Source organism: Sinohyriopsis cumingii, chromosome 13, assembly GCF_028554795.1.
Source record: "Sinohyriopsis cumingii isolate HCF-2022 chromosome 13, ASM2855479v2, whole genome shotgun sequence".
In the NCBI taxonomy this organism is placed as follows: Eukaryota; Metazoa; Mollusca; class Bivalvia; order Unionida; family Unionidae; genus Sinohyriopsis; species Sinohyriopsis cumingii.
Genome location: NC_142973.1, coordinates 46986514 through 47119324, shown reverse-complemented (window position 1 = coordinate 47119324; position 132811 = coordinate 46986514). Strand labels below are relative to the sequence as shown.

The following is a 132811-nucleotide window of genomic DNA, read 5'->3' as shown; positions in this document are numbered from 1 at the left end:
GTTTCCTCGTTTGGACCCATGTGGAGGAAAAATAGTTTCCTGACTGGATAAAACAACCAACATTCATCAATTAAAATTAAAACGAAAAAGAAATGGAATAAGGAGTAGATTTCCTAAATTTGACATTATACAACAGAATAAACTTGCAAACGGGAATAATCGGGACATTAGGATATATTTAAAGGAGATTCATCAATTGTTACGTTAAATACCTTTCCTGTAAGGCATGGGTTCAGGAGCATTGTTAATTCCAAACACATATTTCCCACACGATTTTGCAACATCAACAAGATTTAATGACGCTTGTTCGATGTATTTCGAGAAATAAGTTGAAAAATCAAGCAAGTGGTTAAACAGAGACCTGAAGTTTTAAGAAGAATAAATATTCTCAACAAAACAAAACTAACAATTTCGTTTTTTGTTAGTTATATTCGACGTTCTTAGTTTTTCTCCTTTATATTCCATACAACTTTACAAAACAAAAAATAACAATTACGATCTATGTTGGTTTCAGTCCACGTTCTTTTTTTCTTTTACATTCCTTAAAAGCTTGCAAAACAAATGTAACAAGTTCGTTCTTTGTTGGTTAAAGTCGATCTTCTTTTTTTCTTTCTTACATTCTTTACAAGCTTACAAATTAAAACTAACAATTATGTTCTTTTTTGGTTTCAATCGACGTTCCGCATCTGCAAGATTACTTATTGTTGTTACAGCTCTGTGAAGATAACAATTCCAAAATGTTGCACCGTATAATTGTAAATATAACTTTATCAAGCATATTTATTCTTAATAGGGTTGTCAACTTTTGAAAGCTGAGGCTGATTGAAGTCCTGAAGATTGATCTCTGAAAGGTAAAGAAATGCAAGACAGGTTGATCATCTAGCCATCTACAACTACAAATATAACTTCCCAACATATGTCACATACACAATGAGAAAACACCGATATTATTTTCACCGAAAGCATAACTTAGGAAGAAAATTATAATATATTCAATTGAATTCGAATCGCAATTATGCGACTATTTATTTCAATTGAAACCTTTAAAGGGAGGAAATCACTGGCCGCACATGGTGTCTGAAGCCATACACTGCATTATACTCCTCATCAAGAGCAGAAGATTTCTTCCAGGACATGGTGATTATCACAATTTTTGCACGATCAGTTGCGTTCAAAACACTTAAAAGAACGGAAACATGGTACTTATTGGAAATGTAACACGTGCAGTTACATACAAAGCCAGTGAATGAACAGTAGCCGTGGTGATGCATAGTTATAGCAGAAACAGTTGCATTTGAAAATCCGAGAAACAGAATAAACTCTCTAGCCGAAGATGTTACCTACTTATGATATTGATCAAGTGGTAGTCAGTATTTATCACCTTCAGACACACACAATAAGAGAACGGGAGTAAAATGAAATTTGTTGATTTTGAAATAAGGACAGACCAAGTTTCATGAAAATGTCTTACAATTTTAGAGCGAACTAACTGAAGACATTTTATTCTTAATTCTTACTGATTATATGGACAGACATACATTCGCAGAGTAAATGTGAATTTTTTTGAACATCAAAGTTTTCCTAATTTGACTTACTTGTTCATCTTTGAACTGCAACGATAAAACACTTAATTGACCATATGCCTTTTGTATGGTTTCGCTTTCTAATGAACCGAACACTTGATTGAAAATTCAGGCGTGAATATGCTTTGGCGCATCATCTTAAATTAGTATCATATACTTTCTTTAAAACATAATCTGGACACTAGAATAGTTTTAAAGGAGATTCATCAATTGTTACGTAAAATACTTTTCCAATAAGTCGTACGTTCAGGAGCATTGTCAAATTCCCAATACATATCTCCCACACGATTTGTAACAATCAACAACATTTAATGACGTTTGCTTGTTGCTTTTCGTGAAATAGGTTAGAAAATCAAGAAAGTGGGTAAACTGAGACTTGATGTTTTAAGAAGAATAAAGATTCTCAACAAGAAAAATCACAACCTACCAATTACGTTCTTTGCTGATCCCCGGTCGAGTCATACCAAAGACTTACAAAATGCTACTAACAGCTGCCTCGCTTCACGCTCAGCATTAAGAGGTTAGTGTTAGGACTGGTCCGCCTGGTGTCAGGATAATATGACTGGGTGGGACATCATGCTACATGTCTGCGGCATGATGCCCCAGTACTAGACATAACTATAATCTATCGCACTGCGGACATCGTAGCGATATGACTGATAGATTATTAAAGCTACGTTAAAAATCCAAATCACACACACACACACACACACACACACGCAGACGCACACATGTTCTTTGCTGGTTTTAATCGACGTTCTTATTTTTTCTTCTTTCCATTCCTTACAACCTTACACAACAAAAGATAACAATTACGTTATTTGTTAGTTTCAATCGATGTTCAGCATATGAATCAAAGTTTGCAAGAGAATATTTGTGTGAATATTTGTGTGATTTGCAACAACAATTTCCTGATGCGTTTCAAAGTTACACTTTGAATAGAGCTTACAAAGGAAATGAAAATATAAGGATCCTTTTGGGCGAGATCCAGTCTTCCGAGTATCGACAAGCCTGGTTTTTAAAAGTGTAAATCGAATGGTAGTAAGTGGTGAATGTTTCTAACTAATTCAGACCTAGCAATTAACGTTAAAACAAAATCAAAATTGTAAAGTTAAAAATATAGTTCATATGATGCGTAAACCATGTATTTATGTGATGTATTGTTTAAACTGTATAAAGAGAATGCAGAGGAAACCAAAAGGCATTTAATTTATTTACTTTTAATGAACATTCTGCGGGACCATTATGGTACATAGATTCATTCGCATCTATCTGTCTGTCTCTATGTATAACTGTATGTCTGCTTCAATCTCAATCCATTGTAAACCTGTCTGCCTGTTTGTCTGCCTATATGTCTATTGTATTGCCTGTTCAAGTATTTTGATTCTCTTGATGGGTATCTTCCTTCGTTGGAATGATGAAATATATATCTATATATCAATCTATCGATTGACCGATAGCTTTATTCCGTCTATATATCTTGGTGGGCATGCTCCTTTTTGAGAATGAGTACATTTCATACACAACTAGTAAAGTTTCAAAATCTTAGTCTTTCGTCATCATTAAACTATTCAATTTGCTTCAGAACAAGAAGACAGAATAACTTCAAATTACTTTTGTTTTTACATTCATCGCCAGGCTTTCTTCTCCAGTTACTTGTCGACATTATGTCCAAATAATGAAGATAATGACCCAAATATAAGTCCTTCCACCAAGGACAAAAAAAAAACTGTCGCAAATGACCAAAGGAAAAACTGATTTTAATGAATTTTAATCATTATTGCATAGGATAAGAAGGAACTTAGTGTCACTATAAAGTGTTTTTTATTTCTCTTAGTTTTCTCTGACGATGGTGTTTTCTGACATATGTAATTGTGGTTAAGATTAGTCTTTCTTGTATACATAAACTGGTTCTCTAAATTCAAGAATGAAACTATGCAATCAAAACTGGCAGAAGTTAAATAATTATTAGCATACATTTTGATAAGGATGTCTAAAACAAACTTTTTCTGTATGGGTGTGGAGGTTAACTTTGTTCAGAGGAAGATAAGAGTGCAATGAAAAACTATGCTAATCCACTGGTCCATACAGTAGTTATATTTGTTCAAGAATTTCAGTACATCCTCTGAAGCTGAAGTTGTAAATGGGGTTCTGGGAAGTTAACTTCCAATTAATTGTACTTGACTAACTATATGAAAACCTATTTCAAGTTTTGGAGAAATGACAATTCACCAGCGTTTCCGAAATGAATCCGTCAAAAGTATTGCATTTACACGAATAATTGAAAATGAAATATTTCACTCATGGCTGTCCCGAGAGATTGCTTCAACCATTTACCAGGATACTACAAAATGAGTATTAACTTTCATTTCCAAAATGGTGGGCTCGTCCGGGATTTGAACCCGGGACCTCTCGCACCCAAAGCGAGAATCATACCCCTAGACCAACGAGCCTCACATGGGAAATAATCGTGCCATTATCCGCCTTTATATTTGTCCTGCATACGAGCCGCTACCTTATCGACAGCTTGATATCAGTGCGCTGCTGTTACTCAGATCCTTGCACATGAAAAGATTATATCATAGATGAAACGTACATATTTCATTTCCTTGTGTACATTTCATGCACAAATAGTATTGTTTCGAAATATCAGTCTTTTGATATCATTTACTATTCAGTTTGCTTCAAAGCTAATCTCCCAAATCTATGAGACATACACATATAAGTCCTTCTTCCAAGGAGAAAAAACTGTCGCAAATGACCCATGATCAAACTAAATTTAATGAATTTTAATAATCTTTCCATCATTTAAGACCAGATGATAGGAAGGAACTTAATGTTCCTATAAAGTGTTTTCTTTTTCTCTCTTAGTTTTCTCTGAAGAGGGTGTTTTGTAATATATGTAATTTATGGATGACATTATTCATTGTTGTATACACAGACTGGTTCTCTAAATTCAAGACCGAAACTATGCAATCAAGCTGATTGTTGTTGTGGGTAACAAATGAAAAGTAATTAGTTGACTTTGTTTAGACTAACATGCTTTAAGATAAAGTCGATTTCCGATGACGAAGACATATTTAGAATTAAAATGATATTTTATTTGCATGCTTCTAAATGAAATCCAACTCATCTGAATTTTACTGTTGATAATAATCAAGAGTTTCAGATCTACATAATATTAATTGCTGCCGATAGACCCTTGGACAATTCGTTGATCAAACAGCATTCTCCATTCGCCGGCGTCCCCGTTTGACACTTGGATTATGCATAAAGATGAATGCATGCTGATGTATGTCGATGGAAGCCAAATTTGCCATTCTAGTCGACGGTCATACCATTAATTTGACAGTTGATTTTCACAACAACAAAAAAGATAATTCCAGTAGGTGGATTAGGCAAGGTTCGTTTTAGGTTCTCTCTAAGCAGCACATTCATCTTTCGTTAAAGATATGATAGGAAATCTGTACAAATATTATGAATTCGTCCATCAATATTTTGCTTAAAAACCAATTCCGGATAGACTTTGTTCTATTTACAACCTCCTTGAAAACGAATACCGTTTTCTACTAAAATGCATCTTGTGGATAGATGTGAGATGAAATTCAAGCAGACAAGACCTTTGAAGAGACTAGCAAGTGAGAAATCATGTGGCTGTCTCCAATTTAGAAAGTGCTTCAATCCAAGTAATCTACGCCGTTTCAGAATCAAATAAAGAGATGTGTTGTGTCGGTTTATTCTAACAGCATGCATTGTAACCCCATAGGCAGTCAATCAATAAATCAACGCCTACTGAATTAGATGACACAGACATGTAAATGATATTAGGTAGTTAAGGTAAAGACACGGTGGGGAGATAGGCCCTTACGAAGCAAGGGAATAATGTGCATCGGTGGTTCAGTGGTAGAATGCTCGCCTGCCACGCGGGCGGCCCGGGTTCGATTCGCGGCCGATGCAAATTTTTTTTATATAGTTTTAGAATGTTTGCATAATCCAATATTTGTAATAACTCTTTTTTGCCCTAGTCTAATTTTCGCTCACTTTTGTGTTTTATTCCAACTCCACAACTGAAATCGGAACAGTCCTTGAATCAGAAGCTTGGATGTCTCACACTGAGTGTCCCTCGCTTCCCGGAAAAAAACATGGATGTTGGTGCAAAACAGCTTTCCATTACAGTGGGACAGATCCTTATCTTGTCTATAAGGAGTTTCTAATTGGAACTGTAGGAAGAGCGTAATAACCTTCATTTTTCAGTCAGAGGTTAATCTTTAAATCCGGATGACGATGCCTATCGCCCTTAATTATTTTAACACAAGAACATTTCAGTGTACTGAACGTGTTATTATCATTTACTTTATGACACTAGAATACTCTTTTAGAGATGTCTTCAATTTATTTCAACATTTATGTCTGTCTGTAAACCTCGTTTCACGTTTGACCTTCTCCAGCCAACTTTGACTCGAATTTCATTGAACTGATTTCAAATCCAGACTGAAAGGAATGATACTAAGTTCCTATTCACAATGTTTTTGTGTTATTTACAGATTACTGTATCAAACGATCATTGACCTCTCTCTCTCCCTCTCTCTCTCTCCATCTCTCTCCCTCGCACTCTCTCTCTCTCTCTCTCTCTCTCTCTCTCTCTCTCTCTCTCTCTCGTTCGTTATCACACAAGAGTTCAAAGTTTATGCCTGCACAATGTCATATGTAGGAAAGTCATCATTGGAGATGTAAATGTTTAGATGATCAACCTGTCATGGGTTTCATTACATTTCAGAGGACAACAAATATAACTATAATCAGCCTGCAATTTCAAAACTCTACAACGTCATTAAGAATAAATGTACGACATACTGTTATATCTACAATTACACCGTTTGAAAGATAAACTATATCCTCATGCGCAAACATGCACGCACGCAAACATACATATATGTGTAAACAACATACAATCATTTTTTTTAAAAGGCAAACTGTTATCTATACTGTATTTCTACTGTGTGATTGAAGTTTCTCCTTAATTGCGGGTAGGAGATTGGGCCTATCTGAATAATGTCTTTTTTATCAATAACATATTGAAGGCTTATTGTGTATATGGTTGTAGATTATAAAGTAAGATTATTAATTTTGTATGAAAACATCTTTATTTGGATTTGAGCTCAGATCATTAGTTTTTCCTCAGGAAATCCTGGTGTACCAGATATTTGGCATGTTCTTTACTAAACCTTTAGTATTATACATGATCTTGCTGCCAGCGTTGAATATTATAGTAAACGAAACAAATATATTTGCAGTAGATGCATTAGGCAAAGTTGATTGCAGGTTTTATCTAAGCAATACACCAAACTTTAGGATAGGAAAACTGTACCAATAGTGCGAATTGCGTCCATTAATGTCTTGCTTACAAACTAATTCAGGAGGGATTTTATTTGATTCACAACCTCCTTAGAAATGAACACCATTTCTCTACTTGCATGTGTCTTGTAGAAAGATCTAAGAGCCATATATATACAGACGCTGGCGGCCTTCATTTGATTGCAAGTCGATGAAAGGGTACTTTTACGTTCAGAATGTGTGCATGGTCCTAAATTGTACTAGCGTTTCTCGCTGTAACCTAATTGTCGCTCACTTATGTTTTGTATGCCAACGCCACAACTTAAAGTCTTCCATCAGGAGATGGGGTTTCTCACACAGAATGTCCCTCGTTTGATAGATGCCCCGTGAATCCAAAATCAAAAGCAATTATTTTGTCATTGAGGATGTATTAAACTGCATGCCATAGCATTCATAGAACTGTATGCCTGAGAATGTGCAGAAATGCATTTCTGTCTATCGAAACAAAAGCACACCTGATGTTTCTATCCAGAACTCAAACCTGAGTAAATCATAAAATAGGGAGTTGCAAAATTAATGCTAAAACAGTTCTCTGGCAATCAAGAAGTCTAGTAAAAGTAATGCCACCAATGTCTTTCATCAGTACATTTTGGAATTAGAGCTACAACGAAATGATTTTGCAATATTATCAGCCTATTACAAACCCAGTTTGAAGTGAGACAGAAATGTGACTCGGATTGAATCTTGAAAAGGTAAATAAAAGTCAGACGGAAACTTGCCGAAAACATGGAAGTCAGACGATATTTTTGAATAGTAAATGGAAATCAGACGAAGTCTTGGTAAAGTATGTTTAGGTAGATTTCTGAACACAAGGGAATTCGACTGCTGTATTCCGAATTCAATACCAAGGTATTGTTATATTTATCCGAAAAGTCACAAACGGGTCTAGAACTGGACTATGCCAAGCGAAGTTCGGACAAGTGGCACATTGTTTCAGATTGTTCAAGACAGACTGAGCGTGTTGCCGAGCGGATTTATTTTAATCGAAACACTTTGGCGCAGAAACACTATCCATATTTTAAAGATACAAATGATTTCCTGGAAAAAACTGACCAAACTTACAGCCTCTTAAAACTGTATACTTGGAGAAAGAAAAGTGTGCAACGGCCATAAATTACCATTTTTGTACGTTAGGTGTATTGAGGATAGTTTCCTCGTTTGGACCCATGTGGAGGAAAAATAGTTTCCTGACTGGATAAAACAACCAACATTCATCAATTAAAATTAAAACGAAAAAGAAATGGAATAAGGAGTAGATTTCCTAAATTTGACATTATACAACAGAATAAACTTGCAAACGGGAATAATCGGGACATTAGGATATATTTAAAGGAGATTCATCAATTGTTACGTTAAATACCTTTCCTGTAAGGCATGGGTTCAGGAGCATTGTTAATTCCAAACACATATTTCCCACACGATTTTGCAACATCAACAAGATTTAATGACGCTTGTTCGATGTATTTCGAGAAATAAGTTGAAAAATCAAGCAAGTGGTTAAACAGAGACCTGAAGTTTTAAGAAGAATAAATATTCTCAACAAAACAAAACTAACAATTTCGTTTTTTGTTAGTTATATTCGACGTTCTTAGTTTTTCTCCTTTATATTCCATACAACTTTACAAAACAAAAAATAACAATTACGATCTATGTTGGTTTCAGTCCACGTTCTTTTTTTCTTTTACATTCCTTAAAAGCTTGCAAAACAAATGTAACAAGTTCGTTCTTTGTTGGTTAAAGTCGATCTTCTTTTTTTCTTTCTTACATTCTTTACAAGCTTACAAATTAAAACTAACAATTATGTTCTTTTTTGGTTTCAATCGACGTTCCGCATCTGCAAGATTACTTATTGTTGTTACAGCTCTGTGAAGATAACAATTCCAAAATGTTGCACCGTATAATTGTAAATATAACTTTATCAAGCATATTTATTCTTAATAGGGTTGTCAACTTTTGAAAGCTGAGGCTGATTGAAGTCCTGAAGATTGATCTCTGAAAGGTAAAGAAATGCAAGACAGGTTGATCATCTAGCCATCTACAACTACAAATATAACTTCCCAACATATGTCACATACACAATGAGAAAACACCGATATTATTTTCACCGAAAGCATAACTTAGGAAGAAAATTATAATATATTCAATTGAATTCGAATCGCAATTATGCGACTATTTATTTCAATTGAAACCTTTAAAGGGAGGAAATCACTGGCCGCACATGGTGTCTGAAGCCATACACTGCATTATACTCCTCATCAAGAGCAGAAGACTTCTTCCAGGACATGGTGATTATCACAATTTTTGCACGATCAGTTGCGTTCAAAACACTTAAAAGAACGGAAACATGGTACTTATTGGAAATGTAACACGTGCAGTTACATACAAAGCCAGTGAATGAACAGGAGCCGTGGTGATGCATAGTTATAGCAGAAACAGTTGCATTTGAAAATCCGAGAAACAGAATAAACTCTCTAGCCGAAGATGTTACCTACTTATGATATTGATCAAGTGGTAGTCAGTATTTATCACCTTCAGACACACACAATAAGAGAACGGGAGTAAAATGAAATTTGTTGATTTTGAAATAAGGACAGACCAAGTTTCATGAAAATGTCTTACAATTTTAGAGCGAACTAACTGAAGACATTTTATTCTTAATTCTTACTGATTATATGGACAGACATACATTCGCAGAGTAAATGTGAATTTTTTTGAACATCAAAGTTTTCCTAATTTGACTTACTTGTTCATCTTTGAACTGCAACGATAAAACACTTAATTGACCATATGCCTTTTGTATGGTTTCGCTTTCTAATGAACCGAACACTTGATTGAAAATTCAGGCGTGAATATGCTTTGGCGCATCATCTTAAATTAGTATCATATACTTTCTTTAAAACATAATCTGGACACTAGAATAGTTTTAAAGGAGATTCATCAATTGTTACGTAAAATACTTTTCCAATAAGTCGTACGTTCAGGAGCATTGTCAAATTCCCAATACATATCTCCCACACGATTTGTAACAATCAACAACATTTAATGACGTTTGCTTGTTGCTTTTCGTGAAATAGGTTAGAAAATCAAGAAAGTGGGTAAACTGAGACTTGATGTTTTAAGAAGAATAAAGATTCTCAACAAGAAAAATCACAACCTACCAATTACGTTCTTTGCTGATCCCCGGTCGAGTCATACCAAAGACTTACAAAATGCTACTAACAGCTGCCTCGCTTCACGCTCAGCATTAAGAGGTTAGTGTTAGGACTGGTCCGCCTGGTGTCAGGATAATATGACTGGGTTGGACATCATGCTACATGTCTGCGGCATGATGCCCCAGTACTAGACATAACTATAATCTGTCGCACTGCGGACATCGTAGCGATATGACTGATAGATTATTAAAGCTACGTTAAAAATCCAAATCACACACACACACACACACACACACACACACGCAGACGCACACATGTTCTTTGCTGGTTTTAATCGACGTTCTTATTTTTTCTTCTTTCCATTCCTTACAACCTTACACAACAAAAGATAACAATTACGTTATTTGTTAGTTTCAATCGATGTTCAGCATATGAATCAAAGTTTGCAAGAGAATATTTGTGTGAATATTTGTGTGATTTGCAACAACAATTTCCTGATGCGTTTCAAAGTTACACTTTGAATAGAGCTTACAAAGGAAATGAAAATATAAGGAGCATTTTGGGCGAGATCCAGTCTTCCGAGTATCGACAAGCCTGGTTTTTAAAAGTGTAAATCGAATGGTAGTAAGTGGTGAATGTTTCTAATTAATTCAGACCTAGCAATTAACGTTAAAACAAAATCAAAATTGTAAAGTTAAAAATATAGTTCATATGATGCGTAAACCATGTTTTATGTGATGTATTGTTTAAACTGTATAAAGAGAATGCAGAGGAAACCAAAAGGCATTTAATTTATTTACTTTTAATGAACATTCTGCGGGACCATTATGGTACATAGATTCATTCGCATCTATCTGTCTGTCTCTATGTATAACTGTATGTCTGCTTCAATCTCAATCCATTGTAAACCTGTCTGCCTGTTTGTCTGCCTATATGTCTATTGTATTGCCTGTTCAAGTATTTTGATTCTCTTGATGGGTATTTTCCTTCGTTGGAATGATGAAATATATATCTATATATCAATCTATCGATTGACCGATAGCTTTATTCCGTCTATATATCTTGATGGGCATGCTCCTTTTTGAGAATGAGTACATTTCATACACAACTAGTAAAGTTTCAAAATCTTAGTCTTTCGTCATCATTAAACTATTCAATTTGCTTCAGAACAAGAAGACAGAATAACTTCAAATTACTTTTGTTTTTACATTCATCGCCAGGCTTTCTTCTCCAGTTACTTGTCGACATTATGTCCAAATAATGAAGATAATGACCCAAATATAAGTCCTTCCACCAAGGACAAAAAAAAAAACTGTCGCAAATGACCAAAGGAAAAACTGATTTTAATGAATTTTAATCATTATTGCATAGGATAAGAAGGAACTTAGTGTCACTATAAAGTGTTTTTTATTTCTCTTAGTTTTCTCTGACGATGGTGTTTTCTGACATATGTAATTGTGGTTAAGATTAGTCTTTCTTGTATACATAAACTGGTTCTCTAAATTCAAGAATGAAACTATGCAATCAAAACTGGCAGAAGTTAAATAATTATTAGCATACATTTTGATAAGGATGTCTAAAACAAACTTTTTCTGTATGGGTGTGGAGGTTAACTTTGTTCAGAGGAAGATAAGAGTGCAATGAAAAACTATGCTAATCCACTGGTCCATACAGTAGTTATATTTGTTCAAGAATTTCAGTACATCCTCTGAAGCTGAAGTTGTAAATGGGGTTCTGGGAAGTTAACTTCCAATTAATTGTACTTGACTAACTATATGAAAACCTATTTCAAGTTTTGGAGAAATGACAATTCACCAGCGTTTCCGAAATGAATCCGTCAAAAGTATTGCATTTACACGAATAATTGAAAATGAAATATTTCACTCATGGCTGTCCCGAGAGATTGCTTCAACCATTTACCAGGATACTACAAAATGAGTATTAACTTTCATTTCCAAAATGGTGGGCTCGTCCGGGATTTGAACCCGGGACCTCTCGCACCCAAAGCGAGAATCATACCCCTAGACCAACGAGCCTCACATGGGAAATAATCGTGCCATTATCCGCCTTTATATTTGTCCTGCATACGAGCCGCTACCTTATCGACAGCTTGATATCAGTGCGCTGCTGTTACTCAGATCCTTGCACATGAAAAGATTATATCATAGATGAAACGTACATATTTCATTTCCTTGTGTACATTTCATGCACAAATAGTATTGTTTCGAAATATCAGTCTTTTGATATCATTTACTATTCAGTTTGCTTCAAAGCTAATCTCCCAAATCTATGAGACATACACATATAAGTCCTTCTTCCAAGGAGAAAAAACTGTCGCAAATGACCCATGATCAAACTAAATTTAATGAATTTTAATAATCTTTGTATCATTTAAGACCAGATGATAGGAAGGAACTTAATGTTCCTATAAAGTGTTTTCTTTTTCTCTCTTAGTTTTCTCTGAAGAGGGTGTTTTGTAATATATGTAATTTATGGATGACATTATTCATTGTTGTATACACAGACTGGTTCTCTAAATTCAAGACCGAAACTATGCAATCAAGCTGATTGTTGTTGTGGGTAACACATGAAAAGTAATTAGTTGACTTTGTTTAGACTAACATGCTTTAAGATAAAGTCGATATCCGATGACGAAGACATATTTAGAATTAAAATGATATTTATTTGCATGCTTCTAAATGAAATCCAACTCATCTGAATTTTACTGTTGATAATAATCAAGAGTTTCAGATCTACATAATATTAATTGCTGCCGATAGACCCTTGGAGAATCCGTTGATCAAACAGCATTCTCCATTCGCCGGCGTCCCCGTTTGACACTTGCATTATGCATAAAGATGAATGCATGCTGATGTATGTCGATGGAAGCCAAATTTGCCATTCTAGTCGACGGTCATACCATTAATTTGACAGTTGATTTTCACAACAACAAAAAAGATAATTCCAGTAGGTGGATTAGGCAAGGTTCGTTTTAGGTTCTCTCTAAGCAGCACATTCATCTTTCGTTAAAGATATGATAGGAAATCTGTACAAATATTATGAATTCGTCCATCAATATTTTGCTTAAAAACCAATTCCGGATAGACTTTGTTCTATTTACAACCTCCTTGAAAACGAATACCGTTTTCTACTAAAATGCATCTTGTGGATAGATGTGAGATGAAATTCAAGCAGACAAGACCTTTGAAGAGACTAGCAAGTGAGAAATCATGTGGCTGTCTCCAATTTAGAAAGTGCTTCAATCCAAGTAATCTACGCCGTTTCAGAATCAAATAAAGAGATGTGTTGTGTCGGTTTATTCTAACAGCATGCATTGTAACCCCATAGGCAGTAAATCAATAAATCAACGCCTACTGAATTAGATGACACAGACATGTAAATGACATTAGGCAGTTAAGGTAAAGACACGGTGGGGAGATAGGCCCTTACGAAGCAAGGGAATAATGTGCATCGGTGGTTCAGTGGTAGAATGCTCGCCTGCCACGCGGGCGGCCCGGGTTCGATTCCCGGCCGATGCAAATTTTTTTTATATAGTTTTAGAATGTTTGCATAATCCAATATTTGTAATAACTCTTTTTGCCCTAGTCTAATTTTCGCTCACTTTTGTGTTTTATGCCAACTCCACAACTGAAATCGGAACAGTCCTTGAATCAGAAGCTTGGATGTCTCACACTGAGTGTCCCTCGCTTCCCGGAAAAAAACATGGATGTTGGTGCAAAACAGCTTTCCATTACAGTGGGACAGATCCTTGTCTTGTCTATAAGGAGTTTCTAATTGGAACTGTAGGAAGAGCGTAATAACCTTCATTTTTCAGTCAGAGGTTAATCTTTAAATCCGGATGACGATGCCTATCGCCCTTAATTATTTTAACACAAGAACATTTCAGTGTACTGAACGTGTTATTATCATTTACTTTATGACACTAGAATACTCTTTTAGAGATGTCTTCAATTTATTTCAACATTTATGTCTGTCTGTAAACCTCGTTTCACGTTTGACCTTCTCCAGCCAACTTTGACTCGAATTTCATTGAACTGATTTCAAATCCAGACTGAAAGGAATGATACTAAGTTCCTATTCACAATGTTTTTGTGTTATTTACAGATTACTGTATCAAACGATCATTGACCTCTCTCTCTCCCTCTCTCTCTCTCCCTCTCTCTCCCTCGCACTCTCTCTCTCTCTCTTTCTCTCTCTCTCTCTCGTTCGTTATCACACAAGAGTTCAAAGTTTATGCCTGCACAATGTCATATGTGGGAAAGTCATCATTGGAGATGTAAATGTTTAGATGATCAACCTGTCATGGGTTTCATTACATTTCAGAGGACAACAAATAGAACTATAATCAGCCTGCAATTTCAAAACTCTACAACGTCATTAAGAATAAATGTACGACATACTGTTATATCTACAATTACACCGTTTGAAAGATAAACTATATCCTCATGCGCAAACATGCACGCACGCAAACATACATATATGTGTAAACAACATACAATCATTTTTTTTAAAAAGGCAAACTGTTATCTATACTGTATTTCTACTGTGTGATTGAAGTTTCTCCTTAATTGCGGGTAGGAGATTGGGCCTATCTGAATAATGTCTTTTTTATCAATAACATATTGAAGGCTTATTGTGTATATGGTTGTAGATTATAAAGTAAGATTATTAATTTTGTATGAAAACATCTTTATTTGGATTTGAGCTCAGATCATTAGTTTTTCCTCAGGAAATCCTGGTGTACCAGATATTTGGCATGTTCTTTACTAAACCTTTAGTATTATACATGATCTTGCTGCCAGCGTTGAATATTATAGTAAACGAAACAAATATATTTGCAGTAGATGCATTAGGCAAAGTTGATTGCAGGTTTTATCTAAGCAATACACCAAACTTTAGGATAGGAAAACTGTACCAATAGTGCGAATTGCGTCCATTAATGTCTTGCTTACAAACTAATTCAGGAGGGATTTTATTTGATTCACAACCTCCTTAGAAATGAACACCATTTCTCTACTTGCATGTGTCTTGTAGAAAGATCTAAGAGCCATATATATACAGACGCTGGCGGCCTTCATTTGATTGCAAGTCGATGAAAGGGTACTTTTACGTTCAGAATGTGTGCATGGTCCTAAATTGTACTAGCGTTTCTCGCTGTAACCTAATTGTCGCTCACTTATGTTTTGTATGCCAACGCCACAACTTAAAGTCTTCCATCAGGAGATGGGGTTTCTCACACAGAATGTCCCTCGTTTGATAGATGCCCCGTGAATCCAAAATCAAAAGCAATTATTTTGTCATTGAGGATGTATTAAACTGCATGCCATAGCATTCATAGAACTGTATGCCTGAGAATGTGCAGAAATGCATTTCTGTCTATCGAAACAAAAGCACACCTGATGTTTCTATCCAGAACTCAAACCTGAGTAAATCATAAAATAGGGAGTTGCAAAATTAATGCTAAAACAGTTCTCTGGCAATCAAGAAGTCTAGTAAAAGTAATGCCACCAATGTCTTTCATCAGTACATTTTGGAATTAGAGCTACAATGAAATGATTTTGCAATATTATCAGCCTATTACAAACCCAGTTTGAAGTGAGACAGAAATGTGACTCGGATTGAATCTTGAAAAGGTAAATAAAAGTCAGACGGAAACTTGCCGAAAACATGGAAGTCAGACGATATTTTTGAATAGTAAATGGAAATCAGACGAAGTCTTGGTAAAGTATGTTTAGGTAGATTTCTGAACACAAGGGAATTCGACTGCTGTATTCCGAATTCAATACCAAGGTATTGTTATATTTATCCGAAAAGTCACAAACGGGTCTAGAACTGGACTATGCCAAGCGAAGTTCGGACAAGTGGCACATTGTTTCAGATTGTTCAAGACAGACTGAGCGTGTTGCCGAGCGGATTTATTTTAATCGAAACACTTTGGCGCAGAAACACTATCCATATTTTAAAGATACAAATGATTTCCTGGAAAAAACTGACCAAACTTACAGCCTCTTAAAACTGTATACTTGGAGAAAGAAAAGTGTGCAACGGCCATAAATTACCATTTTTGTACGTTAGGTGTATTGAGGATAGTTTCCTCGTTTGGACCCATGTGGAGGAAAAATAGTTTCCTGACTGGATAAAACAACCAACATTCATCAATTAAAATTAAAACGAAAAAGAAATGGAATAAGGAGTAGATTTCCTAAATTTGACATTATACAACAGAATAAACTTGCAAACGGGAATAATCGGGACATTAGGATATATTTAAAGGAGATTCATCAATTGTTACGTTAAATACCTTTCCTGTAAAGCATGGGTTCAGGAGCATTGTTAATTCCAAACACATATTTCCCACACGATTTTGCAACATCAACAAGATTTAATGACGCTTGTTCGATGTATTTCGAGAAATAAGTTGAAAAATCAAGCAAGTGGTTAAACAGAGACCTGAAGTTTTAAGAAGAATAAATATTCTCAACAAAACAAAACTAACAATTTCGTTTTTTGTTAGTTATATTCGACGTTCTTAGTTTTTCTCCTTTATATTCCATACAACTTTACAAAACAAAAAATAACAATTACGATCTATGTTGGTTTCAGTCCACGTTCTTTTTTTCTTTTACATTCCTTAAAAGCTTGCAAAACAAATGTAACAAGTACGTTCTTTGTTGGTTAAAGTCGATCTTCTTTTTTTCTTTCTTACATTCTTTACAAGCTTACAAATTAAAACTAACAATTATGTTCTTTTTTGGTTTCAATCGACGTTCCGCATCTGCAAGATGACTTATTGTTGTTACAGCTCTGTGAAGATAACAATTCCAAAATGTTGCACCGTATAATTGTAAATATAACTTTATCAAGCATATTTATTCTTAATAGGGTTGTCAACTTTTGAAAGCTGAGGCTGATTGAAGTCCTGAAGATTGATCTCTGAAAGGTAAAGAAATGCAAGACAGGTTGATCATCTAGCCATCTACAACTACAAATATAACTTCCCAACATATGTCACATACACAACGAGAAAACACCGATATTATTTTCACCGAAAGCATAACTTAGGAAGAAAATTATAATATATTCAATTGAATTCGAATCGCAATTATGCGACTATTTATTTCAATTGAAACCTTTAAAGGGAGGAAATCACTGGCCGCACATGGTGTCTGAAGCCATACACTGCATTATACTCCTCATCAAGAGCAGAAGATTTCTTCCAGGACATGGTGATTATCACAATTTTTGCACGATCAGTTGCGTTCAAAACATTTAAAAGAACGGAAACATGGTACTTATTGGAAATGTAACACGTGCAGTTACATACAAAGCCAGTGAATGAACAGGAGCCGTGGTGATGCATAGTTATAGCAGAAACAGTTGCATTTGAAAATCCGAGAAACAGAATAAACTCTCTAGCCGAAGATGTTACCTACTTATGATATTGATCAAGTGGTAGTCAGTATTTATCACCTTCAGACACACACAATAAGAGAACGGGAGTAAAATGAAATTTGTTGATTTTGAAATAAGGACAGACCAAGTTTCATGAAAATGTCTTACAATTTTAGAGCGAACTAACTGAAGACATTTTATTCTTAATTCTTACTGATTATATGGACAGACATACATTCGCAGAGTAAATGTGAATTTTTTTGAACATCAAAGTTTTCCTAATTTGACTTACTTGTTCATCTTTGAACTGCAACGATAAAACACTTAATTGACCATATGCCTTTTGTATGGTTTCGCTTTCTAATGAACCGAACACTTGATTGAAAATTCAGGCGTGAATATGCTTTGGCGCATCATCTTAAATTAGTATCATATACTTTCTTTAAAACATAATCTGGACACTAGAATAGTTTTAAAGGAGATTCATCAATTGTTACGTAAAATACTTTTCCAATAAGTCGTACGTTCAGGAGCATTGTCAAATTCCCAATACATATCTCCCACACGATTTGTAACAATCAACAACATTTAATGACGTTTGCTTGTTGCTTTTCGTGAAATAGGTTAGAAAATCAAGAAAGTGGGTAAACTGAGACTTGATGTTTTAAGAAGAATAAAGATTCTCAACAAGAAAAATCACAACCTACCAATTACGTTCTTTGCTGATCCCCGGTCGAGTCATACCAAAGACTTACAAAATGCTACTAACAGCTGCCTCGCTTCACGCTCAGCATTAAGAGGTTAGTGTTAGGACTGGTCCGCCTGGTGTCAGGATAATATGACTGGGTTGGACATCATGCTACATGTCTGTGGCATGATGCCCCAGTACTAGACATAACTATAATCTGTCGCACTGCGGACATCGTAGCGATATGACTGATAGATTATTAAAGCTACGTTAAAAATCCAAATCACACACACACACACACACACACACGCAGACGCACACATGTTCTTTGCTGGTTTTAATCGACGTTCTTATTTTTTCTTCTTTCCATTCCTTACAACCTTACACAACAAAAGATAACAATTACGTTATTTGTTAGTTTCAATCGATGTTCAGCATATGAATCAAAGTTTGCAAGAGAATATTTGTGTGAATATTTGTGTGATTTGCAACAACAATTTCCTGATGCGTTTCAAAGTTACACTTTGAATAGAGCTTACAAAGGAAATGAAAATATAAGGAGCATTTTGGGCGAGATCCAGTCTTCCGAGTATCGACAAGCCTGGTTTTTAAAAGTGTAAATCGAATGGTAGTAAGTGGTGAATGTTTCTAATTAATTCAGACCTAGCAATTAACGTTAAAACAAAATCAAAATTGTAAAGTTAAAAATATAGTTCATATGATGCGTAAACCATGTTTTATGTGATGTATTGTTTAAACTGTATAAAGAGAATGCAGAGGAAACCAAAAGGCATTTAATTTATTTACTTTTAATGAACATTCTGCGGGACCATTATGGTACATAGATTCATTCGCATCTATCTGTCTGTCTCTATGTATAACTGTATGTCTGCTTCAATCTCAATCCATTGTAAACCTGTCTGCCTGTTTGTCTGCCTATATGTCTATTGTATTGCCTGTTCAAGTATTTTGATTCTCTTGATGGGTATTTTCCTTCGTTGGAATGATGAAATATATATCTATATATCAATCTATCGATTGACCGATAGCTTTATTCCGTCTATATATCTTGATGGGCATGCTCCTTTTTGAGAATGAGTACATTTCATACACAACTAGTAAAGTTTCAAAATCTTAGTCTTTCGTCATCATTAAACTATTCAATTTGCTTCAGAACAAGAAGACAGAATAACTTCAAATTACTTTTGTTTTTACATTCATCGCCAGGCTTTCTTCTCCAGTTACTTGTCGACATTATGTCCAAATAATGAAGATAATGACCCAAATATAAGTCCTTCCACCAAGGACAAAAAAAAAAACTGTCGCAAATGACCAAAGGAAAAACTGATTTTAATGAATTTTAATCATTATTGCATAGGATAAGAAGGAACTTAGTGTCACTATAAAGTGTTTTTTATTTCTCTTAGTTTTCTCTGACGATGGTGTTTTCTGACATATGTAATTGTGGTTAAGATTAGTCTTTCTTGTATACATAAACTGGTTCTCTAAATTCAAGAATGAAACTATGCAATCAAAACTGGCAGAAGTTAAATAATTATTAGCATACATTTTGATAAGGATGTCTAAAACAAACTTTTTCTGTATGGGTGTGGAGGTTAACTTTGTTCAGAGGAAGATAAGAGTGCAATGAAAAACTATGCTAATCCACTGGTCCATACAGTAGTTATATTTGTTCAAGAATTTCAGTACATCCTCTGAAGCTGAAGTTGTAAATGGGGTTCTGGGAAGTTAACTTCCAATTAATTGTACTTGACTAACTATATGAAAACCTATTTCAAGTTTTGGAGAAATGACAATTCACCAGCGTTTCCGAAATGAATCCGTCAAAAGTATTGCATTTACACGAATAATTGAAAATGAAATATTTCACTCATGGCTGTCCCGAGAGATTGCTTCAACCATTTACCAGGATACTACAAAATGAGTATTAACTTTCATTTCCAAAATGGTGGGCTCGTCCGGGATTTGAACCCGGGACCTCTCGCACCCAAAGCGAGAATCATACCCCTAGACCAACGAGCCTCACATGGGAAATAATCGTGCCATTATCCGCCTTTATATTTGTCCTGCATACGAGCCGCTACCTTATCGACAGCTTGATATCAGTGCGCTGCTGTTACTCAGATCCTTGCACATGAAAAGATTATATCATAGATGAAACGTACATATTTCATTTCCTTGTGTACATTTCATGCACAAATAGTATTGTTTCGAAATATCAGTCTTTTGATATCATTTACTATTCAGTTTGCTTCAAAGCTAATCTCCCAAATCTATGAGACATACACATATAAGTCCTTCTTCCAAGGAGAAAAAACTGTCGCAAATGACCCATGATCAAACTAAATTTAATGAATTTTAATAATCTTTCCATCATTTAAGACCAGATGATAGGAAGGAACTTAATGTTCCTATAAAGTGTTTTCTTTTTCTCTCTTAGTTTTCTCTGAAGAGGGTGTTTTGTAATATATGTAATTTATGGATGACATTATTCATTGTTGTATACACAGACTGGTTCTCTAAATTCAAGACCGAAACTATGCAATCAAGCTGATTGTTGTTGTGGGTAACAAATGAAAAGTAATTAGTTGACTTTGTTTAGACTAACATGCTTTAAGATAAAGTCGATTTCCGATGACGAAGACATATTTAGAATTAAAATGATATTTTATTTGCATGCTTCTAAATGAAATCCAACTCATCTGAATTTTACTGTTGATAATAATCAAGAGTTTCAGATCTACATAATATTAATTGCTGCCGATAGACCCTTGGACAATTCGTTGATCAAACAGCATTCTCCATTCGCCGGCGTCCCCGTTTGACACTTGGATTATGCATAAAGATGAATGCATGCTGATGTATGTCGATGGAAGCTAAATTTGCCATTCTAGTCGACGGTCATACCATTAATTTGACAGTTGATTTTCACAACAACAAAAAAGATAATTCCAGTAGGTGGATTAGGCAAGGTTCGTTTTAGGTTCTCTCTAAGCAGCACATTCATCTTTCGTTAAAGATATGATAGGAAATCTGTACAAATATTATGAATTCGTCCATCAATATTTTGCTTAAAAACCAATTCCGGATAGACTTTGTTCTATTTACAACCTCCTTGAAAACGAATACCGTTTTCTACTAAAATGCATCTTGTGGATAGATGTGAGATGAAATTCAAGCAGACAAGACCTTTGAAGAGACTAGCAAGTGAGAAATCATGTGGCTGTCTCCAATTTAGAAAGTGCTTCAATCCAAGTAATCTACGCCGTTTCAGAATCAAATAAAGAGATGTGTTGTGTCGGTTTATTCTAACAGCATGCATTGTAACCCCATAGGCAGTCAATCAATAAATCAACGCCTACTGAATTAGATGACACAGACATGTAAATGATATTAGGTAGTTAAGGTAAAGACACGGTGGGGAGATAGGCCCTTACGAAGCAAGGGAATAATGTGCATCGGTGGTTCAGTGGTAGAATGCTCGCCTGCCACGCGGGCGGCCCGGGTTCGATTCCCGGCCGATGCAAATTTTTTTTATATAGTTTTAGAATGTTTGCATAATCCAATATTTGTAATAACTCTTTTTGCCCTAGTCTAATTTTCGCTCACTTTTGTGTTTTATGCCAACTCCACAACTGAAATCGGAACAGTCCTTGAATCAGAAGCTTGGATGTCTCACACTGAGTGTCCCTCGCTTCCCGGAAAAAAACATGGATGTTGGTGCAAAACAGCTTTCCATTACAGTGGGACAGATCCTTATCTTGTCTATAAGGAGTTTCTAATTGGAACTGTAGGAAGAGCGTAATAACCTTCATTTTTCAGTCAGAGGTTAATCTTTAAATCCGGATGACGATGCCTATCGCCCTTAATTATTTTAACACAAGAACATTTCAGTGTACTGAACGTGTTATTATCATTTACTTTATGACACTAGAATACTCTTTTAGAGATGTCTTCAATTTATTTCAACATTTATGTCTGTCTGTAAACCTCGTTTCACGTTTGACCTTCTCCAGCCAACTTTGACTCGAATTTCATTGAACTGATTTCAAATCCAGACTGAAAGGAATGATACTAAGTTCCTATTCACAATGTTTTTGTGTTATTTACAGATTACTGTATCAAACGATCATTGACCTCTCTCTCTCCCTCTCTCTCTCTCCATCTCTCTCCCTCGCACTCTCTCTCTCTCTCTCTCTCTCTCTCTCTCTCTCTCTCTCTCGTTCGTTATCACACAAGAGTTCAAAGTTTATGCCTGCACAATGTCATATGTAGGAAAGTCATCATTGGAGATGTAAATGTTTAGATGATCAACCTGTCATGGGTTTCATTACATTTCAGAGGACAACAAATAGAACTATAATCAGCCTGCAATTTCAAAACTCTACAACGTCATTAAGAATAAATGTACGACATACTGTTATATCTACAATTACACCGTTTGAAAGATAAACTATATCCTCATGCGCAAACATGCACGCACGCAAACATACATATATGTGTAAACAACATACAATCATTTTTTTTAAAAGGCAAACTGTTATCTATACTGTATTTCTACTGTGTGATTGAAGTTTCTCCTTAATTGCGGGTAGGAGATTGGGCCTATCTGAATAATGTCTTTTTTATCAATAACATATTGAAGGCTTATTGTGTATATGGTTGTAGATTATAAAGTAAGATTATTAATTTTGTATGAAAACATCTTTATTTGGATTTGAGCTCAGATCATTAGTTTTTCCTCAGGAAATCCTGGTGTACCAGATATTTGGCATGTTCTTTACTAAACCTTTAGTATTATACATGATCTTGCTGCCAGCGTTGAATATTATAGTAAACGAAACAAATATATTTGCAGTAGATGCATTAGGCAAAGTTGATTGCAGGTTTTATCTAAGCAATACACCAAACTTTAGGATAGGAAAACTGTACCAATAGTGCGAATTGCGTCCATTAATGTCTTGCTTACAAACTAATTCAGGAGGGATTTTATTTGATTCACAACCTCCTTAGAAATGAACACCATTTCTCTACTTGCATGTGTCTTGTAGAAAGATCTAAGAGCCATATATATACAGACGCTGGCGGCCTTCATTTGATTGCAAGTCGATGAAAGGGTACTTTTACGTTCAGAATGTGTGCATGGTCCTAAATTGTACTAGCGTTTCTCGCTGTAACCTAATTGTCGCTCACTTATGTTTTGTATGCCAACGCCACAACTTAAAGTCTTCCATCAGGAGATGGGGTTTCTCACACAGAATGTCCCTCGTTTGATAGATGCCCCGTGAATCCAAAATCAAAAGCAATTATTTTGTCATTGAGGATGTATTAAACTGCATGCCATAGCATTCATAGAACTGTATGCCTGAGAATGTGCAGAAATGCATTTCTGTCTATCGAAACAAAAGCACACCTGATGTTTCTATCCAGAACTCAAACCTGAGTAAATCATAAAATAGGGAGTTGCAAAATTAATGCTAAAACAGTTCTCTGGCAATCAAGAAGTCTAGTAAAAGTAATGCCACCAATGTCTTTCATCAGTACATTTTGGAATTAGAGCTACAACGAAATGATTTTGCAATATTATCAGCCTATTACAAACCCAGTTTGAAGTGAGACAGAAATGTGACTCGGATTGAATCTTGAAAAGGTAAATAAAAGTCAGACGGAAACTTGCCGAAAACATGGAAGTCAGACGATATTTTTGAATAGTAAATGGAAATCAGACGAAGTCTTGGTAAAGTATGTTTAGGTAGATTTCTGAACACAAGGGAATTCGACTGCTGTATTCCGAATTCAATACCAAGGTATTGTTATATTTATCCGAAAAGTCACAAACGGGTCTAGAACTGGACTATGCCAAGCGAAGTTCGGACAAGTGGCACATTGTTTCAGATTGTTCAAGACAGACTGAGCGTGTTGCCGAGCGGATTTATTTTAATCGAAACACTTTGGCGCAGAAACACTATCCATATTTTAAAGATACAAATGATTTCCTGGAAAAAACTGACCAAACTTACAGCCTCTTAAAACTGTATACTTGGAGAAAGAAAAGTGTGCAACGGCCATAAATTACCATTTTTGTACGTTAGGTGTATTGAGGATAGTTTCCTCGTTTGGACCCATGTGGAGGAAAAATAGTTTCCTGACTGGATAAAACAACCAACATTCATCAATTAAAATTAAAACGAAAAAGAAATGGAATAAGGAGTAGATTTCCTAAATTTGACATTATACAACAGAATAAACTTGCAAACGGGAATAATCGGGACATTAGGATATATTTAAAGGAGATTCATCAATTGTTACGTTAAATACCTTTCCTGTAAGGCATGGGTTCAGGAGCATTGTTAATTCCAAACACATATTTCCCACACGATTTTGCAACATCAACAAGATTTAATGACGCTTGTTCGATGTATTTCGAGAAATAAGTTGAAAAATCAAGCAAGTGGTTAAACAGAGACCTGAAGTTTTAAGAAGAATAAATATTCTCAACAAAACAAAACTAACAATTTCGTTTTTTGTTAGTTATATTCGACGTTCTTAGTTTTTCTCCTTTATATTCCATACAACTTTACAAAACAAAAAATAACAATTACGATCTATGTTGGTTTCAGTCCACGTTCTTTTTTTCTTTTACATTCCTTAAAAGCTTGCAAAACAAATGTAACAAGTACGTTCTTTGTTGGTTAAAGTCGATCTTCTTTTTTTCTTTCTTACATTCTTTACAAGCTTACAAATTAAAACTAACAATTATGTTCTTTTTTGGTTTCAATCGACGTTCCGCATCTGCAAGATTACTTATTGTTGTTACAGCTCTGTGAAGATAACAATTCCAAAATGTTGCACCGTATAATTGTAAATATAACTTTATCAAGCATATTTATTCTTAATAGGGTTGTCAACTTTTGAAAGCTGAGGCTGATTGAAGTCCTGAAGATTGATCTCTGAAAGGTAAAGAAATGCAAGACAGGTTGATCATCTAGCCATCTACAACTACAAATATAACTTCCCAACATATGTCACATACACAATGAGAAAACACCGATATTATTTTCACCGAAAGCATAACTTAGGAAGAAAATTATAATATATTCAATTGAATTCGAATCGCAATTATGCGACTATTTATTTCAATTGAAACCTTTAAAGGGAGGAAATCACTGGCCGCACATGGTGTCTGAAGCCATACACTGCATTATACTCCTCATCAAGAGCAGAAGACTTCTTCCAGGACATGGTGATTATCACAATTTTTGCACGATCAGTTGCGTTCAAAACACTTAAAAGAACGGAAACATGGTACTTATTGGAAATGTAACACGTGCAGTTACATACAAAGCCAGTGAATGAACAGGAGCCGTGGTGATGCATAGTTATAGCAGAAACAGTTGCATTTGAAAATCCGAGAAACAGAATAAACTCTCTAGCCGAAGATGTTACCTACTTATGATATTGATCAAGTGGTAGTCAGTATTTATCACCTTCAGACACACACAATAAGAGAACGGGAGTAAAATGAAATTTGTTGATTTTGAAATAAGGACAGACCAAGTTTCATGAAAATGTCTTACAATTTTAGAGCGAACTAACTGAAGACATTTTATTCTTAATTCTTACTGATTATATGGACAGACATACATTCGCAGAGTAAATGTGAATTTTTTTGAACATCAAAGTTTTCCTAATTTGACTTACTTGTTCATCTTTGAACTGCAACGATAAAACACTTAATTGACCATATGCCTTTTGTATGGTTTCGCTTTCTAATGAACCGAACACTTGATTGAAAATTCAGGCGTGAATATGCTTTGGCGCATCATCTTAAATTAGTATCATATACTTTCTTTAAAACATAATCTGGACACTAGAATAGTTTTAAAGGAGATTCATCAATTGTTACGTAAAATACTTTTCCAATAAGTCGTACGTTCAGGAGCATTGTCAAATTCCCAATACATATCTCCCACACGATTTGTAACAATCAACAACATTTAATGACGTTTGCTTGTTGCTTTTCGTGAAATAGGTTAGAAAATCAAGAAAGTGGGTAAACTGAGACTTGATGTTTTAAGAAGAATAAAGATTCTCAACAAGAAAAATCACAACCTACCAATTACGTTCTTTGCTGATCCCCGGTCGAGTCATACCAAAGACTTACAAAATGCTACTAACAGCTGCCTCGCTTCACGCTCAGCATTAAGAGGTTAGTGTTAGGACTGGTCCGCCTGGTGTCAGGATAATATGACTGGGTTGGACATCATGCTACATGTCTGCGGCATGATGCCCCAGTACTAGACATAACTATAATCTGTCGCACTGCGGACATCGTAGCGATATGACTGATAGATTATTAAAGCTACGTTAAAAATCCAAATCACACACACACACACACACACACACACACGCAGACGCACACATGTTCTTTGCTGGTTTTAATCGACGTTCTTATTTTTTCTTCTTTCCATTCCTTACAACCTTACACAACAAAAGATAACAATTACGTTATTTGTTAGTTTCAATCGATGTTCAGCATATGAATCAAAGTTTGCAAGAGAATATTTGTGTGAATATTTGTGTGATTTGCAACAACAATTTCCTGATGCGTTTCAAAGTTACACTTTGAATAGAGCTTACAAAGGAAATGAAAATATAAGGAGCATTTTGGGCGAGATCCAGTCTTCCGAGTATCGACAAGCCTGGTTTTTAAAAGTGTAAATCGAATGGTAGTAAGTGGTGAATGTTTCTAATTAATTCAGACCTAGCAATTAACGTTAAAACAAAATCAAAATTGTAAAGTTAAAAATATAGTTCATATGATGCGTAAACCATGTTTTATGTGATGTATTGTTTAAACTGTATAAAGAGAATGCAGAGGAAACCAAAAGGCATTTAATTTATTTACTTTTAATGAACATTCTGCGGGACCATTATGGTACATAGATTCATTCGCATCTATCTGTCTGTCTCTATGTATAACTGTATGTCTGCTTCAATCTCAATCCATTGTAAACCTGTCTGCCTGTTTGTCTGCCTATATGTCTATTGTATTGCCTGTTCAAGTATTTTGATTCTCTTGATGGGTATTTTCCTTCGTTGGAATGATGAAATATATATCTATATATCAATCTATCGATTGACCGATAGCTTTATTCCGTCTATATATCTTGATGGGCATGCTCCTTTTTGAGAATGAGTACATTTCATACACAACTAGTAAAGTTTCAAAATCTTAGTCTTTCGTCATCATTAAACTATTCAATTTGCTTCAGAACAAGAAGACAGAATAACTTCAAATTACTTTTGTTTTTACATTCATCGCCAGGCTTTCTTCTCCAGTTACTTGTCGACATTATGTCCAAATAATGAAGATAATGACCCAAATATAAGTCCTTCCTCCAAGGACAAAAAAAGCTGTCGCAAATGACCAAAGGAAAAACTGATTTTAATGAATTTTAATCATTATTGCATAGGATAAGAAGGAACTTAGTGTCACTATAAAGTGTTTTTTATTTCTCTTAGTTTTCTCTGACGATGGTGTTTTCTGACATATGTAATTGTGGTTAAGATTAGTCTTTCTTGTATACATAAACTGGTTCTCTAAATTCAAGAATGAAACTATGCAATCAAAACTGGCAGAAGTTAAATAATTATTAGCATACATTTTGATAAGGATGTCTAAAACAAACTTTTTCTGTATGGGTGTGGAGGTTAACTTTGTTCAGAGGAAGATAAGAGTGCAATGAAAAACTATGCTAATCCACTGGTCCATACAGTAGTTATATTTGTTCAAGAATTTCAGTACATCCTCTGAAGCTGAAGTTGTAAATGGGGTTCTGGGAAGTTAACTTCCAATTAATTGTACTTGACTAACTATATGAAAACCTATTTCAAGTTTTGGAGAAATGACAATTCACCAGCGTTTCCGAAATGAATCCGTCAAAAGTATTGCATTTACACGAATAATTGAAAATGAAATATTTCACTCATGGCTGTCCCGAGAGATTGCTTCAACCATTTACCAGGATACTACAAAATGAGTATTAACTTTCATTTCCAAAATGGTGGGCTCGTCCGGGATTTGAACCCGGGACCTCTCGCACCCAAAGCGAGAATCATACCCCTAGACCAACGAGCCTCACATGGGAAATAATCGTGCCATTATCTGCCTTTATATTTGTCCTGCATACGAGCCGCTACCTTATCGACAGCTTGATATCAGTGCGCTGCTGTTACTCAGATCCTTGCACATGAAAAGATTATATCATAGATGAAACGTACATATTTCATTTCCTTGTGTACATTTCATGCACAAATAGTATTGTTTCGAAATATCAGTCTTTTGATATCATTTACTATTCAGTTTGCTTCAAAGCTAATCTCCCAAATCTATGAGACATACACATATAAGTCCTTCTTCCAAGGAGAAAAAACTGTCGCAAATGACCCATGATCAAACTAAATTTAATGAATTTTAATAATCTTTGCATCATTTAAGACCAGATGATAGGAAGGAACTTAATGTTCCTATAAAGTGTTTTCTTTTTCTCTCTTAGTTTTCTCTGAAGAGGGTGTTTTGTAATATATGTAATTTATGGATGACATTATTCATTGTTGTATACACAGACTGGTTCTCTAAATTCAAGACCGAAACTATGCAATCAAGCTGATTGTTGTTGTGGGTAACACATGAAAAGTAATTAGTTGACTTTGTTTAGACTAACATGCTTTAAGATAAAGTCGATTTCCGATGACGAAGACATATTTAGAATTAAAATGATATTTATTTGCATGCTTCTAAATGAAATCCAACTCATCTGAATTTTACTGTTGATAATAATCAAGAGTTTCAGATCTACATAATATTAATTGCTGCCGATAGACCCTTGGAGAATCCGTTGATCAAACAGCATTCTCCATTCGCCGGCGTCCCCGTTTGACACTTGCATTATGCATAAAGATGAATGCATGCTGATGTATGTCGATGGAAGCCAAATTTGCCATTCTAGTCGACGGTCATACCATTAATTTGACAGTTGATTTTCACAACAACAAAAAAGATAATTCCAGTAGGCGGATTAGGCAAGGTTCGTTTTAGGTTCTCTCTAAGCAGCACATTCATCTTTCGTTAAAGATATGATAGGAAATCTGTACAAATATTATGAATTCGTCCATCAATATTTTGCTTAAAAACCAATTCCGGATAGACTTTGTTCTATTTACAACCTCCTTGAAAACGAATACCGTTTTCTACTAAAATGCATCTTGTGGATAGATGTGAGATGAAATTCAAGCAGACAAGACCTTTGAAGAGACTAGCAAGTGAGAAATCATGTGGCTGTCTCCAATTTAGAAAGTGCTTCAATCCAAGTAATCTACGCCGTTTCAGAATCAAATAAAGAGATGTGTTGTGTCGGTTTATTCTAACAGCATGCATTGTAACCCCATAGGCAGTCAATCAATAAATCAACGCCTACTGAATTAGATGACACAGACATGTAAATGACATTAGGCAGTTAAGGTAAAGACACGGTGGGGAGATAGGCCCTTACGAAGCAAGGGAATAATGTGCATCGGTGGTTCAGTGGTAGAATGCTCGCCTGCCACGCGGGCGGCCCGGGTTCGATTCCCGGCCGATGCAAATTTTTTTTATATAGTTTTAGAATGTTTGCATAATCCAATATTTGTAATAACTCTTTTTGCCCTAGTCTAATTTTCGCTCACTTTTGTGTTTTATGCCAACTCCACAACTGAAATCGGAACAGTCCTTGAATCAGAAGCTTGGATGTCTCACACTGAGTGTCCCTCGCTTCCCGGAAAAAAACATGGATGTTGGTGCAAAACAGCTTTCCATTACAGTGGGACAGATCCTTATCTTGTCTATAAGGAGTTTCTAATTGGAACTGTAGGAAGAGCGTAATAACCTTCATTTTTCAGTCAGAGGTTAATCTTTAAATCCGGATGACGATGCCTATCGCCCTTAATTATTTTAACACAAGAACATTTCAGTGTACTGAACGTGTTATTATCATTTACTTTATGACACTAGAATACTCTTTTAGAGATGTCTTCAATTTATTTCAACATTTATGTCTGTCTGTAAACCTCGTTTCACGTTTGACCTTCTCCAGCCAACTTTGACTCGAATTTCATTGAACTGATTTCAAATCCAGACTGAAAGGAATGATACTAAGTTCCTATTCACAATGTTTTTGTGTTATTTACAGATTACTGTATCAAACGATCATTGACCTCTCTCTCTCCCTCTCTCTCTCTCCCTCTCTCTCCCTCGCACTCTCTCTCTCTCTCTCTCTCTCTCTCTCTCGTTCGTTATCACACAAGAGTTCAAAGTTTATGCCTGCACAATGTCATATGTAGGAAAGTCATCATTGGAGATGTAAATGTTTAGATGATCAACCTGTCATGGGTTTCATTACATTTCAGAGGACAACAAATATAACTATAATCAGCCTGCAATTTCAAAACTCTACAACGTCATTAAGAATAAATGTACGACATACTGTTATATCTACAATTACACCGTTTGAAAGATAAACTATATCCTCATGCGCAAACATGCACGCACGCAAACATACATATATGTGTAAACAACATACAATCATTTTTTTAAAAAGGCAAACTGTTATCTATACTGTATTTCTACTGTGTGATTGAAGTTTCTCCTTAATTGCGGGTAGGAGATTGGGCCTATCTGAATAATGTCTTTTTTATCAATAACATATTGAAGGCTTATTGTGTATATGGTTGTAGATTATAAAGTAAGATTATTAATTTTGTATGAAAACATCTTTATTTGGATTTGAGCTCAGATCATTAGTTTTTCCTCAGGAAATCCTGGTGTACCAGATATTTGGCATGTTCTTTACTAAACCTTTAGTATTATACATGATCTTGCTGCCAGCGTTGAATATTATAGTAAACGAAACAAATATATTTGCAGTAGATGCATTAGGCAAAGTTGATTGCAGGTTTTATCTAAGCAATACACCAAACTTTAGGATAGGAAAACTGTACCAATAGTGCGAATTGCGTCCATTAATGTCTTGCTTACAAACTAATTCAGGAGGGATTTTATTTGATTCACAACCTCCTTAGAAATGAACACCATTTCTCTACTTGCATGTGTCTTGTAGAAAGATCTAAGAGCCATATATATACAGACGCTGGCGGCCTTCATTTGATTGCAAGTCGATGAAAGGGTACTTTTACGTTCAGAATGTGTGCATGGTCCTAAATTGTACTAGCGTTTCTCGCTGTAACCTAATTGTCGCTCACTTATGTTTTGTATGCCAACGCCACAACTTAAAGTCTTCCATCAGGAGATGGGGTTTCTCACACAGAATGTCCCTCGTTTGATAGATGCCCCGTGAATCCAAAATCAAAAGCAATTATTTTGTCATTGAGGATGTATTAAACTGCATGCCATAGCATTCATAGAACTGTATGCCTGAGAATGTGCAGAAATGCATTTCTGTCTATCGAAACAAAAGCACACCTGATGTTTCTATCCAGAACTCAAACCTGAGTAAATCATAAAATAGGGAGTTGCAAAATTAATGCTAAAACAGTTCTCTGGCAATCAAGAAGTCTAGTAAAAGTAATGCCACCAATGTCTTTCATCAGTACATTTTGGAATTAGAGCTACAACGAAATGATTTTGCAATATTATCAGCCTATTACAAACCCAGTTTGAAGTGAGACAGAAATGTGACTCGGATTGAATCTTGAAAAGGTAAATAAAAGTCAGACGGAAACTTGCCGAAAACATGGAAGTCAGACGATATTTTTGAATAGTAAATGGAAATCAGACGAAGTCTTGGTAAAGTATGTTTAGGTAGATTTCTGAACACAAGGGAATTCGACTGCTGTATTCCGAATTCAATACCAAGGTATTGTTATATTTATCCGAAAAGTCACAAACGGGTCTAGAACTGGACTATGCCAAGCGAAGTTCGGACAAGTGGCACATTGTTTCAGATTGTTCAAGACAGACTGAGCGTGTTGCCGAGCGGATTTATTTTAATCGAAACACTTTGGCGCAGAAACACTATCCATATTTTAAAGATACAAATGATTTCCTGGAAAAAACTGACCAAACTTACAGCCTCTTAAAACTGTATACTTGGAGAAAGAAAAGTGTGCAACGGCCATAAATTACCATTTTTGTACGTTAGGTGTATTGAGGATAGTTTCCTCGTTTGGACCCATGTGGAGGAAAAATAGTTTCCTGACTGGATAAAACAACCAACATTCATCAATTAAAATTAAAACGAAAAAGAAATGGAATAAGGAGTAGATTTCCTAAATTTGACATTATACAACAGAATAAACTTGCAAACGGGAATAATCGGGACATTAGGATATATTTAAAGGAGATTCATCAATTGTTACGTTAAATACCTTTCCTGTAAGGCATGGGTTCAGGAGCATTGTTAATTCCAAACACATATTTCCCACACGATTTTGCAACATCAACAAGATTTAATGACGCTTGTTCGATGTATTTCGAGAAATAAGTTGAAAAATCAAGCAAGTGGTTAAACAGAGACCTGAAGTTTTAAGAAGAATAAATATTCTCAACAAAAGAAAACTAACAATTTCGTTTTTTGTTAGTTATATTCGACGTTCTTAGTTTTTCTCCTTTATATTCCATACAACTTTACAAAACAAAAAATAACAATTACAATCTATGTTGGTTTCAGTCCACGTTCTTTTTTTCTTTTACATTCCTTAAAAGCTTGCAAAACAAATGTAACAAGTACGTTCTTTGTTGGTTAAAGTCGATCTTCTTTTTTCTTTCTTACATTCTTTACAAGCTTACAAATTAAAACTAACAATTATGTTCTTTTTTGGTTTCAATCGACGTTCCGCATCTGCAAGATTACTTATTGTTGTTACAGCTCTGTGAAGATAACAATTCCAAAATGTTGCACCGTATAATTGTAAATATAACTTTATCAAGCATATTTATTCTTAATAGGGTTGTCAACTTTTGAAAGCTGAGGCTGATTGAAGTCCTGAAGATTGATCTCTGAAAGGTAAAGAAATGCAAGACAGGTTGATCATCTAGCCATCTACAACTACAAATATAACTTCCCAACATATGTCACATACACAATGAGAAAACACCGATATTATTTTCACCGAAAGCATAACTTAGGAAGAAAATTATAATATATTCAATTGAATTCGAATCGCAATTATGCGACTATTTATTTCAATTGAAACCTTTAAAGGGAGGAAATCACTGGCCGCACATGGTGTCTGAAGCCATACACTGCATTATACTCCTCATCAAGAGCAGAAGACTTCTTCCAGGACATGGTGATTATCACAATTTTTGCACGATCAGTTGCGTTCAAAACACTTAAAAGAACGGAAACATGGTACTTATTGGAAATGTAACACGTGCAGTTACATACAAAGCCAGTGAATGAACAGGAGCCGTGGTGATGCATAGTTATAGCAGAAACAGTTGCATTTGAAAATCCGAGAAACAGAATAAACTCTCTAGCCGAAGATGTTACCTACTTATGATATTGATCAAGTGGTAGTCAGTATTTATCACCTTCAGACACACACAATAAGAGAACGGGAGTAAAATGAAATTTGTTGATTTTGAAATAAGGACAGACCAAGTTTCATGAAAATGTCTTACAATTTTAGAGCGAACTAACTGAAGACATTTTATTCTTAATTCTTACTGATTATATGGACAGACATACATTCGCAGAGTAAATGTGAATTTTTTTGAACATCAAAGTTTTCCTAATTTGACTTACTTGTTCATCTTTGAACTGCAACGATAAAACACTTAATTGACCATATGCCTTTTGTATGGTTTCGCTTTCTAATGAACCGAACACTTGATTGAAAATTCAGGCGTGAATATGCTTTGGCGCATCATCTTAAATTAGTATCATATACTTTCTTTAAAACATAATCTGGACACTAGAATAGTTTTAAAGGAGATTCATCAATTGTTACGTAAAATACTTTTCCAATAAGTCGTACGTTCAGGAGCATTGTCAAATTCCCAATACATATCTCCCACACGATTTGTAACAATCAACAACATTTAATGACGTTTGCTTGTTGCTTTTCGTGAAATAGGTTAGAAAATCAAGAAAGTGGGTAAACTGAGACTTGATGTTTTAAGAAGAATAAAGATTCTCAACAAGAAAAATCACAACCTACCAATTACGTTCTTTGCTGATCCCCGGTCGAGTCATACCAAAGACTTACAAAATGCTACTAACAGCTGCCTCGCTTCACGCTCAGCATTAAGAGGTTAGTGTTAGGACTGGTCCGCCTGGTGTCAGGATAATATGACTGGGTTGGACATCATGCTACATGTCTGCGGCATGATGCCCCAGTACTAGACATAACTATAATCTGTCGCACTGCGGACATCGTAGCGATATGACTGATAGATTATTAAAGCTACGTTAAAAATCCAAATCACACACACACACACACACGCAGACGCACACATGTTCTTTGCTGGTTTTAATCGACGTTCTTATTTTTTCTTCTTTCCATTCCTTACAACCTTACACAACAAAAGATAACAATTACGTTATTTGTTAGTTTCAATCGATGTTCAGCATATGAATCAAAGTTTGCAAGAGAATATTTGTGTGAATATTTGTGTGATTTGCAACAACAATTTCCTGATGCGTTTCAAAGTTACACTTTGAATAGAGCTTACAAAGGAAATGAAAATATAAGGAGCATTTTGGGCGAGATCCAGTCTTCCGAGTATCGACAAGCCTGGTTTTTAAAAGTGTAAATCGAATGGTAGTAAGTGGTGAATGTTTCTAATTAATTCAGACCTAGCAATTAACGTTAAAACAAAATCAAAATTGTAAAGTTAAAAATATAGTTCATATGATGCGTAAACCATGTTTTATGTGATGTATTGTTTAAACTGTATAAAGAGAATGCAGAGGAAACCAAAAGGCATTTAATTTATTTACTTTTAATGAACATTCTGCGGGACCATTATGGTACATAGATTCATTCGCATCTATCTGTCTGTCTCTATGTATAACTGTATGTCTGCTTCAATCTCAATCCATTGTAAACCTGTCTGCCTGTTTGTCTGCCTATATGTCTATTGTATTGCCTGTTCAAGTATTTTGATTCTCTTGATGGGTATCTTCCTTCGTTGGAATGATGAAATATATATCTATATATCAATCTATCGATTGACCGATAGCTTTATTCCGTCTATATATCTTGATGGGCATGCTCCTTTTTGAGAATGAGTACATTTCATACACAACTAGTAAAGTTTCAAAATCTTAGTCTTTCGTCATCATTAAACTATTCAATTTGCTTCAGAACAAGAAGACAGAATAACTTCAAATTACTTTTGTTTTTACATTCATCGCCAGGCTTTCTTCTCCAGTTACTTGTCGACATTATGTCCAAATAATGAAGATAATGACCCAAATATAAGTCCTTCCTCCAAGGACAAAAAAAGCTGTCGCAAATGACCAAAGGAAAAACTGATTTTAATGAATTTTAATCATTATTGCATAGGATAAGAAGGAACTTAGTGTCACTATAAAGTGTTTTTTATTTCTCTTAGTTTTCTCTGACGATGGTGTTTTCTGACATATGTAATTGTGGTTAAGATTAGTCTTTCTTGTATACATAAACTGGTTCTCTAAATTCAAGAATGAAACTATGCAATCAAAACTGGCAGAAGTTAAATAATTATTAGCATACATTTTGATAAGGATGTCTAAAACAAACTTTTTCTGTATGGGTGTGGAGGTTAACTTTGTTCAGAGGAAGATAAGAGTGCAATGAAAAACTATGCTAATCCACTGGTCCATACAGTAGTTATATTTGTTCAAGAATTTCAGTACATCCTCTGAAGCTGAAGTTGTAAATGGGGTTCTGGGAAGTTAACTTCCAATTAATTGTACTTGACTAACTATATGAAAACCTATTTCAAGTTTTGGAGAAATGACAATTCACCAGCGTTTCCGAAATGAATCCGTCAAAAGTATTGCATTTACACGAATAATTGAAAATGAAATATTTCACTCATGGCTGTCCCGAGAGATTGCTTCAACCATTTACCAGGATACTACAAAATGAGTATTAACTTTCATTTCCAAAATGGTGGGCTCGTCCGGGATTTGAACCCGGGACCTCTCGCACCCAAAGCGAGAATCATACCCCTAGACCAACGAGCCTCACATGGGAAATAATCGTGCCATTATCCGCCTTTATATTTGTCCTGCATACGAGCCGCTACCTTATCGACAGCTTGATATCAGTGCGCTGCTGTTACTCAGATCCTTGCACATGAAAAGATTATATCATAGATGAAACGTACATATTTCATTTCCTTGTGTACATTTCATGCACAAATAGTATTGTTTCGAAATATCAGTCTTTTGATATCATTTACTATTCAGTTTGCTTCAAAGCTAATCTCCCAAATCTATGAGACATACACATATAAGTCCTTCTTCCAAGGAGAAAAAACTGTCGCAAATGACCCATGATCAAACTAAATTTAATGAATTTTAATAATCTTTGTATCATTTAAGACCAGATGATAGGAAGGAACTTAATGTTCCTATAAAGTGTTTTCTTTTTCTCTCTTAGTTTTCTCTGAAGAGGGTGTTTTGTAATATATGTAATTTATGGATGACATTATTCATTGTTGTATACACAGACTGGTTCTCTAAATTCAAGACCGAAACTATGCAATCAAGCTGATTGTTGTTGTGGGTAACACATGAAAAGTAATTAGTTGACTTTGTTTAGACTAACATGCTTTAAGATAAAGTCGATTTCCGATGACGAAGACATATTTAGAATTAAAATGATATTTATTTGCATGCTTCTAAATGAAATCCAACTCATCTGAATTTTACTGTTGATAATAATCAAGAGTTTCAGATCTACATAATATTAATTGCTGCCGATAGACCCTTGGACAATTCGTTGATCAAACAGCATTCTCCATTCGCCGGCGTCCCCGTTTGACACTTGGATTATGCATAAAGATGAATGCTTGCTGATGTATGTCGATGGAAGCCAAATTTGCCATTCTAGTCGACGGTCATACCATTAATTTGACAGTTGATTTTCACAACAACAAAAAAGATAATTCCAGTAGGTGGATTAGGCAAGGTTCGTTTTAGGTTCTCTCTAAGCAGCACATTCATCTTTCGTTAAAGATATGATAGGAAATCTGTACAAATATTATGAATTCGTCCATCAATATTTTGCTTAAAAACCAATTCCGGATAGACTTTGTTCTATTTACAACCTCCTTGAAAACGAATACCGTTTTCTACTAAAATGCATCTTGTGGATAGATGTGAGATGAAATTCAAGCAGACAAGACCTTTGAAGAGACTAGCAAGTGAGAAATCATGTGGCTGTCTCCAATTTAGAAAGTGCTTCAATCCAAGTAATCTACGCCGTTTCAGAATCAAATAAAGAGATGTGTTGTGTCGGTTTATTCTAACAGCATGCATTGTAACCCCATAGGCAGTCAATCAATAAATCAACGCCTACTGAATTAGATGACACAGACATGTAAATGACATTAGGCAGTTAAGGTAAAGACACGGTGGGGAGATAGGCCCTTACGAAGCAAGGGAATAATGTGCATCGGTGGTTCAGTGGTAGAATGCTCGCCTGCCACGCGGGCGGCCCGGGTTCGATTCCCGGCCGATGCAAATTTTTTTTATATAGTTTTAGAATGTTTGCATAATCCAATATTTGTAATAACTCTTTTTGCCCTAGTCTAATTTTCGCTCACTTTTGTGTTTTATGCCAACTCCACAACTGAAATCGGAACAGTCCTTGAATCAGAAGCTTGGATGTCTCACACTGAGTGTCCCTCGCTTCCCGGAAAAAAACATGGATGTTGGTGCAAAACAGCTTTCCATTACAGTGGGACAGATCCTTGTCTTGTCTATAAAGAGTTTCTAATTGGAACTGTAGGAAGAGCGTAATAACCTTCATTTTTCAGTCAGAGGTTAATCTTTAAATCCGGATGACGATGCCTATCGCCCTTAATTATTTTAACACAAGAACATTTCAGTGTACTGAACGTGTTATTATCATTTACTTTATGACACTAGAATACTCTTTTAGAGATGTCTTCAATTTATTTCAACATTTATGTCTGTCTGTAAACCTCGTTTCACGTTTGACCTTCTCCAGCCAACTTTGACTCGAATTTCATTGAACTGATTTCAAATCCAGACTGAAAGGAATGATACTAAGTTCCTATTCACAATGTTTTTGTGTTATTTACAGATTACTGTATCAAACGATCATTGACCTCTCTCTCTCCCTCTCTCTCTCTCCCTCTCTCTCCCTCGCACTCTCTCTCTCTCTCTCTCTCTCTCGTTCGTTATCACACAAGAGTTCAAAGTTTATGCCTGCACAATGTCATATGTGGGAAAGTCATCATTGGAGATGTAAATGTTTAGATGATCAACCTGTCATGGGTTTCATTACATTTCAGAGGACAACAAATAGAACTATAATCAGCCTGCAATTTCAAAACTCTACAACGTCATTAAGAATAAATGTACGACATACTGTTATATCTACAATTACACCGTTTGAAAGATAAACTATATCCTCATGCGCAAACATGCACGCACGCAAACATACATATATGTGTAAACAACATACAATCATTTTTTTTAAAAAGGCAAACTGTTATCTATACTGTATTTCTACTGTGTGATTGAAGTTTCTCCTTAATTGCGGGTAGGAGATTGGGCCTATCTGAATAATGTCTTTTTTATCAATAACATATTGAAGGCTTATTGTGTATATGGTTGTAGATTATAAAGTAAGATTATTAATTTTGTATGAAAACATCTTTATTTGGATTTGAGCTCAGATCATTAGTTTTTCCTCAGGAAATCCTGGTGTACCAGATATTTGGCATGTTCTTTACTAAACCTTTAGTATTATACATGATCTTGCTGCCAGCGTTGAATATTATAGTAAACGAAACAAATATATTTGCAGTAGATGCATTAGGCAAAGTTGATTGCAGGTTTTATCTAAGCAATACACCAAACTTTAGGATAGGAAAACTGTACCAATAGTGCGAATTGCGTCCATTAATGTCTTGCTTACAAACTAATTCAGGAGGGATTTTATTTGATTCACAACCTCCTTAGAAATGAACACCATTTCTCTACTTGCATGTGTCTTGTAGAAAGATCTAAGAGCCATATATATACAGACGCTGGCGGCCTTCATTTGATTGCAAGTCGATGAAAGGGTACTTTTACGTTCAGAATGTGTGCATGGTCCTAAATTGTACTAGCGTTTCTCGCTGTAACCTAATTGTCGCTCACTTATGTTTTGTATGCCAACGCCACAACTTAAAGTCTTCCATCAGGAGATGGGGTTTCTCACACAGAATGTCCCTCGTTTGATAGATGCCCCGTGAATCCAAAATCAAAAGCAATTATTTTGTCATTGAGGATGTATTAAACTGCATGCCATAGCATTCATAGAACTGTATGCCTGAGAATGTGCAGAAATGCATTTCTGTCTATCGAAACAAAAGCACACCTGATGTTTCTATCCAGAACTCAAACCTGAGTAAATCATAAAATAGGGAGTTGCAAAATTAATGCTAAAACAGTTCTCTGGCAATCAAGAAGTCTAGTAAAAGTAATGCCACCAATGTCTTTCATCAGTACATTTTGGAATTAGAGCTACAATGAAATGATTTTGCAATATTATCAGCCTATTACAAACCCAGTTTGAAGTGAGACAGAAATGTGACTCGGATTGAATCTTGAAAAGGTAAATAAAAGTCAGACGGAAACTTGCCGAAAACATGGAAGTCAGACGATATTTTTGAATAGTAAATGGAAATCAGACGAAGTCTTGGTAAAGTATGTTTAGGTAGATTTCTGAACACAAGGGAATTCGACTGCTGTATTCCGAATTCAATACCAAGGTATTGTTATATTTATTCGAAAAGTCACAAACGGGTCTAGAACTGGACTATGCCAAGCGAAGTTCGGACAAGTGGCACATTGTTTCAGATTGTTCAAGACAGACTGAGCGTGTTGCCGAGCGGATTTATTTTAATCGAAACACTTTGGCGCAGAAACACTATCCATATTTTAAAGATACAAATGATTTCCTGGAAAAAACTGACCAAACTTACAGCCTCTTAAAACTGTATACTTGGAGAAAGAAAAGTGTGCAACGGCCATAAATTACCATTTTTGTACGTTAGGTGTATTGAGGATAGTTTCCTCGTTTGGACCCATGTGGAGGAAAAATAGTTTCCTGACTGGATAAAACAACCAACATTCATCAATTAAAATTAAAACGAAAAAGAAATGGAATAAGGAGTAGATTTCCTAAATTTGACATTATACAACAGAATAAACTTGCAAACGGGAATAATCGGGACATTAGGATATATTTAAAGGAGATTCATCAATTGTTACGTTAAATACCTTTCCTGTAAAGCATGGGTTCAGGAGCATTGTTAATTCCAAACACATATTTCCCACACGATTTTGCAACATCAACAAGATTTAATGACGCTTGTTCGATGTATTTCGAGAAATAAGTTGAAAAATCAAGCAAGTGGTTAAACAGAGACCTGAAGTTTTAAGAAGAATAAATATTCTCAACAAAACAAAACTAACAATTTCGTTTTTTGTTAGTTATATTCGACGTTCTTAGTTTTTCTCCTTTATATTCCATAAAACTTTACAAAACAAAAAATAACAATTACGATCTATGTTGGTTTCAGTCCACGTTCTTTTTTTCTTTTACATTCCTTAAAAGCTTGCAAAACAAATGTAACAAGTACGTTCTTTGTTGGTTAAAGTCGATCTTCTTTTTTTCTTTCTTACATTCTTTACAAGCTTACAAATTAAAACTAACAATTATGTTCTTTTTTGGTTTCAATCGACGTTCCGCATCTGCAAGATGACTTATTGTTGTTACAGCTCTGTGAAGATAACAATTCCAAAATGTTGCACCGTATAATTGTAAATATAACTTTATCAAGCATATTTATTCTTAATAGGGTTGTCAACTTTTGAAAGCTGAGGCTGATTGAAGTCCTGAAGATTGATCTCTGAAAGGTAAAGAAATGCAAGACAGGTTGATCATCTAGCCATCTACAACTACAAATATAACTTCCCAACATATGTCACATACACAACGAGAAAACACCGATATTATTTTCACCGAAAGCATAACTTAGGAAGAAAATTATAATATATTCAATTGAATTCGAATCGCAATTATGCGACTATTTATTTCAATTGAAACCTTTAAAGGGAGGAAATCACTGGCCGCATATGGTGTCTGAAGCCATACACTGCATTATACTCCTCATCAAGAGCAGAAGATTTCTTCCAGGACATGGTGATTATCACAATTTTTGCACGATCAGTTGCGTTCAAAACATTTAAAAGAACGGAAACATGGTACTTATTGGAAATGTAACACGTGCAGTTACATACAAAGCCAGTGAATGAACAGGAGCCGTGGTGATGCATAGTTATAGCAGAAACAGTTGCATTTGAAAATCCGAGAAACAGAATAAACTCTCTAGCCGAAGATGTTACCTACTTATGATATTGATCAAGTGGTAGTCAGTATTTATCACCTTCAGACACACACAATAAGAGAACGGGAGTAAAATGAAATTTGTTGATTTTGAAATAAGGACAGACCAAGTTTCATGAAAATGTCTTACAATTTTAGAGCGAACTAACTGAAGACATTTTATTCTTAATTCTTACTGATTATATGGACAGACATACATTCGCAGAGTAAATGTGAATTTTTTTGAACATCAAAGTTTTCCTAATTTGACTTACTTGTTCATCTTTGAACTGCAACGATAAAACACTTAATTGACCATATGCCTTTTGTATGGTTTCGCTTTCTAATGAACCGAACACTTGATTGAAAATTCAGGCGTGAATATGCTTTGGCGCATCATCTTAAATTAGTATCATATACTTTCTTTAAAACATAATCTGGACACTAGAATAGTTTTAAAGGAGATTCATCAATTGTTACGTAAAATACTTTTCCAATAAGTCGTACGTTCAGGAGCATTGTCAAATTCCCAATACATATCTCCCACACGATTTGTAACAATCAACAACATTTAATGACGTTTGCTTGTTGCTTTTCGTGAAATAGGTTAGAAAATCAAGAAAGTGGGTAAACTGAGACTTGATGTTTTAAGAAGAATAAAGATTCTCAACAAGAAAAATCACAACCTACCAATTACGTTCTTTGCTGATCCCCGGTCGAGTCATACCAAAGACTTACAAAATGCTACTAACAGCTGCCTCGCTTCACGCTCAGCATTAAGAGGTTAGTGTTAGGACTGGTCCGCCTGGTGTCAGGATAATATGACTGGGTTGGACATCATGCTACATGTCTGTGGCATGATGCCCCAGTACTAGACATAACTATAATCTGTCGCACTGCGGACATCGTAGCGATATGACTGATAGATTATTAAAGCTACGTTAAAAATCCAAATCACACACACACACACACACACACACGCAGACGCACACATGTTCTTTGCTGGTTTTAATCGACGTTCTTATTTTTTCTTCTTTCCATTCCTTACAACCTTACACAACAAAAGATAACAATTACGTTATTTGTTAGTTTCAATCGATGTTCAGCATATGAATCAAAGTTTGCAAGAGAATATTTGTGTGAATATTTGTGTGATTTGCAACAACAATTTCCTGATGCGTTTCAAAGTTACACTTTGAATAGAGCTTACAAAGGAAATGAAAATATAAGGAGCATTTTGGGCGAGATCCAGTCTTCCGAGTATCGACAAGCCTGGTTTTTAAAAGTGTAAATCGAATGGTAGTAAGTGGTGAATGTTTCTAATTAATTCAGACCTAGCAATTAACGTTAAAACAAAATCAAAATTGTAAAGTTAAAAATATAGTTCATATGATGCGTAAACCATGTTTTATGTGATGTATTGTTTAAACTGTATAAAGAGAATGCAGAGGAAACCAAAAGGCATTTAATTTATTTACTTTTAATGAACATTCTGCGGGACCATTATGGTACATAGATTCATTCGCATCTATCTGTCTGTCTCTATGTATAACTGTATGTCTGCTTCAATCTCAATCCATTGTAAACCTGTCTGCCTGTTTGTCTGCCTATATGTCTATTGTATTGCCTGTTCAAGTATTTTGATTCTCTTGATGGGTATCTTCCTTCGTTGGAATGATGAAATATATATCTATATATCAATCTATCGATTGACCGATAGCTTTATTCCGTCTATATATCTTGATGGGCATGCTCCTTTTTGAGAATGAGTACATTTCATACACAACTAGTAAAGTTTCAAAATCTTAGTCTTTCGTCATCATTAAACTATTCAATTTGCTTCAGAACAAGAAGACAGAATAACTTCAAATTACTTTTGTTTTTACATTCATCGCCAGGCTTTCTTCTCCAGTTACTTGTCGACATTATGTCCAAATAATGAAGATAATGACCCAAATATAAGTCCTTCCTCCAAGGACAAAAAAAAAACTGTCGCAAATGACCAAAGGAAAAACTGATTTTAATGAATTTTAATCATTATTGCATAGGATAAGAAGGAACTTAGTGTCACTATAAAGTGTTTTTTATTTCTCTTAGTTTTCTCTGACGATGGTGTTTTCTGACATATGTAATTGTGGTTAAGATTAGTCTTTCTTGTATACATAAACTGGTTCTCTAAATTCAAGAATGAAACTATGCAATCAAAACTGGCAGAAGTTAAATAATTATTAGCATACATTTTGATAAGGATGTCTAAAACAAACTTTTTCTGTATGGGTGTGGAGGTTAACTTTGTTCAGAGGAAGATAAGAGTGCAATGAAAAACTATGCTAATCCACTGGTCCATACAGTAGTTATATTTGTTCAAGAATTTCAGTACATCCTCTGAAGCTGAAGTCGTAAATGGGGTTCTGGGAAGTTAACTTCCAATTAATTGTACTTGACTAACTATATGAAAACCTATTTCAAGTTTTGGAGAAATGACAATTCACCAGCGTTTCCGAAATGAATCCGTCAAAAGTATTGCATTTACACGAATAATTGAAAATGAAATATTTCACTCATGGTTGTCCCGAGAGATTGCTTCAACCATTTACCAGGATACTACAAAATGAGTATTAACTTTCATTTCCAAAATGGTGGGCTCGTCCGGGATTTGAACCCGGGACCTCTCGCACCCAAAGCGAGAATCATACCCCTAGACCAACGAGCCTCACATGGGAAATAATCGTGCCATTATCCGCCTTTATATTTGTCCTGCATACGAGCCGCTACCTTATCGACAGCTTGATATCAGTGCGCTGCTGTTACTCAGATCCTTGCACATGAAAAGATTATATCATAGATGAAACGTACATATTTCATTTCCTTGTGTACATTTCATGCACAAATAGTATTGTTTCGAAATATCAGTCTTTTGATATCATTTACTATTCAGTTTGCTTCAAAGCTAATCTCCCAAATCTATGAGACATACACATATAAGTCCTTCTTCCAAGGAGAAAAAACTGTCGCAAATGACCCATGATCAAACTAAATTTAATGAATTTTAATAATCTTTGCATCATTTAAGATCAGATGATAGGAAGGAACTTAATGTTCTTATAAAGTGTTTTCTTTTTCTCTCTTAGTTTTCTCTGAAGAGGGTGTTTTGTAATATATGTAATTTATGGATGACATTATTCATTGTTGTATACACAGACTGGTTCTCTAAATTCAAGACCGAAACTATGCAATCAAGCTGATTGTTGTTGTGGGTAACAAATGAAAAGTAATTAGTTGACTTTGTTTAGACTAACATGCTTTAAGATAAAGTCGATTTCCGATGACGAAGACATATTTAGAATTAAAATGATATTTTATTTGCATGCTTCTAAATGAAATCCAACTCATCTGAATTTTACTGTTGATAATAATCAAGAGTTTCAGATCTACATAATATTAATTGCTGCCGATAGACCCTTGGACAATTCGTTGATCAAACAGCATTCTCCATTCGCCGGCGTCCCCGTTTGACACTTGCATTATGCATAAAGATGAATGCATGCTGATGTATGTCGATGGAAGCCAAATTTGCCATTCTAGTCGACGGTCATACCATTAATTTGACAGTTGATTTTCACAACAACAAAAAAGATAATTCCAGTAGGTGGATTAGGCAAGGTTCGTTTTAGGTTCTCTCTAAGCAGCACATTCATCTTTCGTTAAAGATATGATAGGAAATCTGTACAAATATTATGAATTCGTCCATCAATATTTTACTTAAAAACCAATTCCGGATAGACTTTGTTCTATTTACAACCTCCTTGAAAACGAATACCGTTTTCTACTAAAATGCATCTTGTGGATAGATGTGAGATGAAATTCAAGCAGACAAGACCTTTGAAGAGACTAGCAAGTGAGAAATCATGTGGCTGTCTCCAATTTAGAAAGTGCTTCAATCCAAGTAATCTACGCCGTTTCAGAATCAAATAAAGAGATGTGTTGTGTCGGTTTATTCTAACAGCATGCATTGTAACCCCATAGGCAGTCAATCAATAAATCAACGCCTACTGAATTAGATGACACAGACATGTAAATGACATTAGGCAGTTAAGGTAAAGACACGGTGGGGAGATAGGCCCTTACGAAGCAAGGGAATAATGTGCATCGGTGGTTCAGTGGTAGAATGCTCGCCTGCCACGCGGGCGGCCCGGGTTCGATTCCCGGCCGATGCAAATTTTTTTTATATAGTTTTAGAATGTTTGCATAATCCAATATTTGTAATAACTCTTTTTGCCCTAGTCTAATTTTCGCTCACTTTTGTGTTTTATGCCAACTCCACAACTGAAATCGGAACAGTCCTTGAATCAGAAGCTTGGATGTCTCACACTGAGTGTCCCTCGCTTCCCGGAAAAAAACATGGATGTTGGTGCAAAACAGCTTTCCATTACAGTGGGACAGATCCTTATCTTGTCTATAAGGAGTTTCTAATTGGAACTGTAGGAAGAGCGTAATAACCTTCATTTTTCAGTCAGAGGTTAATCTTTAAATCCGGATGACGATGCCTATCGCCCTTAATTATTTTAACACAAGAACATTTCAGTGTACTGAACGTGTTATTATCATTTACTTTATGACACTAGAATACTCTTTTAGAGATGTCTTCAATTTATTTCAACATTTATGTCTGTCTGTAAACCTCGTTTCACGTTTGACCTTCTCCAGCCAACTTTGACTCGAATTTCATTGAACTGATTTCAAATCCAGACTGAAAGGAATGATACTAAGTTCCCATTCACAATGTTTTTGTGTTATTTACAGATTACTGTATCAAACGATCATTGACCTCTCTCTCTCCCTCTCTCTCTCTCCCTCTCTCTCCCTCGCACTCTCTCTCTCTCTCTCTCTCTCTCTCTCTCTCTCTCTCGTTCGTTATCACACAAGAGTTCAAAGTTTATGCCTGCACAATGTCATATGTAGGAAAGTCATCATTGGAGATGTAAATGTTTAGATGATCAACCTGTCATGGGTTTCATTACATTTCAGAGGACAACAAATAGAACTATAATCAGCCTGCAATTTCAAAACTCTACAACGTCATTAAGAATAAATGTACGACATACTGTTATATCTACAATTACACCGTTTGAAAGATAAACTATATCCTCATGCGCAAACATGCACGCACGCAAACATACATATATGTGTAAACAACATACAATCATTTTTTTTAAAAAGGCAAACTGTTATCTATACTGTATTTCTACTGTGTGATTGAAGTTTCTCCTTAATTGCGGGTAGGAGATTGGGCCTATCTGAATAATGTCTTTTTTATCAATAACATATTGAAGGCTTATTGTGTATATGGTTGTAGATTATAAAGTAAGATTATTAATTTTGTATGAAAACATCTTTATTTGGATTTGAGCTCAGATCATTAGTTTTTCCTCAGGAAATCCTGGTGTACCAGATATTTGGCATGTTCTTTACTAAACCTTTAGTATTATACATGATCTTGCTGCCAGCGTTGAATATTATAGTAAACGAAACAAATATATTTGCAGTAGATGCATTAGGCAAAGTTGATTGCAGGTTTTATCTAAGCAATACACCAAACTTTAGGATAGGAAAACTGTACCAATAGTGCGAATTGCGTCCATTAATGTCTTGCTTACAAACTAATTCAGGAGGGATTTTATTTGATTCACAACCTCCTTAGAAATGAACACCATTTCTCTACTTGCATGTGTCTTGTAGAAAGATCTAAGAGCCATATATATACAGACGCTGGCGGCCTTCATTTGATTGCAAGTCGATGAAAGGGTACTTTTACGTTCAGAATGTGTGCATGGTCCTAAATTGTACTAGCGTTTCTCGCTGTAACCTAATTGTCGCTCACTTATGTTTTGTATGCCAACGCCACAACTTAAAGTCTTCCATCAGGAGATGGGGTTTCTCACACAGAATGTCCCTCGTTTGATAGATGCCCCGTGAATCCAAAATCAAAAGCAATTATTTTGTCATTGAGGATGTATTAAACTGCATGCCATAGCATTCATAGAACTGTATGCCTGAGAATGTGCAGAAATGCATTTCTGTCTATCGAAACAAAAGCACACCTGATGTTTCTATCCAGAACTCAAACCTGAGTAAATCATAAAATAGGGAGTTGCAAAATTAATGCTAAAACAGTTCTCTGGCAATCAAGAAGTCTAGTAAAAGTAATGCCACCAATGTCTTTCATCAGTACATTTTGGAATTAGAGCTACAATGAAATGATTTTGCAATATTATCAGCCTATTACAAACCCAGTTTGAAGTGAGACAGAAATGTGACTCGGATTGAATCTTGAAAAGGTAAATAAAAGTCAGACGGAAACTTGCCGAAAACATGGAAGTCAGACGATATTTTTGAATAGTAAATGGAAATCAGACGAAGTCTTGGTAAAGTATGTTTAGGTAGATTTCTGAACACAAGGGAATTCGACTGCTGTATTCCGAATTCAATACCAAGGTATTGTTATATTTATCCGAAAAGTCACAAACGGGTCTAGAACTGGACTATGCCAAGCGAAGTTCGGACAAGTGGCACATTGTTTCAGATTGTTCAAGACAGACTGAGCGTGTTGCCGAGCGGATTTATTTTAATCGAAACACTTTGGCGCAGAAACACTATCCATATTTTAAAGATACAAATGATTTCCTGGAAAAAACTGACCAAACTTACAGCCTCTTAAAACTGTATACTTGGAGAAAGAAAAGTGTGCAACGGCCATAAATTACCATTTTTGTACGTTAGGTGTATTGAGGATAGTTTCCTCGTTTGGACCCATGTGGAGGAAAAATAGTTTCCTGACTGGATAAAACAACCAACATTCATCAATTAAAATTAAAACGAAAAAGAAATGGAATAAGGAGTAGATTTCCTAAATTTGACATTATACAACAGAATAAACTTGCAAACGGGAATAATCGGGACATTAGGATATATTTAAAGGAGATTCATCAATTGTTACGTTAAATACCTTTCCTGTAAGGCATGGGTTCAGGAGCATTGTTAATTCCAAACACATATTTCCCACACGATTTTGCAACATCAACAAGATTTAATGACGCTTGTTCGATGTATTTCGAGAAATAAGTTGAAAAATCAAGCAAGTGGTTAAACAGAGACCTGAAGTTTTAAGAATAATAAATATTCTCAACAAAACAAAACTAACAATTTCGTTTTTTGTTAGTTATATTCGACGTTCTTAGTTTTTCTCCTTTATATTCCATACAACTTTACAAAACAAAAAATAACAATTACGATCTATGTTGGTTTCAGTCCACGTTCTTTTTTTCTTTTACATTCCTTAAAAGCTTGCAAAACAAATGTAACAAGTACGTTCTTTGTTGGTTAAAGTCGATCTTCTTTTTTTCTTTCTTACATTCTTTACAAGCTTACAAATTAAAACTAACAATTATGTTCTTTTTTGGTTTCAATCGACGTTCCGCATCTGCAAGATGACTTATTGTTGTTACAGCTCTGTGAAGATAACAATTCCAAAATGTTGCACCGTATAATTGTAAATATAACTTTATGAAGCATATTTATTCTTAATAGGGTTGTCAACTTTTGAAAGCTGAGGCTGATTGAAGTCCTGAAGATTGATCTCTGAAAGGTAAAGAAATGCAAGACAGGTTGATCATCTAGCCATCTACAACTACAAATATAACTTCCCAACATATGTCACATACACAACGAGAAAACACCGATATTATTTTCACCGAAAGCATAACTTAGGAAGAAAATTATAATATATTCAATTGAATTCGAATCGCATTTATGCGACTATTTATTTCAATTGAAACCTTTAAAGGGAGGAAATCACTGGCCGCACATGGTGTCTGAAGCCATACACTGCATTATACTCCTCATCAAGAGCAGAAGACTTCTTCCAGGACATGGTGATTATCACAATTTTTGCACGATCAGTTGCGTTCAAAACATTTAAAAGAACGGAAACATGGTACTTATTGGAAATGTAACACGTGCAGTTACATACAAAGCCAGTGAATGAACAGGAGCCGTGGTGATGCATAGTTATAGCAGAAACAGTTGCATTTGAAAATCCGAGAAACAGAATAAACTCTCTAGCCGAAGATGTTACCTACTTATGATATTGATCAAGTGGTAGTCAGTATTTATCACCTTCAGACACACACAATAAGAGAACGGGAGTAAAATGAAATTTGTTGATTTTGAAATAAGGACAGACCAAGTTTCATGAAAATGTCTTACAATTTTAGAGCGAACTAACTGAAGACATTTTATTCTTAATTCTTACTGATTATATGGACAGACATACATTCGCAGAGTAAATGTGAATTTTTTTGAACATCAAAGTTTTCCTAATTTGACTTACTTGTTCATCTTTGAACTGCAACGATAAAACACTTAATTGACCATATGCCTTTTGTATGGTTTCGCTTTCTAATGAACCGAACACTTGATTGAAAATTCAGGCGTGAATATGCTTTGGCGCATCATCTTAAATTAGTATCATATACTTTCTTTAAAACATAATCTGGACACTAGAATAGTTTTAAAGGAGATTCATCAATTGTTACGTAAAATACTTTTCCAATAAGTCGTACGTTCAGGAGCATTGTCAAATTCCCAATACATATCTCCCACACGATTTGTAACAATCAACAACATTTAATGACGTTTGCTTGTTGCTTTTCGTGAAATAGGTTAGAAAATCAAGAAAGTGGGTAAACTGAGACTTGATGTTTTAAGAAGAATAAAGATTCTCAACAAGAAAAATCACAACCTACCAATTACGTTCTTTGCTGATCCCCGGTCGAGTCATACCAAAGACTTACAAAATGCTACTAACAGCTGCCTCGCTTCACGCTCAGCATTAAGAGGTTAGTGTTAGGACTGGTCCGCCTGGTGTCAGGATAATATGACTGGGTTGGACATCATGCTACATGTCTGCGGCATGATGCCCCAGTACTAGACATAACTATAATCTGTCGCACTGCGGACATCGTAGCGATATGACTGATAGATTATTAAAGCTACGTTAAAAATCCAAATCACACACACACACACACACACACACACACACGCAGACGCACACATGTTCTTTGCTGGTTTTAATCGACGTTCTTATTTTTTCTTCTTTCCATTCCTTACAACCTTACACAACAAAAGATAACAATTACGTTATTTGTTAGTTTCAATCGATGTTCAGCATATGAATCAAAGTTTGCAAGAGAATATTTGTGTGAATATTTGTGTGATTTGCAACAACAATTTCCTGATGCGTTTCAAAGTTACACTTTGAATAGAGCTTACAAAGGAAATGAAAATATAAGGAGCATTTTGGGCGAGATCCAGTCTTCCGAGTATCGACAAGCCTGGTTTTTAAAAGTGTAAATCGAATGGTAGTAAGTGGTGAATGTTTCTAATTAATTCAGACCTAGCAATTAACGTTAAAACAAAATCAAAATTGTAAAGTTAAAAATATAGTTCATATGATGCGTAAACCATGTTTTATGTGATGTATTGTTTAAACTGTATAAAGAGAATGCAGAGGAAACCAAAAGGCATTTAATTTATTTACTTTTAATGAACATTCTGCGGGACCATTATGGTACATAGATTCATTCGCATCTATCTGTCTGTCTCTATGTATAACTGTATGTCTGCTTCAATCTCAATCCATTGTAAACCTGTCTGCCTGTTTGTCTGCCTATATGTCTATTGTATTGCCTGTTCAAGTATTTTGATTCTCTTGATGGGTATCTTCCTTCGTTGGAATGATGAAATATATATCTATATATCAATCTATCGATTGACCGATAGCTTTATTCCGTCTATATATCTTGATGGGCATGCTCCTTTTTGAGAATGAGTACATTTCATACACAACTAGTAAAGTTTCAAAATCTTAGTCTTTCGTCATCATTAAACTATTCAATTTGCTTCAGAACAAGAAGACAGAATAACTTCAAATTACTTTTGTTTTTACATTCATCGCCAGGCTTTCTTCTCCAGTTACTTGTCGACATTATGTCCAAATAATGAAGATAATGACCCAAATATAAGTCCTTCCTCCAAGGACAAAAAAAAACTGTCGCAAATGACCAAAGGAAAAACTGATTTTAATGAATTTTAATCATTATTGCATAGGATAAGAAGGAACTTAGTGTCACTATAAAGTGTTTTTTATTTCTCTTAGTTTTCTCTGACGATGGTGTTTTCTGACATATGTAATTGTGGTTAAGATTAGTCTTTCTTGTATACATAAACTGGTTCTCTAAATTCAAGAATGAAACTATGCAATCAAAACTGGCAGAAGTTAAATAATTATTAGCATACATTTTGATAAGGATGTCTAAAACAAACTTTTTCTGTATGGGTGTGGAGGTTAACTTTGTTCAGAGGAAGATAAGAGTGCAATGAAAAACTATGCTAATCCACTGGTCCATACAGTAGTTATATTTGTTCAAGAATTTCAGTACATCCTCTGAAGCTGAAGTCGTAAATGGGGTTCTGGGAAGTTAACTTCCAATTAATTGTACTTGACTAACTATATGAAAACCTATTTCAAGTTTTGGAGAAATGACAATTCACCAGCGTTTCCGAAATGAATCCGTCAAAAGTATTGCATTTACACGAATAATTGAAAATGAAATATTTCACTCATGGTTGTCCCGAGAGATTGCTTCAACCATTTACCAGGATACTACAAAATGAGTATTAACTTTCATTTCCAAAATGGTGGGCTCGTCCGGGATTTGAACCCGGGACCTCTCGCACCCAAAGCGAGAATCATACCCCTAGACCAACGAGCCTCACATGGGAAATAATCGTGCCATTATCCGCCTTTATATTTGTCCTGCATACGAGCCGCTACCTTATCGACAGCTTGATATCAGTGCGCTGCTGTTACTCAGATCCTTGCACATGAAAAGATTATATCATAGATGAAACGTACATATTTCATTTCCTTGTGTACATTTCATGCACAAATAGTATTGTTTCGAAATATCAGTCTTTTGATATCATTTACTATTCAGTTTGCTTCAAAGCTAATCTCCCAAATCTATGAGACATACACATATAAGTCCTTCTTCCAAGGAGAAAAAACTGTCGCAAATGACCCATGATCAAACTAAATTTAATGAATTTTAATAATCTTTGCATCATTTAAGACCAGATGATAGGAAGGAACTTAATGTTCTTATAAAGTGTTTTCTTTTTCTCTCTTAGTTTTCTCTGAAGAGGGTGTTTTGTAATATATGTAATTTATGGATGACATTATTCATTGTTGTATACACAGACTGGTTCTCTAAATTCAAGACCGAAACTATGCAATCAAGCTGATTGTTGTTGTGGGTAACAAATGAAAAGTAATTAGTTGACTTTGTTTAGACTAACATGCTTTAAGATAAAGTCGATTTCCGATGACGAAGACATATTTAGAATTAAAATGATATTTTATTTGCATGCTTCTAAATGAAATCCAACTCATCTGAATTTTACTGTTGATAATAATCAAGAGTTTCAGATCTACATAATATTAATTGCTGCCGATAGACCCTTGGACAATTCGTTGATCAAACAGCATTCTCCATTCGCCGGCGTCCCCGTTTGACACTTGCATTATGCATAAAGATGAATGCATGCTGATGTATGTCGATGGAAGCCAAATTTGCCATTCTAGTCGACGGTCATACCATTAATTTGACAGTTGATTTTCACAACAACAAAAAAGATAATTCCAGTAGGTGGATTAGGCAAGGTTCGTTTTAGGTTCTCTCTAAGCAGCACATTCATCTTTCGTTAAAGATATGATAGGAAATCTGTACAAATATTATGAATTCGTCCATCAATATTTTACTTAAAAACCAATTCCGGATAGACTTTGTTCTATTTACAACCTCCTTGAAAACGAATACCGTTTTCTACTAAAATGCATCTTGTGGATAGATGTGAGATGAAATTCAAGCAGACAAGACCTTTGAAGAGACTAGCAAGTGAGAAATCATGTGGCTGTCTCCAATTTAGAAAGTGCTTCAATCCAAGTAATCTACGCCGTTTCAGAATCAAATAAAGAGATGTGTTGTGTCGGTTTATTCTAACAGCATGCATTGTAACCCCATAGGCAGTCAATCAATAAATCAACGCCTACTGAATTAGATGACACAGACATGTAAATGACATTAGGCAGTTAAGGTAAAGACACGGTGGGGAGATAGGCCCTTACGAAGCAAGGGAATAATGTGCATCGGTGGTTCAGTGGTAGAATGCTCGCCTGCCACGCGGGCGGCCCGGGTTCGATTCCCGGCCGATGCAAATTTTTTTTATATAGTTTTAGAATGTTTGCATAATCCAATATTTGTAATAACTCTTTTTGCCCTAGTCTAATTTTCGCTCACTTTTGTGTTTTATGCCAACTCCACAACTGAAATCGGAACAGTCCTTGAATCAGAAGCTTGGATGTCTCACACTGAGTGTCCCTCGCTTCCCGGAAAAAAACATGGATGTTGGTGCAAAACAGCTTTCCATTACAGTGGGACAGATCCTTATCTTGTCTATAAGGAGTTTCTAATTGGAACTGTAGGAAGAGCGTAATAACCTTCATTTTTCAGTCAGAGGTTAATCTTTAAATCCGGATGACGATGCCTATCGCCCTTAATTATTTTAACACAAGAACATTTCAGTGTACTGAACGTGTTATTATCATTTACTTTATGACACTAGAATACTCTTTTAGAGATGTCTTCAATTTATTTCAACATTTATGTCTGTCTGTAAACCTCGTTTCACGTTTGACCTTCTCCAGCCAACTTTGACTCGAATTTCATTGAACTGATTTCAAATCCAGACTGAAAGGAATGATACTAAGTTCCCATTCACAATGTTTTTGTGTTATTTACAGATTACTGTATCAAACGATCATTGACCTCTCTCTCTCCCTCTCTCTCTCTCCCTCTCTCTCCCTCGCACTCTCTCTCTCTCTCTCTCTCTCTCTCTCTCTCTCTCTCGTTCGTTATCACACAAGAGTTCAAAGTTTATGCCTGCACAATGTCATATGTAGGAAAGTCATCATTGGAGATGTAAATGTTTAGATGATCAACCTGTCATGGGTTTCATTACATTTCAGAGGACAACAAATAGAACTATAATCAGCCTGCAATTTCAAAACTCTACAACGTCATTAAGAATAAATGTACGACATACTGTTATATCTACAATTACACCGTTTGAAAGATAAACTATATCCTCATGCGCAAACATGCACGCACGCAAACATACATATATGTGTAAACAACATACAATCATTTTTTTTAAAAAGGCAAACTGTTATCTATACTGTATTTCTACTGTGTGATTGAAGTTTCTCCTTAATTGCGGGTAGGAGATTGGGCCTATCTGAATAATGTCTTTTTTATCAATAACATATTGAAGGCTTATTGTGTATATGGTTGTAGATTATAAAGTAAGATTATTAATTTTGTATGAAAACATCTTTATTTGGATTTGAGCTCAGATCATTAGTTTTTCCTCAGGAAATCCTGGTGTACCAGATATTTGGCATGTTCTTTACTAAACCTTTAGTATTATACATGATCTTGCTGCCAGCGTTGAATATTATAGTAAACGAAACAAATATATTTGCAGTAGATGCATTAGGCAAAGTTGATTGCAGGTTTTATCTAAGCAATACACCAAACTTTAGGATAGGAAAACTGTACCAATAGTGCGAATTGCGTCCATTAATGTCTTGCTTACAAACTAATTCAGGAGGGATTTTATTTGATTCACAACCTCCTTAGAAATGAACACCATTTCTCTACTTGCATGTGTCTTGTAGAAAGATCTAAGAGCCATATATATACAGACGCTGGCGGCCTTCATTTGATTGCAAGTCGATGAAAGGGTACTTTTACGTTCAGAATGTGTGCATGGTCCTAAATTGTACTAGCGTTTCTCGCTGTAACCTAATTGTCGCTCACTTATGTTTTGTATGCCAACGCCACAACTTAAAGTCTTCCATCAGGAGATGGGGTTTCTCACACAGAATGTCCCTCGTTTGATAGATGCCCCGTGAATCCAAAATCAAAAGCAATTATTTTGTCATTGAGGATGTATTAAACTGCATGCCATAGCATTCATAGAACTGTATGCCTGAGAATGTGCAGAAATGCATTTCTGTCTATCGAAACAAAAGCACACCTGATGTTTCTATCCAGAACTCAAACCTGAGTAAATCATAAAATAGGGAGTTGCAAAATTAATGCTAAAACAGTTCTCTGGCAATCAAGAAGTCTAGTAAAAGTAATGCCACCAATGTCTTTCATCAGTACATTTTGGAATTAGAGCTACAATGAAATGATTTTGCAATATTATCAGCCTATTACAAACCCAGTTTGAAGTGAGACAGAAATGTGACTCGGATTGAATCTTGAAAAGGTAAATAAAAGTCAGACGGAAACTTGCCGAAAACATGGAAGTCAGACGATATTTTTGAATAGTAAATGGAAATCAGACGAAGTCTTGGTAAAGTATGTTTAGGTAGATTTCTGAACACAAGGGAATTCGACTGCTGTATTCCGAATTCAATACCAAGGTATTGTTATATTTATCCGAAAAGTCACAAACGGGTCTAGAACTGGACTATGCCAAGCGAAGTTCGGACAAGTGGCACATTGTTTCAGATTGTTCAAGACAGACTGAGCGTGTTGCCGAGCGGATTTATTTTAATCGAAACACTTTGGCGCAGAAACACTATCCATATTTTAAAGATACAAATGATTTCCTGGAAAAAACTGACCAAACTTACAGCCTCTTAAAACTGTATACTTGGAGAAAGAAAAGTGTGCAACGGCCATAAATTACCATTTTTGTACGTTAGGTGTATTGAGGATAGTTTCCTCGTTTGGACCCATGTGGAGGAAAAATAGTTTCCTGACTGGATAAAACAACCAACATTCATCAATTAAAATTAAAACGAAAAAGAAATGGAATAAGGAGTAGATTTCCTAAATTTGACATTATACAACAGAATAAACTTGCAAACGGGAATAATCGGGACATTAGGATATATTTAAAGGAGATTCATCAATTGTTACGTTAAATACCTTTCCTGTAAGGCATGGGTTCAGGAGCATTGTTAATTCCAAACACATATTTCCCACACGATTTTGCAACATCAACAAGATTTAATGACGCTTGTTCGATGTATTTCGAGAAATAAGTTGAAAAATCAAGCAAGTGGTTAAACAGAGACCTGAAGTTTTAAGAATAATAAATATTCTCAACAAAACAAAACTAACAATTTCGTTTTTTGTTAGTTATATTCGACGTTCTTAGTTTTTCTCCTTTATATTCCATACAACTTTACAAAACAAAAAATAACAATTACGATCTATGTTGGTTTCAGTCCACGTTCTTTTTTTCTTTTACATTCCTTAAAAGCTTGCAAAACAAATGTAACAAGTACGTTCTTTGTTGGTTAAAGTCGATCTTCTTTTTTTCTTTCTTACATTCTTTACAAGCTTACAAATTAAAACTAACAATTATGTTCTTTTTTGGTTTCAATCGACGTTCCGCATCTGCAAGATGACTTATTGTTGTTACAGCTCTGTGAAGATAACAATTCCAAAATGTTGCACCGTATAATTGTAAATATAACTTTATGAAGCATATTTATTCTTAATAGGGTTGTCAACTTTTGAAAGCTGAGGCTGATTGAAGTCCTGAAGATTGATCTCTGAAAGGTAAAGAAATGCAAGACAGGTTGATCATCTAGCCATCTACAACTACAAATATAACTTCCCAACATATGTCACATACACAACGAGAAAACACCGATATTATTTTCACCGAAAGCATAACTTAGGAAGAAAATTATAATATATTCAATTGAATTCGAATCGCAATTATGCGACTATTTATTTCAATTGAAACCTTTAAAGGGAGGAAATCACTGGCCGCACATGGTGTCTGAAGCCATACACTGCATTATACTCCTCATCAAGAGCAGAAGACTTCTTCCAGGACATGGTGATTATCACAATTTTTGCACGATCAGTTGCGTTCAAAACATTTAAAAGAACGGAAACATGGTACTTATTGGAAATGTAACACGTGCAGTTACATACAAAGCCAGTGAATGAACAGGAGCCGTGGTGATGCATAGTTATAGCAGAAACAGTTGCATTTGAAAATCCGAGAAACAGAATAAACTCTCTAGCCGAAGATGTTACCTACTTATGATATTGATCAAGTGGTAGTCAGTATTTATCACCTTCAGACACACACAATAAGAGAACGGGAGTAAAATGAAATTTGTTGATTTTGAAATAAGGACAGACCAAGTTTCATGAAAATGTCTTACAATTTTAGAGCGAACTAACTGAAGACATTTTATTCTTAATTCTTACTGATTATATGGACAGACATACATTCGCAGAGTAAATGTGAATTTTTTTGAACATCAAAGTTTTCCTAATTTGACTTACTTGTTCATCTTTGAACTGCAACGATAAAACACTTAATTGACCATATGCCTTTTGTATGGTTTCGCTTTCTAATGAACCGAACACTTGATTGAAAATTCAGGCGTGAATATGCTTTGGCGCATCATCTTAAATTAGTATCATATACTTTCTTTAAAACATAATCTGGACACTAGAATAGTTTTAAAGGAGATTCATCAATTGTTACGTAAAATACTTTTCCAATAAGTCGTACGTTCAGGAGCATTGTCAAATTCCCAATACATATCTCCCACACGATTTGTAACAATCAACAACATTTAATGACGTTTGCTTGTTGCTTTTCGTGAAATAGGTTAGAAAATCAAGAAAGTGGGTAAACTGAGACTTGATGTTTTAAGAAGAATAAAGATTCTCAACAAGAAAAATCACAACCTACCAATTACGTTCTTTGCTGATCCCCGGTCGAGTCATACCAAAGACTTACAAAATGCTACTAACAGCTGCCTCGCTTCACGCTCAGCATTAAGAGGTTAGTGTTAGGACTGGTCCGCCTGGTGTCAGGATAATATGACTGGGTTGGACATCATGCTACATGTCTGCGGCATGATGCCCCAGTACTAGACATAACTATAATCTGTCGCACTGCGGACATCGTAGCGATATGACTGATAGATTATTAAAGCTACGTTAAAAATCCAAATCACACACACACACACACACACACACACGCAGACGCACACATGTTCTTTGCTGGTTTTAATCGACGTTCTTATTTTTTCTTCTTTCCATTCCTTACAACCTTACACAACAAAAGATAACAATTACGTTATTTGTTAGTTTCAATCGATGTTCAGCATATGAATCAAAGTTTGCAAGAGAATATTTGTGTGAATATTTGTGTGATTTGCAACAACAATTTCCTGATGCGTTTCAAAGTTACACTTTGAATAGAGCTTACAAAGGAAATGAAAATATAAGGAGCATTTTGGGCGAGATCCAGTCTTCCGAGTATCGACAAGCCTGGTTTTTAAAAGTGTAAATCGAATGGTAGTAAGTGGTGAATGTTTCTAATTAATTCAGACCTAGCAATTAACGTTAAAACAAAATCAAAATTGTAAAGTTAAAAATATAGTTCATATGATGCGTAAACCATGTTTTATGTGATGTATTGTTTAAACTGTATAAAGAGAATGCAGAGGAAACCAAAAGGCATTTAATTTATTTACTTTTAATGAACATTCTGCGGGACCATTATGGTACATAGATTCATTCGCATCTATCTGTCTGTCTCTATGTATAACTGTATGTCTGCTTCAATCTCAATCCATTGTAAACCTGTCTGCCTGTTTGTCTGCCTATATGTCTATTGTATTGCCTGTTCAAGTATTTTGATTCTCTTGATGGGTATCTTCCTTCGTTGGAATGATGAAATATATATCTATATATCAATCTATCGATTGACCGATAGCTTTATTCCGTCTATATATCTTGATGGGCATGCTCCTTTTTGAGAATGAGTACATTTCATACACAACTAGTAAAGTTTCAAAATCTTAGTCTTTCGTCATCATTAAACTATTCAATTTGCTTCAGAACAAGAAGACAGAATAACTTCAAATTACTTTTGTTTTTACATTCATCGCCAGGCTTTCTTCTCCAGTTACTTGTCGACATTATGTCCAAATAATGAAGATAATGACCCAAATATAAGTCCTTCCTCCAAGGACAAAAAAAAACTGTCGCAAATGACCAAAGGAAAAACTGATTTTAATGAATTTTAATCATTATTGCATAGGATAAGAAGGAACTTAGTGTCACTATAAAGTGTTTTTTATTTCTCTTAGTTTTCTCTGACGATGGTGTTTTCTGACATATGTAATTGTGGTTAAGATTAGTCTTTCTTGTATACATAAACTGGTTCTCTAAATTCAAGAATGAAACTATGCAATCAAAACTGGCAGAAGTTAAATAATTATTAGCATACATTTTGATAAGGATGTCTAAAACAAACTTTTTCTGTATGGGTGTGGAGGTTAACTTTGTTCAGAGGAAGATAAGAGTGCAATGAAAAACTATGCTAATCCACTGGTCCATACAGTAGTTATATTTGTTCAAGAATTTCAGTACATCCTCTGAAGCTGAAGTCGTAAATGGGGTTCTGGGAAGTTAACTTCCAATTAATTGTACTTGACTAACTATATGAAAACCTATTTCAAGTTTTGGAGAAATGACAATTCACCAGCGTTTCCGAAATGAATCCGTCAAAAGTATTGCATTTACACGAATAATTGAAAATGAAATATTTCACTCATGGTTGTCCCGAGAGATTGCTTCAACCATTTACCAGGATACTACAAAATGAGTATTAACTTTCATTTCCAAAATGGTGGGCTCGTCCGGGATTTGAACCCGGGACCTCTCGCACCCAAAGCGAGAATCATACCCCTAGACCAACGAGCCTCACATGGGAAATAATCGTGCCATTATCCGCCTTTATATTTGTCCTGCATACGAGCCGCTACCTTATCGACAGCTTGATATCAGTGCGCTGCTGTTACTCAGATCCTTGCACATGAAAAGATTATATCATAGATGAAACGTACATATTTCATTTCCTTGTGTACATTTCATGCACAAATAGTATTGTTTCGAAATATCAGTCTTTTGATATCATTTACTATTCAGTTTGCTTCAAAGCTAATCTCCCAAATCTATGAGACATACACATATAAGTCCTTCTTCCAAGGAGAAAAAACTGTCGCAAATGACCCATGATCAAACTAAATTTAATGAATTTTAATAATCTTTGCATCATTTAAGACCAGATGATAGGAAGGAACTTAATGTTCTTATAAAGTGTTTTCTTTTTCTCTCTTAGTTTTCTCTGAAGAGGGTGTTTTGTAATATATGTAATTTATGGATGACATTATTCATTGTTGTATACACAGACTGGTTCTCTAAATTCAAGACCGAAACTATGCAATCAAGCTGATTGTTGTTGTGGGTAACAAATGAAAAGTAATTAGTTGACTTTGTTTAGACTAACATGCTTTAAGATAAAGTCGATTTCCGATGACGAAGACATATTTAGAATTAAAATGATATTTTATTTGCATGCTTCTAAATGAAATCCAACTCATCTGAATTTTACTGTTGATAATAATCAAGAGTTTCAGATCTACATAATATTAATTGCTGCCGATAGACCCTTGGACAATTCGTTGATCAAACAGCATTCTCCATTCGCCGGCGTCCCCGTTTGACACTTGCATTATGCATAAAGATGAATGCATGCTGATGTATGTCGATGGAAGCCAAATTTGCCATTCTAGTCGACGGTCATACCATTAATTTGACAGTTGATTTTCACAACAACAAAAAAGATAATTCCAGTAGGTGGATTAGGCAAGGTTCGTTTTAGGTTCTCTCTAAGCAGCACATTCATCTTTCGTTAAAGATATGATAGGAAATCTGTACAAATATTATGAATTCGTCCATCAATATTTTACTTAAAAACCAATTCCGGATAGACTTTGTTCTATTTACAACCTCCTTGAAAACGAATACCGTTTTCTACTAAAATGCATCTTGTGGATAGATGTGAGATGAAATTCAAGCAGACAAGACCTTTGAAGAGACTAGCAAGTGAGAAATCATGTGGCTGTCTCCAATTTAGAAAGTGCTTCAATCCAAGTAATCTACGCCGTTTCAGAATCAAATAAAGAGATGTGTTGTGTCGGTTTATTCTAACAGCATGCATTGTAACCCCATAGGCAGTCAATCAATAAATCAACGCCTACTGAATTAGATGACACAGACATGTAAATGACATTAGGCAGTTAAGGTAAAGACACGGTGGGGAGATAGGCCCTTACGAAGCAAGGGAATAATGTGCATCGGTGGTTCAGTGGTAGAATGCTCGCCTGCCACGCGGGCGGCCCGGGTTCGATTCCCGGCCGATGCAAATTTTTTTTATATAGTTTTAGAATGTTTGCATAATCCAATATTTGTAATAACTCTTTTTGCCCTAGTCTAATTTTCGCTCACTTTTGTGTTTTATGCCAACTCCACAACTGAAATCGGAACAGTCCTTGAATCAGAAGCTTGGATGTCTCACACTGAGTGTCCCTCGCTTCCCGGAAAAAAACATGGATGTTGGTGCAAAACAGCTTTCCATTACAGTGGGACAGATCCTTATCTTGTCTATAAGGAGTTTCTAATTGGAACTGTAGGAAGAGCGTAATAACCTTCATTTTTCAGTCAGAGGTTAATCTTTAAATCCGGATGACGATGCCTATCGCCCTTAATTATTTTAACACAAGAACATTTCAGTGTACTGAACGTGTTATTATCATTTACTTTATGACACTAGAATACTCTTTTAGAGATGTCTTCAATTTATTTCAACATTTATGTCTGTCTGTAAACCTCGTTTCACGTTTGACCTTCTCCAGCCAACTTTGACTCGAATTTCATTGAACTGATTTCAAATCCAGACTGAAAGGAATGATACTAAGTTCCCATTCACAATGTTTTTGTGTTATTTACAGATTACTGTATCAAACGATCATTGACCTCTCTCTCTCCCTCTCTCTCTCTCCCTCTCTCTCCCTCGCACTCTCTCTCTCTCTCTCTCTCTCTCTCTCTCTCTCTCTCTCGTTCGTTATCACACAAGAGTTCAAAGTTTATGCCTGCACAATGTCATATGTAGGAAAGTCATCATTGGAGATGTAAATGTTTAGATGATCAACCTGTCATGGGTTTCATTACATTTCAGAGGACAACAAATAGAACTATAATCAGCCTGCAATTTCAAAACTCTACAACGTCATTAAGAATAAATGTACGACATACTGTTATATCTACAATTACACCGTTTGAAAGATAAACTATATCCTCATGCGCAAACATGCACGCACGCAAACATACATATATGTGTAAACAACATACAATCATTTTTTTTAAAAAGGCAAACTGTTATCTATACTGTATTTCTACTGTGTGATTGAAGTTTCTCCTTAATTGCGGGTAGGAGATTGGGCCTATCTGAATAATGTCTTTTTTATCAATAACATATTGAAGGCTTATTGTGTATATGGTTGTAGATTATAAAGTAAGATTATTAATTTTGTATGAAAACATCTTTATTTGGATTTGAGCTCAGATCATTAGTTTTTCCTCAGGAAATCCTGGTGTACCAGATATTTGGCATGTTCTTTACTAAACCTTTAGTATTATACATGATCTTGCTGCCAGCGTTGAATATTATAGTAAACGAAACAAATATATTTGCAGTAGATGCATTAGGCAAAGTTGATTGCAGGTTTTATCTAAGCAATACACCAAACTTTAGGATAGGAAAACTGTACCAATAGTGCGAATTGCGTCCATTAATGTCTTGCTTACAAACTAATTCAGGAGGGATTTTATTTGATTCACAACCTCCTTAGAAATGAACACCATTTCTCTACTTGCATGTGTCTTGTAGAAAGATCTAAGAGCCATATATATACAGACGCTGGCGGCCTTCATTTGATTGCAAGTCGATGAAAGGGTACTTTTACGTTCAGAATGTGTGCATGGTCCTAAATTGTACTAGCGTTTCTCGCTGTAACCTAATTGTCGCTCACTTATGTTTTGTATGCCAACGCCACAACTTAAAGTCTTCCATCAGGAGATGGGGTTTCTCACACAGAATGTCCCTCGTTTGATAGATGCCCCGTGAATCCAAAATCAAAAGCAATTATTTTGTCATTGAGGATGTATTAAACTGCATGCCATAGCATTCATAGAACTGTATGCCTGAGAATGTGCAGAAATGCATTTCTGTCTATCGAAACAAAAGCACACCTGATGTTTCTATCCAGAACTCAAACCTGAGTAAATCATAAAATAGGGAGTTGCAAAATTAATGCTAAAACAGTTCTCTGGCAATCAAGAAGTCTAGTAAAAGTAATGCCACCAATGTCTTTCATCAGTACATTTTGGAATTAGAGCTACAATGAAATGATTTTGCAATATTATCAGCCTATTACAAACCCAGTTTGAAGTGAGACAGAAATGTGACTCGGATTGAATCTTGAAAAGGTAAATAAAAGTCAGACGGAAACTTGCCGAAAACATGGAAGTCAGACGATATTTTTGAATAGTAAATGGAAATCAGACGAAGTCTTGGTAAAGTATGTTTAGGTAGATTTCTGAACACAAGGGAATTCGACTGCTGTATTCCGAATTCAATACCAAGGTATTGTTATATTTATCCGAAAAGTCACAAACGGGTCTAGAACTGGACTATGCCAAGCGAAGTTCGGACAAGTGGCACATTGTTTCAGATTGTTCAAGACAGACTGAGCGTGTTGCCGAGCGGATTTATTTTAATCGAAACACTTTGGCGCAGAAACACTATCCATATTTTAAAGATACAAATGATTTCCTGGAAAAAACTGACCAAACTTACAGCCTCTTAAAACTGTATACTTGGAGAAAGAAAAGTGTGCAACGGCCATAAATTACCATTTTTGTACGTTAGGTGTATTGAGGATAGTTTCCTCGTTTGGACCCATGTGGAGGAAAAATAGTTTCCTGACTGGATAAAACAACCAACATTCATCAATTAAAATTAAAACGAAAAAGAAATGGAATAAGGAGTAGATTTCCTAAATTTGACATTATACAACAGAATAAACTTGCAAACGGGAATAATCGGGACATTAGGATATATTTAAAGGAGATTCATCAATTGTTACGTTAAATACCTTTCCTGTAAGGCATGGGTTCAGGAGCATTGTTAATTCCAAACACATATTTCCCACACGATTTTGCAACATCAACAAGATTTAATGACGCTTGTTCGATGTATTTCGAGAAATAAGTTGAAAAATCAAGCAAGTGGTTAAACAGAGACCTGAAGTTTTAAGAATAATAAATATTCTCAACAAAACAAAACTAACAATTTCGTTTTTTGTTAGTTATATTCGACGTTCTTAGTTTTTCTCCTTTATATTCCATACAACTTTACAAAACAAAAAATAACAATTACGATCTATGTTGGTTTCAGTCCACGTTCTTTTTTTCTTTTACATTCCTTAAAAGCTTGCAAAACAAATGTAACAAGTACGTTCTTTGTTGGTTAAAGTCGATCTTCTTTTTTTCTTTCTTACATTCTTTACAAGCTTACAAATTAAAACTAACAATTATGTTCTTTTTTGGTTTCAATCGACGTTCCGCATCTGCAAGATGACTTATTGTTGTTACAGCTCTGTGAAGATAACAATTCCAAAATGTTGCACCGTATAATTGTAAATATAACTTTATGAAGCATATTTATTCTTAATAGGGTTGTCAACTTTTGAAAGCTGAGGCTGATTGAAGTCCTGAAGATTGATCTCTGAAAGGTAAAGAAATGCAAGACAGGTTGATCATCTAGCCATCTACAACTACAAATATAACTTCCCAACATATGTCACATACACAACGAGAAAACACCGATATTATTTTCACCGAAAGCATAACTTAGGAAGAAAATTATAATATATTCAATTGAATTCGAATCGCAATTATGCGACTATTTATTTCAATTGAAACCTTTAAAGGGAGGAAATCACTGGCCGCACATGGTGTCTGAAGCCATACACTGCATTATACTCCTCATCAAGAGCAGAAGACTTCTTCCAGGACATGGTGATTATCACAATTTTTGCACGATCAGTTGCGTTCAAAACATTTAAAAGAACGGAAACATGGTACTTATTGGAAATGTAACACGTGCAGTTACATACAAAGCCAGTGAATGAACAGGAGCCGTGGTGATGCATAGTTATAGCAGAAACAGTTGCATTTGAAAATCCGAGAAACAGAATAAACTCTCTAGCCGAAGATGTTACCTACTTATGATATTGATCAAGTGGTAGTCAGTATTTATCACCTTCAGACACACACAATAAGAGAACGGGAGTAAAATGAAATTTGTTGATTTTGAAATAAGGACAGACCAAGTTTCATGAAAATGTCTTACAATTTTAGAGCGAACTAACTGAAGACATTTTATTCTTAATTCTTACTGATTATATGGACAGACATACATTCGCAGAGTAAATGTGAATTTTTTTGAACATCAAAGTTTTCCTAATTTGACTTACTTGTTCATCTTTGAACTGCAACGATAAAACACTTAATTGACCATATGCCTTTTGTATGGTTTCGCTTTCTAATGAACCGAACACTTGATTGAAAATTCAGGCGTGAATATGCTTTGGCGCATCATCTTAAATTAGTATCATATACTTTCTTTAAAACATAATCTGGACACTAGAATAGTTTTAAAGGAGATTCATCAATTGTTACGTAAAATACTTTTCCAATAAGTCGTACGTTCAGGAGCATTGTCAAATTCCCAATACATATCTCCCACACGATTTGTAACAATCAACAACATTTAATGACGTTTGCTTGTTGCTTTTCGTGAAATAGGTTAGAAAATCAAGAAAGTGGGTAAACTGAGACTTGATGTTTTAAGAAGAATAAAGATTCTCAACAAGAAAAATCACAACCTACCAATTACGTTCTTTGCTGATCCCCGGTCGAGTCATACCAAAGACTTACAAAATGCTACTAACAGCTGCCTCGCTTCACGCTCAGCATTAAGAGGTTAGTGTTAGGACTGGTCCGCCTGGTGTCAGGATAATATGACTGGGTTGGACATCATGCTACATGTCTGCGGCATGATGCCCCAGTACTAGACATAACTATAATCTGTCGCACTGCGGACATCGTAGCGATATGACTGATAGATTATTAAAGCTACGTTAAAAATCCAAATCACACACACACACACACACACACACACGCAGACGCACACATGTTCTTTGCTGGTTTTAATCGACGTTCTTATTTTTTCTTCTTTCCATTCCTTACAACCTTACACAACAAAAGATAACAATTACGTTATTTGTTAGTTTCAATCGATGTTCAGCATATGAATCAAAGTTTGCAAGAGAATATTTGTGTGAATATTTGTGTGATTTGCAACAACAATTTCCTGATGCGTTTCAAAGTTACACTTTGAATAGAGCTTACAAAGGAAATGAAAATATAAGGAGCATTTTGGGCGAGATCCAGTCTTCCGAGTATCGACAAGCCTGGTTTTTAAAAGTGTAAATCGAATGGTAGTAAGTGGTGAATGTTTCTAATTAATTCAGACCTAGCAATTAACGTTAAAACAAAATCAAAATTGTAAAGTTAAAAATATAGTTCATATGATGCGTAAACCATGTTTTATGTGATGTATTGTTTAAACTGTATAAAGAGAATGCAGAGGAAACCAAAAGGCATTTAATTTATTTACTTTTAATGAACATTCTGCGGGACCATTATGGTACATAGATTCATTCGCATCTATCTGTCTGTCTCTATGTATAACTGTATGTCTGCTTCAATCTCAATCCATTGTAAACCTGTCTGCCTGTTTGTCTGCCTATATGTCTATTGTATTGCCTGTTCAAGTATTTTGATTCTCTTGATGGGTATCTTCCTTCGTTGGAATGATGAAATATATATCTATATATCAATCTATCGATTGACCGATAGCTTTATTCCGTCTATATATCTTGATGGGCATGCTCCTTTTTGAGAATGAGTACATTTCATACACAACTAGTAAAGTTTCAAAATCTTAGTCTTTCGTCATCATTAAACTATTCAATTTGCTTCAGAACAAGAAGACAGAATAACTTCAAATTACTTTTGTTTTTACATTCATCGCCAGGCTTTCTTCTCCAGTTACTTGTCGACATTATGTCCAAATAATGAAGATAATGACCCAAATATAAGTCCTTCCTCCAAGGACAAAAAAAAACTGTCGCAAATGACCAAAGGAAAAACTGATTTTAATGAATTTTAATCATTATTGCATAGGATAAGAAGGAACTTAGTGTCACTATAAAGTGTTTTTTATTTCTCTTAGTTTTCTCTGACGATGGTGTTTTCTGACATATGTAATTGTGGTTAAGATTAGTCTTTCTTGTATACATAAACTGGTTCTCTAAATTCAAGAATGAAACTATGCAATCAAAACTGGCAGAAGTTAAATAATTATTAGCATACATTTTGATAAGGATGTCTAAAACAAACTTTTTCTGTATGGGTGTGGAGGTTAACTTTGTTCAGAGGAAGATAAGAGTGCAATGAAAAACTATGCTAATCCACTGGTCCATACAGTAGTTATATTTGTTCAAGAATTTCAGTACATCCTCTGAAGCTGAAGTCGTAAATGGGGTTCTGGGAAGTTAACTTCCAATTAATTGTACTTGACTAACTATATGAAAACCTATTTCAAGTTTTGGAGAAATGACAATTCACCAGCGTTTCCGAAATGAATCCGTCAAAAGTATTGCATTTACACGAATAATTGAAAATGAAATATTTCACTCATGGTTGTCCCGAGAGATTGCTTCAACCATTTACCAGGATACTACAAAATGAGTATTAACTTTCATTTCCAAAATGGTGGGCTCGTCCGGGATTTGAACCCGGGACCTCTCGCACCCAAAGCGAGAATCATACCCCTAGACCAACGAGCCTCACATGGGAAATAATCGTGCCATTATCCGCCTTTATATTTGTCCTGCATACGAGCCGCTACCTTATCGACAGCTTGATATCAGTGCGCTGCTGTTACTCAGATCCTTGCACATGAAAAGATTATATCATAGATGAAACGTACATATTTCATTTCCTTGTGTACATTTCATGCACAAATAGTATTGTTTCGAAATATCAGTCTTTTGATATCATTTACTATTCAGTTTGCTTCAAAGCTAATCTCCCAAATCTATGAGACATACACATATAAGTCCTTCTTCCAAGGAGAAAAAACTGTCGCAAATGACCCATGATCAAACTAAATTTAATGAATTTTAATAATCTTTGCATCATTTAAGACCAGATGATAGGAAGGAACTTAATGTTCTTATAAAGTGTTTTCTTTTTCTCTCTTAGTTTTCTCTGAAGAGGGTGTTTTGTAATATATGTAATTTATGGATGACATTATTCATTGTTGTATACACAGACTGGTTCTCTAAATTCAAGACCGAAACTATGCAATCAAGCTGATTGTTGTTGTGGGTAACAAATGAAAAGTAATTAGTTGACTTTGTTTAGACTAACATGCTTTAAGATAAAGTCGATTTCCGATGACGAAGACATATTTAGAATTAAAATGATATTTTATTTGCATGCTTCTAAATGAAATCCAACTCATCTGAATTTTACTGTTGATAATAATCAAGAGTTTCAGATCTACATAATATTAATTGCTGCCGATAGACCCTTGGACAATTCGTTGATCAAACAGCATTCTCCATTCGCCGGCGTCCCCGTTTGACACTTGCATTATGCATAAAGATGAATGCATGCTGATGTATGTCGATGGAAGCCAAATTTGCCATTCTAGTCGACGGTCATACCATTAATTTGACAGTTGATTTTCACAACAACAAAAAAGATAATTCCAGTAGGTGGATTAGGCAAGGTTCGTTTTAGGTTCTCTCTAAGCAGCACATTCATCTTTCGTTAAAGATATGATAGGAAATCTGTACAAATATTATGAATTCGTCCATCAATATTTTACTTAAAAACCAATTCCGGATAGACTTTGTTCTATTTACAACCTCCTTGAAAACGAATACCGTTTTCTACTAAAATGCATCTTGTGGATAGATGTGAGATGAAATTCAAGCAGACAAGACCTTTGAAGAGACTAGCAAGTGAGAAATCATGTGGCTGTCTCCAATTTAGAAAGTGCTTCAATCCAAGTAATCTACGCCGTTTCAGAATCAAATAAAGAGATGTGTTGTGTCGGTTTATTCTAACAGCATGCATTGTAACCCCATAGGCAGTCAATCAATAAATCAACGCCTACTGAATTAGATGACACAGACATGTAAATGACATTAGGCAGTTAAGGTAAAGACACGGTGGGGAGATAGGCCCTTACGAAGCAAGGGAATAATGTGCATCGGTGGTTCAGTGGTAGAATGCTCGCCTGCCACGCGGGCGGCCCGGGTTCGATTCCCGGCCGATGCAAATTTTTTTTATATAGTTTTAGAATGTTTGCATAATCCAATATTTGTAATAACTCTTTTTGCCCTAGTCTAATTTTCGCTCACTTTTGTGTTTTATGCCAACTCCACAACTGAAATCGGAACAGTCCTTGAATCAGAAGCTTGGATGTCTCACACTGAGTGTCCCTCGCTTCCCGGAAAAAAACATGGATGTTGGTGCAAAACAGCTTTCCATTACAGTGGGACAGATCCTTATCTTGTCTATAAGGAGTTTCTAATTGGAACTGTAGGAAGAGCGTAATAACCTTCATTTTTCAGTCAGAGGTTAATCTTTAAATCCGGATGACGATGCCTATCGCCCTTAATTATTTTAACACAAGAACATTTCAGTGTACTGAACGTGTTATTATCATTTACTTTATGACACTAGAATACTCTTTTAGAGATGTCTTCAATTTATTTCAACATTTATGTCTGTCTGTAAACCTCGTTTCACGTTTGACCTTCTCCAGCCAACTTTGACTCGAATTTCATTGAACTGATTTCAAATCCAGACTGAAAGGAATGATACTAAGTTCCCATTCACAATGTTTTTGTGTTATTTACAGATTACTGTATCAAACGATCATTGACCTCTCTCTCTCCCTCTCTCTCTCTCCCTCTCTCTCCCTCGCACTCTCTCTCTCTCTCTCTCTCTCTCTCTCTCGTTCGTTATCACACAAGAGTTCAAAGTTTATGCCTGCACAATGTCATATGTAGGAAAGTCATCATTGGAGATGTAAATGTTTAGATGATCAACCTGTCATGGGTTTCATTACATTTCAGAGGACAACAAATAGAACTATAATCAGCCTGCAATTTCAAAACTCTACAACGTCATTAAGAATAAATGTACGACATACTGTTATATCTACAATTACACCGTTTGAAAGATAAACTATATCCTCATGCGCAAACATGCACGCACGCAAACATACATATATGTGTAAACAACATACAATCATTTTTTTTAAAAAGGCAAACTGTTATCTATACTGTATTTCTACTGTGTGATTGAAGTTTCTCCTTAATTGCGGGTAGGAGATTGGGCCTATCTGAATAATGTCTTTTTTATCAATAACATATTGAAGGCTTATTGTGTATATGGTTGTAGATTATAAAGTAAGATTATTAATTTTGTATGAAAACATCTTTATTTGGATTTGAGCTCAGATCATTAGTTTTTCCTCAGGAAATCCTGGTGTACCAGATATTTGGCATGTTCTTTACTAAACCTTTAGTATTATACATGATCTTGCTGCCAGCGTTGAATATTATAGTAAACGAAACAAATATATTTGCAGTAGATGCATTAGGCAAAGTTGATTGCAGGTTTTATCTAAGCAATACACCAAACTTTAGGATAGGAAAACTGTACCAATAGTGCGAATTGCGTCCATTAATGTCTTGCTTACAAACTAATTCAGGAGGGATTTTATTTGATTCACAACCTCCTTAGAAATGAACACCATTTCTCTACTTGCATGTGTCTTGTAGAAAGATCTAAGAGCCATATATATACAGACGCTGGCGGCCTTCATTTGATTGCAAGTCGATGAAAGGGTACTTTTACGTTCAGAATGTGTGCATGGTCCTAAATTGTACTAGCGTTTCTCGCTGTAACCTAATTGTCGCTCACTTATGTTTTGTATGCCAACGCCACAACTTAAAGTCTTCCATCAGGAGATGGGGTTTCTCACACAGAATGTCCCTCGTTTGATAGATGCCCCGTGAATCCAAAATCAAAAGCAATTATTTTGTCATTGAGGATGTATTAAACTGCATGCCATAGCATTCATAGAACTGTATGCCTGAGAATGTGCAGAAATGCATTTCTGTCTATCGAAACAAAAGCACACCTGATGTTTCTATCCAGAACTCAAACCTGAGTAAATCATAAAATAGGGAGTTGCAAAATTAATGCTAAAACAGTTCTCTGGCAATCAAGAAGTCTAGTAAAAGTAATGCCACCAATGTCTTTCATCAGTACATTTTGGAATTAGAGCTACAATGAAATGATTTTGCAATATTATCAGCCTATTACAAACCCAGTTTGAAGTGAGACAGAAATGTGACTCGGATTGAATCTTGAAAAGGTAAATAAAAGTCAGACGGAAACTTGCCGAAAACATGGAAGTCAGACGATATTTTTGAATAGTAAATGGAAATCAGACGAAGTCTTGGTAAAGTATGTTTAGGTAGATTTCTGAACACAAGGGAATTCGACTGCTGTATTCCGAATTCAATACCAAGGTATTGTTATATTTATCCGAAAAGTCACAAACGGGTCTAGAACTGGACTATGCCAAGCGAAGTTCGGACAAGTGGCACATTGTTTCAGATTGTTCAAGACAGACTGAGCGTGTTGCCGAGCGGATTTATTTTAATCGAAACACTTTGGCGCAGAAACACTATCCATATTTTAAAGATACAAATGATTTCCTGGAAAAAACTGACCAAACTTACAGCCTCTTAAAACTGTATACTTGGAGAAAGAAAAGTGTGCAACGGCCATAAATTACCATTTTTGTACGTTAGGTGTATTGAGGATAGTTTCCTCGTTTGGACCCATGTGGAGGAAAAATAGTTTCCTGACTGGATAAAACAACCAACATTCATCAATTAAAATTAAAACGAAAAAGAAATGGAATAAGGAGTAGATTTCCTAAATTTGACATTATACAACAGAATAAACTTGCAAACGGGAATAATCGGGACATTAGGATATATTTAAAGGAGATTCATCAATTGTTACGTTAAATACCTTTCCTGTAAGGCATGGGTTCAGGAGCATTGTTAATTCCAAACACATATTTCCCACACGATTTTGCAACATCAACAAGATTTAATGACGCTTGTTCGATGTATTTCGAGAAATAAGTTGAAAAATCAAGCAAGTGGTTAAACAGAGACCTGAAGTTTTAAGAATAATAAATATTCTCAACAAAACAAAACTAACAATTTCGTTTTTTGTTAGTTATATTCGACGTTCTTAGTTTTTCTCCTTTATATTCCATACAACTTTACAAAACAAAAAATAACAATTACGATCTATGTTGGTTTCAGTCCACGTTCTTTTTTTCTTTTACATTCCTTAAAAGCTTGCAAAACAAATGTAACAAGTACGTTCTTTGTTGGTTAAAGTCGATCTTCTTTTTTTCTTTCTTACATTCTTTACAAGCTTACAAATTAAAACTAACAATTATGTTCTTTTTTGGTTTCAATCGACGTTCCGCATCTGCAAGATGACTTATTGTTGTTACAGCTCTGTGAAGATAACAATTCCAAAATGTTGCACCGTATAATTGTAAATATAACTTTATGAAGCATATTTATTCTTAATAGGGTTGTCAACTTTTGAAAGCTGAGGCTGATTGAAGTCCTGAAGATTGATCTCTGAAAGGTAAAGAAATGCAAGACAGGTTGATCATCTAGCCATCTACAACTACAAATATAACTTCCCAACATATGTCACATACACAACGAGAAAACACCGATATTATTTTCACCGAAAGCATAACTTAGGAAGAAAATTATAATATATTCAATTGAATTCGAATCGCAATTATGCGACTATTTATTTCAATTGAAACCTTTAAAGGGAGGAAATCACTGGCCGCACATGGTGTCTGAAGCCATACACTGCATTATACTCCTCATCAAGAGCAGAAGACTTCTTCCAGGACATGGTGATTATCACAATTTTTGCACGATCAGTTGCGTTCAAAACATTTAAAAGAACGGAAACATGGTACTTATTGGAAATGTAACACGTGCAGTTACATACAAAGCCAGTGAATGAACAGGAGCCGTGGTGATGCATAGTTATAGCAGAAACAGTTGCATTTGAAAATCCGAGAAACAGAATAAACTCTCTAGCCGAAGATGTTACCTACTTATGATATTGATCAAGTGGTAGTCAGTATTTATCACCTTCAGACACACACAATAAGAGAACGGGAGTAAAATGAAATTTGTTGATTTTGAAATAAGGACAGACCAAGTTTCATGAAAATGTCTTACAATTTTAGAGCGAACTAACTGAAGACATTTTATTCTTAATTCTTACTGATTATATGGACAGACATACATTCGCAGAGTAAATGTGAATTTTTTTGAACATCAAAGTTTTCCTAATTTGACTTACTTGTTCATCTTTGAACTGCAACGATAAAACACTTAATTGACCATATGCCTTTTGTATGGTTTCGCTTTCTAATGAACCGAACACTTGATTGAAAATTCAGGCGTGAATATGCTTTGGCGCATCATCTTAAATTAGTATCATATACTTTCTTTAAAACATAATCTGGACACTAGAATAGTTTTAAAGGAGATTCATCAATTGTTACGTAAAATACTTTTCCAATAAGTCGTACGTTCAGGAGCATTGTCAAATTCCCAATACATATCTCCCACACGATTTGTAACAATCAACAACATTTAATGACGTTTGCTTGTTGCTTTTCGTGAAATAGGTTAGAAAATCAAGAAAGTGGGTAAACTGAGACTTGATGTTTTAAGAAGAATAAAGATTCTCAACAAGAAAAATCACAACCTACCAATTACGTTCTTTGCTGATCCCCGGTCGAGTCATACCAAAGACTTACAAAATGCTACTAACAGCTGCCTCGCTTCACGCTCAGCATTAAGAGGTTAGTGTTAGGACTGGTCCGCCTGGTGTCAGGATAATATGACTGGGTTGGACATCATGCTACATGTCTGCGGCATGATGCCCCAGTACTAGACATAACTATAATCTGTCGCACTGCGGACATCGTAGCGATATGACTGATAGATTATTAAAGCTACGTTAAAAATCCAAATCACACACACACACACACACACACGCAGACGCACACATGTTCTTTGCTGGTTTTAATCGACGTTCTTATTTTTTCTTCTTTCCATTCCTTACAACCTTACACAACAAAAGATAACAATTACGTTATTTGTTAGTTTCAATCGATGTTCAGCATATGAATCAAAGTTTGCAAGAGAATATTTGTGTGAATATTTGTGTGATTTGCAACAACAATTTCCTGATGCGTTTCAAAGTTACACTTTGAATAGAGCTTACAAAGGAAATGAAAATATAAGGAGCATTTTGGGCGAGATCCAGTCTTCCGAGTATCGACAAGCCTGGTTTTTAAAAGTGTAAATCGAATGGTAGTAAGTGGTGAATGTTTCTAATTAATTCAGACCTAGCAATTAACGTTAAAACAAAATCAAAATTGTAAAGTTAAAAATATAGTTCATATGATGCGTAAACCATGTTTTATGTGATGTATTGTTTAAACTGTATAAAGAGAATGCAGAGGAAACCAAAAGGCATTTAATTTATTTACTTTTAATGAACATTCTGCGGGACCATTATGGTACATAGATTCATTCGCATCTATCTGTCTGTCTCTATGTATAACTGTATGTCTGCTTCAATCTCAATCCATTGTAAACCTGTCTGCCTGTTTGTCTGCCTATATGTCTATTGTATTGCCTGTTCAAGTATTTTGATTCTCTTGATGGGTATCTTCCTTCGTTGGAATGATGAAATATATATCTATATATCAATCTATCGATTGACCGATAGCTTTATTCCGTCTATATATCTTGATGGGCATGCTCCTTTTTGAGAATGAGTACATTTCATACACAACTAGTAAAGTTTCAAAATCTTAGTCTTTCGTCATCATTAAACTATTCAATTTGCTTCAGAACAAGAAGACAGAATAACTTCAAATTACTTTTGTTTTTACATTCATCGCCAGGCTTTCTTCTCCAGTTACTTGTCGACATTATGTCCAAATAATGAAGATAATGACCCAAATATAAGTCCTTCCTCCAAGGACAAAAAAAACTGTCGCAAATGACCAAAGGAAAAACTGATTTTAATGAATTTTAATCATTATTGCATAGGATAAGAAGGAACTTAGTGTCACTATAAAGTGTTTTTTATTTCTCTTAGTTTTCTCTGACGATGGTGTTTTCTGACATATGTAATTGTGGTTAAGATTAGTCTTTCTTGTATACATAAACTGGTTCTCTAAATTCAAGAATGAAACTATGCAATCAAAACTGGCAGAAGTTAAATAATTATTAGCATACATTTTGATAAGGATGTCTAAAACAAACTTTTTCTGTATGGGTGTGGAGGTTAACTTTGTTCAGAGGAAGATAAGAGTGCAATGAAAAACTATGCTAATCCACTGGTCCATACAGTAGTTATATTTGTTCAAGAATTTCAGTACATCCTCTGAAGCTGAAGTCGTAAATGGGGTTCTGGGAAGTTAACTTCCAATTAATTGTACTTGACTAACTATATGAAAACCTATTTCAAGTTTTGGAGAAATGACAATTCACCAGCGTTTCCGAAATGAATCCGTCAAAAGTATTGCATTTACACGAATAATTGAAAATGAAATATTTCACTCATGGCTGTCCCGAGAGATTGCTTCAACCATTTACCAGGATACTACAAAATGAGTATTAACTTTCATTTCCAAAATGGTGGGCTCGTCCGGGATTTGAACCCGGGACCTCTCGCACCCAAAGCGAGAATCATACCCCTAGACCAACGAGCCTCACATGGGAAATAATCGTGCCATTATCCGCCTTTATATTTGTCCTGCATACGAGCCGCTACCTTATCGACAGCTTGATATCAGTGCGCTGCTGTTACTCAGATCCTTGCACATGAAAAGATTATATCATAGATGAAACGTACATATTTCATTTCCTTGTGTACATTTCATGCACAAATAGTATTGTTTCGAAATATCAGTCTTTTGATATCATTTACTATTCAGTTTGCTTCAAAGCTAATCTCCCAAATCTATGAGACATACACATATAAGTCCTTCTTCCAAGGAGAAAAAACTGTCGCAAATGACCCATGATCAAACTAAATTTAATGAATTTTAATAATCTTTGCATCATTTAAGACCAGATGATAGGAAGGAACTTAATGTTCTTATAAAGTGTTTTCTTTTTCTCTCTTAGTTTTCTCTGAAGAGGGTGTTTTGTAATATATGTAATTTATGGATGACATTATTCATTGTTGTATACACAGACTGGTTCTCTAAATTCAAGACCGAAACTATGCAATCAAGCTGATTGTTGTTGTGGGTAACAAATGAAAAGTAATTAGTTGACTTTGTTTAGACTAACATGCTTTAAGATAAAGTCGATTTCCGATGACGAAGACATATTTAGAATTAAAATGATATTTTATTTGCATGCTTCTAAATGAAATCCAACTCATCTGAATTTTACTGTTGATAATAATCAAGAGTTTCAGATCTACATAATATTAATTGCTGCCGATAGACCCTTGGACAATTCGTTGATCAAACAGCATTCTCCATTCGCCGGCGTCCCCGTTTGACACTTGCATTATGCATAAAGATGAATGCATGCTGATGTATGTCGATGGAAGCCAAATTTGCCATTCTAGTCGACGGTCATACCATTAATTTGACAGTTGATTTTCACAACAACAAAAAAGATAATTCCAGTAGGTGGATTAGGCAAGGTTCGTTTTAGGTTCTCTCTAAGCAGCACATTCATCTTTCGTTAAAGATATGATAGGAAATCTGTACAAATATTATGAATTCGTCCATCAATATTTTACTTAAAAACCAATTCCGGATAGACTTTGTTCTATTTACAACCTCCTTGAAAACGAATACCGTTTTCTACTAAAATGCATCTTGTGGATAGATGTGAGATGAAATTCAAGCAGACAAGACCTTTGAAGAGACTAGCAAGTGAGAAATCATGTGGCTGTCTCCAATTTAGAAAGTGCTTCAATCCAAGTAATCTACGCCGTTTCAGAATCAAATAAAGAGATGTGTTGTGTCGGTTTATTCTAACAGCATGCATTGTAACCCCATAGGCAGTCAATCAATAAATCAACGCCTACTGAATTAGATGACACAGACATGTAAATGACATTAGGCAGTTAAGGTAAAGACACGGTGGGGAGATAGGCCCTTACGAAGCAAGGGAATAATGTGCATCGGTGGTTCAGTGGTAGAATGCTCGCCTGCCACGCGGGCGGCCCGGGTTCGATTCCCGGCCGATGCAAATTTTTTTTATATAGTTTTAGAATGTTTGCATAATCCAATATTTGTAATAACTCTTTTTGCCCTAGTCTAATTTTCGCTCACTTTTGTGTTTTATGCCAACTCCACAACTGAAATCGGAACAGTCCTTGAATCAGAAGCTTGGATGTCTCACACTGAGTGTCCCTCGCTTCCCGGAAAAAAACATGGATGTTGGTGCAAAACAGCTTTCCATTACAGTGGGACAGATCCTTATCTTGTCTATAAGGAGTTTCTAATTGGAACTGTAGGAAGAGCGTAATAACCTTCATTTTTCAGTCAGAGGTTAATCTTTAAATCCGGATGACGATGCCTATCGCCCTTAATTATTTTAACACAAGAACATTTCAGTGTACTGAACGTGTTATTATCATTTACTTTATGACACTAGAATACTCTTTTAGAGATGTCTTCAATTTATTTCAACATTTATGTCTGTCTGTAAACCTCGTTTCACGTTTGACCTTCTCCAGCCAACTTTGACTCGAATTTCATTGAACTGATTTCAAATCCAGACTGAAAGGAATGATACTAAGTTCCCATTCACAATGTTTTTGTGTTATTTACAGATTACTGTATCAAACGATCATTGACCTCTCTCTCTCCCTCTCTCTCTCTCCCTCTCTCTCCCTCGCACTCTCTCTCTCTCTCTCTCTCTCTCTCTCTCTCTCTCTCTCTCTCTCGTTCGTTATCACACAAGAGTTCAAAGTTTATGCCTGCACAATGTCATATGTAGGAAAGTCATCATTGGAGATGTAAATGTTTAGATGATCAACCTGTCATGGGTTTCATTACATTTCAGAGGACAACAAATAGAACTATAATCAGCCTGCAATTTCAAAACTCTACAACGTCATTAAGAATAAATGTACGACATACTGTTATATCTACAATTACACCGTTTGAAAGATAAACTATATCCTCATGCGCAAACATGCACGCACGCAAACATACATATATGTGTAAACAACATACAATCATTTTTTTTAAAAAGGCAAACTGTTATCTATACTGTATTTCTACTGTGTGATTGAAGTTTCTCCTTAATTGCGGGTAGGAGATTGGGCCTATCTGAATAATGTCTTTTTTATCAATAACATATTGAAGGCTTATTGTGTATATGGTTGTAGATTATAAAGTAAGATTATTAATTTTGTATGAAAACATCTTTATTTGGATTTGAGCTCAGATCATTAGTTTTTCCTCAGGAAATCCTGGTGTACCAGATATTTGGCATGTTCTTTACTAAACCTTTAGTATTATACATGATCTTGCTGCCAGCGTTGAATATTATAGTAAACGAAACAAATATATTTGCAGTAGATGCATTAGGCAAAGTTGATTGCAGGTTTTATCTAAGCAATACACCAAACTTTAGGATAGGAAAACTGTACCAATAGTGCGAATTGCGTCCATTAATGTCTTGCTTACAAACTAATTCAGGAGGGATTTTATTTGATTCACAACCTCCTTAGAAATGAACACCATTTCTCTACTTGCATGTGTCTTGTAGAAAGATCTAAGAGCCATATATATACAGACGCTGGCGGCCTTCATTTGATTGCAAGTCGATGAAAGGGTACTTTTACGTTCAGAATGTGTGCATGGTCCTAAATTGTACTAGCGTTTCTCGCTGTAACCTAATTGTCGCTCACTTATGTTTTGTATGCCAACGCCACAACTTAAAGTCTTCCATCAGGAGATGGGGTTTCTCACACAGAATGTCCCTCGTTTGATAGATGCCCCGTGAATCCAAAATCAAAAGCAATTATTTTGTCATTGAGGATGTATTAAACTGCATGCCATAGCATTCATAGAACTGTATGCCTGAGAATGTGCAGAAATGCATTTCTGTCTATCGAAACAAAAGCACACCTGATGTTTCTATCCAGAACTCAAACCTGAGTAAATCATAAAATAGGGAGTTGCAAAATTAATGCTAAAACAGTTCTCTGGCAATCAAGAAGTCTAGTAAAAGTAATGCCACCAATGTCTTTCATCAGTACATTTTGGAATTAGAGCTACAATGAAATGATTTTGCAATATTATCAGCCTATTACAAACCCAGTTTGAAGTGAGACAGAAATGTGACTCGGATTGAATCTTGAAAAGGTAAATAAAAGTCAGACGGAAACTTGCCGAAAACATGGAAGTCAGACGATATTTTTGAATAGTAAATGGAAATCAGACGAAGTCTTGGTAAAGTATGTTTAGGTAGATTTCTGAACACAAGGGAATTCGACTGCTGTATTCCGAATTCAATACCAAGGTATTGTTATATTTATCCGAAAAGTCACAAACGGGTCTAGAACTGGACTATGCCAAGCGAAGTTCGGACAAGTGGCACATTGTTTCAGATTGTTCAAGACAGACTGAGCGTGTTGCCGAGCGGATTTATTTTAATCGAAACACTTTGGCGCAGAAACACTATCCATATTTTAAAGATACAAATGATTTCCTGGAAAAAACTGACCAAACTTACAGCCTCTTAAAACTGTATACTTGGAGAAAGAAAAGTGTGCAACGGCCATAAATTACCATTTTTGTACGTTAGGTGTATTGAGGATAGTTTCCTCGTTTGGACCCATGTGGAGGAAAAATAGTTTCCTGACTGGATAAAACAACCAACATTCATCAATTAAAATTAAAACGAAAAAGAAATGGAATAAGGAGTAGATTTCCTAAATTTGACATTATACAACAGAATAAACTTGCAAACGGGAATAATCGGGACATTAGGATATATTTAAAGGAGATTCATCAATTGTTACGTTAAATACCTTTCCTGTAAGGCATGGGTTCAGGAGCATTGTTAATTCCAAACACATATTTCCCACACGATTTTGCAACATCAACAAGATTTAATGACGCTTGTTCGATGTATTTCGAGAAATAAGTTGAAAAATCAAGCAAGTGGTTAAACAGAGACCTGAAGTTTTAAGAAGAATAAATATTCTCAACAAAACAAAACTAACAATTTCGTTTTTTGTTAGTTATATTCGACGTTCTTAGTTTTTCTCCTTTATATTCCATACAACTTTACAAAACAAAAAATAACAATTACGATCTATGTTGGTTTCAGTCCACGTTCTTTTTTTCTTTTACATTCCTTAAAAGCTTGCAAAACAAATGTAACAAGTACGTTCTTTGTTGGTTAAAGTCGATCTTCTTTTTTTCTTTCTTACATTCTTTACAAGCTTACAAATTAAAACTAACAATTATGTTCTTTTTTGGTTTCAATCGACGTTCCGCATCTGCAAGATGACTTATTGTTGTTACAGCTCTGTGAAGATAACAATTCCAAAATGTTGCACCGTATAATTGTAAATATAACTTTATGAAGCATATTTATTCTTAATAGGGTTGTCAACTTTTGAAAGCTGAGGCTGATTGAAGTCCTGAAGATTGATCTCTGAAAGGTAAAGAAATGCAAGACAGGTTGATCATCTAGCCATCTACAACTACAAATATAACTTCCCAACATATGTCACATACACAACGAGAAAACACCGATATTATTTTCACCGAAAGCATAACTTAGGAAGAAAATTATAATATATTCAATTGAATTCGAATCGCAATTATGCGACTATTTATTTCAATTGAAACCTTTAAAGGGAGGAAATCACTGGCCGCACATGGTGTCTGAAGCCATACACTGCATTATACTCCTCATCAAGAGCAGAAGACTTCTTCCAGGACATGGTGATTATCACAATTTTTGCACGATCAGTTGCGTTCAAAACATTTAAAAGAACGGAAACATGGTACTCATTGGAAATGTAACACGTGCAGTTACATACAAAGCCAGTGAATGAACAGGAGCCGTGGTGATGCATAGTTATAGCAGAAACAGTTGCATTTGAAAATCCGAGAAACAGAATAAACTCTCTAGCCGAAGATGTTACCTACTTATGATATTGATCAAGTGGTAGTCAGTATTTATCACCTTCAGACACACACAATAAGAGAACGGGAGTAGAAATTTGTTGATTTTGAAATAAGGACAGACCAAGTTTCATGAAAATGTCTTACAATTTTAGAGCGAACTAACTGAAGACATTTTATTCTTAATTCTTACTGATTATATGGACAGACATACATTCGCAGAGTAAATGTGAATTTTTTTGAACATCAAAGTTTTCCTAATTTGACTTACTTGTTCATCTTTGAACTGCAACGATAAAACACTTAATTGACCATATGCCTTTTGTATGGTTTCGCTTTCTAATGAACCGAACACTTGATTGAAAATTCAGGCGTGAATATGCTTTGGCGCATCATCTTAAATTAGTATCATATACTTTCTTTAAAACATAATCTGGACACTAGAATAGTTTTAAAGGAGATTCATCAATTGTTACGTAAAATACTTTTCCAATAAGTCGTACGTTCAGGAGCATTGTCAAATTCCCAATACATATCTCCCACACGATTTGTAACAATCAACAACATTTAATGACGTTTGCTTGTTGCTTTTCGTGAAATAGGTTAGAAAATCAAGAAAGTGGGTAAACTGAGACTTGATGTTTTAAGAAGAATAAAGATTCTCAACAAGAAAAATCACAACCTACCAATTACGTTCTTTGCTGATCCCCGGTCGAGTCATACCAAAGACTTACAAAATGCTACTAACAGCTGCCTCGCTTCACGCTCAGCATTAAGAGGTTAGTGTTAGGACTGGTCCGCCTGGTGTCAGGATAATATGACTGGGTTGGACATCATGCTACATGTCTGCGGCATGATGCCCCAGTACTAGACATAACTATAATCTGTCGCACTGCGGACATCGTAGCGATATGACTGATAGATTATTAAAGCTACGTTAAAAATCCAAATCACACACACACACACACACACACACGCAGACGCACACATGTTCTTTGCTGGTTTTAATCGACGTTCTTATTTTTTCTTCTTTCCATTCCTTACAACCTTACACAACAAAAGATAACAATTACGTTATTTGTTAGTTTCAATCGATGTTCAGCATATGAATCAAAGTTTGCAAGAGAATATTTGTGTGAATATTTGTGTGATTTGCAACAACAATTTCCTGATGCGTTTCAAAGTCATATGTAGGAAAGTCATCATTGGAGATGTAAATGTTTAGATGATCAACCTGTCATGGGTTTCATTACATTTCAGAGGACAACAAATAGAACTATAATCAGCCTGCAATTTCAAAACTCTACAACGTCATTAAGAATAAATGTACGACATACTGTTATATCTACAATTACACCGTTTGAAAGATAAACTATATCCTCATGCGCAAACATGCACGCACGCAAACATACATATATGTGTAAACAACATACAATCATTTTTTTTAAAAAGGCAAACTGTTATCTATACTGTATTTCTACTGTGTGATTGAAGTTTCTCCTTAATTGCGGGTAGGAGATTGGGCCTATCTGAATAATGTCTTTTTTATCAATAACATATTGAAGGCTTATTGTGTATATGGTTGTAGATTATAAAGTAAGATTATTAATTTTGTATGAAAACATCTTTATTTGGATTTGAGCTCAGATCATTAGTTTTTCCTCAGGAAATCCTGGTGTACCAGATATTTGGCATGTTCTTTACTAAACCTTTAGTATTATACATGATCTTGCTGCCAGCGTTGAATATTATAGTAAACGAAACAAATATATTTGCAGTAGATGCATTAGGCAAAGTTGATTGCAGGTTTTATCTAAGCAATACACCAAACTTTAGGATAGGAAAACTGTACCAATAGTGCGAATTGCGTCCATTAATGTCTTGCTTACAAACTAATTCAGGAGGGATTTTATTTGATTCACAACCTCCTTAGAAATGAACACCATTTCTCTACTTGCATGTGTCTTGTAGAAAGATCTAAGAGCCATATATATACAGACGCTGGCGGCCTTCATTTGATTGCAAGTCGATGAAAGGGTACTTTTACGTTCAGAATGTGTGCATGGTCCTAAATTGTACTAGCGTTTCTCGCTGTAACCTAATTGTCGCTCACTTATGTTTTGTATGCCAACGCCACAACTTAAAGTCTTCCATCAGGAGATGGGGTTTCTCACACAGAATGTCCCTCGTTTGATAGATGCCCCGTGAATCCAAAATCAAAAGCAATTATTTTGTCATTGAGGATGTATTAAACTGCATGCCATAGCATTCATAGAACTGTATGCCTGAGAATGTGCAGAAATGCATTTCTGTCTATCGAAACAAAAGCACACCTGATGTTTCTATCCAGAACTCAAACCTGAGTAAATCATAAAATAGGGAGTTGCAAAATTAATGCTAAAACAGTTCTCTGGCAATCAAGAAGTCTAGTAAAAGTAATGCCACCAATGTCTTTCATCAGTACATTTTGGAATTAGAGCTACAATGAAATGATTTTGCAATATTATCAGCCTATTACAAACCCAGTTTGAAGTGAGACAGAAATGTGACTCGGATTGAATCTTGAAAAGGTAAATAAAAGTCAGACGGAAACTTGCCGAAAACATGGAAGTCAGACGATATTTTTGAATAGTAAATGGAAATCAGACGAAGTCTTGGTAAAGTATGTTTAGGTAGATTTCTGAACACAAGGGAATTCGACTGCTGTATTCCGAATTCAATACCAAGGTATTGTTATATTTATCCGAAAAGTCACAAACGGGTCTAGAACTGGACTATGCCAAGCGAAGTTCGGACAAGTGGCACATTGTTTCAGATTGTTCAAGACAGACTGAGCGTGTTGCCGAGCGGATTTATTTTAATCGAAACACTTTGGCGCAGAAACACTATCCATATTTTAAAGATACAAATGATTTCCTGGAAAAAACTGACCAAACTTACAGCCTCTTAAAACTGTATACTTGGAGAAAGAAAAGTGTGCAACGGCCATAAATTACCATTTTTGTACGTTAGGTGTATTGAGGATAGTTTCCTCGTTTGGACCCATGTGGAGGAAAAATAGTTTCCTGACTGGATAAAACAACCAACATTCATCAATTAAAATTAAAACGAAAAAGAAATGGAATAAGGAGTAGATTTCCTAAATTTGACATTATACAACAGAATAAACTTGCAAACGGGAATAATCGGGACATTAGGATATATTTAAAGGAGATTCATCAATTGTTACGTTAAATACCTTTCCTGTAAGGCATGGGTTCAGGAGCATTGTTAATTCCAAACACATATTTCCCACACGATTTTGCAACATCAACAAGATTTAATGACGCTTGTTCGATGTATTTCGAGAAATAAGTTGAAAAATCAAGCAAGTGGTTAAACAGAGACCTGAAGTTTTAAGAATAATAAATATTCTCAACAAAACAAAACTAACAATTTCGTTTTTTGTTAGTTATATTCGACGTTCTTAGTTTTTCTCCTTTATATTCCATACAACTTTACAAAACAAAAAATAACAATTACGATCTATGTTGGTTTCAGTCCACGTTCTTTTTTTCTTTTACATTCCTTAAAAGCTTGCAAAACAAATGTAACAAGTACGTTCTTTGTTGGTTAAAGTCGATCTTCTTTTTTTCTTTCTTACATTCTTTACAAGCTTACAAATTAAAACTAACAATTATGTTCTTTTTTGGTTTCAATCGACGTTCCGCATCTGCAAGATGACTTATTGTTGTTACAGCTCTGTGAAGATAACAATTCCAAAATGTTGCACCGTATAATTGTAAATATAACTTTATCAAGCATATTTATTCTTAATAGGGTTGTCAACTTTTGAAAGCTGAGGCTGATTGAAGTCCTGAAGATTGATCTCTGAAAGGTAAAGAAATGCAAGACAGGTTGATCATCTAGCCATCTACAACTACAAATATAACTTCCCAACATATGTCACATACACAACGAGAAAACACCGATATTATTTTCACCGAAAGCATAACTTAGGAAGAAAATTATAATATATTCAATTGAATTCGAATCGCAATTATGCGACTATTTATTTCAATTGAAACCTTTAAAGGGAGGAAATCACTGGCCGCACATGGTGTCTGAAGCCATACACTGCATTATACTCCTCATCAAGAGCAGAAGACTTCTTCCAGGACATGGTGATTATCACAATTTTTGCACGATCAGTTGCGTTCAAAACATTTAAAAGAACGGAAACATGGTACTCATTGGAAATGTAACACGTGCAGTTACATACAAAGCCAGTGAATGAACAGGAGCCGTGGTGATGCATAGTTATAGCAGAAACAGTTGCATTTGAAAATCCGAGAAACAGAATAAACTCTCTAGCCGAAGATGTTACCTACTTATGATATTGATCAAGTGGTAGTCAGTATTTATCACCTTCAGACACACACAATAAGAGAACGGGAGTAGAAATTTGTTGATTTTGAAATAAGGACAGACCAAGTTTCATGAAAATGTCTTACAATTTTAGAGCGAACTAACTGAAGACATTTTATTCTTAATTCTTACTGATTATATGGACAGACATACATTCGCAGAGTAAATGTGAATTTTTTTGAACATCAAAGTTTTCCTAATTTGACTTACTTGTTCATCTTTGAACTGCAACGATAAAACACTTAATTGACCATATGCCTTTTGTATGGTTTCGCTTTCTAATGAACCGAACACTTGATTGAAAATTCAGGCGTGAATATGCTTTGGCGCATCATCTTAAATTAGTATCATATACTTTCTTTAAAACATAATCTGGACACTAGAATAGTTTTAAAGGAGATTCATCAATTGTTACGTAAAATACTTTTCCAATAAGTCGTACGTTCAGGAGCATTGTCAAATTCCCAATACATATCTCCCACACGATTTGTAACAATCAACAACATTTAATGACGTTTGCTTGTTGCTTTTCGTGAAATAGGTTAGAAAATCAAGAAAGTGGGTAAACTGAGACTTGATGTTTTAAGAAGAATAAAGATTCTCAACAAGAAAAATCACAACCTACCAATTACGTTCTTTGCTGATCCCCGGTCGAGTCATACCAAAGACTTACAAAATGCTACTAACAGCTGCCTCGCTTCACGCTCAGCATTAAGAGGTTAGTGTTAGGACTGGTCCGCCTGGTGTCAGGATAATATGACTGGGTTGGACATCATGCTACATGTCTGCGGCATGATGCCCCAGTACTAGACATAACTATAATCTGTCGCACTGCGGACATCGTAGCGATATGACTGATAGATTATTAAAGCTACGTTAAAAATCCAAATCACACACACACACACACACACACGCAGACGCACACATGTTCTTTGCTGGTTTTAATCGACGTTCTTATTTTTTCTTCTTTCCATTCCTTACAACCTTACACAACAAAAGATAACAATTACGTTATTTGTTAGTTTCAATCGATGTTCAGCATATGAATCAAAGTTTGCAAGAGAATATTTGTGTGAATATTTGTGTGATTTGCAACAACAATTTCCTGATGCGTTTCAAAGTCATATGTAGGAAAGTCATCATTGGAGATGTAAATGTTTAGATGATCAACCTGTCATGGGTTTCATTACATTTCAGAGGACAACAAATAGAACTATAATCAGCCTGCAATTTCAAAACTCTACAACGTCATTAAGAATAAATGTACGACATACTGTTATATCTACAATTACACCGTTTGAAAGATAAACTATATCCTCATGCGCAAACATGCACGCACGCAAACATACATATATGTGTAAACAACATACAATCATTTTTTTTAAAAAGGCAAACTGTTATCTATACTGTATTTCTACTGTGTGATTGAAGTTTCTCCTTAATTGCGGGTAGGAGATTGGGCCTATCTGAATAATGTCTTTTTTATCAATAACATATTGAAGGCTTATTGTGTATATGGTTGTAGATTATAAAGTAAGATTATTAATTTTGTATGAAAACATCTTTATTTGGATTTGAGCTCAGATCATTAGTTTTTCCTCAGGAAATCCTGGTGTACCAGATATTTGGCATGTTCTTTACTAAACCTTTAGTATTATACATGATCTTGCTGCCAGCGTTGAATATTATAGTAAACGAAACAAATATATTTGCAGTAGATGCATTAGGCAAAGTTGATTGCAGGTTTTATCTAAGCAATACACCAAACTTTAGGATAGGAAAACTGTACCAATAGTGCGAATTGCGTCCATTAATGTCTTGCTTACAAACTAATTCAGGAGGGATTTTATTTGATTCACAACCTCCTTAGAAATGAACACCATTTCTCTACTTGCATGTGTCTTGTAGAAAGATCTAAGAGCCATATATATACAGACGCTGGCGGCCTTCATTTGATTGCAAGTCGATGAAAGGGTACTTTTACGTTCAGAATGTGTGCATGGTCCTAAATTGTACTAGCGTTTCTCGCTGTAACCTAATTGTCGCTCACTTATGTTTTGTATGCCAACGCCACAACTTAAAGTCTTCCATCAGGAGATGGGGTTTCTCACACAGAATGTCCCTCGTTTGATAGATGCCCCGTGAATCCAAAATCAAAAGCAATTATTTTGTCATTGAGGATGTATTAAACTGCATGCCATAGCATTCATAGAACTGTATGCCTGAGAATGTGCAGAAATGCATTTCTGTCTATCGAAACAAAAGCACACCTGATGTTTCTATCCAGAACTCAAACCTGAGTAAATCATAAAATAGGGAGTTGCAAAATTAATGCTAAAACAGTTCTCTGGCAATCAAGAAGTCTAGTAAAAGTAATGCCACCAATGTCTTTCATCAGTACATTTTGGAATTAGAGCTACAATGAAATGATTTTGCAATATTATCAGCCTATTACAAACCCAGTTTGAAGTGAGACAGAAATGTGACTCGGATTGAATCTTGAAAAGGTAAATAAAAGTCAGACGGAAACTTGCCGAAAACATGGAAGTCAGACGATATTTTTGAATAGTAAATGGAAATCAGACGAAGTCTTGGTAAAGTATGTTTAGGTAGATTTCTGAACACAAGGGAATTCGACTGCTGTATTCCGAATTCAATACCAAGGTATTGTTATATTTATCCGAAAAGTCACAAACGGGTCTAGAACTGGACTATGCCAAGCGAAGTTCGGACAAGTGGCACATTGTTTCAGATTGTTCAAGACAGACTGAGCGTGTTGCCGAGCGGATTTATTTTAATCGAAACACTTTGGCGCAGAAACACTATCCATATTTTAAAGATACAAATGATTTCCTGGAAAAAACTGACCAAACTTACAGCCTCTTAAAACTGTATACTTGGAGAAAGAAAAGTGTGCAACGGCCATAAATTACCATTTTTGTACGTTAGGTGTATTGAGGATAGTTTCCTCGTTTGGACCCATGTGGAGGAAAAATAGTTTCCTGACTGGATAAAACAACCAACATTCATCAATTAAAATTAAAACGAAAAAGAAATGGAATAAGGAGTAGATTTCCTAAATTTGACATTATACAACAGAATAAACTTGCAAACGGGAATAATCGGGACATTAGGATATATTTAAAGGAGATTCATCAATTGTTACGTTAAATACCTTTCCTGTAAGGCATGGGTTCAGGAGCATTGTTAATTCCAAACACATATTTCCCACACGATTTTGCAACATCAACAAGATTTAATGACGCTTGTTCGATGTATTTCGAGAAATAAGTTGAAAAATCAAGCAAGTGGTTAAACAGAGACCTGAAGTTTTAAGAATAATAAATATTCTCAACAAAACAAAACTAACAATTTCGTTTTTTGTTAGTTATATTCGACGTTCTTAGTTTTTCTCCTTTATATTCCATACAACTTTACAAAACAAAAAATAACAATTACGATCTATGTTGGTTTCAGTCCACGTTCTTTTTTTCTTTTACATTCCTTAAAAGCTTGCAAAACAAATGTAACAAGTACGTTCTTTGTTGGTTAAAGTCGATCTTCTTTTTTTCTTTCTTACATTCTTTACAAGCTTACAAATTAAAACTAACAATTATGTTCTTTTTTGGTTTCAATCGACGTTCCGCATCTGCAAGATGACTTATTGTTGTTACAGCTCTGTGAAGATAACAATTCCAAAATGTTGCACCGTATAATTGTAAATATAACTTTATCAAGCATATTTATTCTTAATAGGGTTGTCAACTTTTGAAAGCTGAGGCTGATTGAAGTCCTGAAGATTGATCTCTGAAAGGTAAAGAAATGCAAGACAGGTTGATCATCTAGCCATCTACAACTACAAATATAACTTCCCAACATATGTCACATACACAACGAGAAAACACCGATATTATTTTCACCGAAAGCATAACTTAGGAAGAAAATTATAATATATTCAATTGAATTCGAATCGCAATTATGCGACTATTTATTTCAATTGAAACCTTTAAAGGGAGGAAATCACTGGCCGCACATGGTGTCTGAAGCCATACACTGCATTATACTCCTCATCAAGAGCAGAAGACTTCTTCCAGGACATGGTGATTATCACAATTTTTGCACGATCAGTTGCGTTCAAAACATTTAAAAGAACGGAAACATGGTACTTATTGGAAATGTAACACGTGCAGTTACATACGAAGCCAGTGAATGAACAGGAGCCGTGGTGATGCATAGTTATAGCAGAAACAGTTGCATTTGAAAATCCGAGAAACAGAATAAACTCTCTAGCCGAAGATGTTACCTACTTATGATATTGATCAAGTGGTAGTCAGTATTTATCACCTTCAGACACACACAATAAGAGAACGGGAGTAAAATGAAATTTGTTGATTTTGAAATAAGGACAGACCAAGTTTCATGAAAATGTCTTACAATTTTAGAGCGAACTAACTGAAGACATTTTATTCTTAATTCTTACTGATTATATGGACAGACATACATTCGCAGAGTAAATGTGAATTTTTTTGAACATCAAAGTTTTCCTAATTTGACTTACTTGTTCATCTTTGAACTGCAACGATAAAACACTTAATTGACCATATGCCTTTTGTATGGTTTCGCTTTCTAATGAACCGAACACTTGATTGAAAATTCAGGCGTGAATATGCTTTGGCGCATCATCTTAAATTAGTATCATATACTTTCTTTAAAACATAATCTGGACACTAGAATAGTTTTAAAGGAGATTCATCAATTGTTACGTAAAATACTTTTCCAATAAGTCGTACGTTCAGGAGCATTGTCAAATTCCCAATACATATCTCCCACACGATTTGTAACAATCAACAACATTTAATGACGTTTGCTTGTTGCTTTTCGTGAAATAGGTTAGAAAATCAAGAAAGTGGGTAAACTGAGACTTGATGTTTTAAGAAGAATAAAGATTCTCAACAAGAAAAATCACAACCTACCAATTACGTTCTTTGCTGATCCCCGGTCGAGTCATACCAAAGACTTACAAAATGCTACTAACAGCTGCCTCGCTTCACGCTCAGCATTAAGAGGTTAGTGTTAGGACTGGTCCGCCTGGTGTCAGGATAATATGACTGGGTTGGACATCATGCTACATGTCTGCGGCATGATGCCCCAGTACTAGACATAACTATAATCTGTCGCACTGCGGACATCGTAGCGATATGACTGATAGATTATTAAAGCTACGTTAAAAATCCAAATCACACACACACACACACACGCAGACGCACACATGTTCTTTGCTGGTTTTAATCGACGTTCTTATTTTTTCTTCTTTCCATTCCTTACAACCTTACACAACAAAAGATAACAATTACGTTATTTGTTAGTTTCAATCGATGTTCAGCATATGAATCAAAGTTTGCAAGAGAATATTTGTGTGAATATTTGTGTGATTTGCAACAACAATTTCCTGATGCGTTTCAAAGTTACACTTTGAATAGAGCTTACAAAGGAAATGAAAATATAAGGAGCATTTTGGGCGAGATCCAGTCTTCCGAGTATCGACAAGCCTGGTTTTTAAAAGTGTAAATCGAATGGTAGTAAGTGGTGAATGTTTCTAATTAATTCAGACCTAGCAATTAACGTTAAAACAAAATCAAAATTGTAAAGTTAAAAATATAGTTCATATGATGCGTAAACCATGTTTTATGTGATGTATTGTTTAAACTGTATAAAGAGAATGCAGAGGAAACCAAAAGGCATTTAATTTATTTACTTTTAATGAACATTCTGCGGGACCATTATGGTACATATATTCATTCGCATCTATCTGTCTGTCTCTATGTATAACTGTATGTCTGCTTCAATCTCAATCCATTGTAAACCTGTCTGCCTGTTTGTCTGCCTATATGTCTATTGTATTGCCTGTTCAAGTATTTTGATTCTCTTGATGGGTATCTTCCTTCGTTGGAATGATGAAATATATATCTATATATCAATCTATCGATTGACCGATAGCTTTATTCCGTCTATATATCTTGATGGGCATGCTCCTTTTTGAGAATGAGTACATTTCATACACAACTAGTAAAGTTTCAAAATCTTAGTCTTTCGTCATCATTAAACTATTCAATTTGCTTCAGAACAAGAAGACAGAATAACTTCAAATTACTTTTGTTTTTACATTCATCGCCAGGCTTTCTTCTCCAGTTACTTGTCGACATTATGTCCAAATAATGAAGATAATGACCCAAATATAAGTCCTTCCTCCAAGGACAAAAAAAAACTGTCGCAAATGACCAAAGGAAAAACTGATTTTAATGAATTTTAATCATTATTGCATAGGATAAGAAGGAACTTAGTGTCACTATAAAGTGTTTTTTATTTCTCTTAGTTTTCTCTGACGATGGTGTTTTCTGACATATGTAATTGTGGTTAAGATTAGTCTTTCTTGTATACATAAACTGGTTCTCTAAATTCAAGAATGAAACTATGCAATCAAAACTGGCAGAAGTTAAATAATTATTAGCATACATTTTGATAAGGATGTCTAAAACAAACTTTTTCTGTATGGGTGTGGAGGTTAACTTTGTTCAGAGGAAGATAAGAGTGCAATGAAAAACTATGCTAATCCACTGGTCCATACAGTAGTTATATTTGTTCAAGAATTTCAGTACATCCTCTGAAGCTGAAGTCGTAAATGGGGTTCTGGGAAGTTAACTTCCAATTAATTGTACTTGACTAACTATATGAAAACCTATTTCAAGTTTTGGAGAAATGACAATTCACCAGCGTTTCCGAAATGAATCCGTCAAAAGTATTGCATTTACACGAATAATTGAAAATGAAATATTTCACTCATGGTTGTCCCGAGAGATTGCTTCAACCATTTACCAGGATACTACAAAATGAGTATTAACTTTCATTTCCAAAATGGTGGGCTCGTCCGGGATTTGAACCCGGGACCTCTCGCACCCAAAGCGAGAATCATACCCCTAGACCAACGAGCCTCACATGGGAAATAATCGTGCCATTATCCGCCTTTATATTTGTCCTGCATACGAGCCGCTACCTTATCGACAGCTTGATATCAGTGCGCTGCTGTTACTCAGATCCTTGCACATGAAAAGATTATATCATAGATGAAACGTACATATTTCATTTCCTTGTGTACATTTCATGCACAAATAGTATTGTTTCGAAATATCAGTCTTTTGATATCATTTACTATTCAGTTTGCTTCAAAGCTAATCTCCCAAATCTATGAGACATACACATATAAGTCCTTCTTCCAAGGAGAAAAAACTGTCGCAAATGACCCATGATCAAACTAAATTTAATGAATTTTAATAATCTTTGCATCATTTAAGATCAGATGATAGGAAGGAACTTAATGTTCCTATAAAGTGTTTTCTTTTTCTCTCTTAGTTTTCTCTGAAGAGGGTGTTTTGTAATATATGTAATTTATGGATGACATTATTCATTGTTGTATACACAGACTGGTTCTCTAAATTCAAGACCGAAACTATGCAATCAAGCTGATTGTTGTTGTGGGTAATAAATGAAAAGTAATTAGTTGACTTTGTTTAGACTAACATGCTTTAAGATAAAGTCGATTTCCGATGACGAAGACATATTTAGAATTAAAATGATATTTTATTTGCATGCTTCTAAATGAAATCCAACTCATCTGAATTTTACTGTTGATAATAATCAAGAGTTTCAGATCTACATAATATTAATTGCTGCCGATAGACCCTTGGACAATTCGTTGATCAAACAGCATTCTCCATTCGCCGGCGTCCCCGTTTGACACTTGCATTATGCATAAAGATGAATGCATGCTGATGTATGTCGATGGAAGCCAAATTTGCCATTCTAGTCGACGGTCATACCATTAATTTGACAGTTGATTTTCACAACAACAAAAAAGATAATTCCAGTAGGTGGATTAGGCAAGGTTCGTTTTAGGTTCTCTCTAAGCAGCACATTCATCTTTCGTTAAAGATATGATAGGAAATCTGTACAAATATTATGAATTCGTCCATCAATATTTTACTTAAAAACCAATTCCGGATAGACTTTGTTCTATTTACAACCTCCTTGAAAACGAATACCGTTTTCTACTAAAATGCATCTTGTGGATAGATGTGAGATGAAATTCAAGCAGACAAGACCTTTGAAGAGACTAGCAAGTGAGAAATCATGTGGCTGTCTCCAATTTAGAAAGTGCTTCAATCCAAGTAATCTACGCCGTTTCAGAATCAAATAAAGAGATGTGTTGTGTCGGTTTATTCTAACAGCATGCATTGTAACCCCATAGGCAGTCAATCAATAAATCAACGCCTACTGAATTAGATGACACAGACATGTAAATGACATTAGGCAGTTAAGGTAAAGACACGGTGGGGAGATAGGCCCTTACGAAGCAAGGGAATAATGTGCATCGGTGGTTCAGTGGTAGAATGCTCGCCTGCCACGCGGGCGGCCCGGGTTCGATTCGCGGCCGATGCAAATTTTTTTTATATAGTTTTAGAATGTTTGCATAATCCAATATTTGTAATAACTCTTTTTGCCCTAGTCTAATTTTCGCTCACTTTTGTGTTTTATGCCAACTCCACAACTGAAATCGGAACAGTCCTTGAATCAGAAGCTTGGATGTCTCACACTGAGTGTCCCTCGCTTCCCGGAAAAAAACATGGATGTTGGTGCAAAACAGCTTTCCATTACAGTGGGACAGATCCTTATCTTGTCTATAAGGAGTTTCTAATTGGAACTGTAGGAAGAGCGTAATAACCTTCATTTTTCAGTCAGAGGTTAATCTTTAAATCCGGATGACGATGCCTATCGCCCTTAATTATTTTAACACAAGAACATTTCAGTGTACTGAACGTGTTATTATCATTTACTTTATGACACTAGAATACTCTTTTAGAGATGTCTTCAATTTATTTCAACATTTATGTCTGTCTGTAAACCTCGTTTCACGTTTGACCTTCTCCAGCCAACATTGACTCGAATTTCATTGAACTGATTTCAAATCCAGACTGAAAGGAATGATACTAAGTTCCCATTCACAATGTTTTTGTGTTATTTACAGATTACTGTATCAAACGATCATTGACCTCTCTCTCTCCCTCTCTCTCTCTCCCTCTCTCTCCCTCGCACTCTCTCTCTCTCTCTCTCTCTCTCTCTCTCTCTCTCTCTCTCTCTCTCGTTCGTTATCACACAAGAGTTCAAAGTTTATGCCTGCACAATGTCATATGTAGGAAAGTCATCATTGGAGATGTAAATGTTTAGATGATCAACCTGTCATGGGTTTCATTACATTTCAGAGGACAACAAATAGAACTATAATCAGCCTGCAATTTCAAAACTCTACAACGTCATTAAGAATAAATGTACGACATACTGTTATATCTACAATTACACCGTTTGAAAGATAAACTATATCCTCATGCGCAAACATGCACGCACGCAAACATACATATATGTGTAAACAACATACAATCATTTTTTTTAAAAAGGCAAACTGTTATCTATACTGTATTTCTACTGTGTGATTGAAGTTTCTCCTTAATTGCGGGTAGGAGATTGGGCCTATCTGAATAATGTCTTTTTTATCAATAACATATTGAAGGCTTATTGTGTATATGGTTGTAGATTATAAAGTAAGATTATTAATTTTGTATGAAAACATCTTTATTTGGATTTGAGCTCAGATCATTAGTTTTTCCTCAGGAAATCCTGGTGTACCAGATATTTGGCATGTTCTTTACTAAACCTTTAGTATTATACATGATCTTGCTGCCAGCGTTGAATATTATAGTAAACGAAACAAATATATTTGCAGTAGATGCATTAGGCAAAGTTGATTGCAGGTTTTATCTAAGCAATACACCAAACTTTAGGATAGGAAAACTGTACCAATAGTGCGAATTGCGTCCATTAATGTCTTGCTTACAAACTAATTCAGGAGGGATTTTATTTGATTCACAACCTCCTTAGAAATGAACACCATTTCTCTACTTGCATGTGTCTTGTAGAAAGATCTAAGAGCCATATATATACAGACGCTGGCGGCCTTCATTTGATTGCAAGTCGATGAAAGGGTACTTTTACGTTCAGAATGTGTGCATGGTCCTAAATTGTACTAGCGTTTCTCGCTGTAACCTAATTGTCGCTCACTTATGTTTTGTATGCCAACGCCACAACTTAAAGTCTTCCATCAGGAGATGGGGTTTCTCACACAGAATGTCCCTCGTTTGATAGATGCCCCGTGAATCCAAAATCAAAAGCAATTATTTTGTCATTGAGGATGTATTAAACTGCATGCCATAGCATTCATAGAACTGTATGCCTGAGAATGTGCAGAAATGCATTTCTGTCTATCGAAACAAAAGCACACCTGATGTTTCTATCCAGAACTCAAACCTGAGTAAATCATAAAATAGGGAGTTGCAAAATTAATGCTAAAACAGTTCTCTGGCAATCAAGAAGTCTAGTAAAAGTAATGCCACCAATGTCTTTCATCAGTACATTTTGGAATTAGAGCTACAATGAAATGATTTTGCAATATTATCAGCCTATTACAAACCCAGTTTGAAGTGAGACAGAAATGTGACTCGGATTGAATCTTGAAAAGGTAAATAAAAGTCAGACGGAAACTTGCCGAAAACATGGAAGTCAGACGATATTTTTGAATAGTAAATGGAAATCAGACGAAGTCTTGGTAAAGTATGTTTAGGTAGATTTCTGAACACAAGGGAATTCGACTGCTGTATTCCGAATTCAATACCAAGGTATTGTTATATTTATCCGAAAAGTCACAAACGGGTCTAGAACTGGACTATGCCAAGCGAAGTTCGGACAAGTGGCACATTGTTTCAGATTGTTCAAGACAGACTGAGCGTGTTGCCGAGCGGATTTATTTTAATCGAAACACTTTGGCGCAGAAACACTATCCATATTTTAAAGATACAAATGATTTCCTGGAAAAAACTGACCAAACTTACAGCCTCTTAAAACTGTATACTTGGAGAAAGAAAAGTGTGCAACGGCCATAAATTACCATTTTTGTACGTTAGGTGTATTGAGGATAGTTTCCTCGTTTGGACCCATGTGGAGGAAAAATAGTTTCCTGACTGGATAAAACAACCAACATTCATCAATTAAAATTAAAACGAAAAAGAAATGGAATAAGGAGTAGATTTCCTAAATTTGACATTATACAACAGAATAAACTTGCAAACGGGAATAATCGGGACATTAGGATATATTTAAAGGAGATTCATCAATTGTTACGTTAAATACCTTTCCTGTAAGGCATGGGTTCAGGAGCATTGTTAATTCCAAACACATATTTCCCACACGATTTTGCAACATCAACAAGATTTAATGACGCTTGTTCGATGTATTTCGAGAAATAAGTTGAAAAATCAAGCAAGTGGTTAAACAGAGACCTGAAGTTTTAAGAAGAATAAATATTCTCAACAAAACAAAACTAACAATTTCGTTTTTTGTTAGTTATATTCGACGTTCTTAGTTTTTCTCCTTTATATTCCATACAACTTTACAAAACAAAAAATAACAATTACGATCTATGTTGGTTTCAGTCCACGTTCTTTTTTTCTTTTACATTCCTTAAAAGCTTGCAAAACAAATGTAACAAGTACGTTCTTTGTTGGTTAAAGTCGATCTTCTTTTTTTCTTTCTTACATTCTTTACAAGCTTACAAATTAAAACTAACAATTATGTTCTTTTTTGGTTTCAATCGACGTTCCGCATCTGCAAGATGACTTATTGTTGTTACAGCTCTGTGAAGATAACAATTCCAAAATGTTGCACCGTATAATTGTAAATATAACTTTATCAAGCATATTTATTCTTAATAGGGTTGTCAACTTTTGAAAGCTGAGGCTGATTGAAGTCCTGAAGATTGATCTCTGAAAGGTAAAGAAATGCAAGACAGGTTGATCATCTAGCCATCTACAACTACAAATATAACTTCCCAACATATGTCACATACACAACGAGAAAACACCGATATTATTTTCACCGAAAGCATAACTTAGGAAGAAAATTATAATATATTCAATTGAATTCGAATCGCAATTATGCGACTATTTATTTCAATTGAAACCTTTAAAGGGAGGAAATCACTGGCCGCACATGGTGTCTGAAGCCATACACTGCATTATACTCCTCATCAAGAGCAGAAGATTTCTTCCAGGACATGGTGATTATCACAATTTTTGCACGATCAGTTGCGTTCAAAACATTTAAAAGAACGGAAACATGGTACTTATTGGAAATGTAACACGTGCAGTTACATACAAAGCCAGTGAATGAACAGGAGCCGTGGTGATGCATAGTTATAGCAGAAACAGTTGCATTTGAAAATCCGAGAAACAGAATAAACTCTCTAGCCGAAGATGTTACCTACTTATGATATTGATCAAGTGGTAGTCAGTATTTATCACCTTCAGACACACACAATAAGAGAACGGGAGTAAAATGAAATTTGTTGATTTTGAAATAAGGACAGACCAAGTTTCATGAAAATGTCTTACAATTTTAGAGCGAACTAACTGAAGACATTTTATTCTTAATTCTTACTGATTATATGGACAGACATACATTCGCAGAGTAAATGTGAATTTTTTTGAACATCAAAGTTTTCCTAATTTGACTTACTTGTTCATCTTTGAACTGCAACGATAAAACACTTAATTGACCATATGCCTTTTGTATGGTTTCGCTTTCTAATGAACCGAACACTTGATTGAAAATTCAGGCGTGAATATGCTTTGGCGCATCATCTTAAATTAGTATCATATACTTTCTTTAAAACATAATCTGGACACTAGAATAGTTTTAAAGGAGATTCATCAATTGTTACGTAAAATACTTTTCCAATAAGTCGTACGTTCAGGAGCATTGTCAAATTCCCAATACATATCTCCCACACGATTTGTAACAATCAACAACATTTAATGACGTTTGCTTGTTGCTTTTCGTGAAATAGGTTAGAAAATCAAGAAAGTGGGTAAACTGAGACTTGATGTTTTAAGAAGAATAAAGATTCTCAACAAGAAAAATCACAACCTACCAATTACGTTCTTTGCTGATCCCCGGTCGAGTCATACCAAAGACTTACAAAATGCTACTAACAGCTGCCTCGCTTCACGCTCAGCATTAAGAGGTTAGTGTTAGGACTGGTCCGCCTGGTGTCAGGATAATATGACTGGGTTGGACATCATGCTACATGTCTGCGGCATGATGCCCCAGTACTAGACATAACTATAATCTGTCGCACTGCGGACATCGTAGCGATATGACTGATAGATTATTAAAGCTACGTTAAAAATCCAAATCACACACACACACACACACGCAGACGCACACATGTTCTTTGCTGGTTTTAATCGACGTTCTTATTTTTTCTTCTTTCCATTCCTTACAACCTTACACAACAAAAGATAACAATTACGTTATTTGTTAGTTTCAATCGATGTTCAGCATATGAATCAAAGTTTGCAAGAGAATATTTGTGTGAATATTTGTGTGATTTGCAACAACAATTTCCTGATGCGTTTCAAAGTTACACTTTGAATAGAGCTTACAAAGGAAATGAAAATATAAGGAGCATTTTGGGCGAGATCCAGTCTTCCGAGTATCGACAAGCCTGGTTTTTAAAAGTGTAAATCGAATGGTAGTAAGTGGTGAATGTTTCTAATTAATTCAGACCTAGCAATTAACGTTAAAACAAAATCAAAATTGTAAAGTTAAAAATATAGTTCATATGATGCGTAAACCATGTTTTATGTGATGTATTGTTTAAACTGTATAAAGAGAATGCAGAGGAAACCAAAAGGCATTTAATTTATTTACTTTTAATGAACATTCTGCGGGACCATTATGGTACATATATTCATTCGCATCTATCTGTCTGTCTCTATGTATAACTGTATGTCTGCTTCAATCTCAATCCATTGTAAACCTGTCTGCCTGTTTGTCTGCCTATATGTCTATTGTATTGCCTGTTCAAGTATTTTGATTCTCTTGATGGGTATCTTCCTTCGTTGGAATGATGAAATATATATCTATATATCAATCTATCGATTGACCGATAGCTTTATTCCGTCTATATATCTTGATGGGCATGCTCCTTTTTGAGAATGAGTACATTTCATACACAACTAGTAAAGTTTCAAAATCTTAGTCTTTCGTCATCATTAAACTATTCAATTTGCTTCAGAACAAGAAGACAGAATAACTTCAAATTACTTTTGTTTTTACATTCATCGCCAGGCTTTCTTCTCCAGTTACTTGTCGACATTATGTCCAAATAATGAAGATAATGACCCAAATATAAGTCCTTCCTCCAAGGACAAAAAAAAACTGTCGCAAATGACCAAAGGAAAAACTGATTTTAATGAATTTTAATCATTATTGCATAGGATAAGAAGGAACTTAGTGTCACTATAAAGTGTTTTTTATTTCTCTTAGTTTTCTCTGACGATGGTGTTTTCTGACATATGTAATTGTGGTTAAGATTAGTCTTTCTTGTATACATAAACTGGTTCTCTAAATTCAAGAATGAAACTATGCAATCAAAACTGGCAGAAGTTAAATAATTATTAGCATACATTTTGATAAGGATGTCTAAAACAAACTTTTTCTGTATGGGTGTGGAGGTTAACTTTGTTCAGAGGAAGATAAGAGTGCAATGAAAAACTATGCTAATCCACTGGTCCATACAGTAGTTATATTTGTTCAAGAATTTCAGTACATCCTCTGAAGCTGAAGTCGTAAATGGGGTTCTGGGAAGTTAACTTCCAATTAATTGTACTTGACTAACTATATGAAAACCTATTTCAAGTTTTGGAGAAATGACAATTCACCAGCGTTTCCGAAATGAATCCGTCAAAAGTATTGCATTTACACGAATAATTGAAAATGAAATATTTCACTCATGGTTGTCCCGAGAGATTGCTTCAACCATTTACCAGGATACTACAAAATGAGTATTAACTTTCATTTCCAAAATGGTGGGCTCGTCCGGGATTTGAACCCGGGACCTCTCGCACCCAAAGCGAGAATCATACCCCTAGACCAACGAGCCTCACATGGGAAATAATCGTGCCATTATCCGCCTTTATATTTGTCCTGCATACGAGCCGCTACCTTATCGACAGCTTGATATCAGTGCGCTGCTGTTACTCAGATCCTTGCACATGAAAAGATTATATCATAGATGAAACGTACATATTTCATTTCCTTGTGTACATTTCATGCACAAATAGTATTGTTTCGAAATATCAGTCTTTTGATATCATTTACTATTCAGTTTGCTTCAAAGCTAATCTCCCAAATCTATGAGACATACACATATAAGTCCTTCTTCCAAGGAGAAAAAACTGTCGCAAATGACCCATGATCAAACTAAATTTAATGAATTTTAATAATCTTTGCATCATTTAAGATCAGATGATAGGAAGGAACTTAATGTTCCTATAAAGTGTTTTCTTTTTCTCTCTTAGTTTTCTCTGAAGAGGGTGTTTTGTAATATATGTAATTTATGGATGACATTATTCATTGTTGTATACACAGACTGGTTCTCTAAATTCAAGACCGAAACTATGCAATCAAGCTGATTGTTGTTGTGGGTAATAAATGAAAAGTAATTAGTTGACTTTGTTTAGACTAACATGCTTTAAGATAAAGTCGATTTCCGATGACGAAGACATATTTAGAATTAAAATGATATTTTATTTGCATGCTTCTAAATGAAATCCAACTCATCTGAATTTTACTGTTGATAATAATCAAGAGTTTCAGATCTACATAATATTAATTGCTGCCGATAGACCCTTGGACAATTCGTTGATCAAACAGCATTCTCCATTCGCCGGCGTCCCCGTTTGACACTTGCATTATGCATAAAGATGAATGCATGCTGATGTATGTCGATGGAAGCCAAATTTGCCATTCTAGTCGACGGTCATACCATTAATTTGACAGTTGATTTTCACAACAACAAAAAAGATAATTCCAGTAGGTGGATTAGGCAAGGTTCGTTTTAGGTTCTCTCTAAGCAGCACATTCATCTTTCGTTAAAGATATGATAGGAAATCTGTACAAATATTATGAATTCGTCCATCAATATTTTACTTAAAAACCAATTCCGGATAGACTTTGTTCTATTTACAACCTCCTTGAAAACGAATACCGTTTTCTACTAAAATGCATCTTGTGGATAGATGTGAGATGAAATTCAAGCAGACAAGACCTTTGAAGAGACTAGCAAGTGAGAAATCATGTGGCTGTCTCCAATTTAGAAAGTGCTTCAATCCAAGTAATCTACGCCGTTTCAGAATCAAATAAAGAGATGTGTTGTGTCGGTTTATTCTAACAGCATGCATTGTAACCCCATAGGCAGTCAATCAATAAATCAACGCCTACTGAATTAGATGACACAGACATGTAAATGACATTAGGCAGTTAAGGTAAAGACACGGTGGGGAGATAGGCCCTTACGAAGCAAGGGAATAATGTGCATCGGTGGTTCAGTGGTAGAATGCTCGCCTGCCACGCGGGCGGCCCGGGTTCGATTCGCGGCCGATGCAAATTTTTTTTATATAGTTTTAGAATGTTTGCATAATCCAATATTTGTAATAACTCTTTTTGCCCTAGTCTAATTTTCGCTCACTTTTGTGTTTTATGCCAACTCCACAACTGAAATCGGAACAGTCCTTGAATCAGAAGCTTGGATGTCTCACACTGAGTGTCCCTCGCTTCCCGGAAAAAAACATGGATGTTGGTGCAAAACAGCTTTCCATTACAGTGGGACAGATCCTTATCTTGTCTATAAGGAGTTTCTAATTGGAACTGTAGGAAGAGCGTAATAACCTTCATTTTTCAGTCAGAGGTTAATCTTTAAATCCGGATGACGATGCCTATCGCCCTTAATTATTTTAACACAAGAACATTTCAGTGTACTGAACGTGTTATTATCATTTACTTTATGACACTAGAATACTCTTTTAGAGATGTCTTCAATTTATTTCAACATTTATGTCTGTCTGTAAACCTCGTTTCACGTTTGACCTTCTCCAGCCAACATTGACTCGAATTTCATTGAACTGATTTCAAATCCAGACTGAAAGGAATGATACTAAGTTCCCATTCACAATGTTTTTGTGTTATTTACAGATTACTGTATCAAACGATCATTGACCTCTCTCTCTCCCTCTCTCTCTCTCCCTCTCTCTCCCTCGCACTCTCTCTCTCTCTCTCTCTCTCTCTCTCTCTCTCTCTCTCTCGTTCGTTATCACACAAGAGTTCAAAGTTTATGCCTGCACAATGTCATATGTAGGAAAGTCATCATTGGAGATGTAAATGTTTAGATGATCAACCTGTCATGGGTTTCATTACATTTCAGAGGACAACAAATAGAACTATAATCAGCCTGCAATTTCAAAACTCTACAACGTCATTAAGAATAAATGTACGACATACTGTTATATCTACAATTACACCGTTTGAAAGATAAACTATATCCTCATGCGCAAACATGCACGCACGCAAACATACATATATGTGTAAACAACATAAAATCATTTTTTTTAAAAAGGCAAACTGTTATCTATACTGTATTTCTACTGTGTGATTGAAGTTTCTCCTTAATTGCGGGTAGGAGATTGGGCCTATCTGAATAATGTCTTTTTTATCAATAACATATTGAAGGCTTATTGTGTATATGGTTGTAGATTATAAAGTAAGATTATTAATTTTGTATGAAAACATCTTTATTTGGATTTGAGCTCAGATCATTAGTTTTTCCTCAGGAAATCCTGGTGTACCAGATATTTGGCATGTTCTTTACTAAACCTTTAGTATTATACATGATCTTGCTGCCAGCGTTGAATATTATAGTAAACGAAACAAATATATTTGCAGTAGATGCATTAGGCAAAGTTGATTGCAGGTTTTATCTAAGCAATACACCAAACTTTAGGATAGGAAAACTGTACCAATAGTGCGAATTGCGTCCATTAATGTCTTGCTTACAAACTAATTCAGGAGGGATTTTATTTGATTCACAACCTCCTTAGAAATGAACACCATTTCTCTACTTGCATGTGTCTTGTAGAAAGATCTAAGAGCCATATATATACAGACGCTGGCGGCCTTCATTTGATTGCAAGTCGATGAAAGGGTACTTTTACGTTCAGAATGTGTGCATGGTCCTAAATTGTACTAGCGTTTCTCGCTGTAACCTAATTGTCGCTCACTTATGTTTTGTATGCCAACGCCACAACTTAAAGTCTTCCATCAGGAGATGGGGTTTCTCACACAGAATGTCCCTCGTTTGATAGATGCCCCGTGAATCCAAAATCAAAAGCAATTATTTTGTCATTGAGGATGTATTAAACTGCATGCCATAGCATTCATAGAACTGTATGCCTGAGAATGTGCAGAAATGCATTTCTGTCTATCGAAACAAAAGCACACCTGATGTTTCTATCCAGAACTCAAACCTGAGTAAATCATAAAATAGGGAGTTGCAAAATTAATGCTAAAACAGTTCTCTGGCAATCAAGAAGTCTAGTAAAAGTAATGCCACCAATGTCTTTCATCAGTACATTTTGGAATTAGAGCTACAATGAAATGATTTTGCAATATTATCAGCCTATTACAAACCCAGTTTGAAGTGAGACAGAAATGTGACTCGGATTGAATCTTGAAAAGGTAAATAAAAGTCAGACGGAAACTTGCCGAAAACATGGAAGTCAGACGATATTTTTGAATAGTAAATGGAAATCAGACGAAGTCTTGGTAAAGTATGTTTAGGTAGATTTCTGAACACAAGGGAATTCGACTGCTGTATTCCGAATTCAATACCAAGGTATTGTTATATTTATCCGAAAAGTCACAAACGGGTCTAGAACTGGACTATGCCAAGCGAAGTTCGGACAAGTGGCACATTGTTTCAGATTGTTCAAGACAGACTGAGCGTGTTGCCGAGCGGATTTATTTTAATCGAAACACTTTGGCGCAGAAACACTATCCATATTTTAAAGATACAAATGATTTTCTGGAAAAAACTGACCAAACTTACAGCCTCTTAAAACTGTATACTTGGAGAAAGAAAAGTGTGCAACGGCCATAAATTACCATTTTTGTACGTTAGGTGTATTGAGGATAGTTTCCTCGTTTGGACCCATGTGGAGGAAAAATAGTTTCCTGACTGGATAAAACAACCAACATTCATCAATTAAAATTAAAACGAAAAAGAAATGGAATAAGGAGTAGATTTCCTAAATTTGACATTATACAACAGAATAAACTTGCAAACGGGAATAATCGGGACATTAGGATATATTTAAAGGAGATTCATCAATTGTTACGTTAAATACCTTTCCTGTAAGGCATGGGTTCAGGAGCATTGTTAATTCCAAACACATATTTCCCACACGATTTTGCAACATCAACAAGATTTAATGACGCTTGTTCGATGTATTTCGAGAAATAAGTTGAAAAATCAAGCAAGTGGTTAAACAGAGACCTGAAGTTTTAAGAAGAATAAATATTCTCAACAAAACAAAACTAACAATTTCGTTTTTTGTTAGTTATATTCGACGTTCTTAGTTTTTCTCCTTTATATTCCATACAACTTTACAAAACAAAAAATAACAATTACGATCTATGTTGGTTTCAGTCCACGTTCTTTTTTTCTTTTACATTCCTTAAAAGCTTGCAAAACAAATGTAACAAGTACGTTCTTTGTTGGTTAAAGTCGATCTTCTTTTTTTCTTTCTTACATTCTTTACAAGCTTACAAATTAAAACTAACAATTATGTTCTTTTTTGGTTTCAATCGACGTTCCGCATCTGCAAGATGACTTATTGTTGTTACAGCTCTGTGAAGATAACAATTCCAAAATGTTGCACCGTATAATTGTAAATATAACTTTATCAAGCATATTTATTCTTAATAGGGTTGTCAACTTTTGAAAGCTGAGGCTGATTGAAGTCCTGAAGATTGATCTCTGAAAGGTAAAGAAATGCAAGACAGGTTGATCATCTAGCCATCTACAACTACAAATATAACTTCCCAACATATGTCACATACACAACGAGAAAACACCGATATTATTTTCACCGAAAGCATAACTTAGGAAGAAAATTATAATATATTCAATTGAATTCGAATCGCAATTATGCGACTATTTATTTCAATTGAAACCTTTAAAGGGAGGAAATCACTGGCCGCACATGGTGTCTGAAGCCATACACTGCATTATACTCCTCATCAAGAGCAGAAGATTTCTTCCAGGACATGGTGATTATCACAATTTTTGAATGATCAGTTGCGTTCAAAACATTTAAAAGAACGGAAACATGGTACTTATTGGAAATGTAACACGTGCAGTTACATACAAAGCCAGTGAATGAACAGGAGCCGTGGTGATGCATAGTTATAGCAGAAACAGTTGCATTTGAAAATCCGAGAAACAGAATAAACTCTCTAGCCGAAGATGTTACCTACTTATGATATTGATCAAGTGGTAGTCAGTATTTATCACCTTCAGACACACACAATAAGAGAACGGGAGTAAAATGAAATTTGTTGATTTTGAAATAAGGACAGACCAAGTTTCATGAAAATGTCTTACAATTTTAGAGCGAACTAACTGAAGACATTTTATTCTTAATTCTTACTGATTATATGGACAGACATACATTCGCAGAGTAAATGTGAATTTTTTTGAACATCAAAGTTTTCCTAATTTGACTTACTTGTTCATCTTTGAACTGCAACGATAAAACACTTAATTGACCATATGCCTTTTGTATGGTTTCGCTTTCTAATGAACCGAACACTTGATTGAAAATTCAGGCGTGAATATGCTTTGGCGCATCATCTTAAATTAGTATCATATACTTTCTTTAAAACATAATCTGGACACTAGAATAGTTTTAAAGGAGATTCATCAATTGTTACGTAAAATACTTTTCCAATAAGTCGTACGTTCAGGAGCATTGTCAAATTCCCAATACATATCTCCCACACGATTTGTAACAATCAACAACATTTAATGACGTTTGCTTGTTGCTTTTCGTGAAATAGGTTAGAAAATCAAGAAAGTGGGTAAACTGAGACTTGATGTTTTAAGAAGAATAAAGATTCTCAACAAGAAAAATCACAACCTACCAATTACGTTCTTTGCTGATCCCCGGTCGAGTCATACCAAAGACTTACAAAATGCTACTAACAGCTGCCTCGCTTCACGCTCAGCATTAAGAGGTTAGTGTTAGGACTGGTCCGCCTGGTGTCAGGATAATATGACTGGGTGGGACATCATGCTACATGTCTGCGGCATGATGCCCCAGTACTAGACATAACTATAATCTGTCGCACTGCGGACATCGTAGCGATATGACTGATAGATTATTAAAGCTACGTTAAAAATCCAAATCACACACACACACACACACACACACGCAGACGCACACATGTTCTTTGCTGGTTTTAATCGACGTTCTTATTTTTTCTTCTTTCCATTCCTTACAACCTTACACAACAAAAGATAACAATTACGTTATTTGTTAGTTTCAATCGATGTTCAGCATATGAATCAAAGTTTGCAAGAGAATATTTGTGTGAATATTTGTGTGATTTGCAACAACAATTTCCTGATGCGTTTCAAAGTTACACTTTGAATAGAGCTTACAAAGGAAATGAAAATATAAGGAGCATTTTGGGCGAGATCCAGTCTTCCGAGTATCGACAAGCCTGGTTTTTAAAAGTGTAAATCGAATGGTAGTAAGTGGTGAATGTTTCTAATTAATTCAGACCTAGCAATTAACGTTAAAACAAAATCAAAATTGTAAAGTTAAAAATATAGTTCATATGATGCGTAAACCATGTATTTATGTGATGTATTGTTTAAACTGTATAAAGAGAATGCAGAGGAAACCAAAAGGCATTTAATTTATTTACTTTTAATGAACATTCTGCGGGACCATTATGGTACATAGATTCATTCGCATCTATCTGTCTGTCTCTATGTATAACTGTATGTCTGCTTCAATCTCAATCCATTGTAAACCTGTCTGCCTGTTTGTCTGCCTATATGTCTATTGTATTGCCTGTTCAAGTATTTTGATTCTCTTGATGGGTATCTTCCTTCGTTGGAATGATGAAATATATATCTATATATCAATCTATCGATTGACCGATAGCTTTATTCCGTCTATATATCTTGATGGGCATGCTCCTTTTTGAGAATGAGTACATTTCATACACAACTAGTAAAGTTTCAAAATCTTAGTCTTTCGTCATCATTAAACTATTCAATTTGCTTCAGAACAAGAAGACAGAATAACTTCAAATTACTTTTGTTTTTACATTCATCGCCAGGCTTTCTTCTCCAGTTACTTGTCGACATTATGTCCAAATAATGAAGATAATGACCCAAATATAAGTCCTTCCACCAAGGACAAAAAAAAAACTGTCGCAAATGACCAAAGGAAAAACTGATTTTAATGAATTTTAATCATTATTGCATAGGATAAGAAGGAACTTAGTGTCACTATAAAGTGTTTTTTATTTCTCTTAGTTTTCTCTGACGATGGTGTTTTCTGACATATGTAATTGTGGTTAAGATTAGTCTTTCTTGTATACATAAACTGGTTCTCTAAATTCAAGAATGAAACTATGCAATCAAAACTGGCAGAAGTTAAATAATTATTAGCATACATTTTGATAAGGATGTCTAAAACAAACTTTTTCTGTATGGGTGTGGAGGTTAACTTTGTTCAGAGGAAGATAAGAGTGCAATGAAAAACTATGCTAATCCACTGGTCCATACAGTAGTTATATTTGTTCAAGAATTTCAGTACATCCTCTGAAGCTGAAGTTGTAAATGGGGTTCTGGGAAGTTAACTTCCAATTAATTGTACTTGACTAACTATATGAAAACCTATTTCAAGTTTTGGAGAAATGACAATTCACCAGCGTTTCCGAAATGAATCCGTCAAAAGTATTGCATTTACACGAATAATTGAAAATGAAATATTTCACTCATGGCTGTCCCGAGAGATTGCTTCAACCATTTACCAGGATACTACAAAATGAGTATTAACTTTCATTTCCAAAATGGTGGGCTCGTCCGGGATTTGAACCCGGGACCTCTCGCACCCAAAGCGAGAATCATACCCCTAGACCAACGAGCCTCACATGGGAAATAATCGTGCCATTATCCGCCTTTATATTTGTCCTGCATACGAGCCGCTACCTTATCGACAGCTTGATATCAGTGCGCTGCTGTTACTCAGATCCTTGCACATGAAAAGATTATATCATAGATGAAACGTACATATTTCATTTCCTTGTGTACATTTCATGCACAAATAGTATTGTTTCGAAATATCAGTCTTTTGATATCATTTACTATTCAGTTTGCTTCAAAGCTAATCTCCCAAATCTATGAGACATACACATATAAGTCCTTCTTCCAAGGAGAAAAAACTGTCGCAAATGACCCATGATCAAACTAAATTTAATGAATTTTAATAATCTTTCCATCATTTAAGACCAGATGATAGGAAGGAACTTAATGTTCCTATAAAGTGTTTTCTTTTTCTCTCTTAGTTTTCTCTGAAGAGGGTGTTTTGTAATATATGTAATTTATGGATGACATTATTCATTGTTGTATACACAGACTGGTTCTCTAAATTCAAGACCGAAACTATGCAATCAAGCTGATTGTTGTTGTGGGTAACAAATGAAAAGTAATTAGTTGACTTTGTTTAGACTAACATGCTTTAAGATAAAGTCGATTTCCGATGACGAAGACATATTTAGAATTAAAATGATATTTTATTTGCATGCTTCTAAATGAAATCCAACTCATCTGAATTTTACTGTTGATAATAATCAAGAGTTTCAGATCTACATAATATTAATTGCTGCCGATAGACCCTTGGACAATTCGTTGATCAAACAGCATTCTCCATTCGCCGGCGTCCCCGTTTGACACTTGCATTATGCATAAAGATGAATGCATGCTGATGTATGTCGATGGAAGCCAAATTTGCCATTCTAGTCGACGGTCATACCATTAATTTGACAGTTGATTTTCACAGCAACAAAAAAGATAATTCCAGTAGGTGGATTAGGCAAGGTTCGTTTTAGGTTCTCTCTAAGCAGCACATTCATCTTTCGTTAAAGATATGATAGGAAATCTGTACAAATATTATGAATTCGTCCATCAATATTTTGCTTAAAAACCAATTCCGGATAGACTTTGTTCTATTTACAACCTCCTTGAAAACGAATACCGTTTTCTACTAAAATGCATCTTGTGGATAGATGTGAGATGAAATTCAAGCAGACAAGACCTTTGAAGAGACTAGCAAGTGAGAAATCATGTGGCTGTCTCCAATTTAGAAAGTGCTTCAATCCAAGTAATCTACGCCGTTTCAGAATCAAATAAAGAGATGTGTTGTGTCGGTTTATTCTAACAGCATGCATTGTAACCCCATAGGCAGTCAATCAATAAATCAACGCCTACTGAATTAGATGACACAGACATGTAAATGATATTAGGTAGTTAAGGTAAAGACACGGTGGGGAGATAGGCCCTTACGAAGCAAGGGAATAATGTGCATCGGTGGTTCAGTGGTAGAATGCTCGCCTGCCACGCGGGCGGCCCGGGTTCGATTCGCGGCCGATGCAAATTTTTTTTATATAGTTTTAGAATGTTTGCATAATCCAATATTTGTAATAACTCTTTTTTGCCCTAGTCTAATTTTCGCTCACTTTTGTGTTTTATGCCAACTCCACAACTGAAATCGGAACAGTCCTTGAATCAGAAGCTTGGATGTCTCACACTGAGTGTCCCTCGCTTCCCGGAAAAAAACATGGATGTTGGTGCAAAACAGCTTTCCATTACAGTGGGACAGATCCTTATCTTGTCTATAAGGAGTTTCTAATTGGAACTGTAGGAAGAGCGTAATAACCTTCATTTTTCAGTCAGAGGTTAATCTTTAAATCCGGATGACGATGCCTATCGCCCTTAATTATTTTAACACAAGAACATTTCAGTGTACTGAACGTGTTATTATCATTTACTTTATGACACTAGAATACTCTTTTAGAGATGTCTTCAATTTATTTCAACATTTATGTCTGTCTGTAAACCTCGTTTCACGTTTGACCTTCTCCAGCCAACTTTGACTCGAATTTCATTGAACTGATTTCAAATCCAGACTGAAAGGAATGATACTAAGTTCCTATTCACAATGTTTTTGTGTTATTTACAGATTACTGTATCAAACGATCATTGACCTCTCTCTCTCCCTCTCTCTCTCTCCATCTCTCTCCCTCGCACTCTCTCTCTCTCTCTCTCTCTCTCTCTCTCTCTCTCTCTCTCTCTCTCTCTCGTTATCACACAAGAGTTCAAAGTTTATGCCTGCACAATGTCATATGTAGGAAAGTCATCATTGGAGATGTAAATGTTTAGATGATCAACCTGTCATGGGTTTCATTACATTTCAGAGGACAACAAATATAACTATAATCAGCCTGCAATTTCAAAACTCTACAACGTCATTAAGAATAAATGTACGACATACTGTTATATCTACAATTACACCGTTTGAAAGATAAACTATATCCTCATGCGCAAACATGCACGCACGCAAACATACATATATGTGTAAACAACATACAATCATTTTTTTTAAAAGGCAAACTGTTATCTATACTGTATTTCTACTGTGTGATTGAAGTTTCTCCTTAATTGCGGGTAGGAGATTGGGCCTATCTGAATAATGTCTTTTTTATCAATAACATATTGAAGGCTTATTGTGTATATGGTTGTAGATTATAAAGTAAGATTATTAATTTTGTATGAAAACATCTTTATTTGGATTTGAGCTCAGATCATTAGTTTTTCCTCAGGAAATCCTGGTGTACCAGATATTTGGCATGTTCTTTACTAAACCTTTAGTATTATACATGATCTTGCTGCCAGCGTTGAATATTATAGTAAACGAAACAAATATATTTGCAGTAGATGCATTAGGCAAAGTTGATTGCAGGTTTTATCTAAGCAATACACCAAACTTTAGGATAGGAAAACTGTACCAATAGTGCGAATTGCGTCCATTAATGTCTTGCTTACAAACTAATTCAGGAGGGATTTTATTTGATTCACAACCTCCTTAGAAATGAACACCATTTCTCTACTTGCATGTGTCATGTAGAAAGATCTAAGAGCCATATATATACAGACGCTGGCGGCCTTCATTTGATTGCAAGTCGATGAAAGGGTACTTTTACGTTCAGAATGTGTGCATGGTCCTAAATTGTACTAGCGTTTTTCGCTGTAACCTAATTGTCGCTCACTTATGTTTTGTATGCCAACGCCACAACTTAAAGTCTTCCATCAGGAGATGGGGTTTCTCACACAGAATGTCCCTCGTTTGATAGATGCCCCGTGAATCCAAAATCAAAAGCAATTATTTTGTCATTGAGGATGTATTAAACTGCATGCCATAGCATTCATAGAACTGTATGCCTGAGAATGTGCAGAAATGCATTTCTGTCTATCGAAACAAAAGCACACCTGATGTTTCTATCCAGAACTCAAACCTGAGTAAATCATAAAATAGGGAGTTGCAAAATTAATGCTAAAACAGTTCTCTGGCAATCAAGAAGTCTAGTAAAAGTAATGCCACCAATGTCTTTCATCAGTACATTTTGGAATTAGAGCTACAACGAAATGATTTTGCAATATTATCAGCCTATTACAAACCCAGTTTGAAGTGAGACAGAAATGTGACTCGGATTGAATCTTGAAAAGGTAAATAAAAGTCAGACGGAAACTTGCCGAAAACATGGAAGTCAGACGATATTTTTGAATAGTAAATGGAAATCAGACGAAGTCTTGGTAAAGTATGTTTAGGTAGATTTCTGAACACAAGGGAATTCGACTGCTGTATTCCGAATTCAATACCAAGGTATTGTTATATTTATCCGAAAAGTCACAAACGGGTCTAGAACTGGACTATGCCAAGCGAAGTTCGGACAAGTGGCACATTGTTTCAGATTGTTCAAGACAGACTGAGCGTGTTGCCGAGCGGATTTATTTTAATCGAAACACTTTGGCGCAGAAACACTATCCATATTTTAAAGATACAAATGATTTCCTGGAAAAAACTGACCAAACTTACAGCCTCTTAAAACTGTATACTTGGAGAAAGAAAAGTGTGCAACGGCCATAAATTACCATTTTTGTACGTTAGGTGTATTGAGGATAGTTTCCTCGTTTGGACCCATGTGGAGGAAAAATAGTTTCCTGACTGGATAAAACAACCAACATTCATCAATTAAAATTAAAACGAAAAAGAAATGGAATAAGGAGTAGATTTCCTAAATTTGACATTATACAACAGAATAAACTTGCAAACGGGAATAATCGGGACATTAGGATATATTTAAAGGAGATTCATCAATTGTTACGTTAAATACCTTTCCTGTAAGGCATGGGTTCAGGAGCATTGTTAATTCCAAACACATATTTCCCACACGATTTTGCAACATCAACAAGATTTAATGACGCTTGTTCGATGTATTTCGAGAAATAAGTTGAAAAATCAAGCAAGTGGTTAAACAGAGACCTGAAGTTTTAAGAAGAATAAATATTCTCAACAAAACAAAACTAACAATTTCGTTTTTTGTTAGTTATATTCGACGTTCTTAGTTTTTCTCCTTTATATTCCATACAACTTTACAAAACAAAAAATAACAATTACGATCTATGTTGGTTTCAGTCCACGTTCTTTTTTTCTTTTACATTCCTTAAAAGCTTGCAAAACAAATGTAACAAGTACGTTCTTTGTTGGTTAAAGTCGATCTTCTTTTTTTCTTTCTTACATTCTTTACAAGCTTACAAATTAAAACTAACAATTATGTTCTTTTTTGGTTTCAATCGACGTTCCGCATCTGCAAGATTACTTATTGTTGTTACAGCTCTGTGAAGATAACAATTCCAAAATGTTGCACCGTATAATTGTAAATATAACTTTATCAAGCATATTTATTCTTAATAGGGTTGTCAACTTTTGAAAGCTGAGGCTGATTGAAGTCCTGAAGATTGATCTCTGAAAGGTAAAGAAATGCAAGACAGGTTGATCATCTAGCCATCTACAACTACAAATATAACTTCCCAACATATGTCACATACACAACGAGAAAACACCGATATTATTTTCACCGAAAGCATAACTTAGGAAGAAAATTATAATATATTCAATTGAATTCGAATCGCAATTATGCGACTATTTATTTCAATTGAAACCTTTAAAGGGAGGAAATCACTGGCCGCACATGGTGTCTGAAGCCATACACTGCATTATACTCCTCATCAAGAGCAGAAGATTTCTTCCAGGACATGGTGATTATCACAATTTTTGCACGATCAGTTGCGTTCAAAACATTTAAAAGAACGGAAACATGGTACTTATTGGAAATGTAACACGTGCAGTTACATACAAAGCCAGTGAATGAACAGGAGCCGTGGTGATGCATAGTTATAGCAGAAACAGTTGCATTTGAAAATCCGAGAAACAGAATAAACTCTCTAGCCGAAGATGTTACCTACTTATGATATTGATCAAGTGGTAGTCAGTATTTATCACCTTCAGACACACACAATAAGAGAACGGGAGTAAAATGAAATTTGTTGATTTTGAAATAAGGACAGACCAAGTTTCATGAAAATGTCTTACAATTTTAGAGCGAACTAACTGAAGACATTTTATTCTTAATTCTTACTGATTATATGGACAGACATACATTCGCAGAGTAAATGTGAATTTTTTTGAACATCAAAGTTTTCCTAATTTGACTTACTTGTTCATCTTTGAACTGCAACGATAAAACACTTAATTGACCATATGCCTTTTGTATGGTTTCGCTTTCTAATGAACCGAACACTTGATTGAAAATTCAGGCGTGAATATGCTTTGGCGCATCATCTTAAATTAGTATCATATACTTTCTTTAAAACATAATCTGGACACTAGAATAGTTTTAAAGGAGATTCATCAATTGTTACGTAAAATACTTTTCCAATAAGTCGTACGTTCAGGAGCATTGTCAAATTCCCAATACATATCTCCCACACGATTTGTAACAATCAACAACATTTAATGACGTTTGCTTGTTGCTTTTCGTGAAATAGGTTAGAAAATCAAGAAAGTGGGTAAACTGAGACTTGATGTTTTAAGAAGAATAAAGATTCTCAACAAGAAAAATCACAACCTACCAATTACGTTCTTTGCTGATCCCCGGTCGAGTCATACCAAAGACTTACAAAATGCTACTAACAGCTGCCTCGCTTCACGCTCAGCATTAAGAGGTTAGTGTTAGGACTGGTCCGCCTGGTGTCAGGATAATATGACTGGGTGGGACATCATGCTACATGTCTGCGGCATGATGCCCCAGTACTAGACATAACTATAATCTATCGCACTGCGGACATCGTAGCGATATGACTGATAGATTATTAAAGCTACGTTAAAAATCCAAATCACACACACACACACACACACACACACGCAGACGCACACATGTTCTTTGCTGGTTTTAATCGACGTTCTTATTTTTTCTTCTTTCCATTCCTTACAACCTTACACAACAAAAGATAACAATTACGTTATTTGTTAGTTTCAATCGATGTTCAGCATATGAATCAAAGTTTGCAAGAGAATATTTGTGTGAATATTTGCGTGATTTGCAACAACAATTTCCTGATGCGTTTCAAAGTTACACTTTGAATAGAGTTTACAAAGGAAATGAAAATATAAGGAGCATTTTGGGCGAGATCCAGTCTTCCGAGTATCGACAAGCCTGGTTTTTAAAAGTGTAAATCGAATGGTAGTAAGTGGTGAATGTTTCTAATTAATTCAGACCTAGCAATTAACGTTAAAACAAAATCAAAATTGTAAAGTTAAAAATATAGTTCATATGATGCGTAAACCATGTATTTATGTGATGTATTGTTTAAACTGTATAAAGAGAATGCAGAGGAAACCAAAAGGCATTTAATTTATTTACTTTTAATGAACATTCTGCGGGACCATTATGGTACATAGATTCATTCGCATCTATCTGTCTGTCTCTATGTATAACTGTATGTCTGCTTCAATCTCAATCCATTGTAAACCTGTCTGCCTGTTTGTCTGCCTATATGTCTATTGTATTGCCTGTTCAAGTATTTTGATTCTCTTGATGGGTATCTTCCTTCGTTGGAATGATGAAATATATATCTATATATCAATCTATCGATTGACCGATAGCTTTATTCCGTCTATATATCTTGGTGGGCATGCTCCTTTTTGAGAATGAGTACATTTCATACACAACTAGTAAAGTTTCAAAATCTTAGTCTTTCGTCATCATTAAACTATTCAATTTGCTTCAGAACAAGAAGACAGAATAACTTCAAATTACTTTTGTTTTTACATTCATCGCCAGGCTTTCTTCTCCAGTTACTTGTCGACATTATGTCCAAATAATGAAGATAATGACCCAAATATAAGTCCTTCCACCAAGGACAAAAAAAAAACTGTCGTAAATGACCAAAGGAAAAACTGATTTTAATGAATTTTAATCATTATTGCATAGGATAAGAAGGAACTTAGTGTCACTATAAAGTGTTTTTTATTTCTCTTAGTTTTCTCTGACGATGGTGTTTTCTGACATATGTAATTGTGGTTAAGATTAGTCTTTCTTGTATACATAAACTGGTTCTCTAAATTCAAGAATGAAACTATGCAATCAAAACTGGCAGAAGTTAAATAATTATTAGCATACATTTTGATAAGGATGTCTAAAACAAACTTTTTCTGTATGGGTGTGGAGGTTAACTTTGTTCAGAGGAAGATAAGAGTGCAATGAAAAACTATGCTAATCCACTGGTCCATACAGTAGTTATATTTGTTCAAGAATTTCAGTACATCCTCTGAAGCTGAAGTTGTAAATGGGGTTCTGGGAAGTTAACTTCCAATTAATTGTACTTGACTAACTATATGAAAACCTATTTCAAGTTTTGGAGAAATGACAATTCACCAGCGTTTCCGAAATGAATCCGTCAAAAGTATTGCATTTACACGAATAATTGAAAATGAAATATTTCACTCATGGCTGTCCCGAGAGATTGCTTCAACCATTTACCAGGATACTACAAAATGAGTATTAACTTTCATTTCCAAAATGGTGGGCTCGTCCGGGATTTGAACCCGGGACCTCTCGCACCCAAAGCGAGAATCATACCCCTAGACCAACGAGCCTCACATGGGAAATAATCGTGCCATTATCCGCCTTTATATTTGTCCTGCATACGAGCCGCTACCTTATCGACAGCTTGATATCAGTGCGCTGCTGTTACTCAGATCCTTGCACATGAAAAGATTATATCATAGATGAAACGTACATATTTCATTTCCTTGTGTACATTTCATGCACAAATAGTATTGTTTCGAAATATCAGTCTTTTGATATCATTTACTATTCAGTTTGCTTCAAAGCTAATCTCCCAAATCTATGAGACATACACATATAAGTCCTTCTTCCAAGGAGAAAAAACTGTCGCAAATGACCCATGATCAAACTAAATTTAATGAATTTTAATAATCTTTCCATCATTTAAGACCAGATGATAGGAAGGAACTTAATGTTCCTATAAAGTGTTTTCTTTTTCTCTCTTAGTTTTCTCTGAAGAGGGTGTTTTGTAATATATGTAATTTATGGATGACATTATTCATTGTTGTATACACAGACTGGTTCTCTAAATTCAAGACCGAAACTATGCAATCAAGCTGATTGTTGTTGTGGGTAACAAATGAAAAGTAATTAGTTGACTTTGTTTAGACTAACATGCTTTAAGATAAAGTCGATTTCCGATGACGAAGACATATTTAGAATTAAAATGATATTTTATTTGCATGCTTCTAAATGAAATCCAACTCATCTGAATTTTACTGTTGATAATAATCAAGAGTTTCAGATCTACATAATATTAATTGCTGCCGATAGACCCTTGGACAATTCGTTGATCAAACAGCATTCTCCATTCGCCGGCGTCCCCGTTTGACACTTGCATTATGCATAAAGATGAATGCATGCTGATGTATGTCGATGGAAGCCAAATTTGCCATTCTAGTCGACGGTCATACCATTAATTTGACAGTTGATTTTCACAACAACAAAAAAGATAATTCCAGTAGGTGGATTAGGCAAGGTTCGTTTTAGGTTCTCTCTAAGCAGCACATTCATCTTTCGTTAAAGATATGATAGGAAATCTGTACAAATATTATGAATTCGTCCATCAATATTTTGCTTAAAAACCAATTCCGGATAGACTTTGTTCTATTTACAACCTCCTTGAAAACGAATACCGTTTTCTACTAAAATGCATCTTGTGGATAGATGTGAGATGAAATTCAAGCAGACAAGACCTTTGAAGAGACTAGCAAGTGAGAAATCATGTGGCTGTCTCCAATTTAGAAAGTGCTTCAATCCAAGTAATCTACGCCGTTTCAGAATCAAATAAAGAGATGTGTTGTGTCGGTTTATTCTAACAGCATGCATTGTAACCCCATAGGCAGTCAATCAATAAATCAACGCCTACTGAATTAGATGACACAGACATGTAAATGATATTAGGTAGTTAAGGTAAAGACACGGTGGGGAGATAGGCCCTTACGAAGCAAGGGAATAATGTGCATCGGTGGTTCAGTGGTAGAATGCTCGCCTGCCACGCGGGCGGCCCGGGTTCGATTCGCGGCCGATGCAAATTTTTTTTATATAGTTTTAGAATGTTTGCATAATCCAATATTTGTAATAACTCTTTTTTGCCCTAGTCTAATTTTCGCTCACTTTTGTGTTTTATTCCAACTCCACAACTGAAATCGGAACAGTCCTTGAATCAGAAGCTTGGATGTCTCACACTGAGTGTCCCTCGCTTCCCGGAAAAAAACATGGATGTTGGTGCAAAACAGCTTTCCATTACAGTGGGACAGATCCTTATCTTGTCTATAAGGAGTTTCTAATTGGAACTGTAGGAAGAGCGTAATAACCTTCATTTTTCAGTCAGAGGTTAATCTTTAAATCCGGATGACGATGCCTATCGCCCTTAATTATTTTAACACAAGAACATTTCAGTGTACTGAACGTGTTACTATCATTTACTTTATGACACTAGAATACTCTTTTAGAGATGTCTTCAATTTATTTCAACATTTATGTCTGTCTGTAAACCTCGTTTCACGTTTGACCTTCTCCAGCCAACTTTGACTCGAATTTCATTGAACTGATTTCAAATCCAGACTGAAAGGAATGATACTAAGTTCCTATTCACAATGTTTTTGTGTTATTTACAGATTACTGTATCAAACGATCATTGACCTCTCTCTCTCCCTCTCTCTCTCTCCATCTCTCTCCCTCGCACTCTCTCTCTCTCTCTCTCTCTCTCTCTCTCTCTCTCTCTCTCTCTCTCTCTCTCGTTCGTTATCACACAAGAGTTCAAAGTTTATGCCTGCACAATGTCATATGTAGGAAAGTCATCATTGGAGATGTAAATGTTTAGATGATCAACCTGTCATGGGTTTCATTACATTTCAGAGGACAACAAATATAACTATAATCAGCCTGCAATTTCAAAACTCTACAACGTCATTAAGAATAAATGTACGACATACTGTTATATCTACAATTACACCGTTTGAAAGATAAACTATATCCTCATGCGCAAACATGCACGCACGCAAACATACATATATGTGTAAACAACATACAATCATTTTTTTTAAAAGGCAAACTGTTATCTATACTGTATTTCTACTGTGTGATTGAAGTTTCTCCTTAATTGCGGGTAGGAGATTGGGCCTATCTGAATAATGTCTTTTTTATCAATAACATATTGAAGGCTTATTGTGTATATGGTTGTAGATTATAAAGTAAGATTATTAATTTTGTATGAAAACATCTTTATTTGGATTTGAGCTCAGATCATTAGTTTTTCCTCAGGAAATCCTGGTGTACCAGATATTTGGCATGTTCTTTACTAAACCTTTAGTATTATACATGATCTTGCTGCCAGCGTTGAATATTATAGTAAACGAAACAAATATATTTGCAGTAGATGCATTAGGCAAAGTTGATTGCAGGTTTTATCTAAGCAATACACCAAACTTTAGGATAGGAAAACTGTACCAATAGTGCGAATTGCGTCCATTAATGTCTTGCTTACAAACTAATTCAGGAGGGATTTTATTTGATTCACAACCTCCTTAGAAATGAACACCATTTCTCTACTTGCATGTGTCTTGTAGAAAGATCTAAGAGCCATATATATACAGACGCTGGCGGCCTTCATTTGATTGCAAGTCGATGAAAGGGTACTTTTACGTTCAGAATGTGTGCATGGTCCTAAATTGTACTAGCGTTTCTCGCTGTAACCTAATTGTCGCTCACTTATGTTTTGTATGCCAACGCCACAACTTAAAGTCTTCCATCAGGAGATGGGGTTTCTCACACAGAATGTCCCTCGTTTGATAGATGCCCCGTGAATCCAAAATCAAAAGCAATTATTTTGTCATTGAGGATGTATTAAACTGCATGCCATAGCATTCATAGAACTGTATGCCTGAGAATGTGCAGAAATGCATTTCTGTCTATCGAAACAAAAGCACACCTGATGTTTCTATCCAGAACTCAAACCTGAGTAAATCATAAAATAGGGAGTTGCAAAATTAATGCTAAAACAGTTCTCTGGCAATCAAGAAGTCTAGTAAAAGTAATGCCACCAATGTCTTTCATCAGTACATTTTGGAATTAGAGCTACAACGAAATGATTTTGCAATATTATCAGCCTATTACAAACCCAGTTTGAAGTGAGACAGAAATGTGACTCGGATTGAATCTTGAAAAGGTAAATAAAAGTCAGACGGAAACTTGCCGAAAACATGGAAGTCAGACGATATTTTTGAATAGTAAATGGAAATCAGACGAAGTCTTGGTAAAGTATGTTTAGGTAGATTTCTGAACACAAGGGAATTCGACTGCTGTATTCCGAATTCAATACCAAGGTATTGTTATATTTATCCGAAAAGTCACAAACGGGTCTAGAACTGGACTATGCCAAGCGAAGTTCGGACAAGTGGCACATTGTTTCAGATTGTTCAAGACAGACTGAGCGTGTTGCCGAGCGGATTTATTTTAATCGAAACACTTTGGCGCAGAAACACTATCCATATTTTAAAGATACAAATGATTTCCTGGAAAAAACTGACCAAACTTACAGCCTCTTAAAACTGTATACTTGGAGAAAGAAAAGTGTGCAACGGCCATAAATTACCATTTTTGTACGTTAGGTGTATTGAGGATAGTTTCCTCGTTTGGACCCATGTGGAGGAAAAATAGTTTCCTGACTGGATAAAACAACCAACATTCATCAATTAAAATTAAAACGAAAAAGAAATGGAATAAGGAGTAGATTTCCTAAATTTGACATTATACAACAGAATAAACTTGCAAACGGGAATAATCGGGACATTAGGATATATTTAAAGGAGATTCATCAATTGTTACGTTAAATACCTTTCCTGTAAGGCATGGGTTCAGGAGCATTGTTAATTCCAAACACATATTTCCCACACGATTTTGCAACATCAACAAGATTTAATGACGCTTGTTCGATGTATTTCGAGAAATAAGTTGAAAAATCAAGCAAGTGGTTAAACAGAGACCTGAAGTTTTAAGAAGAATAAATATTCTCAACAAAACAAAACTAACAATTTCGTTTTTTGTTAGTTATATTCGACGTTCTTAGTTTTTCTCCTTTATATTCCATACAACTTTACAAAACAAAAAATAACAATTACGATCTATGTTGGTTTCAGTCCACGTTCTTTTTTTCTTTTACATTCCTTAAAAGCTTGCAAAACAAATGTAACAAGTACGTTCTTTGTTGGTTTAAAGTCGATCTTCTTTTTTTCTTTCTTACATTCTTTACAAGCTTACAAATTAAAACTAACAATTATGTTCTTTTTTGGTTTCAATCGACGTTCCGCATCTGCAAGATTACTTATTGTTGTTACAGCTCTGTGAAGATAACAATTCCAAAATGTTGCACCGTATAATTGTAAATATAACTTTATCAAGCATATTTATTCTTAATAGGGTTGTCAACTTTTGAAAGCTGAGGCTGATTGAAGTCCTGAAGATTGATCTCTGAAAGGTAAAGAAATGCAAGACAGGTTGATCATCTAGCCATCTACAACTACAAATATAACTTCCCAACATATGTCACATACACAATGAGAAAACACCGATATTATTTTCACCGAAAGCATAACTTAGGAAGAAAATTATAATATATTCAATTGAATTCGAATCGCAATTATGCGACTATTTATTTCAATTGAAACCTTTAAAGGGAGGAAATCACTGGCCGCACATGGTGTCTGAAGCCATACACTGCATTATACTCCTCATCAAGAGCAGAAGACTTCTTCCAGGACATGGTGATTATCACAATTTTTGCACGATCAGTTGCGTTCAAAACACTTAAAAGAACGGAAACATGGTACTTATTGGAAATGTAACACGTGCAGTTACATACAAAGCCAGTGAATGAACAGGAGCCGTGGTGATGCATAGTTATAGCAGAAACAGTTGCATTTGAAAATCCGAGAAACAGAATAAACTCTCTAGCCGAAGATGTTACCTACTTATGATATTGATCAAGTGGTAGTCAGTATTTATCACCTTCAGACACACACAATAAGAGAACGGGAGTAAAATGAAATTTGTTGATTTTGAAATAAGGACAGACCAAGTTTCATGAAAATGTCTTACAATTTTAGAGCGAACTAACTGAAGACATTTTATTCTTAATTCTTACTGATTATATGGACAGACATACATTCGCAGAGTAAATGTGAATTTTTTTGAACATCAAAGTTTTCCTAATTTGACTTACTTGTTCATCTTTGAACTGCAACGATAAAACACTTAATTGACCATATGCCTTTTGTATGGTTTCGCTTTCTAATGAACCGAACACTTGATTGAAAATTCAGGCGTGAATATGCTTTGGCGCATCATCTTAAATTAGTATCATATACTTTCTTTAAAACATAATCTGGACACTAGAATAGTTTTAAAGGAGATTCATCAATTGTTACGTAAAATACTTTTCCAATAAGTCGTACGTTCAGGAGCATTGTCAAATTCCCAATACATATCTCCCACACGATTTGTAACAATCAACAACATTTAATGACGTTTGCTTGTTGCTTTTCGTGAAATAGGTTAGAAAATCAAGAAAGTGGGTAAACTGAGACTTGATGTTTTAAGAAGAATAAAGATTCTCAACAAGAAAAATCACAACCTACCAATTACGTTCTTTGCTGATCCCCGGTCGAGTCATACCAAAGACTTACAAAATGCTACTAACAGCTGCCTCGCTTCACGCTCAGCATTAAGAGGTTAGTGTTAGGACTGGTCCGCCTGGTGTCAGGATAATATGACTGGGTTGGACATCATGCTACATGTCTGCGGCATGATGCCCCAGTACTAGACATAACTATAATCTGTCGCACTGCGGACATCGTAGCGATATGACTGATAGATTATTAAAGCTACGTTAAAAATCCAAATCACACACACACACACACACACACACACGCAGACGCACACATGTTCTTTGCTGGTTTTAATCGACGTTCTTATTTTTTCTTCTTTCCATTCCTTACAACCTTACACAACAAAAGATAACAATTGCTTTTACTCTTCAAGAATGTTTGATGTACTTTAATAATCATAACTCTAATGTATATGCTGTTTTTCTGGATAACGAAAAGGCATTCGATAGACTGTGGCATTGTGGACTATTAAAAAAACTAAAAATATTAGGAATTAATGCAAAAATATGGAGAATAATCGCCCATTCCTACACACAGTCAAGTGCCTGTGTAGCGTGTAGAGGATGTATATCTAACACATTTCCATTACGGAGAGGCGTTGGTCAAGGGCGTGTAATGTCGGCTTTTTTATTTCTCGTGTACATAAATGACCTATTGAATGAGCTAGTAATGACTAATTGCGGGATAACAGTGAATCAGATGAACATACCTGGCATGCTTTTGGCAGACGACACTACTCTACTAAGCTCTACGCTGAATGGATTGCAAATACTCGTGAATACAGCTTATCAGTATGCACAGAAGTGGAAATTGAAATATAACTCTAACAAGAGTAATTGGATGATATTTAGTAAAAGAAAGGAAGTGTACTCATCAAATGGAATTACTCTGGGATCACAGAATATTCCTAGAGTAAAAAAAGTGAAATATGCAGGAGTTACCTTTTCGCAATCAATGAAAACTAATGATCGTATAATCTATTCCTACGATAAAGCTAAACGTGTAACAAACTCACTATACTCAACTGGATTAAATGCAAATGGAATGAATCCTATAGTCTCTGTGAAAGTCTGGGAAAGAGTTATATTGCCATCTGCTTTGTATGGCTCAGAACTCTGGTTTAATATGTCATATCAGGGCATTGAATCAATGGAGAAAATACAACGATATTTCGCCCGGAGAGTACAAGGTTTCCCTCAAAGATCGCCTACTGGATCTACGACATCGTGCTTGGGGATGATATCAATGGAAGCTCGCATAGATAAGCAAAAACTCGTATTCCTTGGTCGCATGTGTAGAACATCAGCAAATTTAACGGCTAAAAAGGTTTTCCTCTGGGCTGTTGGAAATTTTATTTTTGACCCCCAACATAGCTACAACTCTTTTATATATGATGTAAATACTGTACTAAAAAAGTATGATTTAGAAGACTATCTCAACGACTTTATTTTCACTGGAAAATTTCCAGACAAAATAACATGGAAAAACTTAATTGGGACAAGAATACAGATATTAGAGGAGAGAAAACATGAAATGAGTATCAGAAATCCATCAGAGGGATTTGGTAGATTTTTAAAAATTAATCCAGGATTAAAAATGCATCATCTATGGAAAATAGCTTACACTGACTCAAGCAGAAAAATGGAATATGGGACATTAATTCGTATTGGAGGAATGCAAGCAAGACCTGGACTGTGTCCCCTATGTGGCAAAATGAGTCATGACCGTATTTTGCACATTTCGATGAATTGTGCCTTAACCTCAGACGACAGAAACCACTTGATGGAAAGTCTATTTTCGTATATGCCTCCAGTGATTTACCGTGATTTCTGTGATCAGATCGATGATGTTATACTGATTATACTACTTGGTGGTTTAAATGATATATCAGAACGTTTAGAATTTGAGGCATGGTTAAATATGATCAGACTATCTACCAAGTATTTCATTAAGATAAAGGATATTATATATTCGATTCAATAGAGAACTCACTCAAAATATAAGGAAAGAAATACTTGTACTGGATTGCAAAGAGAGTAGGAAACCATTTTTGTTGTGAGGATACATTTTCAAATGTTTTATCGTATATATATATCTATCTAGATTAGTAATGATTTTAATTTATTTATTCGTTTGCTATTGGAAATAATTCAATAAGTAACGAATCTACTATTTTTGTGATTCTATGTATTTAAATGCATTTCTTTTTTGTCTTAAAATCTTCAGAAAATGGAGGAATAAAAGAATATCATCATCTCTCGTTCGTTATCACACAAGAGTTCAAAGTTTATGCCTGCACAATGTCATATGTAGGAAAGTCATCATTGGAGATGTAAATGTTTAGATGATCAACCTGTCATGGGTTTCATTACATTTCAGAGGACAACAAATAGAACTATAATCAACCTGCAATTTCAAAACTCTACAACGTCATTAAGAATAAATGTACGACATACTGTTATATCTACAATTACACCGTTTGAAAGATAAACTATATCCTCATGCGCAAACATGCACGCACGCAAACATACATATATGTGTAAACAACATACAATCATTTTTTTAAAAAGGCAAACTGTTATCTATACTGTATTTCTACTGTGTGATTGAAGTTTCTCCTTAATTGCGGGTAGGAGATTGGGCCTATCTGAATAATGTCTTTTTTATCAATAACATATTGAAGGCTTATTGTGTATATGGTTGTAGATTATAAAGTAAGATTATTAATTTTGTATGAAAACATCTTTATTTGGATTTGAGCTCAGATCATTAGTTTTTCCTCAGGAAATCCTGGTGTACCAGATATTTGGCATGTTCTTTACTAAACCTTTAGTATTATACATGATCTTGCTGCCAGCGTTGAATATTATAGTAAACGAAACAAATATATTTGCAGTAGATGCATTAGGCAAAGTTGATTGCAGGTTTTATCTAAGCAATACACCAAACTTTAGGATAGGAAAACTGTACCAATAGTGCGAATTGCGTCCATTAATGTCTTGCTTACAAACTAATTCAGGAGGGATTTTATTTGATTCACAACCTCCTTAGAAATGAACACCATTTCTCTACTTGCATGTGTCTTGTAGAAAGATCTAAGAGCCATATATATACAGACGCTGGCGGCCTTCATTTGATTGCAAGTCGATGAAAGGGTACTTTTACGTTCAGAATGTGTGCATGGTCCTAAATTGTACTAGCGTTTCTCGCTGTAACCTAATTGTCGCTCACTTATGTTTTGTATGCCAACGCCACAACTTAAAGTCTTCCATCAGGAGATGGGGTTTCTCACACAGAATGTCCCTCGTTTGATAGATGCCCCGTGAATCCAAAATCAAAAGCAATTATTTTGTCATTGAGGATGTATTAAACTGCATGCCATAGCATTCATAGAACTGTATGCCTGAGAATGTGCAGAAATGCATTTCTGTCTATCGAAACAAAAGCACACCTGATGTTTCTATCCAGAACTCAAACCTGAGTAAATCATAAAATAGGGAGTTGCAAAATTAATGCTAAAACAGTTCTCTGGCAATCAAGAAGTCTAGTAAAAGTAATGCCACCAATGTCTTTCATCAGTACATTTTGGAATTAGAGCTACAATGAAATGATTTTGCAATATTATCAGCCTATTACAAACCCAGTTTGAAGTGAGACAGAAATGTGACTCGGATTGAATCTTGAAAAGGTAAATAAAAGTCAGACGGAAACTTGCCGAAAACATGGAAGTCCGACGATATTTTTGAATAGTAAATGGAAATCAGACGAAGTCTTGGTAAAGTATGTTTAGGTAGATTTCTGAACACAAGGGAATTCGACTGCTGTATTCCGAATTCAATACCAAGGTATTGTTATATTTATCCGAAAAGTCACAAACGGGTCTAGAACTGGACTATGCCAAGCGAAGTTCGGACAAGTGGCACATTGTTTCAGATTGTTCAAGACAGACTGAGCGTGTTGCCGAGCGGATTTATTTTAATCGAAACACTTTGGCGCAGAAACACTATCCATATTTTAAAGATACAAATGATTTCCTGGAAAAAACTGACCAAACTTACAGCCTCTTAAAACTGTATACTTGGAGAAAGAAAAGTGTGCAACGGCCATAAATTACCATTTTTGTACGTTAGGTGTATTGAGGATAGTTTCCTCGTTTGGACCCATGTGGAGGAAAAATAGTTTCCTGACTGGATAAAACAACCAACATTCATCAATTAAAATTAAAACGAAAAAGAAATGGAATAAGGAGTAGATTTCCTAAATTTGACATTATACAACAGAATAAACTTGCAAACGGGAATAATCGGGACATTAGGATATATTTAAAGGAGATTCATCAATTGTTACGTTAAATACCTTTCCTGTAAAGCATGGGTTCAGGAGCATTGTTAATTCCAAACACATATTTCCCACACGATTTTGCAACATCAACAAGATTTAATGACGCTTGTTCGATGTATTTCGAGAAATAAGTTGAAAAATCAAGCAAGTGGTTAAACAGAGACCTGAAGTTTTAAGAAGAATAAATATTCTCAACAAAAGAAAACTAACAATTTCGTTTTTTGTTAGTTATATTCGACGTTCTTAGTTTTTCTCCTTTATATTCCATACAACTTTACAAAACAAAAAATAACAATTACGATCTATGTTGGTTTCAGTCCACGTTCTTTTTTTCTTTTACATTCCTTAAAAGCTTGCAAAACAAATGTAACAAGTACGTTCTTTGTTGGTTTAAAGTCGATCTTCTTTTTTTCTTTCTTACATTCTTTACAAGCTTACAAATTAAAACTAACAATTATGTTCTTTTTTGGTTTCAATCGACGTTCCGCATCTGCAAGATGACTTATTGTTGTTACAGCTCTGTGAAGATAACAATTCCAAAATGTTGCACCGTATAATTGTAAATATAACTTTATCAAGCATATTTATTCTTAATAGGGTTGTCAACTTTTGAAAGCTGAGGCTGATTGAAGTCCTGAAGATTGATCTCTGAAAGGTAAAGAAATGCAAGACAGGTTGATCATCTAGCCATCTACAACTACAAATATAACTTCCCAACATATGTCACATACACAACGAGAAAACACCGATATTATTTTCACCGAAAGCATAACTTAGGAAGAAAATTATAATATATTCAATTGAATTCGAATCGCAATTATGCGACTATTTATTTCAATTGAAACCTTTAAAGGGAGGAAATCACTGGCCGCACATGGTGTCTGAAGCCATACACTGCATTATACTCCTCATCAAGAGCAGAAGACTTCTTCCAGGACATGGTGATTATCACAATTTTTGCACGATCAGTTGCGTTCAAAACACTTAAAAGAACGGAAACATGGTACTTATTGGAAATGTAACACGTGCAGTTACATACAAAGCCAGTGAATGAACAGGAGCCGTGGTGATGCATAGTTATAGCAGAAACAGTTGCATTTGAAAATCCGAGAAACAGAATAAACTCTCTAGCCGAAGATGTTACCTACTTATGATATTGATCAAGTGGTAGTCAGTATTTATCACCTTCAGACACACACAATAAGAGAACGGGAGTAAAATGAAATTTGTTGATTTTGAAATAAGGACAGACCAAGTTTCATGAAAATGTCTTACAATTTTAGAGCGAACTAACTGAAGACATTTTATTCTTAATTCTTACTGATTATATGGACAGACATACATTCGCAGAGTAAATGTGAATTTTTTTGAACATCAAAGTTTTCCTAATTTGACTTACTTGTTCATCTTTGAACTGCAACGATAAAACACTTAATTGACCATATGCCTTTTGTATGGTTTCGCTTTCTAATGAACCGAACACTTGATTGAAAATTCAGGCGTGAATATGCTTTGGCGCATCATCTTAAATTAGTATCATATACTTTCTTTAAAACATAATCTGGACACTAGAATAGTTTTAAAGGAGATTCATCAATTGTTACGTAAAATACTTTTCCAATAAGTCGTACGTTCAGGAGCATTGTCAAATTCCCAATACATATCTCCCACACGATTTGTAACAATCAACAACATTTAATGACGTTTGCTTGTTGCTTTTCGTGAAATAGGTTAGAAAATCAAGAAAGTGGGTAAACTGAGACTTGATGTTTTAAGAAGAATAAAGATTCTCAACAAGAAAAATCACAACCTACCAATTACGTTCTTTGCTGATCCCCGGTCGAGTCATACCAAAGACTTACAAAATGCTACTAACAGCTGCCTCGCTTCACGCTCAGCATTAAGAGGTTAGTGTTAGGACTGGTCCGCCTGGTGTCAGGATAATATGACTGGGTTGGACATCATGCTACATGTCTGCGGCATGATGCCCCAGTACTAGACATAACTATAATCTGTCGCACTGCGGACATCGTAGCGATATGACTGATAGATTATTAAAGCTACGTTAAAAATCCAAATCACACACACACACACACACACACACACGCAGACGCACACATGTTCTTTGCTGGTTTTAATCGACGTTCTTATTTTTTCTTCTTTCCATTCCTTACAACCTTACACAACAAAAGATAACAATTACGTTATTTGTTAGTTTCAATCGATGTTCAGCATATGAATCAAAGTTTGCAAGAGAATATTTGTGTGAATATTTGTGTGATTTGCAACAACAATTTCCTGATGCGTTTCAAAGTTACACTTTGAATAGAGCTTACAAAGGAAATGAAAATATAAGGAGCATTTTGGGCGAGATCCAGTCTTCCGAGTATCGACAAGCCTGGTTTTTAAAAGTGTAAATCGAATGGTAGTAAGTGGTGAATGTTTCTAATTAATTCAGACCTAGCAATTAACGTTAAAACAAAATCAAAATTGTAAAGTTAAAAATATAGTTCATATGATGCGTAAACCATGTTTTATGTGATGTATTGTTTAAACTGTATAAAGAGAATGCAGAGGAAACCAAAAGGCATTTAATTTATTTACTTTTAATGAACATTCTGCGGGACCATTATGGTACATAGATTCATTCGCATCTATCTGTCTGTCTCTATGTATAACTGTATGTCTGCTTCAATCTCAATCCATTGTAAACCTGTCTGCCTGTTTGTCTGCCTATATGTCTATTGTATTGCCTGTTCAAGTATTTTGATTCTCTTGATGGGTATTTTCCTTCGTTGGAATGATGAAATATATATCTATATATCAATCTATCGATTGACCGATAGCTTTATTCCGTCTATATATCTTGATGGGCATGCTCCTTTTTGAGAATGAGTACATTTCATACACAACTAGTAAAGTTTCAAAATCTTAGTCTTTCGTCATCATTAAACTATTCAATTTGCTTCAGAACAAGAAGACAGAATAACTTCAAATTACTTTTGTTTTTACATTCATCGCCAGGCTTTCTTCTCCAGTTACTTGTCGACATTATGTCCAAATAATGAAGATAATGACCCAAATATAAGTCCTTCCTCCAAGGACAAAAAAAAAACTGTCGCAAATGACCAAAGGAAAAACTGATTTTAATGAATTTTAATCATTATTGCATAGGATAAGAAGGAACTTAGTGTCACTATAAAGTGTTTTTTATTTCTCTTAGTTTTCTCTGACGATGGTGTTTTCTGACATATGTAATTGTGGTTAAGATTAGTCTTTCTTGTATACATAAACTGGTTCTCTAAATTCAAGAATGAAACTATGCAATCAAAACTGGCAGAAGTTAAATAATTATTAGCATACATTTTGATAAGGATGTCTAAAACAAACTTTTTCTGTATGGGTGTGGAGGTTAACTTTGTTCAGAGGAAGATAAGAGTGCAATGAAAAACTATGCTAATCCACTGGTCCATACAGTAGTTATATTTGTTCAAGAATTTCAGTACATCCTCTGAAGCTGAAGTCGTAAATGGGGTTCTGGGAAGTTAACTTCCAATTAATTGTACTTGACTAACTATATGAAAACCTATTTCAAGTTTTGGAGAAATGACAATTCACCAGCGTTTCCGAAATGAATCCGTCAAAAGTATTGCATTTACACGAATAATTGAAAATGAAATATTTCACTCATGGTTGTCCCGAGAGATTGCTTCAACCATTTACCAGGATACTACAAAATGAGTATTAACTTTCATTTCCAAAATGGTGGGCTCGTCCGGGATTTGAACCCGGGACCTCTCGCACCCAAAGCGAGAATCATACCCCTAGACCAACGAGCCTCACATGGGAAATAATCGTGCCATTATCCGCCTTTATATTTGTCCTGCATACGAGCCGCTACCTTATCGACAGCTTGATATCAGTGCGCTGCTGTTACTCAGATCCTTGCACATGAAAAGATTATATCATAGATGAAACGTACATATTTCATTTCCTTGTGTACATTTCATGCACAAATAGTATTGTTTCGAAATATCAGTCTTTTGATATCATTTACTATTCAGTTTGCTTCAAAGCTAATCTCCCAAATCTATGAGACATACACATATAAGTCCTTCTTCCAAG

The 132811-nt window shown here is 35.2% G+C and overlaps 29 non-coding genes across 29 annotated transcripts; 14 read left to right on the top strand and 15 right to left on the bottom strand.

The window, feature by feature from the left end:
• Positions 1–3964: 3964 nt before the first annotated feature.
• Positions 3965–4036, bottom strand: Trnap-ugg (transfer RNA proline (anticodon UGG)). The gene has a single exon. It is a non-coding gene; the product is annotated as a tRNA-Pro (tRNA).
• A 1433-nt stretch (positions 4037–5469) lies between these two features.
• Positions 5470–5540, top strand: Trnag-gcc (transfer RNA glycine (anticodon GCC)). Its single transcript has one exon. It is a non-coding gene; the product is annotated as a tRNA-Gly (tRNA).
• Positions 5541–12093: 6553 nt separating this feature from the next.
• Trnap-ugg (transfer RNA proline (anticodon UGG)) lies at positions 12094–12165 on the bottom strand. Its single transcript has one exon. It is a non-coding gene; the product is annotated as a tRNA-Pro (tRNA).
• A 1432-nt stretch (positions 12166–13597) lies between these two features.
• On the top strand, positions 13598–13668 carry Trnag-gcc (transfer RNA glycine (anticodon GCC)). The gene has a single exon. It is a non-coding gene; the product is annotated as a tRNA-Gly (tRNA).
• A 6533-nt stretch (positions 13669–20201) lies between these two features.
• Trnap-ugg (transfer RNA proline (anticodon UGG)) lies at positions 20202–20273 on the bottom strand. The gene has a single exon. It is a non-coding gene; the product is annotated as a tRNA-Pro (tRNA).
• A 1433-nt stretch (positions 20274–21706) lies between these two features.
• On the top strand, positions 21707–21777 carry Trnag-gcc (transfer RNA glycine (anticodon GCC)). The gene has a single exon. It is a non-coding gene; the product is annotated as a tRNA-Gly (tRNA).
• A 6543-nt stretch (positions 21778–28320) lies between these two features.
• Trnap-ugg (transfer RNA proline (anticodon UGG)) lies at positions 28321–28392 on the bottom strand. The gene has a single exon. It is a non-coding gene; the product is annotated as a tRNA-Pro (tRNA).
• A 1432-nt stretch (positions 28393–29824) lies between these two features.
• Trnag-gcc (transfer RNA glycine (anticodon GCC)) lies at positions 29825–29895 on the top strand. The gene has a single exon. It is a non-coding gene; the product is annotated as a tRNA-Gly (tRNA).
• A 6520-nt stretch (positions 29896–36415) lies between these two features.
• On the bottom strand, positions 36416–36487 carry Trnap-ugg (transfer RNA proline (anticodon UGG)). Its single transcript has one exon. It is a non-coding gene; the product is annotated as a tRNA-Pro (tRNA).
• Positions 36488–37919: 1432 nt separating this feature from the next.
• On the top strand, positions 37920–37990 carry Trnag-gcc (transfer RNA glycine (anticodon GCC)). The gene has a single exon. It is a non-coding gene; the product is annotated as a tRNA-Gly (tRNA).
• A 6524-nt stretch (positions 37991–44514) lies between these two features.
• Positions 44515–44586, bottom strand: Trnap-ugg (transfer RNA proline (anticodon UGG)). The gene has a single exon. It is a non-coding gene; the product is annotated as a tRNA-Pro (tRNA).
• A 1433-nt stretch (positions 44587–46019) lies between these two features.
• Positions 46020–46090, top strand: Trnag-gcc (transfer RNA glycine (anticodon GCC)). The gene has a single exon. It is a non-coding gene; the product is annotated as a tRNA-Gly (tRNA).
• Positions 46091–52633: 6543 nt separating this feature from the next.
• Positions 52634–52705, bottom strand: Trnap-ugg (transfer RNA proline (anticodon UGG)). Its single transcript has one exon. It is a non-coding gene; the product is annotated as a tRNA-Pro (tRNA).
• A 1433-nt stretch (positions 52706–54138) lies between these two features.
• On the top strand, positions 54139–54209 carry Trnag-gcc (transfer RNA glycine (anticodon GCC)). The gene has a single exon. It is a non-coding gene; the product is annotated as a tRNA-Gly (tRNA).
• A 6539-nt stretch (positions 54210–60748) lies between these two features.
• Trnap-ugg (transfer RNA proline (anticodon UGG)) lies at positions 60749–60820 on the bottom strand. Its single transcript has one exon. It is a non-coding gene; the product is annotated as a tRNA-Pro (tRNA).
• Positions 60821–62253: 1433 nt separating this feature from the next.
• On the top strand, positions 62254–62324 carry Trnag-gcc (transfer RNA glycine (anticodon GCC)). The gene has a single exon. It is a non-coding gene; the product is annotated as a tRNA-Gly (tRNA).
• Positions 62325–68865: 6541 nt separating this feature from the next.
• On the bottom strand, positions 68866–68937 carry Trnap-ugg (transfer RNA proline (anticodon UGG)). The gene has a single exon. It is a non-coding gene; the product is annotated as a tRNA-Pro (tRNA).
• Positions 68938–70370: 1433 nt separating this feature from the next.
• On the top strand, positions 70371–70441 carry Trnag-gcc (transfer RNA glycine (anticodon GCC)). Its single transcript has one exon. It is a non-coding gene; the product is annotated as a tRNA-Gly (tRNA).
• A 6526-nt stretch (positions 70442–76967) lies between these two features.
• Trnap-ugg (transfer RNA proline (anticodon UGG)) lies at positions 76968–77039 on the bottom strand. Its single transcript has one exon. It is a non-coding gene; the product is annotated as a tRNA-Pro (tRNA).
• Positions 77040–78472: 1433 nt separating this feature from the next.
• On the top strand, positions 78473–78543 carry Trnag-gcc (transfer RNA glycine (anticodon GCC)). Its single transcript has one exon. It is a non-coding gene; the product is annotated as a tRNA-Gly (tRNA).
• Positions 78544–93772: 15229 nt separating this feature from the next.
• Trnap-ugg (transfer RNA proline (anticodon UGG)) lies at positions 93773–93844 on the bottom strand. The gene has a single exon. It is a non-coding gene; the product is annotated as a tRNA-Pro (tRNA).
• A 1433-nt stretch (positions 93845–95277) lies between these two features.
• On the top strand, positions 95278–95348 carry Trnag-gcc (transfer RNA glycine (anticodon GCC)). Its single transcript has one exon. It is a non-coding gene; the product is annotated as a tRNA-Gly (tRNA).
• Positions 95349–101889: 6541 nt separating this feature from the next.
• Positions 101890–101961, bottom strand: Trnap-ugg (transfer RNA proline (anticodon UGG)). Its single transcript has one exon. It is a non-coding gene; the product is annotated as a tRNA-Pro (tRNA).
• Positions 101962–103394: 1433 nt separating this feature from the next.
• Trnag-gcc (transfer RNA glycine (anticodon GCC)) lies at positions 103395–103465 on the top strand. The gene has a single exon. It is a non-coding gene; the product is annotated as a tRNA-Gly (tRNA).
• Positions 103466–110008: 6543 nt separating this feature from the next.
• Trnap-ugg (transfer RNA proline (anticodon UGG)) lies at positions 110009–110080 on the bottom strand. The gene has a single exon. It is a non-coding gene; the product is annotated as a tRNA-Pro (tRNA).
• A 1433-nt stretch (positions 110081–111513) lies between these two features.
• Trnag-gcc (transfer RNA glycine (anticodon GCC)) lies at positions 111514–111584 on the top strand. Its single transcript has one exon. It is a non-coding gene; the product is annotated as a tRNA-Gly (tRNA).
• Positions 111585–118135: 6551 nt separating this feature from the next.
• Positions 118136–118207, bottom strand: Trnap-ugg (transfer RNA proline (anticodon UGG)). Its single transcript has one exon. It is a non-coding gene; the product is annotated as a tRNA-Pro (tRNA).
• A 1433-nt stretch (positions 118208–119640) lies between these two features.
• On the top strand, positions 119641–119711 carry Trnag-gcc (transfer RNA glycine (anticodon GCC)). Its single transcript has one exon. It is a non-coding gene; the product is annotated as a tRNA-Gly (tRNA).
• A 12742-nt stretch (positions 119712–132453) lies between these two features.
• Positions 132454–132525, bottom strand: Trnap-ugg (transfer RNA proline (anticodon UGG)). The gene has a single exon. It is a non-coding gene; the product is annotated as a tRNA-Pro (tRNA).
• Between the last annotated feature and the right edge of the window lie 286 nt (positions 132526–132811).